Raw genomic sequence first — 144,179 nt, forward strand, 5'->3', positions numbered from 1 at the left:
ATTTAATAAGCAGTTCACTTTTAAATTCAGCAATCATTCTTCCTAATCTATTTTAATCTATTCAGGTGCTGCTAGTTTGAAAGAGACACGGAATTTCATTAATACTCATGGCATGAATAGGGATCAGTTAATTATTTAAAACAGAATCTCAGTTTTAAATGTTTCTCATGTTTAGGTTTTAGGAAAAAAATATTGGTGGAGGAAATACAGGAAGAATTTAATGTCCTTTTTTAAAGAATATAAATCAGAAATATGTGTTGAATTAAAGCCTTAGGGGGTAAAATTCCTTAAAGTGTGGATTTTTTTCTGTGGGCTCATGTTGAACAACTGCAAAATAAGAGAGTTTCTGGCTCCTGCTTGGCTTAAGCATGGTCAACTACCAACATGAGAAAGTCTGCAGGCGTTTATTCTAAAATATCTTGTAAAATGATCATCTGGTCTCACATAAAAGGTTGACTAATTACATATATGCTGGCTTTATACCTGTATGAAATTATCATAGATATTTTTGTATATCACAGTTATGTACAGTTATACAATTTTATATGAGACATTCTTATGTGTAAACACATGTATAAATTAAAAATTACACTCCAGTAAGTCTTTACAAAATTCCTACATTCAACCCCCATTTCACCTGTGGACAGAAATTAATAGATTCAACATGACGAAAGCTGATTAAATATCTATGAAACAGCTCAGATGACCTGTAAAACATCTATGAAATATCTCAGATATTTTGTTAAACATCAACAAATTGGTAAGAGAGATCAATCCATAGGAAAGATAATTCCTATAGGAAGGCTTATTTTAAATTACTCATCTGCCAAAAGAGCAACTAAGAGGGGAGTAAGTAGTCAATAAAAAATTCTAAACAAATTTTGTAAAGAAGACAATAAATCATTTAACACATGAAATTTGGCAGTAAATAATACTGCTTTAACAGTATGTGTGTGTTTGTGTGTATGTTGCATATACACACACAAATTACGTATATTCACTAACCCACATTTAAACAGCCTGGCACATTTGGTGATTGGTGATTCTCTGAACTCATGTAGACCATGAGATAAATTTCTCAAGAGAAGCAACAGAATCTCAGTTACACTACTGCTCAGATTAAATTAAATGGGACAAAACGCTTAGTAGGACTTCCAGTAGTTTGAAATGGCATCACATCATAAATGCATCTGTTTTCTAAAGAGAAATAATCTAGAACACCATATGACATTAAAACCTAACCTCTGCTTTCTTATAATGTTGCTTCTGAAAGGGATGATTCTGGTAAGAATGATCTAGATTAAAATTAAAATTCATCCAAGTCAATATTGCTTTCAATTCTTTGCTGTTCCTGCTGTGATAGTGTTGTGCTACAATGTACTGCCCAGTTAGTAGCAGCCTGCAGTGATATAATAAAGAACTAGGGGCAACCTTATTTTCACAGTGAGTTGATTTTAAACTAATGCAGCTAACTCCATGATTTTTGGTTCACCTCCCAAATTACAGACACTGATGGCTTCATTATTGAACTATACAGCACCTGAGAATGACTTGAAATATGCTGAGCAGAACATTACACATCACATAAAAAATAATTATGGGGACAAAAATCATGATCATATGAAAATGGCCTGAAAATTGGAGGAAATTTGTTAACACAGTGTACAGTGTTGTAAAACATGAAATAAACTAAATTAAAAATAAAATGCCAAATAAAATATAAAATACCAAAAAAATACCAAATATTAAATACCAAATTTAAAAATATAACTAAGTAGTCAGGTTGAAATTTTAAAAAATGCACACAGGAAATATTTATTATTGCCATATTCTTCCTAAATTGGATAAGCTAGCGAGTATGTGAATATTTTTCAGTGGTCTCTAGAGACATTTGAGATATCTCAGACCAATAAACATTACTAGAGAAGTTTAGAATGCATATTTGAGACAATGGTTTTGCTAAGGATCTGCTGCATTTGTTCTAAGTGTTCTGGCTTGCTACATATTTATTTGTTTATGACAGCCACACCTGACTGTTCTCCCTTTAGCTTTTTTTACTTTTCCATCAATGTTGAAAAAGTCACAAGAGCAAGTAAAAATATTAAAATTCTCCTTCTCTTGCATAACAAGATACATACCTAAGATAATAAGCTATATCTTAAATTTAAAATAGAATATGTACACAGTCATCCTTTCTCACTTTTTGATAGGAGTCTCCTCTGGGAGGAAGCAGCTGTTCTGGAAGAGGGAATGGGAAGGGATTGCTCAGTGCAGCAGAGAGCACGGGACATGCCAGGGATAAAGGACCAAACAGTGATGCAGGATGGTCGGACAGGGACTTGAGACAAAAGTCACAATGAGTGGAAATTTAACAAGAGCTACCCACAGGGCCTCAAAAGGGAGTGGAATGCATTCAGGGAGGCCCAGGGAAGAGGAAACACTTCAAAACAGAGTCAGATGTTTGGCTAAACTACCTAGGATGGTTCTCATAGAGAAACGATTTTCAAGTACAGTGTTTTAGGAGGTGGGTTCTGAGAACACAAACCCTCCTCATCTTCCCCTCTTCATCTTCCCACATCAAACAAATAAATCAATCCCCAGGAGCTCCTTGAGGTCTGACTGGGGAAAGGCCTATGAATTCTGCAGCAAGTATACATGGTGACAGGATAAACTACAGAACACTTGTTTTGAAGGTTAACTTTTTTTTTTTTCATCAGAACCAGCACAATTATTTCAGTATTAATATATTATCTTTTTATATTATGTATTTTGATAAATACTTATAAATTAGCATTTTCAACATTACTTCAAATTAATATGTTGTTATTGCTCAGCTGGTTTTCAGTGTGACGGTACATTTTTCATCACTGAATATGAAAAATGGGTTCTAGATTAATGGTATGGGTAAATATCTTTTTCACATATCCAAAACTTAGTTAAATATAAAACTCATTGCAACAAGAAGTTACAGAAATCACAGACATAAATTCTAAGTATCACAGACTCATTACTAAGTAGTTACCTGTTAAGGTTCCTGATCCAGAAGTGTACTCCAGCTCTGCATGTTCCTAAACTTGAAACTACTACAAAGACAGGAGTTCTTGTAATAAAAACATTGTGTAAATGCTTTGCTTTTGATAAGATTTTCTTAGGCTAAGATTTTTCTTAAGCTCTGATACCAGGTGCAAGACTGGATACTGTGTGATGTATTCTGGGGAGAGAAGCAGTAGCAGGATTTTGACAGAGATGTTGGCAATTAGAAAGGTGTGGGCAGAGGACTGCACTTATGTTAGGGGTTAACAGATGAAGGAAAAGATGACCTAGCTTCAGAAACTGAGAGATTTCATTGCAAATAGAATTATGAAATAAGTTTTCAACACCTTTTTACATCTCTTTTTTCTGATGGTTCTTTTCTGTCTATTGGTTCTGAACTGATTTTATGTCCAGTAGCCCACTTTCTGAAATGTATCTCTGCTCTTAGCAGTACATCCTGCTCTTGTGATTATGGTCCAAGAGTGCTGATTCATTGCTGCTCTCTCAAACCAAATCATATTAAAAAGTATTACCTCTGAAATAAAGACTATTATATGAAGTCATCATGTCTCACAGTGCAGTTTAATTACACAAAGGTAACTACCTATGTATCCACCAAGTTGTGGGTTCATTTTGTCTATAAGCAAGTAAACAGTCTGCTTATACTCCATTTACCCTTCCCACCATTTTTAGTAGAAAATACACTCATATCACAGTATTGAAGTGTATTATGAATTATACAGATCTATGAAAAACATTAATAATAAAAATAATGATGCAAATGAAAAAACTGAGTAAGATAATCTGGTGTCAGAAAAGGTTAGGTAGACTCTTGTTTGCTTTGATGTGTGCTGGTTAAAGTAAGAATTCCATTAGTAATAAATCTGCTAAGCTGGCTGCAATTTGTGGCCTTTTCCTCTATTTTTAATTTAATGATTTGCTATTACTTCTACAGTTGTGTTCCAATTTTTCCATGTCATCATTATAATATTTTAGCTAAGAACAATCACTCACAGATCAAATAAGCAAACAAAGTCCAAACAAATTTGGAACATCTCAAGGCCACATGACTAGCGTGACTTCACAGGAATTATTCTGTGTATGTAAAAGTTCTGCCTTGAGCTAAATGGCAGAGGAAAGCTATGCTTAGGACATTTGTAGAAATGAAATGCTTCTAAGTTTTGTCATTCCTATCCTTCTAAACACCCATTATTTACTTGAAGCTTATATTTCTCAGGTCCAGAATGTCAGCCTTTTATTTCTGCTTGAACTAATGCCTCACTTAAGAAGAACAACTGGAAGAGCTTCTGTGGGAAGCAGCCCACTGGAGTGAAACCTGGGCTCATGCCATTTAGCTTCAGACATTTCATTTAGGTGCCAGAACTTAAATATTTCTTTTCTTAACTCTTGCTAGCCAGGTTCCCAGCCTGAATCACTCTATTACAGTTTCTTTGTATTTTCACTGACATGAAAGAAAATTCAAGCAAATAGACAAGTATTTAGCTATTAAATGTAGGCTCTGAAGTCAGGCATTACACACACTCCCCAGTTGTGACTGTGTTATACAACATCAGAGATGATGTTACATAAATGGTATTTTCTTTGCATTTCATTTCATGAGCCTAAGAAATTGAAGACTAAGAAATGGTCTTATTAATAAAAAGGCTGAATTATAATTTATTTTGTCTGACACAAACAAAGATGATCTGCACACAACAAATGAGTATATTTCACAAAGAAAAAGTGCAGTTATTAGTAAAACAAGTTCATTTTGTTTTATCTGTTTTCTTAGGGGCATTATTTTTAAAAAGATATTTTAAAGTGAGAGATGAAAATGAAAGATTTTATATATATATATATATATATATATATGTCATTTTCATGTAATTATATATAGCACATTAAGAAGCAAGACAATCTATAGTCACTTTGAAAATGATAAAATCAGCCATGCTCATTGTTTGCTGTTGAGCATCAAGAATCTCACCCCTTTCCAACTGCAGTGTTTTGCAGCAGCTTCCTTTAATCACAGAGCCTTGAAGCAGCTCCCTTCTGCCAATCCTTGCAGCCGCATTGCTGCTTTCAGCTCCCCATCTAACAGACAAGTACATCTCAGTGTGCAAAAACTGCACCAAGGGAACACAGAAAGAAGAAAGAAAATCATTCCTTCAAAAGGCCTGGCAGAACATAAAGCATACAGCTAGAGATGTAGATATAAATTCAAACTCCTTCTAATTATATTTTTTCTGCTGTTGATTCTGGTAAAATATATATGCAAATATATTCTTAGCGAGTATTGAGCATTAGAGAGAGAGGGGAAAATAAAAAACCCCAAAATGGTATTCTGCAATTAAACTGATGTCTGCAAAACAGGAGATCATGCTAAATTAAAAAAAAAAAAAATCTCATTACCAGTAAGCCACCTGCTGAGATAGTGAGTCCTCTCAGAGACTACTGTGTCTTTTAATATTGAATTGTCTACTCTGGAGTGCAGAGGAGGGAGAGGAAAAAGGGGAGGAGGATCCTCGATTTCATTAGATTTTGAATTTCCTTCTGGAGGTGCCTATCTATCTCCCTTGACAAGATCAGAGTCTTAGGGCCTCACTTGGCTCCTGTCAAAGGTACAAGCAGCATGTTCAAGAGATTGAAAGCCAAAAGAAGACTCATGTAAAGCATGGAAGACTGTAACAGAGCAGGTACCCACATTGTTATGCTATTCATTCATAAATTAAGAATTCTTATATTTACACTGTACATAATGAGGGTAAAATAAAAAATATACACTTTAAATAGAAAGCTTTGGGTCAGACCCTGACTTCTTTTAAATTGCTGTAGCCCCATTATGAGCATCAGGTTATTCAGGTTAAAAAAATCATCTGAAGTTGCAACAATTAGTTGACAACAATAAGTTGCATTTGCAACATCCAAAGAACTGTATAGCAAGAAAATGGAAAATTCTACCATTATCTATCTTGAGAAACAAGTGTAGCGAATGTAATTCTCCACAGTCTAAAATACAACAGTATTTGCACAGATTAAAAAAAATGAATGCTAAGTGGCTGAAAATGCCAACAATCTGAACTGGTAAACTTTTACAACCAACTTACAAAAGCCTTCAGGAATTGCATGCAGTGTAGGACAGCACCATGTAAGACGTGTCATAACAGCACACTCTGGTAATGTCATTATTACCCTTCTAGTGATAACACCATGAATAGAATAGAGGCAACTTATTAAATTGTTGATCCACACCAAAATGAAGCTTTTTTATGGGAGTTTTGGACTAAGCACTAGTAATGCAAATGGAGAGGTTTTCTAAGTATATACACTTTTCTATGGGATTTTGAATTGCATTGTGTTTGTGATGTAGTACATGTAAAAATAAGCCATTTTTCTAGAGTAATACTGTAGAGTACCTCTTTTTTAGGACGATCTTGTTTTCAAATGCATTTGAAAATGCAGTCTAAGTAACCTGATTTTATATGGCATTACATAAATGTAGACAGGAAAAGTCATAAATGAAAACACACTACATAGTTTATGCTGCTTAATCTACACCTTTTTTGTAGCTGATGGGAATTCTGCCATTGAATTTGATTTTTAAAAATACTATGATGTTTTAAAAGTCCAATTTAAATGTCTTTTATCCACTTTTTTTTAAAATTCAACCTATTATTTCTGCTTTTTGAGGGTAAGCAAATGTTCAAGTTTTTGCAAAGGATGACCTGGAATGATGAGGAAATGGGCATCTTCTCTATGTCCCAGTCACACAGTAGACAATCAAGTCTAAGGCAGCTTTCTTGCCAGCTGCCTGAAATATTGCTACCTTGGCAGTTGTGGAGGAACACACAAAACTCAGCTGAGACACCAAGTACATCCCTGAGTCTAGAGTCACCCCAGAGCTCTGCACTTCCATTGCTAAGCTGCTGCCACTAGAAAAGTTACAAAGATGAGATGAAGTAATGCAATAACTGCAATATGGACAAAATCAAAATAGGTCACACAGAGCGAATGTTGCACTGTGGTGGTAAAAAACAAACTTATAAAGAACAGAGCAAGAGACAGAAAATATGAGGGAGCAATGTGGTTAAAACTTAGAAGCAGATGTTATGGCATTCTAACTTTCATTATGCTAGAGATGATTATTAATGGTCTGCCAGGCCAAGGAAGCAACGAGGCAGCACAATATGAAAATGACAGAAAATAATTTGAATTAATCTTAACAAATAAAACATGAATTTCAGAGACACCCAGTGAAGTGTATCAAATCCTGTTTCTTTCTGCTAAGCCTGGGATAGAAGTAAATTTTTAGCATTTTCAGGTGGTTTTTACACATCTAGAAAATCAAAACGTGAACTGAAGAAAGGGGTGCACTGGGAAATTTAAAAAAAAAAAGCACAAAATCATAAAATTGCTGACTTACACAAAAAAAATTAATTCTGGGAGCAAAATTGGTGACTTTCGCCAATTACAAAAAGATAACCTATGAACTCAATTGTCTACATTAGCATACTGAAAATACTGTCATTTCCTGTACATTTGTACACATCAGCTTGGGTTATAATTTAATTCTTAGGGCATTTCAACAGTAAATGAAACATTATTTCCATCTATCACTTACTACACAATCTTCATGCTTTTGTCTTTCTGAAATAACAAGCAGATAGTTAAAAACAGGCAAGGTGTAATTCACTGTTTTTAATACATGTCATTATTTTGCCTCCCTTTCACCTTCTTGCTGTATCCATCTGCTTTCTGCAGTGTTGTGCTTAGGACATGCTAAATATGCTTAATTTATGTAAACAGCCAGTGACAGAGCTTGTCATGCATGAAAGTAAACACTGATGTATGTCTCTGCCTTAGAAAGGACCTACAGTTAGTTACACACTGTGCAGTGTCTTGTGAAGGAGCCCTGATGGTTCACTCCTACCACCAAAGCAACTCCTGCAGGGACAGCGACAAAAGCGAGGGCAGGGCAGCCTCAGTTGGGCTTTATGTTGAAGGGCAAGATCGGCTGAATTTCACATTTCAGGGGTTGAATGATGTTTTAAAGCTAAGCTATATCACATCAACTTCCATGATAGTATAAGAAGCTTGTGGACAAGAGGTGTGAGTGTGCCTTGCCATGCAAGGCGACGCCTACACACACGTGTGACAGCGACAGGCGGCTCGGGGCGCGGGACAGCGCTGCCCTCGCCTTGCACACGATGGGAACCAGACGGGGATCGGCCCCTTCTCCCAGGCAACTGCGGGTATGAGGACACAGCGTTGAGCTGTGCTAGGGGATGTTTAGGTTGGACATTAGGAAGAAAATCTTCACAGAAAGGGTGATTAGATAACAGAATGGACTGCCGAGGGTGGCGGTGGAGTCACCATCCCTGGAGGTGTTAAAAGACTGGACGTGCCACTCGGTGCCACGGTCTGGTTGACAAGGTGATGTTTGGTCACAAGCTGGACTCGATGATCTCAGAGGTCTTTCCTGACCTAACCGGTTCTGTGATTCTGCCATCACCCCGCGCCGCCCGCGCTGTCCCCGCACGCCGCGCGGTTCCACGCGTGGAGCGAAGGAGCCGCCGAGCGAGGCGCAGCCCGCCGGGCAAGGCACGACACCGGGCACAGGCAGCCTGCGCTCGGCCGTGAGTGACTCCGAAGCCATGGGGCCGAGCGGGCCGCGGTGCCGGCGCCGACCCCGCCGGGCCGTGCCCCTCAGCCCGCGCCCCCCGCGGCTCCGGCCCCGCTCCCGCCGCCCGGGGCTTCCCCCGCTCCCGCCCGCGCCGCCCGGCGCCGCGCGCATGCTCGGAGCGCGGGGCGGCGCGCGGGGCGGCGGTCCTGCAGTGCGGGGCGGCGGCGGGCGGCGCGCGGGGCGGAGCGGGGGCGCGCACAGGAGCTGCGGCGCGAGCGGCGGCGGGCGCGCACCGAGGCGGCGCCGCGTGTCCCTCCGGCCCCAGCAGCGCGCGGGACCCCGGGCCCTGCGCCCTCCTCCGCACCGCGGACAGACCCCCGCCCGCAGTAAGTGCGGGGAGGGCCCGCAGGGGGAAAGGGGGGGGATCCGGGCTCCGCTGCCGCGAGGTGCAGGCGAGAACCGGCTGCCGGGCTGCCCCGCGCGGGGCTTTTCCTCCCGGGAAGGCGGCGGGATGGAGGCGCGCCGGGGCTGAGGCGGGGGCTGCGCGGCCTCGGCGCTGCTCGGCGGTCGGAGATCGTCCTCACCGGGAAAGTTGGTGTGCGCGGTCGGTGTGCGGGAGTTGTTCCGCTGGCGAGATGGAGGGAAATCGTACCCGCGGCGATTTGCCGTTAACTGTGGAGAGATGGGACCGAATCCCCCACCGATCCGGATATGAGCACCGACAGCATCCAAAGGAACAGCTGAGCTGTCGCGTAACAATTTGCGCTTGGAAACGCTTTGGTGGAAGAGGGAGTCTGGCGCTCGTGTTCGTTTGAAAAGGGATAGCGAAAAGGGCGTGATTTTTTTCCAGTAGGGAAAGGAAAAGAAAATAAAAGGGAAAAAAAGACCGTGTGAAACCAAGCGCCAGAGCAGCCTTCACAAGGTCATCACACCACGAGGGAGGCAAAAGTGCTCCCGATCCATGCGATCGCTGTATCGCTTTTCACAGTACCTGTAAGGGATGTTTTTATTTTATCGTTTAATTTATTTTACAGGAGAGGTGTTTGCAGGTGGTAGCGGGGTAGGTGCGGGGCGGAGGTGCCGCGCTCCTGCTATTTACTAGGGCATCAATCGGAGTGAAGATGGAGGTGGGAGGAGATAACAAAAGCTGGTGTGCGATCCTGGGCATCTCCCACACGAAGGCGTGAGAAGGAGGAGGGAAAGGAGACGGCAGGAGAGAGAATTTCATTTCCAAAGATCAAAACAAAAGGTGGAGCAGGTTGAGGCAGATCGTGAGCAGCCGGGGCGGAAAGCGAGGGAGGCGATTTCCGCGCTGACCCGAGCGGAGCGGAGCGCGGGGGCCGGGATGTGCGCGGCTGCGGAGGGAGGGAGGGAGCGCGGGCGGGGGCTGCCCGACCGGCGCAACTTTGCGCGCCAGCATCGCTTGGAAATAAGCTGCTCGCACCCGGAGAGACGCGCTGCTTGTGTGGGGCGAGGGGAGGAACGCCTGCCGGTACCCCGAGGGCTTCTTCGCCCTCTTCCTTCATCCCCCGGCGGGAAGGAGCGGGTCCTGGCCGCGGGGTGCGGGGGAGAGCGCTGCTCAGCGCTGCGGCGGGAACGCTTCCCTGGCGCCCGTGGTGCCGCGCCGGGACAGGGGTCAGCGCCGTGCGGGGCGCTGCCAGAGGGGACCCCAGCACTGCCGCCCTCCCGCACGGTTCGGTCCCGCCGCTCGCTGCCCGCTGCTGCGCTGCCCGTGCCGCCGGCTCCCCCGGTGCGAGGCTTTTCCCGCCCGCCCGGAGGTGTCCCCACCCCCCGGAGTCCCCCGCTCTCCCCACTGTCCCCACGGGGAAACGCCTCCCTCCTCCCGCCCCATCCAGGCGGGCCCCTTCCTGCATGGAGCCGCCTGCAAGGTTCCCCTCGTCCCAACTTGGCATCCCGTCCCCAAAGCCAAGAGCCTTTCCCCTTTCCTCTGCTGGGGGTTCCCCCGGCACCTCCCCGGCTTGCCCCATTCCGCCTGCCTGCTCCGGCCTCCGGCTGCGGAGGAACCGTCGGGGATTGGGAGGGACAGGCGAAGGGGGGGGGGGGGGGTTGATGTTACGCAACTGCAGACCCTCCGCTTCCCCGGCCCTGGAGGAGCCTGTCCAGGGGCTTTTCGGAGGTGGGACGGGGCTCTGCGGCTTCCTCGGGCGAAGGGCGGCTGGAGGCGGAGCGGGCGGAGCTCCGCTGCCGCGCAGGTACCGCGCTCCCGAATCCCGCACGACCCGGAGCGGTGCAGCAAGGCGGGGAGGGGGCTTACCTGCACCGCCGCGCTTCTCTGCTGACAAGCAAACGTGCAGATAACAGCGTGATGAAAACACCTGCCCTTTACATTGAAATTGAAATTGAAGCGTGATTGCTTGGGCATTGAACCCATAGTCAATTATCAAAAGGCCAAATACATGAATAAATTCCGTGTTCTTGTACAGAAGATGTTATTGTAACAGATGGGTTTAAGCAATACAGATACTTCTCCCAACATTTTTAGTAATGTTTTGTTATTAGTGTGGCTTTGGATAGACATTCTCTTCCTTCACATATTGGAAAGTTCAGATCTCAGAGGTATCACTATCTCTGTATGAAGAATAAAAACATGGACATATTTTATAACCAGAATATGATATGCAACAGATTATTAATACAGAAAAATAAGTGTATGTGGAAGCTCAGTCTCTGTAGAATACACAATCACTGTCCCTTTCAGAATGTGTGCATCCTTGTAGTTGTTTCTGTCACACATTTTCAGAGTCATTAGTTTTCACTACTACCCTATTACTTGACAGAATGCCTTTCCTTTTTAAAGACCATAGTTCATTTAAGAGCATCGGTTTGCTTGAAAGATCTCCTAGTACAGTGTTCATACAGCACAATCCATTTCAGGTTTGTGGACTGCGATCAATTCTAATTAAAACTTTAATTATGTTTTTCTCCATTCCAACAAAGCATGAAGTAGTCTGGCTGATGTTGCTGTCAAGGAAAAGTAAGGAAACATGTTCTTCATCTTGGTTATGTGTTATTCCTGCCTTTTAATTAAGGACTGAATCCTTAATCTTGTTATTTATCCACAAACTTTTGTGACATAGGGCTGTAATATTTAACCAGTTTTCTAGGCTGCCCTGTCTTCTTGACTGATACAAAGGTATACCTGCACAACACTGGTTTTTCAACGTGCTCCTTGTTCTGGAACATGCAGCTATTGCCCGCAGATCAGTTGTGTCATCAAGCGGCATCTACTCCGGAGTATCACAGCGTTATGTAACTCACAACACAGAGCAAATGCCAGAGATGTCTCTGCCGCTCCCTTGTGCGGTTCCCTGTGTGCCTTCCCCTGCTGTAGCGTACAGAACACTCGGAGCTGATGCCACCCCACAGCACCAGCCCAAGGGAAACTGTGCTCTGGCCGGAATGCTGAGGCCAAGTCTGACTGGGATGTGGTGGGGAGGGCAGGCTAGGGCCGAGCAGAGCCGGGGAATGAGGTGGCTGTGCAGGATGGAAGCGGTGCAATGCCGCTGGCTCTGGTGCTGTTTTGGAAAAGGCGCCACGTGTCCCAGGCTGCGACATCCTGCTGACTGCAGCGTGTCTGGGGTCTGGGGGGATCCCGATGTTCCTTCCAGCAGGGTCCTCCTAGAGAGCTGCAGCACCATTGTGCTGCTACAGGCCTCTTGGCTTTTCTTTCTGTCTATACACTCAGTATAGCTGCAGGATCTAAATCTAAGGATACAGGTCCCTTAACAAACACATGAACGTGGTGAACTTTGTTGTGGGTGATTCCGTAATTGTTTACATTTCAAGCTGTTGTCCTGGTTCTGTTTTTCAGTTTTGGAATTGTAATGTTATGTCTGTCTGCGCAATGGATTCCAAAGCTTTTTTTGTATTGTATCTGTGCCTCACGCTCCCATTTTAGGTATTCAGTTCTGTCGACCTTTGCAGATTCCCATAGATTTCCAGAATTTTATGTCACTTGGCCAAAAAGTGCTGGCTCATCCTCTAATTGTGAATCAAACAGCAATGTACACTAATTAAAGATAGAGTTAGAAAATATAAAGTACGGTAGACAGATCTGGTTTTAAAGTCCTAGGAATTGAAACACGCAGCACTTACCCTGAGCAGCTGTGCCCCTTGTCTGTGATGTTAAACATGGTCAGCACCGGTCTTCATCCTTTTGTTTTTAATAGGTATTGTTTTAGCAGTGTGCATTGGGGCTAAATACCCTTTGATTTTGAGTGGTCTGTAAAGAAGCTTGTTTCCAGCTGGGTTTGATTGCCCATGGATGCTTTGCTTTCTTTAATTTTGTCTTACATTAACAGAGAAAAGCACTGTGTGATCTTCCTGCATTATTTCTCATGCCTAATTTTGATTCAGACTGCTCTATAATGAGCCTAGACCATTTAATCTGTCCCCATTTTCTTTTGGGTTACTATTACCTGCATTTGCACACCTTTTGCCATTCTCTACATGCTTGGGCTTTTTCTTCCTTCAGAGTGTAATTTTGTTCCTTCTTTTTGTGCATGTTCATTGCTTTTTTCGATCGCTTTCCACCTGATCAGTTATTTTCTTTTCTGTATATTTCTTTCTTGGGAAAGACCATGGTTTACCCCATAGCTTGTCTCCATGGCATTGCTGAAAGCTCTGTGTGGTACAGTAATACAGCAAGGCTGTGAGCATTTGCTGTGCTGAAGATGTCAGGATCCAGATGGGCTCCCATCACAGGGCGGCGCTTTCTTACCTCAGCTCCAGCTACTTGTCTTTATTCATAGAGAGAGAATCTTACATTTTTACTTTTATGCTATTGGTCTGACTGTAATAGCTATAAAACTTCTCAAAGAAAATTAAACAGATGATAAAAAGGATATTTGTTCATGTAATGCAAAATTTCGGAGTAGTGCTACAAATTTTTATTGCTTTTAAGTTCTAAAGCGCTAAAATATATATGTATTTTTTATTTTTTTAACTATGTCAATGTTACCCACAGGGTCTCTGCTTTCAAGAGCTTTTCCACATTGGGATGTGAATGTGACTGAAAGGACAATAATACACTTGTAAGAAATTAAGGCAGATCGTTAGAAATAGTCTCAAAGATGAAAGTTGAAGAAAGCAAGTAGTTTCAAGGTGACAGTTGAAGGAGAAAAAGATAAAAGCCACTTGATAGAAAAATTCACTGTTGATAAAATATGATGCTGTTTTTCTTTGTGATTATTCCCCTGAAGAAAGTAAGGAACAGAATATGTTTAGTAAAATAACTTGTAAAACCACAGCTAATTGAAATAAATTGTGCTCCTTGGGAGTGAAAGGACAACTGCATATTTTTTTTAACTAAGCATTATGTGTTCTGAAATTATGATATCAAGGACAAAAGAATACAAATTATAGATATTTTTTAAGATTTTAAACCCTATAAAGTCATATATATAATCCCAGACTGTAAAAATTAGTGGAATGTATTATAACTTTCTCAGTTTCACTGTTTTGAAAAATCAAGACTTTGCTACATTCTTGAGTTTGTCAAGAATCTACAAGCTTTGAAATAATGAGAAGTGATAGTTTGAGATTACCAAGTGATTCTTTTAAGATAATTATCATAATAGAATTTCTTAATAGGAAGATAAAGAATTTTAACATCACTTTACCATCTCAAAGCCTTTTGAGGAAGATTATCTACATAATCTGTATTTAAAAAGTCTGAGTTGATGTGCAGGAAAAAAGATGTAGTGCTGATTCCTATCGCTTTTACACCAATATAAATATATGCTACTAAACTTTTTGGTTTAAATGACCTTTTATCACTTTTGGCTTAAAGCAGATTTAATCTGGAATAATTGATGATTTCAGAGAAGCATCATGCAGCACTGTTAAATAACAGGAAAAAAACCATTTTACTTAATTTCTTGTTCACTAACTTAGACTTTCTCAAAGTTCATTTATGAAAAGATCTAAAAATGGAGATCCATAATAAAACTTACAAGTGGTGTTGAAAAATTTGGTTTTGGTCCTCTCAAGGTATTTTCATACAGTAGTTAGGCATAAAAAATAGTAATTTTGTTTTAACTTCTAAAGAGTTGAATCAACCAATATGATATCAACCAGTGGGATTAATTTGGTTGCTCAAACTTTGTACAAGTCAAACTATATACTCAAAAAGAAAACAGATTGTGACAGAAATTTACAGAGTTTTTAGACTAATAAATATAAGGCTCTAAAACTTTTCATGGAAATTACTCTTATTAGTTTTAACTTCTAGCTAAATAGAAAGTTTTATGTTAGAGAAGAAAGCTCTTAGGTTCATAAATGTTTAAATCTACAAGGGAGATTAATGACCATTTTAAGCAAGTCTAGCAGAGGCCATAGCATTTGACTCAGTCATGCCTTTGCTCTCCTTTTACATACAAATTTGGGGGAAGGGAAAAAAATCAGTCTTGATTTAGAGACCATGGAGAATGGAAAATGTATCTCTGTTCTCACTAAGCTTTTTTAGTAATTAATTATCCTTAGTGTTAGAATGTGATAGTTCTAGACTTAATTATGAGTTCTTGAACAGTCAATCCCCAAAGCAGTTAAAAAAAAAAATCTTAAAATAGATCAGCTGTTGAGCCTGGTGTGTGTAGAGTACCTATGACTTGATTTTAATATCTGAAAATAATTTCACAAAGGTAATATGTTACTGAAATAACAAAGGTAATATGTTTTAGTTTTTAAATGAAAGTTTAGGCTTCCACTTTGTAGAAAACATTTTTACTCAAAAGTAGATATTAAGTCGTTCACTGTAAGATGGAATCAAATGCAGTGAGGAGACATGAATATTATCCTTTTTGTGAACTGCATTTGAGAATATATGTGGTTTAATTAGACTTTATTCAGAATGGAGTAGTCTAAAATTAGAAACTGTTGTTTATAAAAGCTCTTACAATACAGCATATTTCTCTGTACTCTTATCTGCTATATTTAGAAATACAAAGTAACTGAAGACTCTTAGAGAATGAAATATGAGATATCAGTTAGTAGTTAGAATTAAAATGCTTTTGTTTTTTAGTAGAAGCTGGTGTATGTAGAGGAAAAAGTTAAAATTTTCTAAAGTTAGTGAAAGTGAACATTTAAGAAAGTTTTTAGCATTGAAAAGAAAATCAGCTTATATAATGGATAAAGCAAAAAAAAATTATTTGTGCAGTTATTGTCAACATCCAGTGCATATCCAGTCGATTTCATTACAGCCAATGTTCTTTCATTACACCAGCATATATACTATTCTTTAAACAGTCATTTTTCTTTTTAAATATACATTTTTTAAACCATACAAATGAGTATTTGTGAATGTTCTTAAAATTCATGTTTTGAATGGCATAAAAGGCTTTCAGTTTGGAAGACTGATAGCCTGAAAAGTAGTTTTAGTTTGATGCATGAAACATCTGATGATACTGATGATTTTTGCTAACCAGACTGGCTTGTACAAAAGGACTGCATCTTCAAATGTCTAAAAAAGTTTGATCTGTTGTTTTTGGGAAGGGGAGGTTGTGGGGGGAAGGATTTTGTTGTTGTTGGGGGATCATTGGGTCTTTTTTTTTTTTTTAATCTTAGATATGTCACATCAACCACATTGTGAGGTTGAACAATGCTCAACATTGAGCTCCAGGTGATTTGGAATCGGGTCCTTGCTATCCATACAGAATGAGAACATTTAGAAGAATAGTATGAAATCAGTATGTTACATGTTAAAAATATATTATGCATTCTTAAATAAAGAGAGCCAGATAATCACAAACTGGTTTTTCCATGTGCATAAATATTCTTGCTGTCTGTCAGTGAAATCCTAACAACACACCACTATTACTGAAATGCCAAAGTGCTTAACAGAAATAGCTTCTAAGACTCCTTTTCCTCCTCAGGTATGGTAAGAAGACCACAAAGTAGCCTTGATCATTCTTCATAAATAGGTTTTGTTTGCAGAAATTGTCCCCACACTGGGTGAGTTCTTAGCTACTTAGTTCAGTGGCTATTGTTTAATCATTTAAATTCCTGTTTGGGAAGGTTGCACTGTTGGAAGGGGCTGTGATGTTTTTACATTTTTCTCACGTGTCTGCCACAAAGAGGTGCTACTGGAACACAGATCAGTAAGTAACATTTGTTTCTACATGGTTTAAGAGGTGGGCATTACTCAGTCAGGCTTCCTACTCTGTTATATTAGAATATAATCATGAAGTGTCAACAGGTACTAACTGCCTCATGTCTTATCCTTAGCTTTTACTGATCCCTTTTTTCCTCCCTCTCTGGCTCTGCTTCCTGTCTTTGACTCTGCTCCAAAGTCTCCTGTTGCCTAAGAGCCTCCCTCTCCCTGGCAATACTGGCTGTGCATCTTTAACTGTGTTGGATGCCTCCTTCATCTTGCATTTTAGCTGTGGTTTTGTGTTTGCTTTTTAAACTGTGAGCTTTATAAAACAAGGATCTGACCTTTGCATATGTTCTAGAAAGTGCAGCTGTATGTACAGTGCTATAAGGGTAAATTTATTAAAATTCTAACAACGTATAAGACATGTACTCTGCCTACAGCCTGTGCAGAAAGATAGGGTGCAAGTACAGGGGTGGAATGGAGTGACTTGCAGCCAATCCATGCCTGGTAGCAGGGACTGGGTTTGCCTCCTGCAGAGCTAATTAGGATGCATTCATACATGTTCTGCTTCCCCCCATGGGGCTGTTCACAGTGGCAAAGCCAGAGAGTGGAGAGCTGGCTGCAGCACACACTGTTCTCCAGCTCTTGGGCTGTGGTGTAGATACACCCTAGAATATGTCCTAAACAGCTGGGTTTGTATATAGATAGCTCTAGATATGTACAAGGTATCTGGTACTTTCAAAGAGAAGTCTGTAAGAAGTCACAGGACAATGTAAACAGATGCTGAGTACAGCTGTGTTCTGTCTGTGTGTCTGTCTGTCTGCTTTTTCTGTTGAATCACTCTCTTCAGTGCCTTAACTCTTCATCACAGTGCAAGACCCAAGATGTTCTTGTAAATCTGCAGAGTAGAAACACAGCCTATATACCTCTTTTCTTTTATATTTTTTTTCCTGGGATGGGGAATGTTGGGGGAAAAATATTCAATAGAGACTGAAAATGTTACAGTAATTTATGATGACATTCTCTGTGGTTTTTATTCCTGAACAGTGCTATAAATAGTTCTATTGTATGTACCTATCATCTAACGCCATTGTTGTCAATTTGCTTAACAAAACTTATCCCTGCAAGTCCTTCAGCTACAAAGCAGTTTGCTTTCTTTAGATGAGAATGAGCTAAAGAACAGTTGGCTAGTTGCTTCTGTTGTTTGTGAGATATATTTTAGATTATTATGTTCTTCAAATATTTGTAACCAACTGTAGATTTTTTCATAATGTTCAACTATAAATAAATGAAAACAGTGTAACAAAGATCTGAATTGTTGCTTAAGAAATCCATGGTGTATATAAAATACATGACCAATTTTTATTTCAGTATCAAATGCTCCTAGCATTACTTTGTATTGCTTTTTTAATGTTGGTGAATTAAAGCTAGTCAATTTAAAATAAAACACTGCAACTTCTTGTGCTTCAAATACATGAAAAATAACTGTCTGACTTGAGTTTTAGTGGGTGTCTTGCATTGCACAGTCAGCTGAGGAGGAGACAGATATTTTTTAAATTGCACTTTCTTTCCATATAAATTGCAAGGTCTTGCAGTATATGACTCATTTCAGCTGCTAGCTTCTCCCTGTTGCCAACAGGAGTATATTAGTGAAGACCAATAACAATATATCAATGTCAGCTCATCTCCAGATAAAAGAAAGTTCATGAAATGTTCAAGGTTGTTCTGTTGTTGTATGTAGCAGAGATAGCTGGAGATTGTAGTTCTTGTATTGCCCAGTAAACCCATCCATTTACTGTTGACAGTATTGATGTATTCAGAAGGTCTTCAACATCTGAAGCTGTGTGAGACAACTAAGTCATTCCCTTATTTTTCCAACTCTGCATTTTGTCACTCTAACTTAGGAGATTCTCAAGTCTATGAAGAGTACACGGCAGCTTGCAGCCATTTCAGTCTTGTACTTCTGTTTTCTTTGAAAATACCTTCAAGACATTTGCAGAAATTGGCATTTTTGGTTTGTTCTGAACGGGCAAAGTTAGTGGCATCACTCTGGGCACTTGACTAATGAGGTACTCTGCCATAAACATTGAGTCTGGGTGAAAGAAACAAACAAACTAAAAAGGTAGCAAATTCATACAAGTTATAAAAGCAAAGTCACCCTCTGACAACTATGCTATGCTACTTTGCCATGCTTTAAAAATTCAGATTACAGTGAAAGTGAGTTCCCTGTGGTTGTAGAGTGAAAAGAAATCTGTGCCATCAGTGGGCAGACACATTAGCAGCATTATTGACAAATACTGACATCAGGAAGTCTTTAGGAGCGCATGAAAACATGGCTTGGTGGTCATTATTAAAAATTACCATAGAGTTAAATGTGAAATGGAGACTTCTGGGTTAATCCCTTCCTGAAGTAACTGGACCAAAGTCCAAGGCCTCTGGACAAATGTAAGGACTCTTCTCTGAGCTGATCTGTCTGATCCCTACTAGAAAAAATTTGGATCAAGGAATGGATATGAATACTGCAGAGTACATGCTAAACCACCAAAACATGTCTGTGAGTAAGCGGATTTAAATACATGGGGAAATCTGTTGCTTTGAACACACAGAGTTGACTGGAAATGTAGGTGTAAGTGTTCAGCAAGCTCTTAGCCTACAGGAGACGAGACTCGGGGAAAGGAGAAGGTGTGATCATGAATCATGTCAGAGATGTAGGCAGGATCAGATCTGTGAGGATTTCAGTGCTAGGGAGATTCATTTTAAATGAATCAAAAAGGAAGGAGGGAGCAAGGAAAAGGAGTAGCATAACATTTGAAGATAGCAGAAGGCAAAGGTGTCAACATCTAGGAAACACTGAGTGGAGTCTCTCACCAAAAGGGTGATTAATATGAAAAGTACTAACAGATGCACTACTTTTTGTGATTTTTAGGTGTTGTGAGAAAACTCCATGGGGAAAATTTGAGTTTGCAGGAAACATTGAATTTAATGATAAATCCATTTGATTCTTGCCACTTTTCTCTGAACTACTTCTTCTGATGTAGTAACAGAGAAGCTGAATGAGAGCTGTGCCAGGGCAGAAGCATCTGAGTTAGGTGCTCAGAGGAAGCTCCTACTGACCTGCCAATGCCTACCTCAGCTGTGATACCTTCTCTGTGATAATTGTGTGTCATCAGATGGGTGATAGATGTGGCTGTTGGAGAAAAGGAAGGAGAATTGAGAGGTTTTAAGTCACATACAAGTCCTAAAAATGACCACAGAAACACCCCCAGTGCAGGCTCTCTTTGACAGTGAGCTCTGTGTGGGTGCAGGGGAATTTGCTCATCCAAAGGCATTTGGGACGTGAAACTAAGTGGAGAGAAGGATTGGAAAATAAAATGTGAAGTATTTGCATAAGACTTTATATGTTCTCTCATCATATGATTCATTGATCTTATGACTGAACAGCTGTTCTTAAAAATTCTTCTTTTCTGAAGTAAAAACCTGTTTGGAGAGCTGATTTTGAAGAATTTATGTGACAAGTTGCTCATTGTTTTGCATTTGTATTTATGTGTCATGTATTTTTTCACTGCTGATGCCAGTTTTGAGTGGGATATGGCAACTACAATATTGGCAAATTTATAGAATTTAACATGATTTCATTCACTTAGTATTATGTGATGATGATGCAGAAGGCAGAAATGTACCTTTTCCAAGAGCTTTTAGAGAATTGATGGCAAAGCAGAGGATGGAATCCCAAACCCTTATTCTCAGAGAACTGTAGACCCTGTTTTATGCATGTGCTTGACCACAGTGCTAAAACTGATGTTCCTGTCATGGGATGAGTTCAGTTAGCACTGATAAATTTAAAGAGGCTGTACAAAACCTCAAACATTTTCTAGTTGTTGCAAGTCAAGGTGGAAAAGCATTTGGCAACTTGTGTAAATTTTTCAGTTCTAAGTATTTCAGTGCCATACATAAGTAAAGGTCAATCTCTGTCTCAAAAGAGTTGTTCACACAGTTCTGGTATCATTCCCATATCTATGACTGTCTTCTGCCAGAGACAAGTAGCACAAGATTTGCTGGGGGTGTGACCACATCTGGGGTTTTAAAAGAAAGAAGATACAGGACTAGAAATTTTGGATGGAAGCGGTGTCCCGTTGGATTTCTGGTGTGACACTGGTGTGCCCCAGTCTGTCTGGGCTATGCCTGATTGCCCCAGCACCAGGTGATCTCTGCTCCTGGAAGCAGGAGGGGGAATATGGCACCAGCTTAAGCTGAACTTTCCCTCCAGTTAACCCAGCCTTTCCTGGCACGGCATTATGGCCTATTTTTTTTTTTTTTGTTTTTTTTTTGTGGTTTATCTCACCCAAATGACCCTTTTTTTCCTTTTCTGGGTAAAGAAGCATGACCATTTTTTTCTTATCTACCTTGCACACGGGCCACACAAATCCTGGGATATACACAAGACATTAGGTAAGGAGTTCTTTTCAAAAGTGAATATGGTTCTTTGGAGAGTAAAGCCCTTTTTGGCAGGAGAACTGGACTGTGTCAGATTAAAATCAGTATGTAATCATCCCATGGTGCAATGGGAGCAATACAGAGCTGTGATCAGCCTGTGACCCGTTCCTGAGGTTTGGCTTTCCTCTTGGCTCTTTGAGGCATTTGGTAGGAAGCTAAACATTGCAGTTTAGTTATATTGGCAAACCTTATAAATTGTTACGAGAGCATGTGCTTGTGTGTAGTTGATTAACTAAAGATTTAACAAAATTATTGAATAATAATAGTAAGTAACAAGTAATAAAAATAATAAATATTGTATAGCTTACATTTAAATCATTAGTAGCAGTAGCAGTCTAATTTTGGAATGTTTATGAAATGGAAACAAGCAGGTATTTACATGTCTCCCAGTTTCCTGTGCTTTTGCTGGTGAGATCTGTTGGGTGGTGTGATAATGACTAAATCTGATGAGGAGTGAACTGCAGAGCATGGACTGGGCTCTTCAAGTAGGTAGTGAGGAGGTGCACCTCTCTGTTATCTTTGGGGTTTAATTGCATTGGATTAAGTACATCATTGTATTGCATTTACATACAATTCTTATGTCAGTTTCAATTATTAGTTAAGCCATAGTCCTTGACATATTTTTCCTCTTTAGACTTTTGCATAAAAAAAATACAGGTGTCAACATGCTCATTGCTCATGCAATGTTGTCAAAAGTACTATGAAAAAATAAGGTCAGACCAGTTTCTCATTTGCATTTGAAGTTATCCTTTAGAAAGCATAAGACTGATCCCTGTGCTTTGTACCATACAGCTAAATGGTAAAGCTCTATAATGTACAGAAAAATTCCATTTTAGACAGGCTTTGTAGCTTTTTCCGTTGGACGTTGGCATTACCTGGAACTCAGTTTGACTGTGAATGAAGAGAAATGTGAGGATTTCTCAGTACAATGCAGAGAACAGGCATAACCAGTTGCATTCTGCTAATCCAAGGGTTGTGCCTGAGATTTGTCTCTGCAGTAAGCCTTGGCAGGAGTGGCTATTATCAACTCTTCCTTGTTTCAGAGGGGCATGGGTGTGACAATGTAAAGCCTAGTGCCTGGTAAAAATAGTGTTTTTAAAAGTACTAGAGGAGAAGAAAATGAAAGGTATGTATTTTATGTGGAATGGTCCCTAAATTGTGTACTTCCTGTTTTTCCTTTGAAAAATCCCTTATTCTTTGGCCAGCTGTGGGTGGTCATAACTTCCCATTTATTATTATGGCAAATAATTTTAAAAATGGAGTCATTTGAGCACCAGTCATGCTGGATATAAGCCAATTCAACTCCATCAGGCTCCATCAAGTTGTTATTAAGTGCTGTCCAAGTCCACATTATGGAAGACAAAAGAAGAAGATTTGCCATGTTTAAGAGTTGGTTATGCAATTTTTTTGAGCACGTTAGGACTCAGGAGCTCATACAGAAAACTTACCACTTTAGATGTGTATTCTAAAAGTAGAACTGCAAAGTCTGGTTGTTTTTTAACAAACAAACTTGCCAGTTTTACTCTGCTCCTGCAGCAGACTATTCAATGGGATTTTTTATCACTCTAAATGAAAAATTTAAATGTATGCTTCAGCTGTAGTGGGACTTTGCTTCGGCTGGAACAGCCCTGCATCCCATAGCTAGCTGAAAGGGCTCAGTCACTTGATACTTCTCTGACTTTTTCTGCCAGAAGTACTTTGACAGCACATGCCCTAATGTGTCACTGCAGTATAACTTGTTCCCAGGGGAATAGATGAACAAGCAGGGAGGAAATGATCAGCCTGCCTCTCTTCCTGGGCAGCTTGCATCGATCAGTAGGCAAGGTTGCTCCCTGCACTCTGGCATTCCTGCAAGGATTTTCCATATCTATCTTCCACTCAGCCAGAATCAAAACAAGCTGCAAGTAGTGGAAAAGCAGAATGTGGCTGGTGGGAAGTGGCAAGCAGCTCTTCCTGTGGTGAGCAGATGAAGTAGCTTTAAAAAAGATTATGATAAAAATATAGTCACTAGCTTACTCAACCTATCTCAATTTTTTCTCCTAAATTTATCAGATGATTTCTTTGAGTTTTGTGTCAGGTATAATCTCCTGTGCATCTGTATTGCATATATTACCTTATGTCTAGACTGCTTTTGACTGGAATACATATTTTCTTGGCTGGGAAGTAGGTGGTGTGCAGTGGAGCACAGAGGATCTGCTGAGGTCCTGTTTCTGCATCTGGTGTGGGCACAGCCAGCATCAGGTGTGTGCCTTGGGCAGGCTGGGAGAGCTGTGCTGGGGACAAGCCCAGGAGCTGGGGCAGTTCTGAAATCAGTGCAGTTCTGAAATCCAGTGCCACTCACCTCAGCACCCACCACTTGGTGACAACTGGCGCCTGCCATGAAGGTCCTCCAAGAGATTGCAGACCTGAAGACTGCACAGACACCTTGAATAATGATCCATTTTTCCTAAGATATAAACATCCCCCATCAGTTATGCCCAGGTCACAAGTTTAACCTTGCATTTTCCTGAGGTCTGGGTGAACCTTGGAGAAAAATTTTTGTACGCATCTGGGTCACACACAGACTCAGGATATTGTGCCATTACCTCTGCTCTGTAAGTTGGCTCTGGGAGAGCCTAAATTACATTTACCTACACTATTCATGGAGGAATTTGCAGATCTATGTCCAGCATTTGTGCAGAACCTCCATATGGTATGGTATGGAATATATAAATTTGTAAAGTATTCAGCACCAGTGTGCATGGCTTTTGTGGGGATTTAGGGATCTGTGGGGATTCTTTTAAAGTAGGTTTAATTTAATTTAATTTAAATATTTACAAAAGGATTCTATAGCTCACTGCAGAACCTTTAACTCTTTTGATTATTTTTATGTGGTAATTCTCCTTGCAGTGTGGAATGGTTTGGAGTGGAATAGACCTTTCCATTAGACCAGGTTGTTCAAAGCACCATGCAGCCTGGTCTTAAACTCCTCGGGATTCGGCATCCACAACTTCTCTGAGCAATCTGTTTCAGTGCTACAGCACCCTCACACCCTCCTTTCCTACTGATAATCCCTTATAACAATTAATAAATAATATGAAATTTATTACTGTTAGAATCTAGGTCTGTGTATCTTATACCTTCTATAAAGGAGGCTTTATAGCAGCCTTCCAGCACCAAAAGGGGTAAAGCTGCGGGAGTTTTTACAAGGGCATGGGGTGATAGGACAACGGGTAATGGCTTTAAACTGAAAGAGGACAGGTTTAGATTAGATGTTAGCAAGAAGTTTTTCACTAATTTGTCACATCTCATGCTGGCTGGCTGTGCCAACACCAGATTTTTCACTATGAGCATGGTGAGACAATGTAATAAGTTGCCCAGAGAAGTTGTAGGTGCCACAGCCCAGGAAATGTTCGAGGAGACTGAAAGGGGGCTTTGAGCAACCTGATCTAGTACAGGGTGTTCCTGACCATTGCAGGGGTCTTGGAACTGGATGATCTTTAAGGTCTTTTCCAAGCCAAATTATATGATTCTATGAAAAATGAGAGCCTACATTTTTAGTAGTAAAGTGAATTGCAAAGAGAAGTTCTCCTGTTCCAGATGTTCTTTGGGAAATGCTATTCCAATATATTTCCATGTATAAATACTCTTATTCTAGGGAATTATTATTCGTTGGAAACATAACTGTATTAACAAGATGCTTTCTGAAGAATAAGGAGGGAGTGAGAATATTGTCATGTTGAATTTCTCAGAAGTGCCCTGTGTATTTTATACCCACTACCGATTTTAACTTGAACTATTGCTCAAGTATAGGCATGTTCATAACGATTAAATTGTTAGAAGTGTTTAAAGGAATTACAGAAACTTGAAAAATGCCAGTTACCAAGGGAGTAAAATTACTCCTCTATATGTAAGAATAGAAAGCTAAGCCTGAGACTGAAGCCACAGCACCATAAATGGTCTTGCTGCACACTGTGTTCCTACCCACAAAATCCAGGATGCAATTACCTGGCTTTATTAGGCACAAAAGAAGGGCTGTCCCAGGAAGAAATTACCTCATCTTGAGGTTGGAACTAGGACAAAACTCTCTGATCCTGAGAAAGGTGTATTTACCTTTCTCAGGGTTTCCTTGCTGCTCCTGAGGCAATTGGTGGTTAATTGGTAGTTAACATCTCCATTTTGTCTGGGTGGCACAATCAGCCTCCGTTCTTTTTCCAAAAGCTCAGCTTTGTCTGAAATGCCACCATGTGACCCGTGGAGCTTGCTGCTGGTAAGCAAAGCTTGATGGACAGCCTATGCTGTTTCCAGGGTGTAGGAAACATTAGGAAATACTGACAAGATCATTGTGATGAAATAAATAGAATTCTCCAGCTGCTCTTTGTCTTACTTTGAAAACATTACTTTTTATGGCCACAGATTTTCCAATGGGAAACACTGAATACAGTTCAGGAGCAGCATTATCTAGGCTTCCACTGGTCCTAACTCCAAGAATCTATTTGGCTCCTTGTGCTGTAACAGTGTTAGAATTAATTCTGGTTTCTGACAGAAAATCACCCTGGAGTTAGTGCCTAAGGCTGCTAATGTTAATGCTGCATTTTTGCACAAGCATTTTTGATGCATAAATAACTGTTGCATTACATCTCTATCTAATACCCTATCTCAAGTATTGCATTTGGGGCACATTTAATGGTATTTAGTAATCTAAAAAGTGCTCTGTCAGAGCATACCACAGGTATCTAGGTGGTGGATGTAGTGTTGCTATTTATATCATAGTGCTCTACAAATAATAACACTCTGCTTCAAAGTGAGCTATAGCCATAAACCTGTAAAACAACTCCCCACAGTTCATCTTGATAGTCTGTTGAAATTGGACTGCTCTGACTATACCCCCTTCAGGCTCACTGCCAATCTCATATTTTATCCTGAAATTCCACAAGGAGACACTCAAAATAAACACTGCACTAGCAATTGCTTGAATTATACTTAAGGCAGTAGCAAGCACTGGTTGCACTTCAGCCTCTCTGTGGCTTTCTTGAAAATCCATGAAGTTTGACCTTCTGAATACATTTTGCTCTTATTTATCTCCCCTGTTGACTGCAGTAGGAGCTGAAGGAACATAGCTGAGAAGGGAATGGGTATATCATAGATGCTAACCTGTTATGACTAAATTATCCCTGTTAGTCCCACATTGCCCAGCCCCAGGAACTTTATACAGTGCATGTCTCCTCACTGGCTTGCTTTCAGCAAAAATACAGCTATTAGATTTGCTTTTGATTTTTCTTAGGAGGAAAAAAAAAAGAGTGAGCTACAAATTGCAGTATTATTCCAGGCACCATTTCAGAGATGTTCAGCTTTTTGTTCTGCAAGTGCTTTTTCTTTGCTTCTTTTGAAAATAGCTGATCTTATAATTCACTATTAAGGCCCAAAGGTGATCAAAATAGCCCATCACCAAGGTCAGTATACCCTTGAATCAGGTTTGCTAATTTTAAACTTCAGTGTTTTACAGAAAGTAGTGTGTTTAGCAAGAATAAAGAGGCAGAATGTGGGATTGGGACAATATGAATGTTCACACATTGCTGCCAATGAAAGCAAAGCTTGCAGGTCTAATTTTAGGCTTTTCAGCCTTGGTATTGTTCCTTACAGCACAGTTATTTTCCATATGATACAAAGCACTCCTTTTCTTTTCAAGTTTTATAAACTGCTTTAGAGAACAAAAGCAAGGACAAAGCGAGTATATGTCATGGTTGAAAGCAAATCAAAGAAGCTTAAGTAAGGCTGAAGTTAGGGATGGTTGCATGCCTCTGTATTCAGAGGACAATTCTTGAAGAAAAACAAGAATTTTGAGAAACATGTCACAAGAACTGGAAGTAGAGTTACATGGTGTCTGACTGGAACCCTTGGCTGTGACTGGATGTGCTTCAACACATTTAGTTAATTTACACTGTGCTCAGATGCCTAGTAAGTTAGTCCTCTTTAAAAATGTCAAAATGACCTGTGCTGTTTGGAGAAATTTTCAGGATACTTCCCTATCTCTTGGTGCTCCAAACTAAGCATTATAGATGCCGTGAAGATGTCACAACTAATTCTTTATGTAACACCAGATAGATGCTGTTTTCTAAAGTTAACTTTTTCTGAGACATTAATAAAAAAAAATATTTTATAGAATTATAGAAATGGAATACTGTAGAAATGGTTGTTTTCTTTCTTTTGTATTTTTTGTAGATTAATTATGAAGGACTGGAACCAGTTGATATTAAGTTATTCCCCATGGAAGTGCCAACAATGGTATTAACATGGCAAAAACACCTTTAAAAATCATTAAGTTAACATAGTCCCCTGTCATCTAAGAGAAGCTTATTATCTGCATGAATATGTGACCTGATTCAGAGAAATCAGAGAAATCTGTGTGATTTTTCTTAGTATGTCTGCTGTTTGAAGCTGGTTGGTCATTGGCTGTATGGGTAGAAAGGGTTTATTGGGAAGAAACTCTTCCCAGGGGTTCCTGTAATGCTGAGCTGATGTTTTGTCCCACAAGCTCAGCAGAGCTCCACTGCCCTCACTGGGCTCCACCAGCCAGGCAGGGCCAGGGTTTGGCTCACAAGGTGTGAAGCACAGTTTGGCTGAAGGCTCTGCAGTTGTTCCAAAGTGGGAGAGTCATACCAGTCTGAGCTCAGGGGATAGAATGTTTTTTCATGCCTTTCTAGCTGTCTAGGAGTTAAATGTTTAGTCTAAACTAATTGTGTAGATTCTTTTTGTTAGTCAAACAAGAGTAAGTATTTCCAGAGAGCAATTAATGCCAGTCACCTTTTATATATAGTTTAGCATGGAGTGAATTGCTTCTTGCTGAAATGGGTGCTTGTTTCTCTCCATTGCACATTGGAGCCTTGATGACTAGTTTAGATTAGATATCCAACTTCTAATGGCTACCACCCAGGTAGAAATACCTGGATTAATCAAGTTCCCTGCTACTGACTATCATGACTTCCCTGTCATTATTCTGTGTATGATTTATAGATACTGTGTTAGAGGAGTAGAGTCTTCTCTTGTTTTTCTTTGCAGTAATTTTAAACGGTTTGTCATTAATGGTACAGTTGCTCAGTTTTCTGTTGTTCCTGATCATATGAAAGTTTTTTAAATTGTGGCATTTCTCTCACTGACTGTAATCATTAATAATATTGTAAAAATCACTAATTCATTTCATGATGGAACAGATTAAGTTAAAGGCTGGTTGTTGGATGGTTTTCTGGATTCTGGCCAGCTTCTTGGAGTCATAAATCAATGTGACTCTTTTCAAGTTAAATAAAAAAATGTTTCTAATAAAGTTTGGAGCACAGTTAGTGAAATAGGGTGGGACCATGACATTAGTGAAGAATAAGCCAACTGTCAAATGGCTTTGGAGGCAGGCATTAATTTAATGGAAACTTCAATATAGTAATTATTTGGGTATTCTGGAGATTGTAGCTCCTCGGGGCTTTTCCATGCATGTCAGAGCTAAGATTTTTTTTTCCTTTTTTTTTTTTTTTTTTTGAAACAGACCTATATGGCAAACAGACCAAAGGAGTAAATTGAATGCTGCTCTTAACCCTAAAAAAGGTTTTTCCTAGATGTTCTGAAAAGTTTGGGTTTTTTTTTTTGTTTGGTTTTTTTTTTTTTAGAAGTATAATTAGTTTTTAAAAGAGAAAGTACAAATGCTAGTGACATGACATCTGTGGCCTCATTGCCTTTTCCATTTTCATTATGTCCTTTGATTGGGGCAGACTGGCATCAGCAACTGCAAGTCAGGTTCAATTCTTCCTTTGTTCTGAGGAAAATAAGCACAGCCAGTTTAAGCCTCTACTGGGAAACATCAGCTCTCTTCTTCAGTGTTTTCTCCTCTGACCAGTCTGTGGTGCTTTAGGGTACAAGATTGTTTGCCCAGGTGTGAGGGAAACATCTGCTATCAGTGTCATCCTCCCAGCTTCCTCTGCACCCCTACCCCAGCCTGTAAACCGTGGTGTTTCTTTCGTGGCTGGCTTGGGTTTCTTAGGCTTTACACAACATCACTCACTAAGCTTTACAATCTATTTTTTGACATAAAATTCTCTCCAGTATTTTAGAGTTTTCAGCATCATTTAAACATGCTGCATCCTGCTGCCATGGCTCCCATTCAGCCTCTGCCTCTCTCAGTGATGCTGACAGCCCTGCTGGCAGCCTGGGCACGCATCCCTCCCTGCTCTCTGGGAGTGGTTGTGTTATCTTTGTGCCTGAAGATGCCAAGACTGTTTAAATGTCAACAAGATGTTGCCCAGATGAATTCCACTGTAGCTTAAACAAGCATACCTGGGCTTTTGTCCTTCTGCATCCATCTTGCCTGCTATGAACATCACTGCTCTCACTGCTTTTGCTGATGGAAAGTCAGAGAAGGAAAAGGCTAAGTAAAGATAAAACACCAAGGGTGATGGGAATTGGCCTTGGGTAGGGAGTAAGAGCCAGATAGGAAGGATGGAGGGAAGGAAAGTGGGAGAAAGAGTCAGGATGAGCTGGTTAGTGCAGATGCAGTGGGACTGTCTTGGCAATCCAGGGAGCCAGAGCTACAGGATAAGGATTGGTCAAGGAAGAAGAGGGACAACCTGGGCCTGGGATTTACAATCAGTTTGCTGTTACCTACTTGTCTGTCTCAGAGCAGAGCCATGGTAATGCTGTGCAGGAACCCTTAATGCTAAGTACATCTCTATAATAAAACCAGCTTAGCCTATATTTATTGTGTGTACATCTCTATATGTGATGTTTGTTTCTCAGCAGCACTTATAGCCCATCCTTTCACCAGGCTGCTCAGGCACGTGCTGTGCCACACTCTGTCAATGTGCACTCACAGCTCAGCACTCACAGTTATCCAGGAATAACACTGATAGAATACAGGATTATTCACAGGCCTGGCTATTTTCATGGAGAATAAAATGCCAACCTGAATTTTCACAGTTTGCAGTGGCAGTGTGTGAGAAACTGGGACCTTCAGAATGTTCATAAGTGGTACCACGTGAGGTACCAAGGCACGGATTCACAGCCTTATAAAGTTCAGTGTCTGGCCTGCTTTGTATGCTGGTGTTGTATTCTTAGAAAGTAAAGGTGACAGAGTTTAAGTTGCATTTTGAGCAGGGAATGCAGCAACTAAATACTTGAGATGAGATTTGCATAGCTATTTAGGTACCTGGTGAGATTTCTGAAGAGCACTCAAGCTGCCAAAGGGATGCTTGATATATTGGTACTGAACATCACCTTGATTTACTTGAATAGAAATGAGCCAGTGCAATTAGGCAACTGTACTTACATTAGCCAGTAGTCCAGACCCACAGAAGCACTTACATGTTTTTGTAAAGCTGGCCTTATATCACTTGTTCTGAAGTCTACATTTTTCCTTTCCAAGATATACACATTTCCCACAAAAAAATAATAATACAGATTTTTATAAGCAAAAAAAGAGATTTTTGATCCCTTTTGTTGAATCTATTTCTTGGCACACACTTGCTCCCCTCCCTTCTTGCTTGGTCACAGTAACAGGGCTACTCTGATCAGGAAAGATAAAGGGTTTGTTTTTCACTGTGGAACAGCAGGTTTCCTGAATATCATTTGTTCTGTACTCCCTTTTGTCTTGGAAATTGAAAAATACCACTATCAGAAGCCCATCATTTGGAGCCTTGTTCACTTCCAGAGGCCATTCTGTAACAGGTTCTTTTTAGACTGAATCTTTTGGGAGTAGTTGAGGGAAATAAAAAAATTTAAAAATAAAAAAGAAGAAAAGGAAAAAAAACCCAAACCCTGCTACAAGTATAACTAGCTCAAACAGTTTTTGCCTTCTGCCAGGGAACTCTTCTTATATTATGTCCTCTGATTTGATTTAGTATGTGTTCCAAACTCCTGCAAAGTGCCACTACGGTTTTTAACATTACTGTGTTTTGTGATGTTGGATTCTGGGGATTTGGGGATTTTTTTTGTTATTATTATATTTTATTCCATTGTTTGTCTTGTTCCTAAACTGCAGCCTTAATTTATTTTAACTTTTATTCTGTGTTGTCACACCAGAGAGAATGAACAGCTCTACCAGCACAGCATTTAACGTAAGCAGGGCCTGATCCAGCTGCAGACCTGTGGATTATCTGTTGCTTTCAATCAAGACTTTGAATCAAGACCAGGTGCCTAGCCAAAAACTGTATTCTTGTTCAGTGACAAATACTGGAGATGAGCGAGGAATTTGGGTGTGAAATCATACTTTTTCTACCCTTAATGATTGCAACACTTCTTCCTAGGTTGTTAAAATACAGGACTGTAGGAAATATTTTATCAAGCTTTTAGCCTTTAATGATAACAATATGTTTAAGGCATTTTCTTTCTAGTTTTAAATTTTCCAAGTTATGGGTAGTGCTTATATACATATAATATGATACAATGTAGTAGATATAAAAACAGTTATCACGCATTTTTGCAATTTATGAAGAATGGGATAAAAAAAGGAAAAGTATTCATAAATTACTTGTGGAATTGTCTAGTGAAGTGAGAAGGTTTGTGTATGATTTGAGATTACTCATAACAATTGGATTTAAATCTGACTATAAATTGCTACAACATGATTATAAAATACTGAATATTGGAAGTATAAAATGTCAAGTGGATTTATTGGTAATAAGAGGAAGCGAATGCCTATGGGACAAAATACATTGATGACTATAACAAGTAGAAATTGGGAGAGGAAATGGAAATCAATGAGGACCGATCTGAAATTATCAATTCGTATCAAATAGCAGCTAAAATATCTAGGAAATAGTATGAAAATGTAGAAATGTATTCTGTTTTATAAGCATGTGGAGCATTCCATCTGTAATTATAGTCACTTGTACGGTAAAGAATTCGTAAGTTTGTAAAAAGCCTAGAAAAAGGGAGTGAAATGGTTTAGAAATGTGGCACATAGGCTGGACAGAGTCTGGCTATTTCATGTCTGATGAGGAGCAAGTGAATAAGAAATAGTCACTCTCACAGTGCCAGAAAGAGGGTCACCAATGAAATTATTGTATAACGTTTAATTAAATTACAAAACTGATTTCCACAGGATGTTGTGGAGACCAAGATATAAATGTGGCCAAAAAGGGATCAGACGAATTCAGGAGAGCTAATTTAATCAGTGATTATTAGCCATGATAGTCTGGAGAATCAATGGAGAGAGGACAGCACCTCCAACCTATGACTCATCCCAACCCAGGAGAAGTGTCTTAGATGAACTTGCTGAGTCTCTACCTGGAGATGACTGTCTCTCTATTGGTCTCAATTACTAACTTAGTACAGACACCAAAATTTGAGAGCATTAAAGAAAGCTGATTTAAATCCCACGATAGATGTTACTTTCCTGAACTAAAGATGTGGGGCATTTTTGCAATTAAAAAAGCTGTGGGTGCAATCCAGTGGTGAAGAGGGTGTTTGATTATAAAGAAAGGATATTTTCCTATTTGTCACTCAAGATTTCTTTTTCTTTCCTGCAATTGGTTTAATTTGTATGCTTTATAGCAGAAGTATAATAAATATGAAAGAGATTATATCATCTCCAAAGAGATTATATCATTCCTCTGGAATCATTAGAGAGAGCAACAACCATTTTTATATTAAACCTTTTTACCTCCACATTCTCCAGTGATGAGTGAAGTAATCATGAGGTAATGCCAAGGAAGGCAGTGTTTGATATTTGTAGCTTTCCAGATTCAACAAACTTAAATAGTCCATGGTAGCTGCCAGTGCAGTTCCTGCTTATTATCATGGTTGGGAATAAAAATATTTCACCCACTGCTGTCTCCTGTCACCTGGGAGCAGCAGTTGCTGTGAAAGGCTCAGCCATGTCCAGGCTCTTTGTCCTTGCTTGTTATCTCCAAAAATTCCCCCTCAATTTGGAGAGATCCTCCTTGATCAGCTTTGGCAAAAGCCTTGATGCTGTCTCTGCAAATGCAGGTCTGCTAGAAAATAAAACTGCCTTATTATGGTTACTTTTCCTTTTTTTGTCCAGCACCTTTGTAATTCAGTTCCACAGACCTCAACTATTCCCATGGACAATTCAGTGACAGACAGCCCTAAATTAGGGAAAAAACATCCTGTCCCTTAAGAATTAGAGTTATATATCATGCTTTCCAGGATTCATAGCCTACATTTTTGTAAAAAAAAAAAGCATAATTTTTCTTGCTTGTTTTTCTAAAATAGTTTCCTCAGTGGGTCCTTATCTACCAAAGGTGGACAGTGAATCAGAACAAAATTATATTTTCCTAGACAATTTAATGGAACTGTAGGCTGCTATTTTAGATTTGCAATTTTGAGACCTTTGGAAAGATTTCTGAGTCAGCTTGTCTGTGCTTAGCAACCTCCATCAATTGCTTTATCCTCATGGTTGTTAAACTGAAGGAATTCAGACAACAGTTTTTGTGAATTTCATAGTTTATGTAACTTTATTTGTTTTCCTCCATATTTTTATCTGCTTCACCATTGCTTTTTTTCTGTTTTGTTGAATGTATTTCTATGGCCTGTCCCAGAGCTGTTCCTTTGCAGCAGCTTTCCATGTGCTTTGCTGAAGGAGTTCTGCATGCACTGATATCAACCTGAATCAAAATGTTGCTTACCTTTTATGTCATCTCCAAAAATATAACTCCTGAACTCTGTGTCCTAGAAAAACAAGCATTTTACAAAGTGGTCTGAAAAATAGGCACCTTTTTAAACTAAAAAAGCCCAAAACACAACAAACCTGTTGTGCTTTGCAGGATGAGGCACAGAAGCTGGGTGAAAATGTGGTACTACAAATGTGTGGTGTGTTGTATTGGTCTCATTTGTTTTCTTTCTTTGGTATAGATTTTATTATTCTTGGCCATGGTAAATGCTACTGGAATTTAGACTGTATCTCTCTCTGTTTTTTCAGTTTGTATACCTTTTCTTATCTCACAAAAAAAAAAAAAAAAAAAGTTTGCACACACATGGATTCGGCTGAGCAATTTATCAGTTTTATTAGCACAGCAATGGTAGCCAGTTTTTATACAAATTTATTCCAGTAGAGCTCTCATTGAAAAACAGTTGGAAGAAATTGTTTCAATTACTTTTAATGTATGAAATGATGAAATTGTGCTGTCCTTTAGCACGAGAGGCTTTCTCTCTCTCCCTCCCTGTCTCCCTCTGGCATCATTTAGCAGAAAGACCATATGCTATGATTCGTATTTGGGACCCATGGAATGTTGTATGTTTTACCATGCTGCCTTGCAGAACTATTGTACTGTATAAATGAAGTCAAAACCCGAAGAAATAGCTAACAGCTTTCAAATGCTTCTTGGCTGAGATTTACTGGGTTGTATTTGTAGTTAGTCTTTAGTTATGAAGGACATACACAAGGCTCAGAGGCTTGCCATTAAGGTCATTAAATAATAATGAGGTTCCTGTACTGGGGACATAGAGTCTCCTCTGAGACAGCCAGCATTCCTTTTGCTTTGTCCTTTTTGCTCATTTTGCAGTTTCTATCAATATTAATGTCAGAGTGCATTCTTTTTTCCTCTCAATATACAACCTTTTTTCCTCTCAATATATAACCTTGCTAGTAGTTCTATCACCTGTAAAAATACTTACATTTTTCCAGGAAGAAGGGTTTATGAGGCTCATGTATATTACCTAAGAGTGATTTCAAAGTGTTACTAATAGGTGTTAATTAACACATATTAATTGTTAATTAACAATGAGGAAAGGCCAAACTAATAGTTATGTGCATTATTGCTTTTTGATACTGTCTTTTCCAATAGATTCAGTCTGCATTAAAGCCGTATTAAAATTTGAATCAATTTTGTGCTGTATGACAGAAATGGGATTGGCTGCTCTGGAAAGGGAATGTCCTAGAGGAGGAAGCACAGTTGTCAGTAAATACTTCTAAATTCAGACCTGGTGGGACTAGTTCAGTTTCACACATTCCCAGCTTTGACCTTTTTGCTCCAATATCCATTAAGGATCATAGTCAACGTTGAAAAATGAGGTCAGCTGTGATTTGGACCTCTTGTGCATTATTCTGTGAAATAGCAGAGGGGACTTGGTGGTGCTGGTTGGACTCGATGTTCTTAAAGATCTTTTCCAACCTGAACAATTCCGTGGTTCTGTGTTTGGATCCATGCAGGCACAGAGGGCAGGTGAGTTGGCAGCCCTGCTTTGGGCACTGCTGGCACAGCAGCTGGCTGCACATGCCCTCTTTGCTGCTTGGGTGTGTACCTGCTGGAGTGGGCAGGAGGGCTCACAGCTTGATGTCTAGCACAGCATTGCACAGCAGTGTCAGTGTGTTAAGTGGCATCAGAAACACCTTATTTCTCTCCCAGCTCTCAGATGCTGCCTGCATGGCATAAATGAGGATTAAGGGAAGGCAAACATTTTTCATAAACTCCAGAGGGAGAGCCTTTAGATGCAATCTTGATGAATCAATTTCAGTGAGCAAGGTTTCTCTGCAATGACTTTTCTCTGCTATGGAAACAGGGCACTGCAGCATTTAACTGTTAGGTTCAAGCTGATGTTGGGAGTTGGTCTCTGCCCAGGTAACAATGACAGGGTGAGAGGAAATGGCTTCAAGTTGCATTAGGAGAAGTTTAGATTGGATATGAAGAAAAATTTCTTCATTCAAAGGGTGGTCAGACATAGGAATAGGCTGCTCAGGGAAGTAATGGTGTCACCATTCCTGTCAGTGTCATAAAGGCACACGGATGTGCCACCTGGGGATATGGTTTAGGGGTGAACACACTGGTGCTGGGGTAAAGGTTGGAATTGATCTTAGATATTTCTTCCAAGCTAAAGATTCTATGATTCAAAGTTAGGTGTCTTAGTCTGGAGGGGAAGATCTCATTTGGCTGGTCCATCTGCTTAAGTGGAGGTGTCTAGTGCCATCTGAAAGGACCTAAGGCATCTGAGACATCCACCCTGTGTCTCAGCAGCTGAGTTCACTGGAGTGGCTGAAGTCATACCAGTGGGTACTTCTTAGGGCATCTCATCCTTGTTAACAACCTGTCAGCTTAGAGCTAGATTGGAGAAACTGTTATTTCAAATGAGCCATCCCACCACTCTAAGTAAAATTTTTACATTTATTCCAAACCATAATATCAAAGTGATGAAAAAAACATGCATTTCATAGCAGGGCAAAGAAAGAATTTTTATTTGAAAGTTCTACCTTAGGGAAAGCATTTTCAATTTTTCTTCTGGCTTTCGGTCATAGTCAAGGCTACTTCTGATTGAGTTTTAGATACCTTATCCCTGTCCAAGCTGTGTATGCGATTCATCTGTTCACTCATTTGTATGAGTAACATTTTTGATCAACCCTGTGTCCAACTCAAAGGTGTAAAGCCATTGATTTCATTCTGCAGAATTATGATTCATCTTCTCAGTAATATATTTCCTCTGCATTTAATCAGGCTCCATCTGAAGCAGTCACAAGGGACAGTTCTGGAGATTCATTTGTAACGAGTTTGGGGGAGCGTTGCGTCAATGGATCACTAGCCACAATGATACAAACACTTTATTTTGAATTTGAAAGGTTTTTAGTAAAATAAAATGCTGTAATCTGCTTTCCAGCTAACCACTCCTGTTAACATCAGCTGTAACACAGCCACATGGTTTTTCGTAATGTAGAGTTTAGCCCATAGGTCAAAATGATCTGTTGAAATCAGCTCATGTACAGCAGTCATGGGTGTGCAAAAGCCAGCTTACACCAGGGTCTGGAGTGCACCTTTTCATGCAGAAATGGAATGGAAACGAAGGTTTGAAGTGTGTCTGTATGTGTTAGCTTATATTTATTTCAGTTATCACAACACTATTTATACACCGTGTGCTGATATCACTGCTCAGTTCTACTCCACCCTTTGCGAATCACAGTTGTCATCACAGGACACAGGAGCTAGATGAAAAAGAGATCCTGTCACTAGTGTGTGAGTTGGGAACAGAGAGAAACCAGTCTGAGCACTGATCTTGGCTGCTGTTATTCCCAGTAGACTGGAGGAGGGCCATACAGTGCTCACCATACCTGCTTCTTCCTGAGAATCCAGTGCAGTAAGACAAGGCTTTGCACCACTGGACATGGCTGCTAAAGGGACTCTGTTGGGTAAAGAGGGAGGTGGATATTAGAGATGAGTTGGAGGGAGAAGCTAATATAGCATTTAGATGGTCAGAGTGAAATTTGTTGCAAAAGAATATTGTATTTAATAATAATAAAAAAGATTTTTCTTAGAGGCCAGTACATTACTTGGTTAAGAACTATATTGAGGAAAAATCAGGAAATGACAAGGGCATAATGAAACAATTCTGAACAATTTGATCTCTGCAGTTCAGCTATTTAAAACGATTTTGTTTTGTGGGGGCCTGGAAAAGAGCGGAAGAGAGTTTTTCCACTGCTATGAGGGACATAAATAGCATTGTGGGAAGGATTGCATTTGGTACACCAGCATGTTGTACTTGTAATGGCATTAATCACACCTGAATAAGTGTTGTGATGCATAGGAATAGCAATGGACTTTGGCAAATGTATGTTTTTCCTAGTGAGATCAGGAACAGCATTAGGTTATCCACCACCAATGAGCAAGGTGGGACTTTTCTTGCGTCACTTTAAGCATTTAGAAATCCAGTTTCAGATCCAAGAAGGTTTAGAGGGCTGCCTCTACAAGTGGCAGAAGGAAAGAGATGCTTGCTGATTCATTCTGTCTTAAAATACACACACATATATTCATCCTGCCTCTTTCAGATGTCTCTTCTGCATGGGGTGAATCACTGAAATTTCTGGCCCTCTCCATTGACTGCAGAGGGGCCAAAGACAACTGACTTTTTAAACAGCAAAGATTTGATTAATCCACCTTTGCAGGAGTCAGGGCAGTTATTGTGATGAGGAAAATGGATATAAGAGAAGACTGAAGCGTGTACTATCAAGACAATGACTTATGAGTCAGAGTTCTAAAAAGGCACCTGACGGAGTCAAACTCAAATTAAAATAAGGCTGGAAGGTGAACAGTAAAAGTACTTCTTGATAAGCATATCACCTTAGGGAATTTGGTTTAGCATGTATCAGACAGAAGAGTAAAATGAAATTTCAAACTAACAATAAAACAAACTGATAGCAAATAAAACATCCTGTAATTTAAGAGAGAAAGCACATGTTAACTTCTTAAATAGCATTATTTTATTTTTTTAATAGCATTGTTACAGATGAATATTTATTTACAGACAAATGAAAACTAAGAAAAAAATTGTGCATACATGTAAATGAAGTCAAGGCAGTGGCTAAAGTCTAAAAAACCGTATCCCCAAGCGTGAACCTTTAATAATCTTTATCTCAAAGAAAAGCAGCATTTTAATTGATGCTAGAATTGAGACTAGTCTCTACAAATTGACAAAAAAATCTGTGTCTCGGGCAGAGGAAATGTTGATACACTTTGGCGTAACAAAAGAAAATAATTGTTTACAGTCCACACAAATGTAGAATGGTTCCAGAACACTGGAACATGCTCAGGGAAGCTATAATGTTCAGGCATGCCTTGTCAATCTTCCCCCAAAAAAGAGATGTTTACAGCAACTATCCCAGAAAAGGTTCAGTACTGAATATTGGACAGATCTCTGACATATCTAAAATTGTATAAAACACTCTTTGAAATGCAAGGCTCAGCAAGTGACCTTTATGTAATGCTGCTGTGCAATTTTCTCCTGTGGCCACTTTGAAGTTGTAATGTCCAGGAGGTTACAGATTTCTCATCTCATGAGGGAAAGACTATTGGAAACCATATTCTAGAATAAAACCTCAGAGAAAGCAGTCAAAAACTCTTATATTTCATATAAGGTACAAAACAAATCTGTCACAGCAAGCTCTGATGTTGGAGCATTGTGGATAATTAGGTGATTGCAATGCTATTCATCATATGAATTATTAGAGAAAGGTAAATGTTCTGCAGGCATTTTAAGATTATTATTTACAAGGACAGAATTTACTGGACAATGGTTCAGTGAAGAAAATACTCATTCCATTGCTGAAAAATCAGTCTTCCTCTTCAAATCATACCTCTTTATTAATTACTATCACCACTGTCTACAGACACTGGACCAATAGCAAAATGAAACTATGGCAACAGATTTACTCACGTATGTGTCTGACACTCAACATTAGCAAGCTGATTGTTCTTGTCAGAAATTAATCACTAAATTCTGTAGAATATATAAATAACTAAATTTTATTGAAATATTGAAAAAAAGGGGACTTGGAAGAAAATAAACCAGAAACAAACAAGTTTGAGCTATGACGTATCAAGGCCAAATAATGGAGGTAAGGGGGAAGCAAAAATTTTCTTAAAGAGAACTCAGCATTCAGAGTCTAAGCTTTCTCCAGAAACGTGGACACTCCTCCATGTGATCTAAAAGAGCCTGAAAGAAAGAACAAGCCAAAGAAGGATTTTGCCCGTCTTTCCAAGTTTAAAACTAACTGGTAGAGCCTGGAAACTCTTCTAAGCACTTGTTCCTCACTAGACGATGCAAGTAAGTTACACTTTGTCCTGTCATCTCTGTCCACTTGTAAAGGAGGAAAGCCAGCTATGACTTTTTGTAAGCAATTTCCCAATCCAAATGAGAAAAGGGGGCAGAAATGAGACCCTGCCATGTCGTTCAGACCATTGTCTGCAGGTTTGTTTCTACGCAAGCTGCTGGCTTCAGCCTCGGGCTGTGAATAGAGCCCTGCTGTGATTCACAGGGCTGCATCAACAGGGGAGCTACTTGAGGGTCTGGAATGGCCCTTGATTCTCATGTTGAAAATGTAGAGAATACCCTTTTGCTTTATTCCACAATTAACAGAAAACAAATACACGCTTTTAATGAAAAAAGTTCAATACTAGCTTTCTAGTCACCTAGAGAGGAAAACCCTACATATCAGTCATTGTTAAGTTAGAGCACCCCCCCCCCCGTACAGGTTTTACCCTTTCAAATGCTTTCTTTATTGCTTGAATCTAATTGAATATCCATCTCATTTCAAATAAAATTTAAAAATATATCTCTCTTCTTTTGCTTAGGCCTCTTTTCTGCATTCATTATTCAATTTGGTTGGATAATTGCATTCCTTAATGCCATTACTCTCTATTTTCCCCCATTTATTTTACAGAGAGAGCTTACAGGCCTGAATCTGATATTTGGTAAAGCCAGTAAAGTAATCTGAAATCACTGGATTTATTCCAGTTTTTGCTGTAGTGCCACATAAATTGGAACCTAGCCTGTTTTTTCATCCATAGTTTGAGGTTTATGTTATCAGTAAATCATGGCTGCTTCTAATTTCAGTATGGTGTTACACAAACACAGAATCACAGAATGGGTCAGGTTGGAAGGGACTGCAGTGGATCATCTGGTCCTGCTCAAGCAGGGTCATCCCAGAGCTCATGGCACAAGGTTGTGTCCAGATTGCTCTTGAATATCTCCAGTGAGGGAGACTCCACAGCCTCTGGGCAATCTGTTCCAGGGCTTGGTCACCTGCACAACAAAGAGGTTATTCCTCATACACACATACATGTCAATTCTTATTTTTTGATCATGGCAGGTTAAAAACTTAAAATAGAGCCCTAAGTTTTGTATGAAGGAGGGAGATTCAGGGTCAGTTCAGGGTCAGTTTTGTTTCTGGGTAAAGGGAAAACCATGGTCCTGATGTCACTACAGCCAATATAACAATATGAAAGTCTATAAATCTATCTATAGATGATAATCAGTTTTCTCCCACGACTACTATTGAAATGATGTCTTTAGTTCTTGAATCATAGAACTGTGGAGGTTGGCAGGGACTTCTGAAGACTGTGTATTACTCAGCCCCACTTAGCAGGGTCAGCTAGAGCAGGGCCATTGCTTGGCATTGCCCAGCCCCATTTGGCTGTCACTGTGCTGGGCACCTTCTGCCCGGTACCTCTGCCAGTGTCTGCTATGCTGCTCCTTGCCTGCCTTTTCTGTCCTGACAGCAAACACCTGCAGCTGGATTGCTTTCATCTTCCACTCCTACAGGTTGTTGCAGCCCTTCTTTCTCGTGGGCAAAGTGCAGGTGTGGAGCTGCTCTAGGTTTGGATCCAGGGGTTCTGAGAAAAGAGAAGGAAGATGGGAATGAGCTGAGTGAGGCAGTTCTTGTCCTGTGGGAATTTGGAGAGCTGCAGATGCCATGACATCATGAAGTAAAGGCCACTCAAAGGAGAGATAGTGAAAGGAGAAGGTCCCTTCTAGGCTGGCTGATCCCTTTTTCAGGAGGCTTAATCATAGTGTAGGGACTTATATTTTGTCAGAATCTTAAGAGCTGATATCATGCCACCGTGCCAGAACCTCTTTTAAAATACCTTCATCTTTTGGATGTGTTGGGAGAAAAAAGGGCTTTACTGAGTGGTTAGGAGGGGGCTCAGTATCATCCCTGTTACATGCAAGCTGACTTAGAAACTGTATCGACAACTGATGTGAAGAGGTGCTTCACTATCTGCTTAGGGAAAATATCACTGTATAAAAATTTGGGACAGAAGGGAACTTAAAAATCATCTAGTTCCAGTCCCTCTGCCATGGACAAGGAACCTTCCCTAGAACAGGGAACAGATTGCCTATAGCCCCATCCAACGTGGCTTTGAACACTTTCAGGGATGGAACATCTACAGTTTATCTGAACAACTTTTTCCAGTGCCTCACCACCTTTACTGTAAAATATGTCTTCCTTATATCCAGGGTAAATCTACCTTCTTTCAGCTGAAAACCAATGTCCCTTGTCATGTCATTGCAGCTCCTAGCAGAGTCTCTCTCCATGGGGACTCATATCCCTCAATTCCTCATATTTTCCAAACATATAATTCCTTGGATACTTATTTCCATGGGACTCTGGATATGAGGCCATTGTTTATTTTGTGTGCAAAAGACAGACTTTAGTTCCAAATTTCTTTTTCTGTGAAATAATAAATATATTTGAAGGAATGAGGCATCTGTGTGGCTTGATAGCCTTTCTGTCTGTCCTTCATGCTGGCATTAGTAGAGAAAAGGCAGTATCTGACACAGCCTGAAGAGAAAGGAACAATGCTGGGAGCTGTTAGGAGTTATCAGCACAAGGCTGGAAATTTGATAAACAGTCTGCTTAAAAATCATGGGGAAATTATTCTGCTACTATAGATTACAGACATAGCTCTTTGCTTTCCCCAGCATGAATTGTTTGGGGTTTTGTTGCCCCTGTATATGTGTGTGTGTTGGAGTCTATACACAGGTGTGCTGTTTAAAGATTTGCATTGGGTGAAAGACTGCAAAGGCACCCAGCACTCCTGCTTGCTCAGTGCCTGGGTTTCACATGTCGTGCCCAGGAGTCAGCACGTTCCTGTGGGAGCCCGTGGGCTGGGAGTGGGCACAGGGGTGGGGATGAACCACAGTTTTCCTCCCAGCCTAATGAGTGCCTGCCAGCACAGCTGAGCTGGCAAAGTGAGTATTGTCATTTGCCTCTGGCATAGTCCAAACGACTCATTCCCACTTCCCAAAGCCAGGGAAGAGCAAGAAAAACATGCACCATACAAGGGAATTCATTTAATGCACAGATCTCACAAGGCTGCAGAGGTATTGGTTGACTAGCAGCTACCTAACTCCTGCAGAATTACTGGGAAAGTGAGCCTGGGAACATGGGCACGTGTCAAAGCAGCCAGAGTACATGGGAATAAGTTGGGTAGCCTAAATCACTTTGGTGCTTTTGCCCAGGGTTATGAGGTGAATCTTTCTGCACTCCTGGAATCAGGAGGAAGGTGGCTTGAGTCACCAGTACCTCTTCTCCAAAGGTTGCCTTGAAAGAGCACTTTTTTTCCCAGCTATCCATGTGGGAATTGACTGAAATTAAGCAGCTACTGTGGATATCAAAAATAGGTGGAGTGACTGGCCCATTTATGTGTGAAACACATTCCCTGTGTTTCAGAATGACAGAATCACTAGGATTGGAGGGGGCTTCCAAAGATGCTCAAGTCCAAGCCCCTGCTCAAGCATGGTCCACTATGGATGATTGCTCCAGATGGGTTTTAAATACTTTCAAGGATGGAAACTCCACAACCTTTCTGGGTAATCTGTTTCAGTGTTGGATCACCTGCTCTGTAAAGAAATGTTCTCTTACATCAAGAGAGGATTTCCTGAATTTGAATTTGTGCCCATTGCCCCTTGTCTCACTGGGCACCACTGAGAGGAGGCTGGCTCTGCTGTCTTTGTTCCCCTCATTGAGTATTTAGACCCACACTGGTAAGACCCCCTGAGCCTTCTCTCCTGCAGCTGAAAACAGCCCCAGCCCTCTCAGGTTTCCTTCCTATAACCAGTGCTCATCACCTTTGTGGCTCTTTATGGACTCCAGTAAGTCCATGTCTGTCCAGTGTAGGGAACCCAGCAATGGACACAGCAACCTGGGCAATGGTGGGAGCTGTCTCCCCAGTGCTGGGCAGAGAGGAAGAATCACCTCCCTCAAACTGCTGGCAACACTTTTCCTAAAGCAGCTTGGAAAGAGAATGATTTATGTAATTATGTCTAAGGATAGCAAGCAAAACAACACAGAGTTGGGTTATAGGGACATTGTTGGACATTGTTGGTGCTGTCTTCTCAGTGGAATTTGGGTTCTTTTTCAGCACAAATAGGAGATCTCAGGCAGCACACAGTTCACTCTTCCTTAGGAACAGACAAAGTTAATTTGTTTGCTCTTGGTCCCTTTGAACAGTGAACAGATGCCAAGGAGGCCGAAGGGGAATGAAAGGAGGGGAAGGAAGACTGGGAATGGAGCTGTGTAAGCAACAGCTGGGAGGTCTTTTGAGATCATTAACAAGCAAACAATATTCTATAAGTCATGTTTTGTTATTCAAATTAAATTTTTTATTTCTTAGGTGTACAGTTTAAATTTTTTTTTTTGTGAAACTGTGCTCACACTGACAGTTTACTGCTGGCAAGCCAAATGGGAGAGGCAGACCTAATAAACCTGTGCAGGACCTGCTGTGAAATGTTTTAGGGAAAAAGCCTTGCCATTGTCCAGGAGGTCTGGATGATGATGGAGTGGAGAGCTTTTGAAACAATACAAGCATGTGTGGGACATGATAGCATTGCAGGGAACACATCACACAAACAATATCAGGCCTCAGAGCTGGAGGAGCTGTCTGGTGTGAGCCTCCTGAGGTCCAGCAAGGCAAAGAACAGGCAGATCCATCCTCATACTGCCCCACCTGATGCTGGACTGCCTTAGGTTGGGGATTGGCTGTTTAACAAAATTCCATCTTTAAAATCTGACTTTTCTGTGGGCCTGTACAGGCAGCAATTAAGGCGTTACTTAATGAAATACTGAAGTAGCCTACCAAGTATTTCTGAAAAGCAATTTTCTCTGGATGGATGACTGCCTTTGAAGTGTTTCAGAAAAGTGATATGTTTTAAAACTCAACCTTCATTGCTCTTGCTACTTGTATCACAACAGTAGAGTTTTAGTGTTTTTCTTGATCTCTAATTTGGATTGTGTTGTCCTTGCTAGTGTTAATAAGCATTCTCCTGCCAGAGTAATCTCACTGAGAGTAGACCTGACATTGTATCCATACTCTGTGGCACCCACATACCTGGTTCCTTGTTTATTGGGAATCTCTCCCCCGCATGAAGACTTTATTTTTTTACTTTTGTGATTTTTTGCCAGAAAACACAACCGATTATGAATAGCGGTGCTTGGTTGGAAATATGGCACTTAGAAACAAATTTATAGTTAAAAATTACAAAATTCACTAAACAAAAAAATGCTTGCAGAGTGATCTTTCCTACTCTTGAAATCTTAGTGACTGTACTGTAGGGGGATACAGTATGGGTAAATGAAGGTGGTATAGAATGTAATCTTACCCCTCAAAGAGTTGCAGCTGAGCCAATTACTGAGGATTAGGAACAGGCCTGATGTTAACAGGCCGCAGCTGCAGCCAATCAGCAGAGTGTTATAAAAGAGTGGATTGGTTGGCTGAGAGGAACTGGAGTCAGTTGCTGCTGTGAGGGCAAGGGAGAGTCAGGGCTTGGAGGAGTTGCCTACAAGAAACGTCAAGGAGGTACAAAACTCTGGCAATGTGGAACCCTTGCAGTGTAATGACAACACTGTGCAGTTGCTCTCTCATGTCTTTTCCTAAGGCATATTAGTCGATTTTCACAAGGACAAAGCTTGTTTTGGAAACTGTGATTGTAAGTTAATTAAAAATAGTTTTCATTTTAGAAAACTAAATGTGTTGGTAGTAGCATACTCATTGCTAATGGGTGATTGTACTTTTTCAATAATAATAAGAGATTCAATGAAGCTTTAGAAGATGCTAGGATATGAGTAACTAGATAATCTACATATTTGAGTTTTATTCCCGAATAAGATGGATCTCCCAGAGCCAGAAGTCTGAGTTTATATTTGATAATTATATGATATTCTTGAGCTTTCTTGCAGATTGTAATTCAATGTCTCTGAGAAAAGAGCTTTAAGACATGAAGAAAGAATGAGTGCTTCTAATTCCAGGAAAGCATTGTGACCGGCTTGGTCAGTTTGCTGACTCTGTCCCAAGCAGAGCCCAGCAGATTATTCACCATAATAATGCTGGAGCAGCAAATAAGAATGCAGAACCCAGAAATTGCAAATTGTACCTTTCTCAAATACTGGTTTGGTTCTGTGGAAAAAATAGTTTCTGAGTGTATTTATCAAAATGTCAACTGTGGTTTCCTTTACTAGGAGATGTTCTGTAGTGAGGTACATCAGAAATAGCTGAAAGGTGGTTGGCACTTACTGGACAACCTGTGACAGGCAGCTGCCCAAAATTAGGGACCTGGATCACTGTGGCAAAGTCTGATGATTTGTTTCTCTGACTCTGATGATAGGTTATGTGTGGATATGTGTGTCTTTATTCAAGTATTCTTACACACATGCAGGCCCACTCCATGCTCTGTAAGTGTTGTACAGTGGATTATGTTCCCATCACTGAAAACAGCAAAGGTAACTCTGGCAGATGGGGTTGAGATTCACCAATTCACCACATCTGCTCTTTTCCAGCTCTCTGTAGTGCCAGGCCTAAGGGCTGTAAAGCTAACCTGGATCAAAAAGATCAGAAAGCTGCTATAACAGAAAAATGGTCAGTCAAAACCACCTGATTTTTGCCCATTGAGGATGCTTTTTTTCATCCATAGATATTGAGTTAAATACTTATGGGGATATGAATCCTGGTGAAGAATGGTTTTTTGAATCTACCTAGGCTAGTTACTATAACTGCTGAGTGTCTTTAGGGATTTTCTGGATCCTAAGCAAAGCACCTTATGACTTCAAAAGGTAACAGTGTAGGGGGATACAGTATGGGTAAATGAAGGTGGTATAGAATGTAATCTTACCCCTCAAAGAGTTGCAGCTGAGGCAATTACTAAGGATTAGGAGCAGGCCTGATGTTAACAGGCCGTAGCCAGTCAGAAGAGTGTTATAAAAGAGTGGATTGGTTGGCTGAGGGAACTGGAGTCAGTTGCTGCTGTGAGGACAAGGAAGAGTCAGGGCCTGGAGGAGCTGCCTGCAAGAAACATCAAGGAGGTATGGAACTCTAGCAATGTTGAACCCTTGCAATGTACTGACTATAGAACTCTTGCACTATATGTGTGTAAATACAAGAGAAAAAGAGGAAGAAAACACAGCCCATAAAGAATAAAACGTATTTTAAAAAGTCATTGTTTCTTGTAAAACCTATCTGAGTGGGAGCTAGAGAAATAACTGCATTAGTGTACTTTAATCTCCATGGTGTTTAAATTCAGAATGTGCCAAACTGGGTCATAGCCATACATGAGAAAATGGGGACTTCAGAGATAAGACTGGGGCAGTTGCTTTAAATACCATAAAGTGCAAACCCATCATTTAGTCAAAATAGCTGATTTCTGGACATCTGCACAGTTTTAGCTGTGACAATTAACTGGAAGATTGAACTCTCACATGTTTGTGCTAAGTTTACTGAAATCTGTGAACAGGAGCTTGGAGGAGCCTCAAAGTGAGTTTAGAGCGTGGAGTAGGTTTAGACCAGGGAGGACCATGGCCAGAAGGGAGAGGGGCCATGAGATCTGTTAGGAGCTGACCTGGTGCTGCTGGCACTGTGGCACCAGGGGACATGTTCACCACACACAGAGACCAGGAGGAATTATTAACTTTGCACCTGCTCAAGGAATGTTCCCATAAAGGAAATCATATAAATACATTGATTTGTTGGAGCAGAACAATGTTTGTCCTTTTGAGGAGAAAGAAACTTCTGCTTTGAAATAGGGGAAGATGCCAAAAGCAATAGATTAAAATTGGGAGTGGGTGGTAATATGGACTAGAAATCAATGTATGGTGTGATGCAGTCATTAGACACAGATGCTAAACTGGAGATAAAAATGGAAATGCAAAGCTGGGCTCTGGAAAGAAATGATTTGTTGCTTTGCAGTTCTCTGCAGGACAAGTTAAATGTTGTCTATGATCTGATTAAAAAGAAACTGAAAGGTATCTGTCATGAAAAATCTTTGGCAAAAAGGGAAAATGTTAAAGATGAGGTTTTCTCTAAAGTTCTCTCAAAGGACATCTGTGGTCAAATGTCAAAGAACCTGAAAGTATCTCAAAGGGCCAACATGAGTAGTACTGAAATTGCTGTATTTATCTATACATACATGCAAAGTTTGTTTTTCTGTTTAATATTTTAAATACATACAAAATGTATATGACAAATGCAGTAAATACGTTCAGAGTTAATGATCATGAAATGTAAACCATCTGTTTATTCATTATGCATTAAATATATAAATATTCATCTGTTTATACATGTGTATGTATGCATGTATATGTACAAATGCATATGAATTAAGTTTATTTTTACAGTTTGCTTTTGTCATTGTTTGAGACAAAGCTTGTGCACTCTGGCATTGTTTCCTCCCAGTGGAATACCTAATGCTGTATGTTACAAGCCTGTCTGTCCACAGCCTTGGACATGTGAGGAGTAGCTGCTAATGTAGCTGTCATATCAGAAGATATTTTCAAGATAAAGAGGAATTCTGTGGACATCTCTGAATCTGTGATTCTTTTTCTAGTTATGTTCAAAGAAAAAAAAGTAATAATTTTCAGTCTTACTGTAAAGAAAAGCTGTAAATTGCCTAATTTTAAGGCAAGTGAGAGTAATCTGTCTCCAGGCCTTAAGATTCCTGAATGAAAGAAGAACGTTGCCTTTTTCACTATTTTCAGCCTCCAATAATCAAGCATAACTTAGGTTCATGTTCACTAGCAAATCTGTGAAGTTACCTTTGCCTGAAGGCAGCAGTGAATACACAACAATTGTTCAAGTTATGTGGCTATTTCCAGTTTAAAATGTTCACATTTGGCTAATTGTATTCATTTATTTCTTCCTAAGGCAAAAAATGGGGAAACAAAATAGTAAGCTGGCCCCTGAGGTGATGGAGGATCTGGTGAAGAGCACGGAGTTCAATGAACACGAGCTAAAACAGTGGTACAAAGGATTTCTAAAGGACTGTCCAAGTGGCAGACTGAACCTTGAGGAGTTTCAGCAGCTCTACGTAAAAGTAAGTTATTTACTAAGTTATTTGTTAACTTAAAAGTAAGTTGTTTGACTGTAGAAAGAGTTATGAAGTAATGTAAAGCAAACATATGGTCCAGAGCTGCTGGTCATTTGGACTGAGGAATAACTTTGCTTGGAGAAGCAATGGTGAAGATGAGACAATGAGTGGGAAGTGTTACCCTCATCACACCAGTGATTTGTGTAACTATAGTGACAGGAACCAAAAGTTTAGGAAAAAGCTGTGATTTATTCACAAGAAATAGATTACATTCTCTGTGCTCTGAAATTCATGACGTGAATTTCAAATTTTAAAGGTGACTTTGTTCACCTTTAAAGGATGGCCATGGTCCTGTTAAATATAAACCATGTGATTGCTGGACATTTATATAAAAGTGGTGAACTTTTATGGCAGTATGACTTGCAGATAAATTATGCACTGTGCACAAAGGATTTCTTCCATAAATTTTAGATATTGCCTTTATTTTTTCTCTGCTGTCACTTTTTCTCACTTTATTGGGAAGGGAAAGCAAGGTGATCTGTTTATTTTCTTCTTGTTTTTCATTACTTTGTCATGTTCAATGCAGTCTTTCCCTTACATTTATTATGTATTTATTCTGTAACAAGAAGAACATGGGGGAAGCATAAAAAATGTATTCATGTTAAAAAGATAATTATATTTTAATTCAGAATTGAGTGTCGACTAAAAGGTCAGACACTTCAAAGTACTGTTAATTAGGACAAATATTGAATGGCAATGATGAACTGTAGGATCATAAATACATTTGAAAGGCTGTTTTATTTTTCTTCAGCCTCACATTGTAAGTAGTTACTGTTGAGCACATGGGCAGTTTTTGCAGACAAGTGGGACTGTTGTTTTCCTCAGATGCACTCTGCAGTTCTTTCCTAAATTTCTTCAAGATTGAACCAGATCACTCTGTAAAGTATTACCTAGACAATTTTTCTTTCTAATGAATGGCTCTAGCATAAACTTCTAATTCAGCTTACAAAATAAGCTTCTGTCTTCATATTTTAATATTCATGGCTAAAGGTGCTGCCTCACAATCCTATTCTTAATTAACAAATGAGTTTGTAATGAATTATATTTTTAGATGAAAGAATCTGTACAGCCTCAGGTGTTTTACTTGTTATTGACTGATCATTTATAAGTTCCATTTTAAACAGTACTTACTGCACATCCAACAAGAGCAGACATCCAGTCGTTGCTCATACATGTTTCTGGAAAAAGTAAACCTTCTTTAAAAAATTCTTAATAAAGTATGTCAACTCTTCAGAAATAATTTTTTCTCTTTGGAAAATCACAGTAAAGGTGGTTTTTGGTGATTTGCTTTGTTTTGTGTTTTTGTTTGGGTTTTTTTGTTTGTTTGTTTGGGGCTTCTTTTGGGATTTTTTTTTGTTGATTTTTTGGTGGGGTGGTGATTTGGTTTGGATTTTTCTATGATTTTGTATGCTGTGAGGAAAAACATCAGGAAATAACTCAGAACTTCCAGGACTTCCTTCCTTCAAACAGGTGTTTGAAGCATTCATAGATAGTACACAAGATACCTTACGCATGAAGACATATCAGAAAGTAAATTCAATGTCATGTTTTCAGAGATGGTAGTGCAAAAAATAACATGAAGAGCACAAGCAGTATTTTGCTCCTGAAATTTGAAGACAGCTTTGTAATCTTACTAAGCTGCAATATCCAGCTTTTAGTTTTATGGCATCATGTATCTTTATTTCATGAAATGTCATTCTCTGCCTTGCTTTGGTAGTTGTGGGGTTTGATTTTGCTATGTAATGGCACTGCCATATATTTAGTCTAGTTTGTTGTCCTATATTTAATGTCCGTATGGGGCGAAATACTAATTTTGTGAGGAGAAATATGATTATCTGTAGTAAATCCAGAGCTTTACTTCTGTGTGTCACAGAAATGCTTGTAAAATAATGTCTCTGAGGAGCTTATAGTCTGAGTGTTGGCTGTGGTGGCAACTTCTTGTGTTGGACATTCTGTCTACCCCAGCTTCTGGCTGCAGATAAACCCCCAGATGTGAAATTTATCTTTCCAGGAGGAGCCACCAGAAGGAGACTGAAATCTTTATGGTTACATTTATGGCTTCTCACTTCAATTAAAATATATTCAGGGTGAAAATACATGAAGCATGTATTGATTTGCAATTCCTCTGCATAAACTTCTAGTTGGGAGGGATGACATTCATCTGTTTTTCTGAACTGGATTTTATTGAGGAAGATTTCCATAGATCAATATATTTTGAAAAGAAATAAAAGACTTTCTTCCATTTCCAATTCAGGTTGACTTAAGGTGACATTGTTTCTTTGTTTGTGAGACCTGTGGGGAGCACTTTCATGTGTGTAGATAGAAAGGTGTTGGTCATCTAACTTAAGTGCAAAGGAAACTTTTTTATTTTTACTAATTCAGAATATAAAATATTATCAACTTAAATAGACAAAACATTTTATATTAGCAATACTTTGAAGGGAATTTCCTGGTTATCTGCACTTCTCTTCCATCAGATTTACAGAGTGAGGTGCACAATCTTAGGGCACAGAAACCGTTTTGGGGTTTTTTTGTGAAACCCAACTAGATGTGTCCTGGGATCACACCTTGTGTTACTGTATATAATTGCTGGTGATAAGCTTGAGTTGATCTGAAAGGGAACCTTCAGAACATGTGTGATGTGGATGTCAGGTCCTCAACGTGAACCCTTCCAGCTCTACATATTTGCATCAATTGTACTGTGCTGTTTACTGATGTAGATAAATACTGTATTGACTAAAGGGGGAATTACTCTAGTTTGGCTTGGGAACATTTGCTATTGAAATTTCCATTATGAATACAAATAATCAAGTGCTTAAAATAAATAGTTTCACCAATGGACTCTACAGAAAAATTATTTGCAGCACTTTTAATGCAAGTGTCTATAAAAATTTTCATCCAAAAGTACTTATTTTAAATAAGCAGCTAATAAGCATAAATATACTTCATATTGTTGCATATTTAACATTTTCTGCAATATAGTAGGTTCATTGAAAATAGTCCATTTTTGGGTAGATAGATTCTTCTTGGGATACGAAATCCATGGCAAACTGTTAGGGCTCATGTTTCCTTCCATGTTGCTGAATGAAGTGAATGTTCTGCAATTTTTTAAATACTTATTGAAGAGTTGGTTATGCACTGCAAGCACAGAGCCACAAAGAGTCCTCAATGCTGAAACACTGAGATAGCTGTCCTCAAAGTCTGCACAGAGCATGGGAGGGGGAGAAATCTGTGGAAAGCATTCTGAGAAAACTAAAGCCAACATTTTGTAAAGTAACATGCAAAACCACAAGGTATCGCTCAGGACAGGAGTTGGTGCTAAATTCTAAGTTTCTCTGGGGTATGGGAGTTACATCTTCCTGCTGCAGAGAACAGTAGAAAAAGCAAAATCGCCTTTTGCTGGAGGTGATTGGAGGCTTTTGCTTTCTCTCTTAGGTGACAAAAATAATGTAATTGCCTTGCCATTATCACAGTGGTTTATGTACTCCTTAAGCTGTAGAAAACTGAATCAATTAGAGGAAGAGCATTGCCAGCAGGTCAAGGGAGTTCATCCTGCCCCTCTACTCAACCCTGGTGAGATGTATCTGGAGAGTTGTGTCCATTTCTGGGCTTCTCAGGGCAAGAGAGAGATGGAGCTCCTGAAGCAGGTCCAGCAGAAGGGGACAAAGATGATGAAGGGACTGGAGCATCTCTGCTATGAAAAAAAGCTGAGGGAGATGGGCCTGTTCAAGAAGAACTAACTGAGAGGGGATTCTCATCAATGTTTATCAGTATCTGAGGGGAAGGTGTCAAGAGGAATGACCAGGCTCTGCTCCACGGTACCCAGCAATAGGACAAGAGGCAGAAAGTGATGCATAGGAAGTTTGTCCCAAATATGAGGAAGAAATTCCTTACAGTGCAGTGACCACACACTGGAACAGGGTGCCCAGAGGGGCTGGGGAGTCTTCCTCACTAGAGATATTCCAGAACCCCCTCTGGATGCAGTTCTGTGCCATGTGCTCTGGGATAACCCTGCTTGAGCAGAGAGGTTGGAGCAGATGATCTGCTGTGGTGTCTTCCGACTTTACCTATTTTGTGAATTATCGTGGCTCTGTTTGAATCTGCACTCATTGCCCTCTCATTTATCTACCTGAGATGAGATGTGACCTTCTGGGCTGCTGGCAATATCCCAATTAACCTATTCTTCTCTAGGAAATAGCATCAGTCTAGCTGAAACCTAAAATTTCCTTCTTCAAAGAGAATATCCTAACTGTTAAGCTTAATCCCTACTAGCTGTCTTAATTTTCCTTTTGCTCTCCTAAAAAGTTCTTAATTTTTATCTTGCATAAAACTTATCATTGCAGGCAGAGAGCTAAGAATTTAATATACAAACCTGTCATTAAAATAAAAGATACCAATAAAAACCTCTTGTGTGTTCCTATCATTCTTTAGGGTTTCGTGCAGTCTAAAGGGCCAAATACATTTTCCTTCAGATCTTTTGAATTCACTGGGTTTAGATGAATATGCCCTATAGTGTGTAAGTGTGCATAATCACTGCTAATAGTCACAGGAATTATGCATGTTTATTAAGTGGAAAATAGGCTTCTATATTGTGGTACTTCTTGGAACTGGGTCACTGAACATGAGAGGCATATATCTGCTCTAATAGAAACAAAAACCAATGGTCCTTTAGCTGGAAGAGTAGAGATAGAAATGATCATAATATAATGCTAACACTGATAAAGAAACTTACTTTGTGAATTTATTGCCCCTATATTGTTTAGATATGTTTTGGAGTTTTATAGATAGCATTCTGTTTTTTTTTTTTTTTTACAGCCTTCATTTAAAAGTTATTTCATTAATTGGAATCAAATGGTTTGTCATATTTTTGGATTCTATCTCAAATTTCTGGCCTTGAAGGAAATTGATTTTTAGTCCTTCATTTTAATATGTGTAGAACAAAAGAATCTCAAAAATCTATTGAAATTAAGTTGGTATATTTGCAGCCTCTTTCAAGACAGACTAGCAGCTTTCTAAAGATGGCACAGAGCTCCTCAAAATATCAGGTTAGAGCTGGATTTCAGGATTTCGGTGGCTGTAAAAATGTAGGATTCCAGAATGGCTCAGCTGTGTTTACAGATGTCCCAAACATAGATGCAAATGTACTGGCAGAAATTGATGTTTCCTGGGATCATCTCTTAACTGGTAGAGCTGTGCTGGTTTTATGAGTGTGCTTTGGCCACTTGAGCTCTCCCTATAACAAGAATACTTTTAAGGCATATTATACCAATGTTAAGTGTATTACACCAAATATTATCTATATATTTAGCATATTATACCAATCCTGTGTTGCTTTAGAACTTCAGCATGTCTTGAAATAATGTAGATTATAAAAAATATTGATTTATCTACCCACACAATATTTTTAGCCTAGTTGCTACCTTCCGGAAGATTACATCTGCTGTGCCAGCAGTATTCCTGGACAGTATGACAGGATATTTGCTTGCATGAATCACCTAAACTTAACTGCAACACAGAAAACATCATATGTATTTATTTATAAAGATTACTTAAAGAAACTCTTTAAAATTATTAATATTACTGCTGTTTTTTTGAATTGTTCAAACTGATATGGAATAATAAAACTAATGCTGTTGTTTTAGGAACTTGATGCAAACCAATAGAGCGACAAATAGCACTGGATTGGAGACATCACAATATGGCTCTATAAGGAGCAGTGCATATCTAGATAGGCAGATAAATCTGGGAAGGAATGACAATAATGTTATTTGCCTCAGTAGAAGCTTGCTTTGTGTGGAGTAGTAAAACAGTTGATGAGGTAGAGATTCTTAATGCATTCCTGAAGCACTTAATACAAATCTGCACATCTGAGACAATTACTATAAATTGTTAGGAAAAAAATCACTTTTTCACCAAAGGTCCAGTGAAGTTGCTCTGAAAAAAAATAAATATAGGAGAATCTAAATGGCAGTGTGCTGAAAAGCAACTGGGCTTGTGGCCCAGCACTATCACTGGGGAGTGCATTTCATGGTGAGCAATCTTCTTGGTGGTCCAAAGCTGTATTAAAACTGGGTTCTGGTAACTTTAAAATCAAAAGTGATTGCAACTGCTTTTCAAACAGGACTTGGCTAAAAAAATAAAAGGCACGGTCTTGTTGCCTGGATGTTTTCCATACAAAACTGCTTTTGCCATTATAATTTTTCTTCTCCTTATAGACGTGAATAGGCAGGTTCTGTGCCAAAATGCAGGTCTATTTCTAAACCACATAAAAAGGCTTATTATATATTTCAAAGAAAAGCTGACATTGTGCTCAATGAATTTTAAAACAAAGGGCCAGAATGCTCCTTAGTTATAAAACCAAAATCAAACAAACCCCGAAGGCAGCATTAACTTTGAAGCTGACTTTGGGCAATTCAGGGAAGGGGAGGATATTGGTAATGTGCCTTTCTGCAGCATTTCTGTCTCTCTGCTTATCCCAGGAAAAATAATGTCATCTTGTGGAACAGATTTTAAAATCTGTCTTTAGTAAACAGGGCTTTAAAGATCAGCAACCATATAGAAAAAAAAAAAAAAAAAAAAAGAAAAACAGAGTAAAAAACCACAGATTCTCATTTAAGCTGCAAAGCAAATTGAAAACAGTAATTTCTAGAAGAGGACCAGCATGCTGGGTAGCAAGCAGTTCTGAAAATATGGCTGTAAATCACAACACTGGATACTAAGAGCCTTTAACAACGTGGAATGGAGTCAGTTTAGATTGAAACACTAATCTCAGTGAAGCTAATGGGAATTTTCATTCCTGATCCTTACTTAAGCGCTTAGGACTGTACTGAGCTCCCGAAATTGTTTATCTTTGTGAGACCCGAGTGCTGTGAAGTCTGCTGCAAGCTCCATTAACCATTAGTGTCCAGTCCTACAAGCTGGATCTAGAGTCTGGAGGGCTCCTCTCACCACATGTGAAGATGTGCACGCTGGGAGCTGTCGTTTAAAGGCAGCAGTGGTTTAAAGCCTAAATCTGGGAGGAAAGGGGTGAAATTAAGGGTCCTAAAGCTGGTAAAAAAGTTTCACAGGTAAAGAAAGACAAGTCCTTTTCTCCTTGCAGTATTAGGGCTAGTGGCTAATTTTAAAGGCTAAAATACTTTTTTTTTTTTTCCTGCTTCTGTTGCAGAGCATATAATGGCTCATATCCTCTAGACAATCTCCTCTGGAGACTCTAAATCTGGGAAATGAGGAAGTCAGACAATTTTTAGAGATGAAATCTAAACAGCTAAATCTTAATTTCTCTGAGCAGTAGCTTGTGGCGTATCCAGGCTAGTGGAATGAATCTTCCTAATGCTTGAGCAAATCAGTAACATATGCTGACACTGTCTGGAAGAGGTAGGAAACATGGTCACATGAATCCAGAAGCAGTCCAATTGTCCAAAGGCATCCTCAGGGCTTACAGAGTCAGCAGATGTGTGGGAATGCAAATATTTAGTCCACACTTCTGATTATTACCAAGCATTGAATATATCTGTAATTCTGTGACCATATGTGGTTCTTGGAGGTATTTGAAACTGACTCCCAATGCATTGAAGAGAGTACATCCAGACAGGACAAGATGATCCAGCCTGGAATGCTTAAAAATATCACCATTTACATGCATGCCCCAGTTTCCAGCATAGCCTGATAAAAGAATGCAGGCTGGGTAAATTTCCCAACAATAACATGCAAATTACTTTCACTTGATCTTTTATTTTGAAGGAAGTTCACCAGTTCCCAAAATTGTCATGCATTTTTATAAGAGACCTTCTTCCTTTGCAGTTCACCTTTGATCTATGTTTTATTCCTCTGAGAAATCAAAACAATGAATTTGGGATACTGTGATTATTTCTGAAGCGAAATACTGAATTCATTAATAAGGTTATCTGGAGGGTAATAAAGGAGTGCTGCAGCTTGGATGGAGAGAGCCATTGCTAACACTGAGAATGCTAACATGAGAATGAAAGAGCTCACGATAAAACAGTGAAAAAGTCAGTATCACATCCCATAGCTGTTATCATGTTCAGATCTACTAGCTGCTGTAGCAATGCTTATTTTACCATTGTTACATGGTCCTCACAGCAGCTATCAAGACTGAGCAGTGGTTCACAACCTCTACACAATCTGTTGCAAAAGTCAAGTGTTTCAGACTTCTGTCATCCTTAAACTTCTGCTTCCTACCTCCCTTCATCCCACCTCAGTGTTTCCTTCTCATCCCAAGGAAAAGTATTCACAAAACCAGTGAAAATCCTTGGGGATGCACAGGTGAGAGAGAGAGAGAGGGGTAATATTCACTGTACTTCTTTCAGAGATCTTCTTTTCTCTTGCAATCAAATAAATTGTCATGAAGGAAGCCCACAAAGTCTCTATACAATGTATGAACAGTTGAAATACTGAAAGTTTAAACCATTTGCTTGATGTCTTCAGCAAAGTCAGGGTTGCAATTACTTCATGGGTCAAAATATAAGTGTCCTTTACTTCATTTCTTTGGAGTGAGAGTTTGTTCTTTTTTCCTATAGGATGCATTAGCAATGCCTTTCTGGAGTTATACATGCACATAACAGTATGGCATTTCTGGCCAGATGTTAATCAAATATCTAGTTGAGATCTACACTGGTTTCTGGGCCTTGTAGCTAAAGTGTGACCATGTCTTAGTGGAAACCTGTATTTTAGGTCTTCAGTGACCTGGATTTTGAAATGCAGATCCTCCTTTTTGGATGAAACCAGCCTTATTCTGCAGGCTAGAAATCATGTGTTTTTGTTACTTGAGACAAAGTGAACTAGGGTCTTTCAGGGACCTCTTCTTGTCGCGTTTCTTGAACTATAAACATTGCTGTTTGTTTAAGATATATAAAAAGCTGTTTAGTTTTACAGGGTTCCTGAAGGAAGTATTAAAGCAGGGCACTTCATTTCAGCACTGGAGTGAATTACTGTAATTTAATTTTTTCTTTTTTACTTTTAAACATTGAAGTGCTTTCCTCTAGTATCAAAGTATGCATTCAATATCTCACTTGCACACAGGCCTGGAGCTGAAAACAACGTTCTTATTTCAAAAGGTATGGACAAGAACTTGGTGCTCTGAACCACAGTCCTGCACCTCACTGTGCTGTGTCTGACTCCCTGCCTCACCTTCTCCTCCCTCTCTCCTCCCAGGAAACTCATCAGTCCTGCAGAAAGTTAATTTACCATGCTAATATGTACTTGATGGAGTGAGTCACTGTAGCTGGGTGTGAAAATCTCAAAAATGAAAGGGAACTTGTTGGAGTGAACCATGGTGCTCACAGGCAGGCACAGCCTGTGTCAGCCTGCTCCTCCTGTTGTGGCATGCTGAGATGGCAAATAAATCACTGTTGGCACTGCAGCACGTGCTGCTCTGGGAAGCTTCAGCCATGCAGCTCATGAAACAAGTGCTTTTTCAGGGTACTGTGGAATGGGAAAGCATCTGGGAGCTTGGTTTGTTATCAAGTCAAACACAGTTTCTTTATCATGTAGACATTAGTTGCCATTCCAGTCAGATTTCTACTACTCGTAGTCTGAACGCTTCTAGTACCTTGGGATATCAACTTCCTTTTTCTTCAATGAGAGTAAATTTCCATCTTTTCATGTTTTAATTAAGGCTCATAGGAATAGACTATTTGTACTGACAAACCTAGTGATTGCCAAATTGAGTTGACTTACTGCTACCTGGCATGAGAATTAGGTAACTACCTTAATTTTATATTCAATCACAAACAAAACAAAATGAGGAAAACATATGGTTTGGAAGATAAAGTAATCAACAGAAGGAAAATTAGACAGAAGGAGATTTTGCCATTTTACTAAAATACTTTTGAAACTTTCTCAGAAAAATGTGGTGTGAAATCCACCAGGTGAAGGAGATGTGAAGGTTGGCTCCCTAATTACATGAATAACCCAAAACTGAGCATGCAGCTTTAAATAAAATCCCCCAGTAGTCCAGAGAAAGAGCAGTATAAACAAAAGTCTAAATAAATACTGCAGTTCACCTCAAAGTGAATATCAACTGGGGATTATTTCCATGTTAAAAAAAAAAGAATTAAAAATTCCTATTTCATTAATTGAAACAAAATTGTATGTGGACCTTGTCAGCAGCTTTCACAAGAAATGCATGAAGTTATTTCAATTATGAAGTTATTTCTAGATCTCTCTAGAATTCCCCTTTCATTGTACCCTAGAATTGCTGTTATCCCTTATTTGGATATTACACACCTCTTTGGATACTTATGACTCTAGAGCTTTCCTTGACAGATATGCTCAAGTTTGCTCCTCCCTGTCAAACCATCAGGATAGGAGATGCATGAAGTCCTATTCCAAGATACATGAATTTTGGCAATGTGGTTCCTGTCCTTGGTGCCAACACCAGATACACAAGGACTGATCAAAGGAAAGAGTCCTTGAATTTGCTTTTGTGTTCGCAGGCTCCAGCTTGTACTGCTAATGTCCATGTTGGCTGTACCCGTGTCCCTCTTCTAAATACCTTTTTGGTTCTGAAAATCCTTGTGTTGGTGTTTATTAATGTAGCAATTATTGTGCCCTAATTTTATGTGTTGGTGAGATAATTATAGCTAAAAACATTTAACATTTAAATGATGGGGTTGTTTAAGAATGGATCAGCTAAAACAAGAAATTGTGTTGTGAAAGCCTCACAGGACATCAGAGGCATGCAGATGAATTTAGAGGATGTGCTTCCTCCTAGTGTGGATCAGTTTTCACCAGAATAAGCTCCATGCAGCTGCCGTTCATCCAGCTGCCGCATGCTGGTCTCTGGGAGGTGATGGATGCTCTTTGGATGTGGTCCTGGTGAAATGCAGATGTCCTTAGCTTCCTTCTGAGCCTTTCTATCCACGGACACACACACACCCCTTAGCTTTGGCAGGAAAGGATGGAGTTGTGAAATCACTGCTGCCCATCTACCTTCTGCTTCCCATTTACCCTCCTCCCCAACACCTTGGCAGGTCAGGTCCTGTCGCCTGTGCTCAATTAACAGAGTTAATTTCATTCAGGAAGAAAACACATCTCCTTTCTTCAGGGCCCAGTTTCTACATTTCTGTACAAAGCATCTTCAGCACACCAAGCATTTTATCACATGTGCATTGGTATACTCAGTACAAACATTATACACACATTAAACTTCTTGATTAGGACAAGTGATTTAGGTGGCAATCACTTCTGAGCTCACAGTTGCTTAGTGATGACCAAATCCCACAGTTTTCTTGGAGGAATACAGTCGTAGTATCTCTAGAGCCACAGAAGGGTACAGCTGAGCATCATTAGTTTTGAACTCACGCACAATTGTTTTTCATCTCTTCTGTTGCACATTTGTACAGAAAAAGGGATGACTTAACACTCTATTACTCTTAGAAGTCAAACTTGACAATATTTAATATTTAAGTATTTTAGATATTTATTTTAAAATATAATTTTCATACATGACGTTTCTTTGTTTGATTGTGATTTTTTTTTTAAACAAAGGAATACTTCAAAAACACCTGGACTGAGAAAGGTACACTTTCTGAGATCTATATAGTGGTTCTTAAAAGCTCAGCAAGAAACCTGTGGTTAAAGTCTAGAACATGATGCTGAAAATTGTGGTTTATAATAATAATAATCATATTTAATTGTAAAGGTGCTATATGAGTCCTGGCTTGAAGAAGCAATTATTTATCTGTTGATTAGTTCTTGCCACAATTGTGGCAAGTATATGACAAGGGAAACCCAAAAAATTAGTGACCTTGTGTTAAAATTGCTTGCTCAGTGCCACAAATTAGCCCCTATGGTGTGTTAGTCTATCCACTCATTTATTTTTAAGATTCTTTTCCCCAGGAGCTTTTCTGTATAGCACAAAAATGGTGTTTAATGGGCCTGAGGTTATTTTCACAGAGACATAAATTGTGGGGTTTTTCTAATGTACAGCCAAGAATTGTAGGAATAAGGATATTTATGCTTCCTGTATCTACTACCCTGGGGTATCTTTGAAACATGAAAAATCATGAGAAAGAGCACATGCTCTGAAACAACCTAAAATGAAAACATATTTTCATTCTCAGGAAATTTAGTTTCTCATACAGAAAGTCACCAGCAGGTCCACAGCAATAAAAGTAAGAAAATACTGCTAACAAAAGGTAAATGCTGGTCTTTGTGCACAGCAATTTCTTTTAAAGCGATGTACCTCTTTGTTACTTCTCTGTAAGAATAATGACATTTTGCCAAAGAAATGAAATCTGTTTCCAAAGAGTGAATTGAATACATTCAGTATAAAAATTACATTAACTTGTAGCCAAATTTATTAAAAATACAAGATTCAAAATTATTAGTTTGGCACACAAGCTTCTAATAACTCTATAGAAGTGGACTATCTGTGGGAAATTAGCTCTTGAGCTCTATCCAGAAGGCAATTGTCAGTGGGAGAGAAAAAAACCCTTTATTCTGGCTGTCCAAGGCTGGAAATTTTTTCTGCACAGGCACAATAAATAGTTTTTGCTAGAAATAAAGAGACTGCCAAATCAACCTATCTGAATAAAAAGTATGTTGTGCTTTACACATGGGAAAAGTGCTCCAGAACAGTTAATCCCTACAAAAACATTATCCCTGGATTATCACCAGTAGTACTTGCCTTCAGGCAGTTTTCAGTTATTTGTTTCCATTTTCTATACATGTAGCCAGTGTTTTTATTTCCACGTGACTGTTCATCTCAATCATTTTCTTTGCTCCCATCTATTCTGGGCTCGTGCGTGTGCATCTTGCGTGTTGCCAGAGTACTTTGGGCTATATTTGCATTTCCAGCTTCATAGAAATATTGTTCTACTTATAATGCTGTGAAAGCCAGCACGTAGTCCTAAAAGGGGCCACTGATTTCTGTGGAGTGGCCCATGTCACTGCAAAGCACATCAGTGGGCCAGAATACCTTTTCTCCTTCCCTTTTGTGTAGACACGCTATAAAAACCAACCCCGTGGCATTGTTATGGGTGGGTGCTGTGAGTGAGTTCACTTGGCTCCCTGGCTGAAGAAGCCTCACAGCTTTTGTTGCCAGCACATTGGTGCAATGGCTGGGTCAAGGGACAGCTGAAGTCGTGTTGCTATGCAGACAGGATCTCTTGGAGCCAAAAGAAAAACAAAGGGAAAGCTCTTTACAAGAAATGCAGTCCCTAGTTACCGTGCGGATCACTTCCTGCATAACCAAAGGAGTGGTAACAGGGCATGCCACGTCTGCAGTGGAATGGGAGCATTATGGTGGAGGGTAAGAGTTTGCCCAAAGTGAGGATAGTTCCAGTAATATAATCCATGATGGATTTAAAATGTGCTTTTTTAAATTGCCAGAACTCATTTATTACATGAAAGCCTCAATTCTTGCTATCTTGCTATCCTAAATTGACAAAATGCAATATAATGAAAAAATAAATGTTTTCCTTCTAAAGGAACCAAGTACCCCCCTTCTTCCTAGAGTGCACCAGAAGATGCAGCCTTGGCATCAAATTCCTGTACAATCGTGGCTGTCAGGCATGTGGAATCTTTAGATGCATCCCCACCTTCTTTACTGTAATGTACTTTTCTTCCCAGCCAGCTCATATCTTTCTTCCCTAGGGCACTAGCTAGGTGAGTGGTGAAGCCTGATGGGATGGCTGTATCTCTGTCCTTTTCTTCTCCAGCTTTTGAACTTCTGCAAACTGGGCTTTGTGACTGCAGCATCATGAGAAGCTTGCTGTCAGTCATGCTCATTCAGCCTGTGACTGGGGCTTGGCCATTTTATTTTCATTTGTCTCTCTCCTTACTTCAAGACAAGGGCAGTCCAATATCAGAAAGCCAGCCCAATCCTTTATCAAAGAAGAACCTTATATCTGGAAACTTCTCCAAAATATAAGTCTAAAAGCTCTGGCAAGATGCTGCATAGCAAAGCAAAATGAATGGGCATAATAAATGTTTGTTATTCATTGTAATGGTGCTGAGAAACACTTGAGGAAAGAAACTATACAGACTCTACTACCTGAACTAAAACAAAATGTGTCCAGAAAGATTTTTGAAATGCCTTCCTTTTGATCTTTAAACATATATGCATTTCTAATTTATAAAGCCAAAGATTGGATGGGGGTCATTCATTGTAATTTTTAAATTTTTTAAACTAATTTGGCAGTAATGCAAGTTATATACATGGTGGTATCAAGCAGAACAGGCTTGAGAAATGAAAGTAAATTTGAAAGAGAAGAAATTGGGCTTGGGTAAGTGTAAATTTGCTGTAGACTTTGGAAGATTTAAAATTACATTTATTGTTATGAACATAATGCGTTTAAAAATTAAGACAGATGATGAAGATTATGCTGTCAGGGGGACATTATCTAGACAAGCCATTCCATATTTATGGTTGTACATCCATAATAAAACACATAGCTGTGAGAAGACCTGCACTTGGAGCCTTTAGATAACATTGTAAATAAACAGATGAAATAGCCAATGTTGCTGTTCAAGTCCATGGGAGATTTGACACCTTCTGAGGGACCAAGGTTTGGCTTGCATTTTTCCAGTTTCTTGTTCTATAACATATGGAACACTGCAAAAGAATAACAGATGGCTGTATGGCTAATTTTTTTTGTGATGAAAATATGGTCACTTTATGTCTCTTGTATGGAAATTCCTGCTTTCTTGGGAACTCCCACAAGCAAATAAGCCATTACCAAACTGTTCCTGAAGTTGTAAACATAATATCTGAAAGCACTGAGAAGATGCTGGATTGGACACTCCTGGGAACTCCCATTCAAGCCATTGTGGGTTTTTTCAGTTCATTGGCCAAACAAATCAGATTACCACATCTGTTTAGCCAGATGGTCTTTCTAGTGTCATGAGGAAAGTGCAGTCAAAATACTGTCTATAACAAGGATTGTATTGACAACTTGATGCAGAAAAGGAATTACATTACAGAAAACCCCTGTTGATGGTATTTGATGGCAGTTTCCTTTTCTAACAGGCAAATGAGCTGAGCACCATCTCCAGCCATGGTTTGGGTAGGTGGAAGCTGAGTTAGAGACATGGTTGGTTTCTAGATTGCAAGGTGGGAACTCTAATCTATTTAATATCATATTAATATATTAGAATAATAGAATCATGGCATTGGTTGGGTTGGAAGGAATCTTAAAGGTCACCCAGCTCCAACCTGCCTGCCATGGACAGGGATGCCATTCACTAGATCAGCTTGCTCAAAGCCGCATCCTGTAAGAGCCTAAATGAGGGATGCAGGACTCCAGGCAGCTCTCCAAAATGCAGTTTATTCCATCCAAGAGGTTACAGCAGTCCAGGGTCCTGGGTGACAGAGCTGTGCCTAGAGCTGTCAGCTCCAGCTGCAGGCAGGCCTGGAGACCCTTTGGTTTTGGTTGCATTGCATTATATACTTTTCTTTGCTTAGCATCTTAATACAGTAGAACCAATCTATACCTTAACTATTATCTGTAGCCTATCATAACTGCTATAATTACCATATTCATGTTACTGTTCTCCAATCACTAAAAGTTAGTACATTACTGTTTAAGCTAGAAGGTGTTTTTCAGTTTTCTTGCAGTGGAAAATTCTGAGACCTTTTTTCTACTTGCCACATCAGCAGGTTTTTTTGCCTGTGCTATCTTCCTGCTTGGTAAAAACATCTTGTTTGAGGTGGGTTTATCCTTTGCTCTAAGTCATAAAACCCCTTCTAACCAACACACCCTTTGCCTTCTGGTTATCCAGTAAGACTGGCTCAGCAATTATTTTCTTTTATATCAAAACTTGCTTCCATCTCTATTCCTTCATCAGCCTCTACATTAATAATCTTTCTGCCAAGCATACATATCTGTGAGACTTTCTTGTCAAACTTTCATCCTTCCCAACATCATCCAACCTGGCCTTGAACACTTCAGGGATGAGACGTCCACAGCTTCTCTGGGCAACCTGTGCCAGTGCCTCACCACCCTCATGCTAAAGAATTTCTTCCTAACATCTAACCTAAATCTGTTCTTTTTCACTTTAAAACCATTGCCCTTGTCCTGTTCCAATCTGCCCATATAAAAAGTCCTTCTCCCTCCTTTTCATAAGCCTCCTTTAAGGTACTGACAGGCTGCTATAAGGTCTCTTCAACTGCTTGTCTTCTCCAGGCTGAACAACCCCAATTCTCTCTGCCTGTCACCACAGGAACAGTGCTCCAGCACCCTGAGCACCTTTGTGGCTCCCTCTGGACTTGCTGTTAACAGATCCATGTCCTTCCTGTGCTGGGACCCCAGGGCTGGATGCAGCCCTGCAGATGGGCTCTCAGCAGAGCAGAGGGGCAGAATCCCCCCTGCCCTGCTGCCCACGGGGCTCTGGATGCAGCCCAGGACACATTTGGCTTTTGGGGCTTTTGGCTTCTGTCCAGATTTTCACACACAAGAAATTTTCTTCTGCACAGGAACAATAAATAGTTTTATTTATTAGTTTAGAAGAACTATTTAATAGTTTAGAAGACAAAACTGTTTAATAGTTTAGAAGAACTCCTGAGTTCTTCTCCACAGGGCTGCTCTCAGTGAGTTTGCTCCCAGTCTCTGTTCATATCTAGGATTGCCTCAACCCATGTGCAACACCTTGCACTTGACCTTAATGAACTTCATGAGTTCTTTTGGGCCAAACTTTCTCAAGTTTGTCCAGGTCCCTCTGTATGAGATCCCATCCTTCTGTTGTGTCTTCTGTTAATCTTGGCCTGACCTGCTTGATATGTTATCAGATCTTTGTTTGGTTTTTTTTAAATTTTTCCAGCACTTGCCAACAAAAGAGTATTGTGCATATTTTGGGTTCATTAGACTTCTCTTTTTTCTCTTCTGCTCAATCCACTCTACAAACATTATTAATATTACGTCTCTCCCACATAATTAAAAAAGAAGAAGGAAAATATCTCTCCAACTAAACAGAAATTACTTGAGATCCTTTTCCAAATTATTATTTGGTTCATTATGGCCTTATAAGGAAGATTCTCCCAGAGGATAATCAAGCTGTGATTGACTTATAAGCATTTGCAGTGACTAGCTATTTGTGATGGAGCCAATTGAATATTCAAATGTTGTATGGCAATTTTATATAGCTAATAAAGTGGGTTTTGTCCCTATAGACCTTGAAAATTCCGGGATTATAGGAGAAATGCATGGGACTTGGCGACTGGTGGGCAGAGCAAAGGCATTTTCAGTGGGAAATCATCTCATTACGGGATAGATGTATGAGAGACATGGCAGAAATCATTCTTGGAAAGAACCCATTTACCTGTGGTGGGTGCCAGTGAGCTCTTAGATGTCTACAACTGGGAAGCAGAACCCAGACCTTTGTAACAGGTATTTCAGAGAAAAGCAATTTTGCATAATAACAATAATAATTAAAATTAATTTTATCCCAATTTCAAACTATCATATAGATTTCATAATGTTGTTTGGGATGTATAAACATGTTTTATATCAAGATCACATAATACTTTCTTAGCAAATGGTAAAAATCCCAGAGATAATCCCACTTCACACATTCTTTATATATTTGTTGTTGTTAAATTCAAGCATCCACTGTGGTCATTGAAAATAGTTTCTTCCCCTTTGTTGGAAACAAAATCAAATTCTGTAGACTCAGATGGACAAAGGGAAAGCAAAAGCTGAGATACATGGAAAAAAGTGTGCTTTTAGGTATTTGTAAACTATTTATTTGCTTAGCTTAGAGCATATTCATGCTGGGAAAAAAATATTGTTTCTGACTTTTTATTAGTTTTGTGATAATTACAATAATTACTTTAAAAGTCAAAACCCAGGAAATTCTAAATGAGACAGTATAATTATAATACATAACCATAATAATGCTTCCTTCCATTCCTCACTTGGGTATTGTGAGGCTTAATTAGTTAATGTTTGTACAGCAGTAAAATGCAAAACACCGTAAAAGTATTAAGCATTTTTCCTGTTTCAGTTCTTCAGTATAACCAATTATCTTTCATAAGGTTTTTAAAGGGGATAATTTAAAAAGATCTATGTAAACCAAACTGTATTTTATATCTGTCTTGCTGGGAGATGGAGTGGCAAATCAGTGTTTAATTGCATCAGTATTTCACATGAGCCTGCTGACACTGTGACAATGGATTTGGCCTAGAAATATTTGTTGATTATCATATTTCTGGGCCATGCAACAAAATTAAAGTGTTCTCATGGGAGCCAGAGACACAGCTGATGAAAATAAATAGAAAATGAGTGTCACAAGTTGACAAACCATCATACTTAGAAGGGGGGAAAAATAATGAATAAATAGCATTCTGTTGAAATAAATAAAATCTTTTGTCAAATATTTAGAGTAGAAAAATCTGTTATTTCATCCTTTTCTTGTAGAGAGTTCAGTGAAGAAAAACAATCTTGTGCCATATATAAATATGCAATGTATAAACAACAAATGGAGATAGAACTCAGGGAATGTGGTGCTGAAGAGCAATATACGAGGTTTCAAATTATCTTTAGTTCTAAGAAGTCCTGAACAAAATCTGTGTATCAAAAGAACTGTTTCACACACTGTAAGAATCAGTCTGGGTTGGAGGTGGAAATAGACATAAATTAATTTTCAGGAGATTATTTGCACCTCTGGGGATGATATGCAGACTCTGTCATTTAAAATCCAGGGCGTTCTCCGATAGATTATTGGTTATTAATTCACCCTCATCTCTGCCATTGAGCTTCAGCACAGAAACAAGGGTTGGGATTAATTTTGTCACTTGAAGGCTAGTTTGTTATTTAGGCTACACCAGAGTCAATGGAAAGACAGAGGTAGTTCCATGGGATTATTAATTTTGTCTGCCTTATGCAGAACGACCTTTGTTTCTTTAATAGCTGCTGGACCAAAGGATAGTTCTCAAAGGAATTAATCTGATCATAAGCCTTTAATTTTGAAATAAATTAATGATGCTATGGAAGCAGCATTCTCCTTTCACTATAGAGGGATTTTCATGGTTCATATCTGGTTTTTAGACTTAGACACCTTGGATGCAAATGAGATAAATTGCATGAGGAGTGTGGGCTCACCCCTCAACATGCTACATGCCAGCAATGCAGAAACTGTTCCTTTCTACACTGAAGTGTGTGTAGAAAGGGACAATTGTCATCATTGACAGGGATCATGCTCATGTTAATTTGTTTCAGTCTGGAGACCATTTTAGGTTCCCTTCTGCTGCTGGTACTGTAGAATTAAGAAGCTTAGGTTGTAATCTGCATGTTTCTGTGAGCACATGGATCTGTCAAATGCAGATTAAAACAGGTATTTTTTTAAGCAAAGATGGAGTGCTTAGCAGTTGGGCTTTGGATCCACATTAACACTTGGATCAATGCTTTTCAAAATAAGAGTTAATGAAAACAGATTTAGAAAATTAGAAATCCCAGTTCTATAAAGGTGGTGAAAAGTTTGTGGTTGACTTTTGTGAATCTATTATTTCACCCACGAAATGAAATTAAGAGTGGCCTATTTTAATAGTAATCATATGATGGTTAAAATGCTGGAATAATCAATATGTAAAAGCAATCATAATTAAATATTGACTCTTACTTTTTTAGCCTCAGTCTCTATTACTTGTGTCAGACCAGTTGGATCTGTATTCAAAACTGTACTTTGCTGGAAAGAAATGGTGCCACTTACTCCACTCCCAGACGATTTATAAACATCAATTTTCAGCAGGCAAAGGCTTTCCACTTTTGAAACCATGAGAATTTTCATTATGGCATTTACATGTGCCTCAGCTGCTGCTAAGCAACAGGATTGTTACCTGCCAAAAGCCTGGAGTTAAATCCCAGATCTGTAAAGAGGATGGATAGAAACACAGATGTATAATATACTTAAAATAACAAGTGAGGAATGTGGTTTTGGAAATATGTAGAAATGTGGAGGTATAAGAAGAATACAATTCCATTCTAGAAATATGTGACTAAGGCTTATATAATGTGTTAGAGAAAGTTAAGAAAATCAAGCAATTTATTGTATTTTGGTGATTTGTTCTTGAAAACACACTGTGGTCGGATTAGCTTTGCTTTGTCAAAACTTACCAAGAAGTGTTAGGTGTATATGCAGTGTTGGATTATGGGGAGTAAGGAAAAGGGAGAACATCACCAAGAAAATTTAATTTAATTTAATGCATATAGTATTCCTAAATCGTAGAATCATAGAATGGCCTGGGTTGGAAAGGATCTTATAGATCATCTAGTTCCAACCAAGTTTGATTCATAGTATTTTGCATAGTGATTTTGCTTCTTCTTTTAGAGACAAATGTATTTATATTTGGATAAGAAATGAGTCAGTCTCAAGTGCTTTTCAAAGGCTTGATTGTCTTTCTTTTGCATCGGTGTTTTTGGTGTCAGCTTTGGCTCAGCTGGGTGGGACTGTTTCTGGGAAATGGTTTGGATGCTAGAAATGCTGTTGCAGTTAATGGCATTAGCATCTAAGTCTAAGGGTGCATGATGAGTAGTGTTGTACCAGCACAAGGCATAAAGATCTTCTGTATCCTGCAAAACAGCCTGCACTGGAGAAGGAGGCAGTGCACAGGGAGGAATGGACCATGAGAATAAATGTGAAGAGTGAAACAACACCAAGAGCCCCAGAAGTCACAGCCCAAATGCCAGCTGCCTCACTGTCAAGCCTTGGGTGACAGCACAGAGACTCCAAGGGGATGTTTGAAAAGGAGGAGCCATCCTGCAGTGGGAAATGCTGCTTGCTGCAAAACTGTAATTGGCAACAGGCAGCAGCCACTGCTTGAAGTGAAGACCCCGTCTGCATTTAAGGGTGCCTTGGTAGGGTGAAGAAAGAGATCCCATGAAGGCTGCAGTTCAGCTGGCAGGACAGCTAAATTAATTCTGCAGCAGTGGTGGCATGGTGTTAACAGCAGGAAGACAAATTTTGTAGGACAGAGAAAAATTTCAGTCAGCAAGTCCAAACTGTTTGGACAGCGAAAGTGACAGATTTTCATTATGTTCAACAGAAGAAGGAGTTGTTTATTCTCCTCTAAAATTTGTTCATATGTTTCCCTGGTTTTGAAGGCATTTTATAATTCCTTAAGGCATTCCCTCCTCTAGAATAACACTATATACCATTTAACTTTTTAAATTTTATTAATCTTTATTAAAGCATTTAAGGGAAGTTTCCCAAAATATGGTTACACTTTCCTGCACTTCAAGACAGAGTTTGATGACAATATAACATCATAAAATGTCATTTTAGCCAGGCAGTTTATGAAATAAATTCCTTATTCTTTAGTTCCCTTGGTTGTCTAGACACCAACTTACATACATGCTGTCCCTTAGGAATACTGTTGTAAGAGACAAAGCATTTTCACATGTATTGCTTGCATTTTGGTACACACTGCTTTACTAACCAAACTATTGAAATGATACAAAAAATTGTTGTGACATTTGGGGCAAAATGTTTAGAATGCAAAAAATATTGAAAAAAATTTTATGCAGAAATAAAAAAGATATATATTTATGGCTGTGCACAATAAGAACAGAACAACTGGATTTTTAACATAATTCAAAAAACTTAGGATTTGTTTATCTTTTTATAATAAAACCACATTGTATTTTTAGGAAAAAAATGGCAAATGCCATGGAAAATTGACATACAAAAATTCAGATTATATCAATGGCTCAGTCTGACTGAACAATTTTTTTTTCTTTAGCACTCAGGTAACTCTGTCCAATTTAGCTATACTTCCCCTGTCTAGTATCACTAGTATGAAGTCTGAAATGTATCTATTGCTATTTATGCATTTAGAGTGTGCTGGGGAATAGTCAACACTATATTCTTTCCTTACCTCTTAGAGGTGTCTGATGGGGTAGATGAACATCTCTGTTACGATAATCTGATTAATACCATTTCCTTGACTTTCCAAAGAATCTAGCAAAGACCTTCACCAGACTGAAATTAGTGTCTCCTAGATTTCCTATGGAAAAGTTGTTAAAAAGAGATAAAAATTCTCCCTAGAATCACCAAGAACAAGAATATTTCTACTGAGTGCAGAGGAACTTTGAGAAACAAGTACACCCCAGATAACCCCAGACTTTCAACTGCTCACATTAACATCCATACAGGGTCTTTATTTTCTGTATTTCTGTGCCTCACAATATTTTTTTTTTTACTATAATATGTTAATGCTGTTTTGAAAGGCAATGTATTCTTAGCCTTAACTTTTTTTCCCCCTAAGGATGTGTTTAAAGCTGTAAGGAGAGGCAATGGCCATCTCATTTGAAAATCTTACTGCTGTTCTTAGAACAGTAATCGCTATCTCATAGAGCAGGGCTACCTTTTCTTTTCTCATGCATTATGATTCATAAAGGAGGATCATATTACTTCTTGAATGGCAGCACCTGAAGGTGCCAACCTGAAGTGCTTGGAATAAAGGAGATTGTGTCATCAGCACCAGTGGAGAAAAACCATGAGAAAAAATAAATCTCTTAATATTTTGATTATTCCTCATGCTAGCACTTGCAATGAATATTTTCACCTGTGCCCACATGTTTTAACTTAAATGAAGGAATTTGAGCAAATGTATCCAGGGAGAAGTTGAAATATAAGTTGAAATAGGATCATGGGTCAGAAATAAAATACTTGTAAGAAAAAAAACCCACAAAAAACAAAAACAAACAAAAAACTAAACCAAAAACACTAAAACGATGAAAAAACCAACCAAACAAAACAAAACCCAAACCAAAACAAAAGAGCCAGAAAAGGTCATGTAGATGTGGTGCTTAGAGAAGTGATTCAGTCATGGTCTTGCAGAGTCAGGTTAATAGTTGGATGATGTTAAGGTTTTCTCCCAACCTAAATGATTCTATGATTCCATAAAAAACACATCTGAATGACATCAGTCAAGGCAACAACTCATCATTCTTTCCAGTAGTGCTGCTGGAATGGAGGAACTGTGTCCTTGGGTTAAGTATCCAGGAGAATGAATCCATTAATCCCCTGATTCTGGATGAGAGCAGAGCCTCTCTTGCACCTGCTCTGACAGTGGGAACTTGTGTTTTCCAGTGGTTGTGCTGGCATGGAATGCCAATGGTTTTGCTCACCATGACCCCCACCTGGGACTCCTCGGGGGACAGGGGTAGTGTTGTCACTCTTGAACCACAGGGCAGATCCAGAAAGAGCAGGTTGCCTTTATTCCTGTCCTCTTCCAGCTGCCCCCCAAAAAGTGTCTTTGCAAAAATTACTCTTCTGTGTTAAAAGAGTGAGGAACAGTGCTGTGAAGCTGGCAATGCTCTTTCACCCACAGGGGAAACAGAAGCAACCTCCTGCTAAAATGGTCCACTGGTGAAATGGGACCCATCTACAGCTACAAGGAAAAGTCACACTGATGGACAGTTCTGGTAACAGGTTGGAGGAAAAAGTCCAAAAGCTGAGCTGGTTTCAGCTGCCAAAACAGTCTTGATCTCCTCTGGAGAACCAACCATCACTAAATTAAGAAGAAATAAATGATATCTGGTCTTGTGAGACAGTTTTTTAACTCTTAAAGGATGGCCTCCTCTCATTGGCTTAGTCTTTAAAAGATATCTTCCTCTTGCATATAAGAGCATCTGTCTGGCAAGAAGGCTTACTGATGTCAGCTGTCCCTCCACCATGTGCGGCCAAGAACATGTGGTTGTTATTTTCCCTTCGACTGCTAGTGGTGGGCTCAACACATTGTGTGTAATAATAAATTGTGTGAGCAGTGGCTATTCTGCATGGTAAGCCTTATTCTTTACAAATCAGAGTCCATTTTATTACAGCATCTGTGCTTGGGCTTGATCTTTTTCTCTCTGTGCCAGCATGAGAGAAGACCATTCTTTGTCTGCCTTTGCCAAGATAAAGGGGCCCAGGATGGATGATAAGATAAGAAGGTCTATGAGTTAAGCATCCCTCTGTTATACTCAGAATTCAGAAGTGAAATCCAGGTGCTGAGTCTGTCTCAAAGTAATGAAGCACTTCCACAGCAAGAGCTGTGAATTGCTCTAGTGGGCTAATTTGGGAAAAGGAGCATGAACAGCTTGTATAGATAAAGAGCACTTTTGGGAAAAAAATTGTGTAAACAGCATGTCCACAGGAGATGCTGGGTGTACCAGCATAATGGAGATGTTAAAGAAACAAAAAATGTACAATTGACCTAACTGGGCAGATTCAAGGGGAAATATATTTTAATTTCTTTTCTTCACACAAGGTGTGTTTCTAGGTGCCTGCTCAATGTGTGGGTCAACTTAGTCACCTGAGCCAGTCTTTTCAGGGAAGAGCTGATTTTCCAGTGAAAAATGTGCAGGAGAGAAGGTCTAGATCTAGCAGTGCTCCCAGGAATCATGGGATTCAGGACAGCTGTGTCTGTCAGTTTTTGATTCCTAGGGTGGAGAACCCTTCCTGGAGCAGGGCACCACAGCAAAACCAAACCTTTCCACAAAAGCAGTGTTTGTGTTTCCTCTAGAGCACATAAAGAAGTGCCTTGAAGTATCCTGGGGGTTGAGATGCAATCTTACCACCCCTTGGAAGTTTTACTTCAGTGTAGTTTTCTGAGCTCCCATTCAGCTCCCCTTGACACTTGGCTTTAGTGTGGTTCTGTCAGTCTCCCTCAGCCTCTTCTCTGTGCTGCTGAGCAAAGGCTGCAGTGCTGGGCTGTGCTAGGTCAGAGCTGCTGGCCAAGGCCACTGGCTGGGCCTGGAGTTGGTCTGTCATATCAGTCTGGGCAATGTTGGCTGTCTCCTTTCTTAGGAAAATGCAGATGATGTGATTGAGCTGTGTGCATGCTTGCAACCTTATGGTGTATCAGGCAATTCCCATGGGCACTCAGTTGTGAGAGGCAGTGATGAGTTTCTCTGAGCCTGATGCTCAAGAGGTTATCTTTCCCCTGTTAGCAAGCTTAATAACTTGTTCAATATCATACTTAATAATGAAACTAAATTATTAACAATTTCAATAAAGTATTTGATATTAACCAATTAAGATTATGAAGCCTACGGAAGCAATCAAGTACTTGTTTCTCTCCCATTCTATTAATAATTTAAAACAAGATAAAATGTATTATATTATTTTTGTCTTATCATTATGATTTTAAATTCATTGCTTAAACCATAGTAGGTTATGATTATGCCTTACATACAGATCTTGATAAACCTTCATGTCTATTATAAGTGTGTAATTCAAGGCTTCAGGTATGCCCTGCAGATTATTTTCATGGCTTCTTAGTTGTGGCATATCCTGTAACTCTCCAGTGATGTGATACAGTGATTATGTGTGGAAGAGGTCTTCATTAATGAAGGCAGTGGCTCTTATAATATAAATGCTTTTGTTCAAATTTCTGCATGTTTTAGAAACATTGTTAGATTGACATTTATTTGGGATTCATGTCTGATTTCTGAGGAATGACCAGTTCAGTGCCTCAGACAGCATCATGCATGTTCATTGCTTCCAGTCATGAAACAACAGATGAAGTCCAGTGACTTCTCTCCCCATATTCTCCATTGGTGATGTCTTGAGCAGAATCACTCAGTTCACTACTTGATGAACTGTGTAGCTTGTATTAGAAAATAACTACTTATAAAAGCAGTACAATTAGGGCATGAATAGAGATAATATTGGCCAGTAATATCAGTAATCACTAGAAACCATGAGCTTGCTAAATGACTTTTGTTCTGTGACTGCTGAGTTTAATAGGTGCTTCACTCCAACACCTCAGTTTTTATTAGCAGAGAATAATCTTTATTGTTTGCACTGACAGGCCAACTCTGTTAGTATCCATGTAAATTCAAGTGGTTGAATGATTGTAATGGAGACTGGACTGTTTATTACATCACTTGCCCATTACTGTCACATCACAAGTGTACTTCCCTCTTTGTCAAACTACCCAAATGATCTTTTCTCAGGTTAGATCACTGAAATAATCTTCTTTGTTTCTAATCTGGGATGATAAGCTTTAAGTGAGGTTTGGAGGGTAGGGCTTTCCATTTGCCTTCTGTTGCCAGCTACTGGCGATTGTATTGGAATTTAAAGCCTCTGGAGTTAAGCTGTAAATGCCATAAATGATTGATTTATTATCACTCTTTGGAAATGAGTTTATCATGGGAGGGTGCTGAAATCTCTCTGGTGTAGAGTGAAGGGGACAAGTTCTCAGTTAAAAAAAAAACAAAACAAAACAGAAGAAAACAAAAACAAAACAAAACAAGAACAACAAAAACCAAAGAAAACTAAAAATCCAGCCTAAAATAAAGCCTGCAGAGGAAGGAGGGATGATACCAAGAGTTGGTGCAGGCAGCAGAACAGCTCTCGGTGGGGAACGACGGCTGCTGATGCGAGCGGTGGCACAGGGCAGGTTCCAGCTGCTCCCTCTGGGAAGGTTTCCTCCCTCCCTGTTCCCTCCGTATTCCTCTGGCTGGCTGTGCAGGACTGATTTTAATGTTCCTATTAACATCTCAAATGCCACGTTGCTGTTTCAGATGATGTTGGAGAGGGGATTTTTTAGGAAAATAAGTTGTTTTCAGAAAAAACCCTCTTCAGCATGGAGGAGCTCTTGACTGCACAGCCTCCCTCTGCTCGGGACTGGGTGCTTTGGGGACATGGTTTGCAGAATGAGCTGTGTAATCTAGGACCATAGCAGAAGCACAAGTCAGAACTGGGCTGCCAACTGTAGCACCTTTTAAAATGAAGAGCTTTTAAAATGCAAAATGCAAGAAATTTATGTAGAGGAGACTCTAGATTAAAGTATACTTGAAGAAGTAGTTCTACTTAATGCTGAAAAAGCCTTTGGGATACAATCCCATTTCATCCAACCTGTTTGCAAATTAATTATGCTAAGCAGGCTTTTTAATTACATTGCTTGAAGGAAGAGCAGCAGAACATGTAAATTCCATAAGAGAGGAAGCAAAGAGGTTTCCACTGCCAATTGTGGAGCTAAATGCGACAAAGGCAGCTGAACCATGATGGGCAGAGTGTGATTATTTTAAATGAAATCTAGAGAAACTCCCCAAATTCCTGATTTTTGTTTTTGTCAATGTCCTGCAGTGCTCAGATGTCTCACACTGGGCATGACATTTTTCCAAAGTTTTAAGACTTTCCATTATGCAGCTTTTGACAGTAATACAACATCCTGTAGCAAGTTAAAGCACTTGGTTCTTGCTTGGAGTGGGATCCAGGATAATGTTTGACGTACAGCACAGTGGAGTTTCCAGAGTTTCCACGGTGTGCCCAAGTGTTTCTTGTGAGAAAGCCAACCGAGAGGTGCCAGGTACCCCTTGTGTGGCATCCACCACCACCATCTAGTGGTGGTCACCTCCCATCCCGATGGACAGCAGTTTGGGGAGAACTATGCAGGATTATCCTGGAAACTGGGAAAATTCTCACCCGGGGCTATTCTACCTCAATACATTTCTGCATCGTTTATTTGTTTACTTAATGAAAATATTCAAAGAAAAAAAAAATCTGTTGGGAAGTCTGTCCCTGTATAACAGCAGGAGAGGCTGTGTGAATGATCAGTATAGAATGAAAAATGCAATATGAAAGATCACTGGTATTTATAAGATACTGCTGAATGCAAAATACTTGCAAATATGTGACTCTTGAATGTCGTGTACACAGTTCCAAAAGCAAGTGGAGGAGTTTTAAAATGAAAATACTTTTCAAAAATCCAAACAAAATCCATGCCTCCCTTTTTGGCGTGATTCTTATTCTGAGCGGTTTAGACAACATTGGTAGTTGTGAAGAAGAAGTATTTAAACCCATCATTTTTAACTCTGTGCTATCCTTTTTAGACACGTTTGATTTTTCATTTTCACAAACAAATAACCTTCAGACAGTCTATCTATGACACTTAAAAGTACTGTGCTTTATATAACAGCATCAAGTGCACACTGGTCAAGACAGAACCCTAAATACACATGCAAAAGGTCCATAAAATGCTTCAAGAGTCACTCCAGGTTACAAAAGATTGTGTTCAACTTACTTTACTTTGTCATGTTGAATTCCAAACCAAGTATACATTGGGCGCATCCACCTGAGAGGAGAATTCATCCTACCTATTCCAAACATCCTCCTAGTTTAAGAAGAACGATCTCCTGTTGGAGGTGACTGCTTTTCTTCATTCACTATTGAGGGAAGCTTGATAAGTAGCCAAGATGGAATACCTGAGTTTGGAACAGATAAAGTGAGATAAATTTTGTCCAATAAACAAAGGCACAGTTATTAGAGAAGAAGAATAGACAAAATCCCCATTGCTCTTTTGAATCAAAACTGAATTTTGAAACCTGGCCTTTATTAAAAAATAAAGGAAAAAAAAAAAAAACAAAAAAAAACCCACCTAAATAATATTTTTTTTTAGTTAAGCATAGAAATCAGAGCTTTCTGTTCTGATATGCAATTGGGAGGATTTTTCTTGCAAGCTGTAAAATAATCTCTTCTGTCATTACCTGAGGTGAATGTCAGGTATGTCACACGGGCTTTGGAAATCCAGACCTTTCTCCTATTGTAAAGAAAAGGCTTTGAAAAGGCAGCAGTAAGGAATTCTGTTTACTCATCATTTATGTATGGACCCTTTATTCCAATCACATGAATTCCAGCCTGAACCTCTGCCCACACTGCACTCAGTTGGCAAGGAGAGGGACCGTGGGCCGAGGGATGGGTCAGTGACACGTGGTCAGGCTCTTTCTGCAGCCCTGGTGCCCCCTGCGAGCCCCTTGTGAGACACAGTGGGACCAACAGTGCACATCTTCAATTCTTTCTGCACCAAGATGTGAAAACCAGCTCCATATGGGGAAAGGCTCCTGCTAAGGTCGTCTTCTGCACTGCCATCCTCTAGTCTTGTTCAGAGCACCATTTTCTTCCCAGTCTCTTGTCTGAGGCCATGATCTGCTGTCTGCCTTCCTTCCCTGGTTCCGTGTGTTTCTGCCCTTGCATCTGCTGGTCCTGCCTTTGTGCTGCTCTCGTTGGAAGGACAGGGAGGAGCCCTGGGCCAGGGTGGACTGGTGTTGTGCTGGCACTTGAATGGAGCCACCAGCTGGGGAGCTGGCCCTTGCTCTGAGTTCAAGGCAGCAGAATTACCACAGCTCTCTTTGAACTGTTTTTTGCTCTCTTTATCCTCTGTTCACCCACAAAGATTTATTACCCTTGAGATATATCAGGTTGACACTAATAGGAAATGAAGCTTTTTGGTAAGCGGGTAGAGATCCTCTGTCAAAGCCCAGTCAGTCCTTGACCTTCCTGCTTAGACTTTTTTCAGCATTGCAGTTCTGTTGATATGTTATATTTTGCAGATACCACTGGCAATTAAACAAAGACCACCATCTCATTCTACTTGGCTGCCAGGCAGCTGTCAGATATTAATGACTGGGGTTTGCTATGAGCAGAGCTGGATTAAAAGGGGTGACCTACATGTGAAAGACTTTGTATCTCATTTCCTCAAGCTATTCACCCCTAGACTTCTTTGAAATGTAATGCTGTTTCCTGGCTTGCTCTTGATTAATCACGTTTACTTGTGTCTGCCTGCTTTAGTCAGTGAAATGTCTGGGATCGATATTTCATGGTCCTCTTTCTTGGATCACACACAATTTCTACCTATCCTAATTTTTATTCACTCTAGTTGACCTTAAGAGATCTAGAAACTGGATAATAAACCAGGAGTAAGAAGATCAAAGCTTTCTACATCTAGGTCACTTCTAATAATCCAGTGGTGGTCATTAGAGCATATGCTTAGCAGCTGATGTAAATTCTTTCAATCCCTTTCCTTGTGGTCACAAAATAAAATGTGTCTTTGTTTGATTGGCACTTTTGTTGACTTCAGAGGGAGTTTGGCTAATTGAGAGCAAATCTATGAGCAAGGCATCTATTCAGGATTTGACCCTGGTTTAGTAAGCTGCTTGACTGCTATTGTTTCTGTAAGATGGGAACCAAATGAAGAATCCAGTGTTGAGAAATTAAGATGCTCCATGCTGTCAATACAGTTTAGACCTGCCTTGCCGTGTGCTTCCATTCAGGGGGAAGATTGCTGGTGTGGGGGTCCCACAGAAAGCCTGCAGCTGCTGCATGTTTCCAGAGAACACTGAAGAAATAAAGGTTCTAGGCAGAGATCCAATGTTGCAGGGATGTTGCCAGGGTTCAGCCTGCGTTTCAATCCCCGAGCATACGAATTTTCCAGACAGACTGGTTCAGCAGTTAAGGTGGTTCCACCCCAGCTCCTGGCCAGAGTGTGTGACACATGACACATACACGTGTGAGAGGCAGCCCTCTGTGCTGCAGAGCTGCTGCCAGACACCAGATGCCGTGAAGGAACAGAGAAATGCTTTGAGTTTTGTCATGCATGCTTTTGGAAGGAGAGTGATGTTATTAGCAGCAAGATTGTCTCCTGAAATGGAAATACATAATTCAGTTTGTGGTTCAGTTAGTTCTATTAAAACTTTGTCTTTATTTCTGCTGTCAAAATATATTTAGAACAAAACCTTCAAGTTGAAGGCAGGAAAGATTAAATTGCTTTTATCTTTTCAAGTTAAACTGAAAAGAGATGATGGTGGCAGGGGCTTTTGAAGGTGCAGCAGTGCTGTAGCCTCCTTGCATCCGCTCTCCAGGCAGGGAAGGACATGTCCACAGGATTTTGATGCAAGCAACATCATGGGACGACCATCCTTCCAGTGTCATAAATGTTTCCAGTGAAAATGGTCGCTATTTGCAGGGCCCCAGAGCTCTGCCAATTCCCTGAAGCTTCTTGGGATGCTGCCTGGCTTTTAGCAGCCCAGAAGTGTTGAGCAGCATCAGATGCTGAGGCGGCATGAAACTGGCGCCCCACCATGGGAGCTCCTGGAAGGTCCTTCACGCTTCATACTCTCCCTCACCTTTGGACAATCTTTAAGTAAAGCTGAAAACCTGGCATTAAACAGTGCCATGGAAAGCAATGATTGGCACAATATTCAAATGTAAATGACTAAGTAAGTGGCTGGGACTTGTTCAGAAACATAACAGAAACATAAAAGCCTCAGCTCATCAGTTGGCTTTGGCATTTGTTACTAATGCCTAAAACCAAAAACCAATCTTTCCATGGAGAATTTGGAAGAAGATCAGATTCATGATCCAAAGTATTTGGAAAGCAAGATCTCACCTGCTTTACATGGAAACTGTAATTCCTGGGCTTTTCAGAGCAGCCAACCCTCTCAGTACAGTGCTATTTGCTTTCATGGCTTGAGAGCTGTAGATGATTCAGATGTGATAATTGTTTCCAATATCCAAATTCCAAAAATGCTGTTTCTTGTAGTTGCATTTGGACTTCTCAGTAATCTTCCAGGGGAGAGTTACGTGCTTCCACACCACGCAGTGTGAATAGCAGGTGCCTCCTCCCAATGTCTGTATGTTGTGTAACTGATGTCTGTATGTTGTATAACTGATTTGCACTGAAACCAGCAGCTTTGCACCTTCTGGCTTCAGTCCTGGGCATATTGTTCATGTGCTGTTGGCTGCAGTGCCTGGGCAGCCACCCTGGTGCTCCTGGTACGTGTTATACAGGCTGTGCCTCACTGGGGACTCAGCCTGCAAATGCAGGATGATGCTTTATCTGGAATTTGAGTTTTCATAATAGCTACCTAAATTCCATGCTGTTTTCACCTGATAGTCCCAAGCAGATGGATCCAAAAAATAATAAAGTGATAGGTCAGGTATAAAAGCTGGTAGATGGCTTATTTATGTGTGATCCCATGAGCTCATTTGTTTTGTTGCTTGGCTTTGCAGGTTCTCTGGTGTCCACCCATGTGCGTAGGTTGTGGGATTAGATTGATGCCAGCAAAGCACTTTGGGATCACTCAGAGTTCTGTAGGTGTGAAAACAGCTCTTTTTAAAATTGAAAACCTGTTATTAAGTACACATCTTACAAATTGGCATAGCTGGCTGCATCCACAGATGGTTGTCTCTCCTGAGACAATGGGAATGTTGATATCTGTCAGGGGAAAAGCACAAACTGGTTTGCTGTGACTAGAAAATGTACATTGCCCTCTTGTGAAAACACAGCTCTGCTGCAAGAGAAACAGCCAAGGATACATTTCAGTTGAAAAGTCAACATATTCTGCCACTCCATAATTATAGCTCAGGTTAGTTGTTGCTTTAGACTGACATCTCAGTGTGCTCACAGGACAACACAACCAGATCTTTCTTATTTATGTACACAGGGCAGGGGAAAAAACAGCTTTTTTTTCCCCTTGGCTTTGCAGTCATCCTGGATTTTAGTCTCTTCATGAGCATGCTGAACTGTGCTGTCATTGTATTGCTGTGACAGCTTCACTTGTATTTCAGCCTCATGACAGGTCTCAAACACATGATGCTGTGGCCTCACATTTATATTGTGCTCAAACTTCAGCACCACTCCTTCCTCCCTTTCTCTCCCTGTAATTTCAGATCAGCACATGAAATAGGTAGCTGTAGATTGCAGATATTTATGCACATTTCTGGACATGCAACAGGACTGATGTTCACTGGTAAATCTGGAAGAACATCATCAGTTGGGGACAGAATGAGGAAATAGCACTTTATATTTCAGTTGAGAATTAAAATTCTACTCTTTACTAGAGATGTTCATATATTCAGCCTGTAGTCATGCAAATCTTCATAACCCCAAGAAATCTCTAAGTTCTCACCTGGAATGGGATTTGGGTCATGCCTGTGTTGGGCTTTATAACCCATCTTGGGATTTATCACCCCACTGAGGCAGCACATCTCTCCATTGAGCAATGAGCATTGAATTGGTGTTTGTTGGGCTAAATGGGCCAAACCATTTAAACACATCAACTCACAAGAAAGTTTTTTTAGGTGAACAGTGCCTCTGGAGGAAAAAGGGTATATTCCCAGGTGAGATGTGTAGGTCCTGTGGCACCAGTTGGATACCAGGACTGTTCCACAGCTGAGAGGGTGTCCAAAATGTTCTGAATGAGAGAAGTTAGATATAAACATTTGTTAGGTTAGGTCTGGGAAAAGTATTGATGCTGACTGCAGGTAGAAGTGATTAAATTTGAGACCTTCTCTCTCTGCCAGCAGGGCTTTATTTAGATTGAATTTAGACAATTTTCTTCAAGAATAATCTGAACAGTTGGGAAAAATCTACCTTTTCCAGTGCTTGCTTTGAGTATATGCTCACTGTTTCCCAAATGATGAGAGCCAAAACCTTGAGACTCCACAAGGCGTCTCCAGCTGGCAGACTTGTGTGAAAATACCATTCATCTCTGGGAGCTTCCCGAGAGCTGGCAGTGTGCTGACATTCTAACAGGAGAGACTGAGCCATTGGAGGTGCAGGCTCTTGCCAACACTTGTGTGTGAAAGGAAGAGCAGAGCTACCTCAGAAAGCAGTCTCTGATTGACATTCATAGATTTCAGAGAATTAAAATACCGTTCCTAACTGCTAATGGTGTCTTCTTGGGTGAGTGCTTAAAATGTTAAATTTGAGAGCTCTGGAGCAGTGGTTTAGGGTTTTGCCTTCTTTCTCATGCAGTGTTTGTTCCCAGGGTCATAGCAGATGATGCTGCTAAATCTGCCCTGGCAGCTGGACCAGGTATCCTCGGGGCTCCATCCCAGCTGCAGCACGAAATGCCAGAGTTGTGATTTCTAGTTGGACCCTGGACCCCAGACTGGCACATAGGCTTGTCTGTGTTTTGACAGCACTGGAAAGTATTGTTACCCATTAGCTTGCTAGGCTATTGTTTTTATTTAGACACGTCCTGTCCATATTTCAAATCTCTTCTATTTTTTAACAGGGACCAGATGCAGTTCTTCTGTATTTTTTGTTCAGTCAGTATTTGTTACTTCCTCAGAGACTGGCTGCTTTGTAGAACGTCATTTCCTGGGCATATTTTACCCTTTGGTGTTTGGATGTCACTGAGGAAAGATGTAAAGAATTTTGAGATTTCTTTATAAGGAAATCTGATTGTAACTTTATTTATGAAGATGTTGTCACTTCTTCATAAAGATCTCATGCTATAAGAAGGAGGAGGTTGCCCTGTTTTTGTAAGAACATGAACTCTAAAGCAGTTGAAATGCCAGCCCTGTCATATATTTTGAAATAAGATGTCACATGGTGTCTCTGTGAAACTCATTGCAATCTAGAGACAGCTGCCATAAGAGAGTGGCTGTTCATTGAATGCCTCTTACAAATGGGTTATTAAATGTTTAGAGTCTTTGACCTCTAAAATCCTTTGATCATCAAGAAGACTCTAAGATAGGAGTACGTTGAAAAAATGCAATAGAGGAGGAAATTCATAAAAGCCTCCTTGCTGGAGAAAAGACCCCTCACCTCTATGAAATAGCAAACAATTACGAGAAAGCTTTCTTGTTTAATTCTCATCTTCTTGTGACTTCGGTTTTGATATTTTTAATTTGTTTGAGAATTTAACGCCCTTCTAGAATAAACTCATTATATTTTATTCTTAATTACATCTGGTATGAAATGTGAGTCCATCAAGTCTAAAATATATGCTGTTACTGTGCCTCCAGAAACAATTTATCTCTAGAGAGCATTAGATGCAGGCAGCTCACAGAGGAGATATGAAAGAACTCGTGGATATCAGGAGCTGGGCTGTATCTCCCAGTTGTAAACTTTAAAAGGATGCTTTGGGAACTGGCTTCCCAAGAACAGTGTTCCTGGGAGGCTCCCTCTTGGCAAGCATAAACCAGAATCCTTTAGGAAAGCAGTTGGTAGCATAATAGGTTGGCTGTGATTATGCTGTTTATTGTTCACCCATTAATGTCTACACAGCTTTTTAATCACCTTCATTGACTCTGGGGTAGGAGAATGTTAAGGATGACACAGTGTGCTGCTCTCACAAGGTAGGAGAGTGAACTTCTCTGAAGGCACATATGACTAATCAACCCTCCTTTGAGTTCTCACCCCCATATTGAGCTCCTTTTTTGCCGTTATTGTTGTTATTGTGTTCTTGCATGCTTGCTAAGGACTGAGTAGCTGTTGTTGTGTATTCATGAAACCCTGAAGTCTGATTTATTGAACATGTTTACCAGAATACTTGGAGGGGGTGGATGAGCACAAATATATTACTCATATTCATTAATCAGTGTGAAAAAGTAAAAGTTGCTCCCCAGTGTGAGATAGTTGCTATAATTATAGTGCTGGGCAGTTCAAATTGCATCATTCTACATTTTTGAGAGTGTTTTTGAGTTAATGTTTGTTAATGGGAAACATTGATTATAATTCATCCTTCTATCATTGATTATAATACATTCTTCTATGCTTTGCCATGTCTATAAATAGATCTTGTCTTTTGCTACTTGCAATTTTATTTAGTTGGACTTCCAGGTTTTTAGTAAAAATGATGGGAAAAATTCTTATCGATCTGATTTTGAAAAGCAATTTCATTCACCAGTCCAGTGAAGATGTCAGTTTTATATTTGTCAGGCTCAGAATTTTGTGCTCATCTGATGCAGGGACCTTCAGCTGGTCTGGTGCACAGAGGGAAACTTAATCCAAAGGAAAACGTGTAGCTACACTGAACTCCTGTGATAAATAAAGCAGCAAAGAATCAACACCAGAGAAGTGTAGTGCTTAAGTACTTTTTGTTGTGTCTTCCTTACAGATGACTCCCAGTTATGTTATTGAAACTTTGGGCACTGTAATGATGTCAAATAGTGCATGCAATGAGATATCCTGGTGTTGGAAGAATGGGCATGGATAGTAGTTTTCTTTTAAGCATGCATATTGATGCTTTTTTTGTGAGTATAGTCCTTCTCACATTTTACCAAAAAAAAAAATTAATTAAAGGTAACTAATTCTCTCCAGATTTTAGAATTTGTCTTATATTATCCCTTTTTATGGTTTTACTGCATTCTAGTGTTAAGTTTTTCATAGACTAAGTATATAAATAACTATAAGATCTTGAAGGAACCAAGTGGCAGGTAAGCCCATAGCTGGTTGACTTTTCTGTAACAGAAGAGCTTACTCTATTCATAGGGGTTTTTTTCATCAGTGGTAGTTTAATCATGAGAAAAAGAAGCTGAAATTCAAAATTACCATGCACTGAAGGATTTAAGGTTACATCAGAAGCCAAATGCAGGAGAGGAGGCACTCTCATTTGCAGTGAGTCAACAAACAAGCACCATGTTCCAGTTCATAGTTTAGGTTTATGGATTTCCCTAAAATGAGCCCTTGTGATTGTGTTTGATACCTGGAAGAGTGGATAAACCCATAGGAACCCACTGGAAGCTGATAATGCAAAGTTACCCTGATAAAAAGTTGCTGAGGAAACAGAATCTGTGGGTAATTTTCCCTCTCTGAAGGTCCACTTCATGGAATTCACAGAAATCTGCATCCCCCAAGCATTGATTGGAGTTAATTGGCATGAAATCTGGGAGGAACTCTACTCTGTGGCATGACACTGTCTTCTTCAGCTGGCCTGTTCCCTCAAAAGGAGACACTTTGGGAGCCATCTAGTACTGAGCATCACTGATATCAATATCCACATTTTGTCTCCATTGCCTGAGCACAGTACCAGCACAGCACCAGCATGTTCTGTTCAGGGAGGTGGCATCTCTGTGTGAAAGCAGTTACCCATATGGCCCACAGGGAGGTTTTCTACATCTCTTTCTGCAGAAAGAAAGTACATATGATAGAAACAAATAAATTGTATATTATGAGCATTTTTCCTTCTTGCACCATTTCACACAAGGAACAAGAGTGTGATGCTCCTTTTTATGATTCCAGACATCCTTTGAAAGTCTTTCTTCAAGACACCTTCAAGACATCTTCCCCTTAGGGGAGCTGGTCTGTGAGGTTAAAGCCAAGGGTACCTGAGAGCTCTCACTGCTTGAATTCCTGTGGTTTATCCTAGGCCTGCCCATGCAGCTTCTTAATTACCAGGAGGTGACACAAAGGGTTGCACTGCTCCTGTCTTCTTTCCCAGCCTTGTGAAAATCTTTTCAAGTCACAAATAAACTTCTTCCAGCCTCCTTGCACTGTATTTTCTTCTTTCTTACATGTTGAGCTTCAGGTGTTATCCAAATGCTGCTCCACCAAGATTCCTATATAATGTTTTATATAGGAATATATATTCCTATATATATTCCTATATAATTCATATATATATTTTTTCCCATATAGGAATATTATATATTCCTATATAATTCCTGTAACTGTCAATAACAGCAGTAATAACAGTTATCTATGTGGAACTGCAGATGTGCACAGCACTTCATGTAAATAAAAGTGGATTTTCTTAAACATCACTGAGTTCAACAGTATTGTCCCATTTCTAAACAAGAGCTCATTCAGTCCATCCCCTTGATGTATGTCTCTATAGATACACACATACAGATTCTCTAGGTGTATATATAGGTATAGATGCATGATCCCTTGCACCAAAATGCTGATAATTCAAGGTTTTTATACCCTGTTGGGCTTGTAAGTCTTGGCCTTGACCTTTGGAAAGGTTTATGTTATTTTTTTCAAAGGATAGATATAGATGAAAATACATTAGCTTGGAAAGCTGTCTTCTTAAAACTGCACTGTGGTAAAAGAGTCTCTTTTTATTAATATTACTCTTCATAAGAAAAGAATTGGAAGTATTACAGAGGGATGAATCTGATAGGTCAGGCTGTACAGAATTTTTGCAGGGCTGCCTGAAAACCTATCTGCTCTCAGCCTTATTGCAGAAGAAAAGCTTTAAGACACACCTTGCAGCAGTTAAAAATGCAGGCCTGATTTTAAATTATTCAGGACTTCATTTCAGCACAGTTCCTCTGTGAATTGCTGGATTGCTTTCAAACTCAATACTGAAACTCAAAGTCAATAGGATATGCTTAGGGACAACAGGGAAGAAATGCCCACACCAAGTTGTTGCCCACCTGTCTCCTCTGTATTATGCCAACTATTGCTGCTTTTGCTGCCATCCAGCTCTCTCCTTTTGGGGTCCATTCCATTCTCTTACCTCTTCTCCCTTTTGGGAAGTATCAGTTCTCTGATAGGTTCAGCTACAGCCATTTTCCTTCTCTCTCTGCAGTTTCCTTTCTGCAGTACCAGGCTATAACAACTCCATATGTAGAGGAATTTTAGGAGGGCACATTACATAAGTATATGAGACAGTCAGATATTTCAGGCACAAGTATTTTTTCCTGTAGTTCCATCTGTATATTCATGAGATAGCTGTCTCAGACTTTAGTGACTCGTGTTTCAAATCCCTTTTTGGCTGGAAATGGCACTTACTGATGCTTCAACAGCCCTGTTCTTTTGGGAAATTTGCACTAAGGACTTCACAACACAGCAGGCATAGCATTCAAGTTAATACTCTGAACCTTGGGAACTAAAATTCACTGGGAAAAAATAAGTCTCTTTCAGAAATGAAAAGAAATCAGATGATCTTTACTGGAGGGGGGAGAAAAAAGAGGAGGGAAAAAAAAAAAGGATATATCCCAGTGTATCCTCTATTTGGTATGTTCCCAGATTCCTGGAGAGATAATATGGTGTCAAGAAAACTGAAGCTGTAATTAGGTCAGGACAGAGCCACAATAGAGCAGGATCCTGATAGCCCTGTCGCTGACCTTGGGGTAGTGCAAGACTGTGCCAAACTTAAAATAAATAAAGTGTTCCAGTGCTGCTGCTCAGTTAAGGAAGATCAAAGAGAAATAACATTTAATCAGTGGTAGTTGTGGTGTTAAGCACTAGCAATACTAATTGTTTTGGTGAGAACTCTCCCTGAAGATTTTTTTTTATTAGCACTGAGTAATAGCTGAGCTGCTGGTGTATTGACCTATAGCACTACCACAGCTCAATTAAGTTTCTTATTGTCCAAATCTAATCAGAGAAATGCTGGGATTGAAAATCGATTCATTTCCTGCTAGTTAATGACTAATTCCCCACAAATGTGAATATAAAGATTAACTTTTCATGTTGAATGTTTTTTTAGAGGTAGACCCTGCCAGATGAGTGTTTGTGAAGAAGAAGCATGGCTCTTCTTTTCCCATTCATCTTCCTCCAATCTCTTGGAGTATTCCATCTATTTAGAGTCTTCTTTTAGCCTGTGGTTTGTGCTTATTCTCTGATCTCTTAACTCATGTCTTACACAATTGAAAGGAACTGCTATTGATAATTCATGGTAAGCTCCTAAATTCTCAAATATTTCTTCTCCATATTCTTCAAATGAGCATTTCTGTGGTGGTTAAAAGACCTGCAAGACAGAGCAGCTTAGTCCTTAACCATAATCTAAGGGCTAGGCACAGTGTCTGAGGTCTAGGTGAGACACAAACTCTTTGCTGATCCCACTTCAGCCTGTACAAGTTGGGAATTTTCCAGGTGAACCAGCAGAAGAAGTCACATTTCTTCGTTCATCTAAATACTTTTTCTTTATGTAAAGAACTAACAGCTGTTTATAAACCTCCTCATGTGTCTCTGCATGCACACGTGTTCACAGCACTGAAGCTACTGAGCAGAGACATGAGCAAACATCCATGAGCTTTGGCTGCTCTCCCCAGTTCCTGCCAGCTCTGAGACTTCCACTGCTGCAGCATCTGAAATCATCAAAAATATTTTTTTGTATTTATCCTCAGTGCACCTCTGAGGTGGGGACAGCTCACAGATTTACACAGGGAGAATTGAGTCCTGGATCTAAAGAGACATTTAGATTTAGAGTTAGAATTAGAGTTAGATTCTTTGGTGGTCTACAAGATTATCCTCTCCAGAGGCTCAGCCCTGTGCTTTAGCTGCTGCTAGAAATACAGACCCAAAGCTGTGGATGGTCCCTTCTCCTTGGGACCCTCTGGCAGCTTGAAGCCAGGTGTCTGGGATATTTCTGCCTTACACTGCAGATGTGCTGGAGAGTGCAGCAGTCAGATTTCTTCCAGAACAAGGACAGATGTGTGTGGCTGTGTCTTTTTGTGCTGGCCTAGTTCTGCCCTTGGTTTTCATTTTTACAGAGGTGGTGGCAGGGACAGGCTGCAGCCCTGCAGGTCGCCCTGGTACCAGAGTGGCACAGCCTTCCCAACAGGTCCTGGCAGTCACAGCCTGGAATCCTCTTCCCCTTCTGGTGTCTTAACAGAAGTGCAAGAGTACAGTGCATTGTAGGAAATTTCTTTTTTTTTTTTTTTCTAAAGGAGACAGCTAAAGAGTAATCTTTTTTCTTATCTCATCAACTCGTGTGTTGTGCTGCTGGCAGGAATCCAGAACTTCATCTTCTTGGAAAATAAGCAAGGAGAAATGTTCTCCCCATCATCACAGGCATTGTCCCCAGTGAGCACAGTTCTGAGCAGCTGTAAGACCAGGCTAGACCAACAGCCATCTGCATCTGTGTTCAACTTTAAGAGGTTTGGCTATTAAAAAATACCTGTCAGAGCTTCCAAAAGCAGCCAAACTTTCTGATTCTCAAAGTGCTCATGTTTTTCACTTACAAAGTTAACATGGATGCCTAGCAGACTTACAAAATAAAACACTAACAAAGTAGATAAGAAGAGTTGGTAACTCCTTCCTAAAGCTTAGCAGCATTAAATATTTAAGGTTTTTCCCATGAGAGCTAAATGCTTGGCTTGTTTTTATGTGCTGGCCCTTGACAATGGTTGTTCTGCTCTTTGCACTGGCTGTGCCCCCTCATTCCCCTTCTGTGCTCCAGCTCCCAGCAGAGCTGGTGGTGCTGAGCCCCAGATGGGGCTCTGATAGGGGAATCAGCAGCTGCCTCTTCCATCATCTCCAAGCCTGGGCTACAAAGCCCTGTGCCATCTCCAGCTTTCCCACCTCCTGTTCTGGGCTCCAACTCCCACACCAGCGCTGGAAGGTGTCACCTTACATCAGTGACCTGGCATGTGTAGGCAGCATGCCCTGCTTTCTGCACATTGGTGAAATTCTAGTTTTCTCTGTTTTATAGCAGAATTTCCCTTTTAATAGAAATTCATCCCAATATCTCATGATAAAACATTAGGTGGAAAACAAAGCACTACTCAGGCCAGTCTATAGATTCACTCTACCCCATCCTATTAAGGATGGAGAGACCTTTTTTCCCTGACCCCTCCCTATCACTGGGGAATTTGGGTAAGTCTGTTTTGAGGGTTTTTTTCTTTAATGCCATGCTAAAATTTTGTTTTAGCCACATGCTAAAATTTTAGCCATATGCTTTAACATATGCTTCATGCTTTTGCAATAATTCCCTCCCAAAGATGATCTGAATGAATTGATCACTGAGTTCGCTGTGAACAGCATCACTTCAAAGAGGCTAAAGCAGCTGCAGCCAAGCAGATAAATATTTACAGGTATTTGATCAGTTTCCCCAAGAGTTATGTACAATTTGTAGGTGTTAGTCATTAGCTATTCTGATTCCAGGACTGATTGAATGCCCCCCAAACACCAGACAAGTGTCCAGAAACCCAGTGGGAGCTAAGAATCTGCAAGACAATCCTCATACAAAATTTAGAAGCAGATAAGGGATTTTTTTTTTAAATCTTCCTTTTTCTTTTCTTAATTGGCATTTGACTGTAGAGATTACACTGTTCACACCCCAGCATGTTGATCCAACTGGTTAGAAAATACACAGGCCAAGCAAGAGATGAATCCTAGAATGGTTTGGGTTGAAAGGGATCTTATAGATCATATAGTTCCAACCTCCTGGCATGGGCAGGGAGGCCTTTCACTAGATAAGGCTAGAGAAGCAGAAACAAAGCAGTGAACAGTGTTGGTTCACCCATGGAACTGGCTGGCATAGTTTGTCTTGATTTTTGGACAAAAAGGGTAAATCAGGAGACAATGCTGCTGCATGGAGTGCCCTTTTCAGTGGCAGGTTGCAGTAGAAGGGAGCCCTTTGCTTTCAAATGTGGATTGATCACCTGGTCAAGGCTTTGATGGAACACTGAAAGGTGAACCTGTATCTGAAAATCCCAGTTGTGTTTCTTTACTTTTTTTTCTGAAGTATTCACTGAGCTCATGCAAGAGGCAAACTAAACCACTCTCCTCGTATTTCCTCTGACAAAAACTTGGTGTTTGTCTTTCAGAGATCCCCGTCTCCCATTGTCACTTGGCTTAGGCTGCTCTGAAAGTAGTTAAAGCCTGTGCCTTTATACTTTGCTAAGGTCTCACAGTGTTTTAATAGTCAAAAAATGTTTTACCAGAGCTGGCATCTTTTGCTGCGTTATTGTTTTAGTTTTCTTTACTTCATGTCTTATTTATGAATAGTTTCAAAACAGGCCAATGGAAATCTTCAAGTAAGTTTTTAAACAAGTTTTGACAATGTTTTTGGGTTGTTCTGAGCTAAAAATAATACAAATCAGCAGGTACAGACTGGAGAACAGTGCCTTCAGTCCCTAAAGGACATTTTACTGCATTTAATCCCGATAGGAAGACAAGTAGAAAAAAAATTAAAACTGGGTAGCAGTTCCATATGATGCTATAAAGGCCGAGACTTAGCTGAGCAGTGCCACTGTCTTCCCAGAAAAGAAAAAAAGCATGGTCTTGTATTTGATAAAAAATTAGACGGATTTTTTCCTAACTGCTACATGAGGCTAATGGCTTCACCAGCAAAGAGGCAGGCACAGCTTGCTGATGCTGCTCCAGTGGGAGACTGAAAAATATGTTCCAGAACAACTTAAAAATGGCTTTCAGATCTCCAGCCACTGACCCAACCTAATTCCCCAATTTGTTCTTGGACTCTTACATGTTTTGGGGTGTCTGACACTTTTGTGTAGGTGTGCTTTGCCATTGTAATTTCGTTCTTTGGTCTCACCAATATGTTTGCACCATTTCTGTATTTTGATTTTCTGGGCAGTGAAAGGAACAGTCTCAGTTCCCTCCAGGTATTTACTTTTCTTTTATAGAGACTGTAGAGTGACAGTCACAGGAGCAGAGATCAGGCAGCAACCTCAGGCAGCAGTCAGCTCTGAGCAAAAATACTTGGAAAGCCTGTAAAATTTTGGAGTGTTTTGTTCTGTTTCAGATTTAAAAAGCAAAAGATTTATCCTTTCAGCTTTGAACAGCCAGCAAACTCTCAAGAATAAAAGGTGGGGAACATGGAATTCATGGTGGCATACAGGCCATGAGAGCCATTTCTTAACCTCTCAGCAGGGGACTGGAGAAGTGCACATTCTACACATACACATAAAATTAAATACCACCTATGTTAACATTTGGAGCTGGAACAGGAATTGGAGGGGGAGCTGGGTCATGGACAAGAGAAAGCAATGAGGAGCCTGAAAATAACATTCAGGTTTTGGATAACATTTTCAAACTTTGTTCTGACCCTGAATGCCAGGCTGTGAGCCCAAGGAGCCTTCCCACGGAGGGAGCTCTCCTTGCTTTGACAAAAGGGTGAGGCTGTCACTAGAAGAACAATTGAGCAAGGTCTGGTAACTGCACCCACTGAAATCCTAAGTTGTATCAGAGAACCCAAAGATCTTTCTATCTGTTGATGAGCCCAATCATGATCATTTTTAATGGCCAGAAAGCAGAAAGTACAGAAGGATCTAAAGCAGCACCTCGCCCTCTCCATCAGTTATGATTATCAAAATAGAAATAGGGCTTGGGTTGAGTACAGGCACAGAAGTTCTATTTTCAGGAGGAGACAATACCAAATGCTCTTTCAGAGAAAACAGAAAGTTGAAAGGAAACTTTCAGGTTGAGACCCCTGTGGCAACACAGGAGTGGCTCCTGACGTGATCCACGTGGCCACATAGTGCAAGCAGCTGGCTGAGCTCTAAGTTTTGCATTTTTAAGGCAAGACACAGCTTTGGATGGGGAAATGGAAAATTGTAAAATGCAGTTCCACTTCAGCTGTTACTGCAGACTTTCCTTCAAGTTTACATTATAAATGCAGTACTTAATAAGAATTGGAATTTTAAAAAGAACAAAATAAGATGGCTCTCATATGGGGAGTAATGCATGTTTATACTTTAGGAGCAGGAAAACCTCCATGAAATTATGCTGGGAAAATAATAACAAACATTGTTTGTGTATGGTCCCTGCACTGCAGCAGCACTTCAGCACTTAAAAACTCCCTTTCTTCAGGGGTATGTATTCTTGAGTCTGGCCCACAGAAATAACAACTACCTGCTCAAATGTCTTAAACCATACATTTCCTGAGGGGAAAAGATTATATCAGCTGAAAACCTACGTGTTATAGTCATTTTAAATACTCTGTTAAGCTACAGTCATTTGAAGAGTTCACTGAAGGATATTAGGATATTAAACATGAAAAGCATTGCACTGTATTGTTTAACTGAATCTGTGTTTTCATCTTGTGTACTTGGAATGCTGGTTTGCAGAATGGAACATATGTTCATGTGGGTTTTTATGCCACATGTGGATTATTTTTTTAAATAAATGAAATTATATAACAACAATCCCACACATATACTTGGTTGCAACATTTCAAGGGCTGGTTAAAATTCTCTTAGAATGCACTCTGGCTTCTTTATTTCATGGTCAGAGAATATTACACTCTACCATTTATACTCAACTTCATTTTAAGATTAATCTAGTTAATTTAGCTTTAAAGTAGCATTATATATATTTGTATTATAGTTTGTGGAAACCTGAGGTTGTAGAAATAAGTTTTTAATAATCATTCCAGTGTAACTGTTAGGGAACCTTACATTGCAGATCCTCAGTTTCCCACAAAGTTCATCAGCCACTCTTCATAAATGCCTCACTTTGGTGTTTTGCAGTCACGTATACAACTCTCTCCTTTGCATTAACACAGTTCTATATATTATTTTATTTTGCAGTTTTTTCCATATGGAGATGCTTCTAAGTTTGCCCAGCACGCCTTCCGAACCTTTGATAAAAATGGAGATGGGACCATCGACTTCAGAGAGTTCATTTGTGCCCTGTCCATCACCTCACGAGGCAGTTTTGAGCAAAAGCTGAACTGGGCCTTCAACATGTACGACTTGGATGGTGATGGTAAAATTACAAGAGTGGAAATGCTGGAAATTATAGAGGTGAGATCAATATGACACTCATGAACGTCACAATGTTAATAAAATTTGATTCCTTGTTCACACAGACTTTAGATTTTAGGCTCACCAGAGGCTGTAGGGTACATTAAATGCACATTACATATTAATCCTGCACTCACTGGTGCCCAAGCACACTCACGTGTTTGTTAATAGACGCAATCTTGGAGAATTGCAGAGAGTGCATATGTGCATATAAGCTTTTAAATATCCAAAGATTTTTTTCCCCTGATGAATGGATTAATCACAAGAACAGCACAGGATTTACAAAGCCCATCTCAGTCACTTGACACCCATGAAATTATTGCACTGCAGCCCAAGTAGCTGAAGCCTTACTGGAGATTAACTTCAGATGATTACAGAAATTTACAGGGATAACAACACGCTATTTTAAGTGAGCTCTCACAGATGGGCTTTAAGATGACCACAACTTGTAAGAGGAAGGATAAAGTTTACCACCTTCGTCATCTGCCACAGTAGTTAATACCAGATTGTGCCCACATGTACACACAGAGACCTATTTAAGGGTGGCGACTTCTAAAACAAATTATTCAGAATTTATGTGAAATATTTCATCTGAACAATTGATACAGAGAGTAAGTTACAAGAGTTTTACATTGTGAAACAGGAAGCCATAGAAATTCATTCTGGGATGCAAACTGTAACCACCAAAATAAACCTACATCTAAAGAAAGTAAAATATATCCTTCCTTGTTTTGCGTATCTGGCCTTTGGATCCTTATAAAGAAAAGCAAAAAAACCCCTAAAACCAATCTTTAGAGAAACTTGCAATCATTTTATTGTTAGAACATATTTCCAGAATTTGATCACATCCAAAAATTAGATTGAATTTCATGTTGAATTTTCCATTTGGTTTTTTTCCAAAGGCCATCTACAAAATGGTGGGCACTGTGATAATGATGAAAATGAATGAGGATGGCCTGACGCCTGAGCAACGGGTAGACAAGATCTTCAGTAAGATGGATAAGAACAAAGACGATCAGATCACACTGGATGAGTTCAAAGAAGCTGCAAAGAGTGATCCGTCCATTGTATTACTCCTGCAGTGTGACATTCAAAAATGAGCTCGTGTACGACGCGTCATAGACTGCACAGAAGTTTAATGTTCCATTCAGTTTGCAGCTATTTCCACACACACAAAATTTTGCTTGGACTACCTATAAATGGACTTGCTTCTTGTGTTTGAAACACTTGTGTGCATGAGAATGTCATTTGCTAAAGAATTTTAAAAGTATATATTATAAAAATAAACTGCCACAACGTGATGTGTGCAATGTCATTTCATAACAACCCTCTTCCTCTGAATCTTGTGCAGCAGGCCTGTGCTGCAGTGAATTATATTATTTATTGTTCATGTTTTACTGATGCTAGCTCTGTGTCTCCTAGACTGAGTAATGTTAGTGACACTGAATTCCCATGGCAATGTTAACTGTTTATTATAAATCATGTCACCATTCTGCTGTAAAGTAGTACTGGACAGACAGAAGGGAAGAGCTTCTCGGCTCCCAGGTCTGGTCCACACGTGCTTGTATTGTCAGTGGATATAAATGTACTTCATTTGCATGCCTTTTAGGTTTGCCTTAATTCTTACCTCATTTGCATCCCTTCAATATGGAAAGAGCTATGTCAGAGGAATGCAGTATATTAAAAAAAAAAAAAAGAAAATCCTGCTAAAATTAACCCTTTAATTAAGAATATATATAAATATATATATATATAATGTTTAAAATATTGTTTTATTGCAAGTTTAAAGGTTTTATTGGAAGTGTATTGATCTTTGCCAGAATTTTCAAAAGCTTCCACAGAGGTTGCAATATATATGTCCCAAAATAAATTTATAACATTTGACCTTTTCCCCTAATTCTTATTTCATGTCTTCAGCATGGTAATAAAAAAAGAAAAAGTTCAATCTCTTTAATTATCTGTCACTGCACACTGGGAAATATGTATTTCATTATTGAAGCATGAAGAAAACTACTTTACACTCACTCACTAGAAGAGTCATATTATACAAAACCAAAAGTTGTAGTTCTTGTATTTAAGGCTGGAGCAGCTGTTGATGCTTTAAGATGCTACTGCTAAGATTTACCAGCGCAGCTACTAAACCTGTGCTGATTTTTAAGCGGTGTAAGTGAAATACAGTTTATTTGCTCACCCTAAACCTTGTTTTTAATGTTTTTTCCCTCCTGAAGTAAGAGACTTCCCTCTTACCATCTGATACTAAACTACTCTGTGTTTAATATAAACAGACATGATGTTAAAAATCACTACTGATAAATTAACCATGAAGTATGATGATAAAGGAGTGATAGTGAGACGAACCAACTTCCTCTTCCAATTCTGTGTGCACAAATCAAGTTTCTCTCTATCCTGTGACAAACTCTGCACAGCCTTGGGAAAGAATGAACTACCAGACTGCAGAAACTGCAAATGAAAAAACTCCATATGCCCCATTTCCCTGATGCTTTAAACAGTTGGTTGCTTGCTGGATTAAAAGAAAAAAAAAGCAATCTGAACACCTTATAATTGCATGTTTGATATTTCTTCCTTACCTTATGAAGAAACAGGACCTTACTTTTAATAGCTAAAAATTCAACAATAAAACATGGCACAAACCAAATAATTCTCTGTATTTTCAAATTTAAAAAGCAAAGCTTATCTTAAAGGGAAAAGGAAACAAGCAACAAAAAGCAGTGTTACACAACTTGCTAAGAGTTGTTGTGGGGGGATCACAGAATTGATGGCTGCCACAACCACAGCCATACTGTCATTTTTGGGTTGCTTTGTATTCCAAACAGCAAAAGCACAAATGCCAACTACAATTTTTACACTAGAATTTTGCTACAGACTACACATATAATAGTCTTAGCAAATTAGGGAGAAGTACACTTCATGTGTTTGGCCGTAACTTAAAATACACATTCTAGAAACTACACGTTTCTGAGAATTATATGCTCATATTGAATACTTCTCAGATTTTATTCCTCTAGTTTACATAGATGAGAAGCAATTTCTCATTCTGTTTCCCTGCACATTGAATTTATGTAGCTAGACAGGCTCCATTTACTTTAGTGCAGCATTAAGATGCACTGCCATTTAAAATGGCCAACAACTCATAAACACAGTCAAACTCAAAAATGTAACATCAGCACTGCAATCTTTTCTCTAGGTAGCCACTATAGTAAACTATGTATTTAAAAAACCAAAAATATGATAGGTTGGAGACCTTAGTAGGATCACTGCAAAAATAAGTGCATCCATGCAAGGGCTTCAGTAATTGTTTATTCAGAATTCATTCTCTACCATGAAAATATGCTTATAATAATTATACAGTCAAGAACACATCTTCATCAAGCACAGGGGTAGAGTAGAATAAATACAAAGTACTGATTTGAAAGAAAGACCAGAATTGTTACCAGCTCCTCCAACATTTCAAGTAAGTCTGTAAAAGCTTGGGAGAAAGCTGAAGTGTTAGCTCCGTAGGAATGCATTAATTTTCCTTAATCTCTTTTCTCCACACAACTCATTATAGAAGACTAATGAAGATAAATGCTTTACTCTTTCCAGCCTCTGCACTTTTGCCTTTTTTTTTTTTTTTTTTTTGGATACTGAAGAGAATCAGGAGGAAATAATGCAATGCCATTTATCTCATACTGTAAAAAGGTCTGAAACCTACCCCAATTGAATCATAAAATCAAGTCAAGCTCCACATGTGGCTCATGATCATGTCCTAGAATCAAAGAATTGCTTGGGTTGAAAGGGACCTTAAAGATTATTCAGTTCCAACTCCCTGCAGGCACATCTTGCACTAAAACAGGTTGCCTAGGGCCCCATCCAGCCTGATCTTGAGCACTTCTAGAGATGGGGTGTCCACAACTACTTGGAATAACCTATTCCAATGCCTTATCACCCTCACAATAATTTATTCTTAATATCTAATCTAAATCTACTATCTTTCAGTTTAAAGCCACTCTCCCTTGTCCTGCACAACAGGCCCTTGTAAAAAGTCCTTCTCCAGTTCTCTTATAGCCCCTTTAAGCACTGGAAGGTGCCACGACGTCTTTCTGGAGCCGTCTCTGGACTCAATAGATGAAAATCTCATTTGTCTCCATAGCAGAGGTTCTCCAGCCCTCTGAGCATCTTTGTGGCCTCCTCTGATCCTGCTCTAACAGGTCCATGCTCTTCCAGTGCCGAGGACCCCAGACCTGGGGGCAGTACTCCAGGATGTCACAACAGCAGAGTAGTAGAATCACTTCCCTCAACCTGCTGGTTCCAGACAAGTTTTGCCAAGGATGCACTTCACATAGTCCAAAAGGTGTAAGTACCTTGAATTATGGAATTATAGAATTATTCAGATGGGCAAGGACCTTCATAGATCTCTTTCCCAGCTCCCTGTTTGAAGGAGATACAGGAGTCTATTCAATAGACTCCAAAAACTTCCAAGGACAGAGATTTCACAGCCTGCTTGTGTAACATGCTCAAATGCCTCTTACCTTCATCAGGAACAATCCCTCCTGGTTTGCTCAGCCAGAACCTCCCCACTTCAATCCATGGCTGCTGTCTCTTGCAGCATGCACATTAACAAAGCCTGGTCCTGTTTGTCAGTAACCTCCTCACAGTGCCGGGAGTCTGCCCATTACCCTGGGCTGTCTGAAGTCTGCCAGGAGAGGCAAACAGCCTCAGGGCCTGGTGAAAAGAGCACAAAAAGCTCCCTTCAGCCCCAGCTGTATCTGTGTAACAGTGGAAGCTTCCCCAGTTATGGATGACTCTGTGTAGAGCTTGCTCCCCTGCAGCTGGTGGATCACTGAAGCTGTGCCAGAGGCCTCTGGACAGCAGGGTGTGCTGAGGGCAGAGGTGGCTGTGCAGGTCACAGGGGTGCCTGATGCCTCTCTGAGAGGCTGGGGCTGACAAAAAGTTATTTTGGAGAGGGTGTGCTGTGCTTGAGGAGCTGTTGCCAGGTGGAGGGGCTTCAGGAGGAAGTGAACAGGCTATGTGGTGTTTCAGTGAGCAAGCAGCAGGTAAGTTATTTACAGAGATGCCACAGTATCAAGACTCCCAGGAGCCTCAAACCTCCATTGTAGTGGAGAAGCAGGTGGACTCAACCCTGCAGGGTAATTAGTCAAGGGTGTTTTATTCAAGGGTCTGCTCAAGATGAAGGCTGGAAGCAGGTCACTCCACATACTGGGAGGAGGTTCCTCCTCCTCCTGAAAACAAGTAGGACTGGAACGTTCTACAACAGGTATGAGGCTCTGGAACAAGGCCAGACAATGAGGTAGGCGAAGGTTCTACTGGGACAGAGGGGCCTCCTGAAGCAACACCTCCTGTACCCTGCATCAAGACCTCCTCTGATAACACCAAAAGAAGGGCAGCAGTAATAGGAAACTCCCTCTGAGGGAGGTGAGGGAGGGCCTGACATGCATACCAGACCCAACTTATGGTGAATTCTGCTGGCTTCCAGGGGCATGGATAAGAGAAATTACTGGAAAACTCTCCAGTCTAGTAAGGCCCTCTGGTCACTATCCACTATTGGTCATTCAAGCCAGCAGTGACAAAAAAAAAAGAGAATTCTAAGGACAATCAAAAGAGACTTAAGGGCTTGAATTGAAGGCTGAAGGATCAGAAGCACACGTAGTTTCCATAATCCTTTTGGTAACAAGGAATAAGACTGACAGCAATAGGCAGATCCACCAGGTCAACACACGGCTCCAAGGCTGGTGTAAGCAAAAAAATTTGGTTTTTTACCATGGGACGATCTATTGAACACCTGCTCTACTGACACCTGATGAGATGTACCTATCTCAGGGAGGGGAAAAGCTCTAGCACAGGAACCAGCAGGGCTCATTGACAGAAATTTAAACCAGCTTGGAAGGAGGACAGACAAAACCAGGCTTGCCAGTGGGGAGTAATGGAATGGAGTGGTTTCTCAGTAAGAACTTGAGAAAACTACTGGGATCCCTCCACCTCCTTCAGGTTTGTTGGCTAGAAAGCACCACAGCTGAAATGTTTCTATGCTAATGCACACAGCATGAGGAACAAGACCATCTCAAGCCTTTGGCCCAATCCCAGACATCTGGTATCACTGGCATCTGTGAAACTGTGGGCTTAGTCCTGTGACTGGAGTGCCCTGTTGCATGGTTACAGGCTCTTCCAGGAGGGACGGGCAGGGCAGCAGTGGCCAGGGTGGCACTGTAAGTCAGGGATGGAGCCTACAGTTGGAAATGGCACAGCTGAAAGCCTCTAAGTAAGAATCAAGGGACATACAAATAATGCAGTGTCATCTTGGAAGTCTCCTATAGACCTCTGGGCCAGGATGATGACACTGAGGAATGCTCTCTGAGGAACTAAGGGACACTTCCAGCTCAACTGCCCTTCCCCTTATGCAGGACTTCAAGTTGCCAGAAGTCAGCTGGTGGGTGCCTTACAAATCAGCATTTTTTATGGATCCATGATTCTCTAAGGTGGATTTCCTACCTAGCTTCCATATTTTAAAGAAACCTACAAGTTTAATACTGTACTGACTGAAAACAAATTACGCTACCAAGTCAAGTCAAAACTTACACTGTAATAAGGTTTTATTGAGGAACTGCTGTTCAGTAAAAAGTGCAGAAACTGTTGAATGTTGTTCTCTGAGTAGTCTCAATGGCTCCTGTAACCATGTAACATCAAAAACCACAAAAAATCCCCAAAAACAACAACAAAAAAGAAATGCAGCTGAACTCTAAAAACTGGGGGTTTTTTGAAGAGTTGCCAAAAATTTCAAGTTCCTGGAGAAAAAAAAAGAACAGGACAAGAAAAACAGGTTAATTTGAATGAGTTTGAAAAATCTGCTTCTTCTTTCTCCCTCTTATTCCCAGTAAATGCTTGCAATATCTAAACAAATCAAGTTTAAGTACTCTGGTCCCAGGGAAATGTGGAAGGGGAGTGAGAGAGGGCACGCAGACCCAACAAAACACAGCTCTACAATGCTGTAGAAAAGTCAAAGTATTACTTCCCAAAATTCTTATTCTACTTCATTCCTATATATTGGAAAGACTGTGTCTCTGTAGTTTATTATAATAAAATTAATATTTAGAGACTTATTCTGTACCTGGAAACTCAAGAGTGTGTAAGAACCAGTTCACTGGAATTAAGAATCTAGTTTATAAAGACACAGCTTGCTGGGGTTTAGAAGCTCATGTCCAAAGACACTCAAACCCATTAAGAAAGGAATGAGAGAACTATTTTCCCACCAAGATAATATACTACATATAAAATTTTCCCTTTTCTCTTTATGAAAGTGTAAGTTCTAATAGTTGCTCATATTCAGCTACTGTGGGTGGTTTCACTGGAAAATAAATGAAACACCTTTTACTGCATATATTACTGCACATTTAAGAAATAAAGCACAGCTAGGAAGAAAACAGTATTTGTAACTTAATGCTGATTTTAAGTGTGTAGCGACACTAAAACATTACCACAAGTAATAGTTCAAACACTTTATTAAAATATTATTTATAGTTATACAAAATATATTTCAATATTTTCAGAAGAAAAATCAGAACAACAGATAAAAAATTCTACAACTGGTAGCCAAAAATATCAACAGAACATTCAAAATTTTCTCCTTATCCAAACTGTGCTTATTCTTCTTCTGTGTACACACAGTAATCCTTTAAAAAATAATTAATAACAATACAGAAATATCTTCCTGAGAGTATCTAACAATTTAACATCTTTTTCAGAATCAGGAAACAATACTTTTACATATATTATGACACATTTGTCCCCAATATAATACCATATTCATACAGAGATACTTATTGATCTTCATCTCTGTCATTCCTATTTTGGAAAGTCAGTGCTCTTTGGTCTCTTGGAGGGTCTGGCATACGGAGGATGTGAATATGGGGACTCGTAGGCAGAGAACTAAAAATAAAGGATGCATCATTTAAACAGTGTTTCTTCTCCAAGAATTTCAGTACTTCCATTTGATTCTTTAAAATACGTATTTTCCTTTAAATAACTCCACCTTTTTTCTTTGTCAGTTTTAAAAAACAGTAACATAAGGTGAAGCTTAGGCTTCACTGAACTGATCCTGGGCCTGAGTTGAATAAAACCTTCAGGTAAAGACAAGCACTCATTTCAATCATGTGATTTCTAACAATTAAGACTGCCTTAATTAGAGAAAAGGTTCTTTTACCAAAACCTTCAAATGAACAAATTATGGAATACAAGTAAGGATTTGCCTTACAGATACTGAAGTAACACACACTATACACACATGTAATCAATCCCAACATACCAAGAATTAACTAATTTACCAAACATAAATTCACACAGGCTTTTCCACTGATTGTCCTAAATGGATTTTTCTTGAAGTTGCCCCCATATTTTTCTTAAATTTAACGTCTGCTGAACATGAAACATGGAACAATGTAAGAAATTCAAAGTGAACCTGAATTACTAATTTTTTTAACGGTAACTATACAAAAAAATCCTGCGTTGCTTACTAGTTTTAGAAAATCTCCACAAAAGCATTTCCACTGAAATAACAACAGATACCACTACTCTGCTTTTTATATACTTTAGTGAGGGAAGACAATTAGGAATAAATCAACTTCTTTTTGAAGACTGCTTTAATTACCCTCCCAGGCTTCACTAATTACACTGGGTTAATAGAGAGGAGCTGGCTGCACCAGGTTAGAGACACGACTGTCCCCTTAAACTGGGAATGGCTCTACCTTTATACAGAGGTTTTGAAAGAATTCTGAACCACTAGATGACAAATTTAAAAGATGGTGTAAGCTATGACTCTCTAGAGATCAGCAACATTAAAACCCAGAAAATGAAATCAACTCAAATGACAAACCCCTTTAAAGTAGTATAGCACTAACTGAAAAATTCCTTCTTTTGCTATTTTTGGGACAGGAGAGGGACATACAAAGCTAGGCTAAGAAGAGCCTGTTTGACAAAATAAAACATTTCTAAAAGTTGTTATTTCAGATAAACTGTTCCAGTCCCAATGAATTACCATTATGTTAAAAAAAACCCTTTAAATTCACAGAACTGCTTCAATTTTTATGTTCTATTGTGACAAACAACAAAATTTCTTTCTCCTCACATTCAATTTTTTCAGCTTACACTCCCTGCAATTCTTCTGTCCTGAGATAAACCACAAGAGTATTACCTCATGCTCAGGGGGGTGAACAAAATGAACTGTCGATAGGGCTGAAAATCAGCCCTCTCCAGAATCATGTCGATGGCAATTCTTCTGTTAACCATATCCTAAAGACAAAAGATTTGTCAGGTAGTGGTACTGACAGTAAAAAATACATTAGAAAGCATGATTCTAGAAAACCTACCAGAATTAACTGCTATACAGTCAAGGCTAGCTAAAGAAAATATCTAACTAAGACTAATAAAAGCTAAGAAAACCTGGAGAAACATTAGGGTAAAAATCCATAAGCCTGGAAAATTCTTAGACTGTACTTTTTAGCATACATGGGCAATGAAAAGCTTCTATTAGAAACATCACACATTCATCTAATTACAGTGTTTTTCTATCGTCTTTGATGTACATACATACTTTGATGTACTTCTTACTTTATTGGTATGCTGAGATGAACTGTACTTTAGCTGAATAATATTTCCTGTAAAATCCTGCCTGAAAAATCAGCTGAAAGGATTTAAGGGTTCCATGAAACCTATGATATTATGGAGCTTGTTTTTATTAGGACTATTATTGTTAATATCACTATTACTATTTTGAATGGAACCTTATGCATTAGGCTTACTGAAAAGGATGCACAATAGGAAGCTGTTACTAGGAGGGACCAACCACGCTCTACTGCTGTGCCCTGCTGCTCAAGAAAGCAGAGATCTCCCACGAAAACACACCATGGAGTCCTCATGTGGTGGGCCCTCTGTGACTACACCAAAACCACAGAACGTGTGGACAGTAGGGCTGCATTACTGGCATTGGGGTGCAAAGACAAATTGTTGGAATAATTTATGGAATAGATGACATGCAAGCCCTTTGCAAGGCCTACAGTTCTGAGAATCCATCCTTTTCTGAAAAGATGGGCAAACTTCTCCACAACTAACTTTTACAAGAGGATCTAAGATTTGAAAGTTGTCTGAAAAATGATGTTTCACTATCTTAGACGCATACCGTCCTTTTTAAAATTCTTTAATAGAAACTCTATTATCTTTGTTCCCTCTAAGTGATTCCTAGTAAATAAATGACTGATGAGGAAGGGACACAGACAAAATTAAATAAGGCAGTATCAAATCTTTGTCTCACAGAAGTAAATATTTTCTCAAACTCATACCACCTTGCATATTTAATAAATAGGAAATAAATCTTAAAAAAAAGGAAGTAAATTTCAAAATGGATTAGTGGCCTGTCCACAGAAGTTGTGCACAAAAATAAGATTTATCAGTTTTATCAACATTAGTATTTATTGTTCATTATTCTGCATTCCAACATCTTGGAAAAATTCTCCTAGCTGAAGTATGAGTTTCTATAAAATGAGTAGCAACAGTGAACCCAATTGCTAAATTTGCTCTGAAAAAACCCACACTGACCTCAAAATTGGCAGAAATCAAAGCACATGTCAAGCCCAGAATGTCCCAGCAACCTGCAGAGTCAACCTCTGACAAACACAGTACCAGCTGATTTATTATTTTTGTGCTGAACAATGGTTTGAGCACGTAAATTAACAGAAAGGCTCATATTTCTGGATATCAACTTCAGAAACACAACAAGCTTCAAAACTCACCAAACAAAGGATACAAGATCACTAACAGATTTTGTTTTGGGGGATTTTGATTTTGGTATGGGAGCTTTTTATAATTTGCAGTCAACCATAGTGGTTTTAAATTTAATCAAATACAAGTAACAACCCAACTATTTTACTAATTTACACAAATCAGAATGGAAGATATAGTTTAAGTTTAAACTATATACCATGTAGACATCAAATTCATCCATGCATCTGAAAGGAGATTCAGAAATGTTCCACAGAGAAAGAATAAAACAAACTGTGGAGAAGGAACGTTCACCTCCTGATAAGGATCTCAGATCACTACGGGCAGCTCTTTCTTCCTCTCGAGGCTGAACCTTGAAATAAAAATATTGGAACAGTTTTTAAATCTGAGATGATGACATACTAACACAATCATAATTTTAACAGCAAACACATTATACACGAACAGAGATCACTTGAAAACACTTTTCTGCATTTCACTGCAACTGCCATTCTAGAATGGAATGGCCCCTAACCATTCAGTAACAAATTTCTAAGATCACTAAAATTTCTTCAATCACAGTCATAAACACTGAACAGATTAAATGACTTGCCAGAGTTTGTTATTCAAATCTCTATTTCTAATAGCTGTTACACGGTGTTTAATAAATGTCAACAAATAAATGTTTACATAAGAGTAAAATCCCATGGTTACCAGGAACAATAAAAGAGCAGGTAATTGATTTACAGAAGAATTTTAAATGAGGAAGGGATTCTTTACATGGAATACATGAAACATTGTGAACAGCCATTTGGTTACATTGATTATGATGACATCTTGTGGTGCTCCTTCTGTAAGATGAAACTTGGGCATTTTCTTGCCCTGCAAACTGCATTGCCTTTAACAAGTTAAGCCGGCAAATAAGGATTCTTTTGAAGTGGAATCTTTTTTTGCAGGGAATTGTTTTCTTTTTGCAACTTATATTCCTTGACTAAATACAGATCTCTTTGGTGAGATATGTGAGACATCAGCTAGTGAAAAAATATATTCTGATAAAGCCAAGTAAAGACTTCACATTTTATGGCCTGAGTTTAGTTCTTCAGATACATGTGCTTCACCTGTCTAATTAGGACTGTGACATATATTTATGTTGTCACGGCACATTTTTCCCCTTAATCCCTAAAACTGAAGTCTGCCACAGAAACAAAAGTAAATAAATCCATGATAAAACTTTTTGGGATGTATGTTAAAATACACACAGAAAAAAACCCACCAAAGTTTACCTGCATTAAGTTGTTTAAATAACAACCAGAGCCATTAAGGACCACATAAATACTGCTGAACTTCCTATCAATGATCCAGGAATGAGTTATTTTGAAAGACTGGATGACCAATTCACATTTATTACTTGTCATCTAGCAACCATTTAAAATAGCAATGTTTTCTGTCCTTGCTTGTTTTCAGTAACATCCTACTGTTACCAAATGGGACTAAAGAAACTTATTCGACACCTATTTGTTGTGATTAAGCAGACACTTCTTCATTGAGGCTTTTGGAAACTCCTCCAACGTGTGTCCCGCTCCACAGACAAAATCCAGCCATTTTTGCATACTTTTTCTGCTGAATCATTGTTACATAAGTTCTTTTACATATTACGCATACATAATATGCCCACTCTTAAGTTTAACCTTTGCAATGACTGGTTTTGTTAGTTATATAACTTCGTCAGCATTCTTGTCCTAAAACAATCATTGGTCATCTCTACTGAGGCCTACTGATTGGAATATTCAAACCAAGATGGGTAGGGTAGGGGGTTTCCAAGCAGCATAACTGGTATGCATGACAATCTCCATAGTTTCCTAACCAGAACATTAAAGTCCAGCAATTTCTTGCTGAATATTTCAAGCACAAAACTCCTAACATTTCTACACCTTATACTTCACAATTTTCTACTTGTAATCATAACTACCTCTTTTATATGATTAAATTGATTACTTGATCAGAATATGTATAACATTACAACTTAGTGTATCACCTTTTGCAAAGGGAAAAACAATTTATGCTATCATTTGCAATGCATTTCTAGTATCTGAGACTAAAATAGATAATAATTCATTATATATTATAGTAACTGAAGAAATATAAAATAACTTACTGTTATGGAAAGTGTCTCATTCTTGTGATCAAACTTTATATGTCCAGAGCAACCTCGAACACGTAATAAATGCTCAAAGTGGAGTCTGCATCGCATAGAAAGGGTCCTTAAATCAAGCAAACAAACATTAGGGGAGCAAGTTTTTAAATACATGAAAAGTGATTTTCATGCACAACAGATTTTCATCAACAGTTCCACATCATTAAATATTAAGCCCTCCTCCAATAACAGTATTCCCCCAAAAATCAACTGCACTGTCAAGCGGGCAACATTAGACATACTGGAGAGAATCCTTTTGAAGAAAGGAAACAACAAAAACCTTCATGGATAGGCATAAGATATTAAGGGACTGAAGCAAAAAAGAAGGGATGTACACAGATTAATGGAGAAAAAGCTGTCGAATTATAGAATCTGAATCAAGAGCTTCAAAATTTTCAGCACAGAGGAGAATCATTTGGCCTAAAATGAAATTACAGGAGCTCAGCACTACTGATTATAATCAATAAAAATGACTGACAGCCCAGACTATTACAAGTCCTAAGATGTTGTTAACATTTTACTGATCACAACCAGCATTCAAACAGAACTGCCTTGGATGAAGTCATCACAGCTGAGGTCTTTGGGATGAAACAAAACACAGGCTCCACTACCTCACTGCTTTTCCAGCTGTCAGTCCAGGCTGCCTCTAAACTCTCAGGCATAATAAGCTTGAAAGTGGTAGCAATCACAGGTTAAAAAGATTGTTGTGAACACTGTCTCAAACTCACTTTAAGAACTGCCGATACATTTTGAGCCTCTCTACCATCACTGCATCCAGCAACCCAATAAATCTCCGTAAGTTCTTTACTGTATTGCTTGCATCTTCGTACCTTTCCTTTGCATGCTGAAACTGCCTGTCAGAAGCAAGGTTTGGAGCATTAAAACTGAGCAATTGTTTTAAATGCTGAAAATAATTTTGATAACAAAAATATTCAAATGAAAACTGTCTTGTGAGAATTTATGTGAAAGTTAAATGCATGTGATAAGTAAGACAATATTCACAATGAAATGTGGACAAAAATTAAATCTTAATTCCATTTTTAATTCTTCTGAAAATAAATTCTTTTACCGGGGAGAATGAATGACTGGTTTCTCCACGGTCAAGAATATCTGAGGGGAGCGCTTCCTTGAAATACACTCAAGGAGCTTCCCAGCGTGTGCATTAGTTAATCAAACTACAATTATGCTTAATCCTCAATGCATCACAAAACAATGTGGTGAGTTAAATTCGTGTTGTTGTAACCGGGATACTTCAAAACATTAAGAGAGTGTCTGATTACTGGTAACATCATATATGTAGCACACATGCTGCTGAAAAACCACTGGAAGGTGTTTCAGGACTCTTAAGCCTGTTCAGTACTGGGAGAAGGAGTACAAAACGTTTCTACAGCTTCATAGATAGCTTAAGGAGTAAAACAACACATAAACACATAGTGAGTCAGTAAAAAAACTCTTCTTTCCCCTCTCTTTTCCATCCCACCTGAACTGTTTTAGACAGTAAAGATGACTTACTGGATTATTTCTTCTCTGTTTCCATGGCGACTGCTTTCTAAATTTATCTTCTCTCTCAAGCGATTCATTTCTGCATCAAGACTTTTAACAGTTCTGCTGACCCTGATGGGCTCTGAGAAGATTTGCCTTGCTTTTGCTGTTTTTTCCTAAAGGAATGTTTGAAACTCAAACAATTGTCACATTTTTCAAAAATCTGTTTACTCTTCCCAATAAGTATTTTATGCTACAAACTCCAAGCAATAACAGTATTTTAGTGTTCTTTCTGTTTTCATTACAGCAAACCCAGTTAACAATTTTATTGACAACATTTATACATGAGTAGTTATTTCAGTGCCAAGAACTGTATCCAAGATTTTTAATACAATCACAGTTATTTAACTAATGCAAATAAGGAACCAAAATCACCATATTTAAATAGGGCAGTCTTACAAAATTCTTTATGGATGTGATTTCAGAGTTATTTAATAAGGCTCGATTAGGTAAGTCTTCAAAAGACCAGATATGGGGCCTGTACAAGGAAAACCCTACCACTAAAGAAACCAAAACAGTATTATTCAATTTAACTTAAGCCACAAATTTTAAGTAATTTTAATCTTCTCACTGCAAAACATGGAAGAAATGTTCCTAGATGGATGAACTCTAATTTATCTGTCAAGAGAGAACTGGTGTCCTATCAGAAAAAAAGAGGTCTCAATTCACTTACACAAAATTCCTTTACTTGCTTTAGATAGTCAGTGTAGGACATAGCTGAGAGAATACTCAGTGCAGCTGAGTGTATTAATATGGTCTGTATGTTATACAAGCAGAATGATTTATGATTAAATATTAGAAGAATCATGACCATCTGACTTCAATAGCTAAAAAAAACCCCACCATACATACCTCTAATTCCTTTTCTTTGGAAACTAGTAAATTTTTGTGCTTATTTATGCAAGCCACGTGTTCTCTCTGTTTCTCCTCATAGTGCTGCAAATGGCGTTTACTGTTTTCCACTTCTGACTCAGCCTGGTTTAATTCAGCCTGTTTGGAACAAATCACGATGTGAGCTGTTTGGAGTAGATTCCTGAGAATCTCTGTAGTGTTTACTGGCTTCTCAGAGGTTGTTCTAACTTATTTTGGTTTCAGTAACACTGCTTCTAGAGTCTGGGAGCTTTAACAGAAGCTTATGAGAAAGTCTATGCTCAATTCTGACAAGGAACAAATACATGCAATGATTTTAGGAATTATATCTTGAGGTGATGTTTTAATCTTTAAGAAAAGCTATACTTTCTCCTAAAGCTCAAAAAAATGCATTTATTTTTTACACTACATTCTATCTGGAACTTCAGATGCCTGTGTGATATCAGTCAGAACTGCATTTCTGTGTGGAAATTCAGTATCCCGCTATAGCTGTAATACACAATCATAGACTCATAGCATAGTTAAGGCTGGAACCTTTGAGAACATTAAGTACAACCATCAACCCAAAACCACCACCATACACACCACTAAACCACATCCTGCAGTACAACAGCCATACACTTCCAGGGACAGTGATTCCACCACTTGCCTGGGCAGTTTGTTCCAATGGGTTACAACCCTTCCCATCAAATTTTTTCTCCTTGTGTCTAAACTAAACCTCCCCTGGGCTGCAATTTGAAGCCATTTCCTCTCCTTCTGTCACTTGTTACCCAGGAGAAGAGACTGAGCCCCACCCCACTACAACCTCCTTTTAGGTGGTTGTAGAGACTGCTAAGATCCCCCTTGAAGCTCCTTTTCTCCAGGCTAAACAGTCACAGCTCCCTCAGCTGCTCCTCATAGGAACTGTGCTCCAGACCCTTCACCAGAAACCTCTGTTCTATGTGAGTACTGATACCGCTGAAGTGACATATCTTTCCAGAGAAGCAAAGAGGTATAAAGAATGACATAAATTAGGACACATTTTCTTCTTCATCCCAGTCAACTAGATGGCTTGTCTTAACAAAAATAAAAACACCAAACCAAACAAAAAAAAAAAAAAACAAGAAACAACTCAAAACTCCCAGAACAACAAAGAAAACCAACCATCAACAACAATAACATATGCTCTTACTTTTTTCCAATTCTATCTTAAAAACAAAACTTGCTACATGTCAACAGTTAATTAAACAAATGTAGAACACTTAACAACATATCTGATTTAAAATCTCTTCAGGAATTTCACCGCTTCCCTCAATTGCATTCAGTACTCTAAATAACAAGAAATGTTTTCATATTCTGAATAAATCTCTTTCCATACAGAGTGGTTCTTTTAAAATAGATAATATCTCTAGAATTTCCATATTAGACACATTAGAACTAACACATTTATCTGTTGCTTTGCTGCCTTGTTTTCTTACTCTTTTTGTTTGCTCTTTTAATTTGGGCTGACTACACAGCATTTACAGTTTAAATGAAACACATAAAAGATTGCCACAGTGATCTTTTAAGTTTTCTTTATTTCATCCTTCTACAAGTTTACAGAACTATAAATGTCCTGAACTCTTAGTTCTGTTTTCTATTTTCAAACCATAAGTTCTTTTCCCAAAGTGAGATTGTCTTCCATTTGCCAATATCAAAATTTGCATGTCACCATTCTGCTATTTGTCTTAAGTCTTGCTATTTTTTTTGCTATTTCCAGGTGCCTTCTGTAGTCTTGAATAATTAAAACTATATACTGGTACCTTCTGTGATTATGTAACTTTATAAAATAACAACCAATTCATATAGAACTTCAAAAGATATTTTGAGAAATGAATAGTTATGAACATTCTTAGCCAAGGTTTCTTAGAAACAAAACAAAAAATGTGATGCACGAGAAAGGAAAGTCAAGGAAACTGGTTTTCCTGCCTTTTTACTCCATGACTAAAGACACCTGGAAATGAACTCTCTTTAAACATAAAACACTACAGTTTCTACACATAACAATCATCATCACTTTCAAAATTTTGCCAAGCTCATTTCCCAACATGTTCTAGATGGAATGCTCCATTTCCATCTTCTAGGTAGACCTTAAGAATAACAGGCAACAACAAGTTCTTTTCTCCTGCCTCACCTCTTCTTAACCTCATTCCCCTTGACGCACAAATGGAACAAATCAAAGTACAATATAAAATTATTGTTACCTTAATTGGGCCAGCAATTTCTTCCACTTGATGAATTTTTTCTTTCACCTCTTCTAATTTTTTTTCAGCTGCTTGGAGATTATTTTTCAGTTCTTCCATTTCTCTGCTTTGTAGCTGCATATCTTGTTTCACAGATTCTATCCTACCCTTATTTTCTTCAGCTTCTTCTTGCTGTCAAAAGGTATTAAATTTAAGAATAATAAAAAGAGACACATTTGTAAACTACTGTACCAGATTTTTATAACTATCACTATTAGGGCACATTATTACATTAAGTTCTCTGTAACTCTAATAAGAATAGGAGCAGCTCAATGTAAGTGTCACTAAAGCCCAAAGGAAGAGACTGACAGACCTTGTAGGAGACCACTAAATCAAAGTGCAAAATAAAAAAGGAACTTCATATTTATGTGACTGAAAATTAAGAGGATTTTATTCGGAGTTGTGATGAAAAGACTGAAAAGAACAAGGTAACTTCCCTCTGGATCTGTGGCCAATATACATCCAATACACAATGCAATACAGGAAGAGTAAGTGAATTGTTGATGTCTCCTAGAAAATAACATCATTCCTAAATTATCATCATAAATACTTTCTGATTCAAAAAGAAAAATATTGCAAAACCTGGGGAAAAAAATTAAATCACCAAAAATAAATAAAATCCCTCCATTTACAGAAATGTTTAGAATTATGGCAAGCATTCCATTCCTCACAATCCAGCTTTGCTTATTTCAAAGCACTGCCAACATTAAAAGACATTGTCCATATGCTAATTAGACATAATTGCATAACCTGTTCTTACTAATATATGGATGTCCGCTGTCTGGTGCTCTTCCACGTTTTCAAGATCTGCTATCTCTGCATTTGCTGTTTTTATTTTTGCCTGGGAAGAAAAAGAAAATACATGTTCTGAAGCTTAACTAAAGAGAAAAGTTCACATTTGTTTATTTAAGTCATCACAGGAAAGAAGATACTTTTATTTTTTAGCTTTGTTAGTGACTAACAAGATACACAACTCTTCACACCCACCTGTGGAATTCATTTTCATGAGATATAACTTATTCTGAAAGTTGTGTGCTTTAATTCATTAAGTTACCATATTTCCATTCAATATGACAATTTAATAAAATACACTGTATTTTTTCTCCAAGTATTTATCTTCAGCACTTCAGACTGCATGCTAGGGGTTTTTTTGCTGCTTCTTGCTTATTATTTACTGAATACAAACTTCTATAATATCTATTAGTTACACGGCCTACCAGGAGCACCACTGGCCACCAAAAATATATATCCTACCTAGAAGTACCAGAGACCACAGAAAGGAAGCTAACAGCTGTAAAATAGTTTATAAAGAAATTAAAATGAAGAGAACTTAAAGAAGAAATATTCAGCATATCAAGATTGGTTAAGAATATACCAGAAGAGCATGAAGATAAGATTCTGGGAATGAAGAGGCAAGGCACAACAGAAATAAAGGAGAGAAAAGCATTATATGATGCAAGTGTCTTTTCTGTGCAACAACTTACTACTAGTATCAAAAATAGCAGTATAAATTTGTAAGATTTAGCACAAGGTGGGGAAAGATACCGAACAGAAACAACAGCATGTGTAATGATTGATGTGGCCTCTATCATTCTGTCCTCAATTGTAAGAGCATACAACAAAAAAAAAATTAAAGCAAACAAGAAAAGTAAGGAGAAAAATTAAAAACTATCAGGCACTCCAGATAGATTGCAGAAGTCAAAATGCAATAGGGAAAAGACTGAGGAGTTTCTAAAAACTAACACTGTACCCATTTTTACCTGTAGCTGTTTTTGGTGTCGCCGATGACCATAGAGATGATCTTCATTCTGCCTGATCTCATTTTCAATGGAATGTAAGCGTTGTTGAGAGGCTGTCAACTGTGCCCGTTTGTTTTCAATTTCCTTATTCAAGTGACTTTATGAACAAAGTGATATTGAGATGTTACACACTACACAGATATTATTTTGACACACACATACAGAAATACACAAAAAAAAAATTAAATGCATTACAAGACAAAGGGTAAAAATGCACTTCTTTTTAACTAGCCTACATCATTCCCCCATAGCAAAATTGGTAATGGAATGCCTGTAACACTTTGAAAGTTAAAATAATTTTTGAGTGAAATTCATTATATACTGACATGAACAAACTACAAGTAACTGACACATTTAAAACTTCTGAGTTTATAAAAATGAATTTCAACATTCAATTCAGTTTATACTATCAGCTATTAATACTAAAATTGCCTAACATGTCTCTAATATAATCTGAGCCTCAAAATGAAAGTATTCTATTGTCACAAATTTCCTTGGTGACAGCAAGAGTTTGTAATCGTTGAAGTACATTTTGCTTTTTCAACTACCATTTTGAAAGCAATGAGAGAAAAAAACCCTAAAAATATAAAAGGTGATAGAATTCTCAGAGATACCTACCATGAATGAAGTCAAAAGCCTGAGGAAACACAGATGCAAAGTTTGAAACCAACAGGAGGATGTGCGCTAACAACTTTGGTTTGAATAGTCAGCCCTCCCTTGCAGTAAACTACAACATCTCTGTTCAAGTATTATATCTTTAAAGAAACAGCCTTGACTCCATACTCTTTTTGACCAAGCATACAAAAGAAGGTAGCTGGATTTCTTGAGTACTAAGCAAAGAAAATGCCTGCTTGGTGGGTAAGATCTACATGCCACAAACTGAAAGACAACTAAATACAATGCAAGTTTGTTCCTATCACAAAAAGGCACTGAAATGAAGAGATTTTCTAGAATTCTCAGAAAGGAAGTATAAATATCAGAAAGAAAATGGAAGAGATTAGAGAGTAGTGTACATGCAAATAGACAAATATGCAATTCCACTGTTCATACCTACAAGTGCACTTTCTACAAACGTGTTAAAAGATACTAACCTGATTTCTGCCTCAACATCTTGACTTAGGAACTTGGGTCTGACAAAACTGGAAGAGTAATAGCGTCGTTCAAATACTTGATCACCTGCAGCAGTGAAAGCTTCTCTACAGTTTCTTGGGGGCCGATTGCACTGCATTACCTCACGAGCCCTACGGCTATCCTGAAAAACAAAATGCCCTTATAACACCAGCAGAAATGCAACCATAATTAAAGAGAAGAGTTTAAAAGTTGTCCAGATGTTTTCACCCAGAAATAATTTCAGTTCTTAATGAAAAGAAATACATTAACGAAAGAATGTGAATATTGTCTATAACATCAAGAATCTACTTTCCTTAGTTGAGTAAGACATTCTCAAGAACCCACTAAGTTTAATTGATCATTTATTTGTAAATTCTGTAATCTAATCAGTCCCTTATAATTTGCCTTGGGGGAAAAAAATCACTAACCAGAAGGTCACTATGCACAGATATATTCAACTATCAAAAGTAAATAAACATAGAGGAAAGAAGCTTCTAAAGCAAGGGATAAAGGACATCAAACAAGATTCGATTAAAGTTCAGGGAAACATGTTGGTAAAAAATCCCAACATTGACAGTGCCAGACTAAGTGCCCTTGTTCAAGGCAACCATGTTATCCATTCCAATGTATTAATTTTTCCACAGGATACTTCTTTCAGATTCAGTTGAAATTACTCAGGTAGGGCTCAAAGGTAATAATGTTATGAAAATCACTGATTAGTTCAGGCAGAGGGGGAAGAAGAGTCCCAATATTCCTGCCATGACAAAAGCCTAAAAAAATTCAGCTGTTATATAACCCACTCAGTGACAGCCATGCTTGATAAACAGTCAGCTCTGCCTCAGACAGAGCATGAACCACCTCTCCCCAGTAAGAACGTCAGAGGATAAATTGGGACAAAAGATTTTGGAGAAAAATAAAATTCACAAAAAAGTAAGGATCATTAGTTCTGCTTACTTAAGAGAATATCCTGCCTTCTCTAAATAAAAATATACGACTTATCTTTATCTTTGAATACTTTATCTGTAATCTTATCTGCAGGAGCTGGTATCTTCAGTACTAACAGAATACCAAAAATCAATTAAGATCAGAAATCAGATAGTGCCAGAAAACTTAGCTACCAGCTTCTAGGTACAACTGGTAGGGGAAGCTTGGAAATTTTGCTAACTCCCAGACTACCCAAAAGCGGCACATCCTGAACCCACCAACAGAGAGACATGAGACAGAGCCAGCACTTATGAGGCTGACTACCCACACATGGACTATTTAGACTGGGAAATTACACCACTTAGAGGCCCAGAAAGGTAGTGGCAAACAACCCAGAAACTAACAGGAAAGGTCCTGAAACACATGGGGCAGAGAGGGGAGCAGAACTTCCTTGACCTCTTTTATTCATTACAGACACTACCAGTGAAGACACCATAAATGCTCCATGCTCTTTCCTTAAAGATCAACAGGGAGCATAAAGCTTACTTTAATCAGCAGGACTGTTTCTATACCCCTCATATCAATCAAACAATTGGCAACCACTGGATTTTCTATTTCCAATGCTGTCAGAACTGTTGGGAATTCTGGATGATGAACAGCTCTGAAGAAAAGAAAAAAAAAACAACATTCATAAAACTCCCATGAGATTCTTAAAAAAAAATACAAATAGTTCTTTTCAACCATCAAGGCTAAGAAATAAAATTTAAAACATACTTACCTCTGACTAGTATCATAAATTTTATTCTGAAATTTATGTACAATTATCTGAGGTCTATGTCCACGTGGATAATATTTTGACATCAGTGACTGAAGAGTTCTTTCATCGCTGTGATTATCACAGCAATATGCCTGAAGAGAGCTTTTTAAACAGCATTCAATAGCCAAGTTCAGTTCAGGATCTTTTGGATGAATCAAAGCACCTAAATAAACATAAGAAGCAAGGCTTTAGGTGCTGTGTTCCATGAGAAAATATTCAGTAGAGCATTTTTACCACTCAAGGTTCTTGTTTTGTTGTATTTCAGGCTTTTAAATGAGTCTAAAATAAACCTTTCTTATAGGTAGGAAAAAAAATTAAGACGTTGACTAAAAGTTAAAAGACTCTACAACAGACCTACTTTTTTTTAAGAGTATAAAATAAACTTTTCTTATAGGTAGAAAAAAAAATTTAAGAGGTTGACTAAAAGTTAAAAGACTCTACAAACATAATTTCTCTGCCTAGAGACATCTACACATAGTTGGAGGCCTGTATTTTCTTCCATTAGGGTACCAATTTTATGAAAGCTTAGCAGAAATATATCAAGGCAAAGACAGCTAATCAACAATTTAATGCTTTACGGATGAAGGCAGTGGAACAACTACACTGCAAATTAAACAAACATGAAGATTTCCATTATATCACCTGTCTTCAGTGGCACATATTCTCTTACCCTGCAGTAAATGCCACGTACTTTACATCCAGAATATGCTGAAACCTTTCCTCCCATTCACAAACTGAAAATAACAGCCATTGTCAGAGCTGGACAGAAGACAAATAAAAGCCAGCTTTCCAAGAGAATCTCATTTGTGTCTGTCTGACCTGTTCCTTCCAAACATCTTAAGTTTGAGAAACCCACAAGTCAGCCACTGGACATTTTGAACAAATCTGTCCATGATCTGGACAGTGCTATCCACTGAGGAACAAGCAGTCAAAACACAGTTCTCTGATGCCTTAAGGATGTGGGGGAGTTGGAGGGATGCATTGAAAGTTTACCATTGTAAAATATCTCAACAAAAATGGCTGGAAAATGAGGAAAGCCAGTAGATGTAAGTGAGTGCATAACAGAAGCAAAAGATAACCTACCAGGGTAAAACTTTTAGTCCAGGAAGTACAGAAGAAAAAGATATATCTGATGTTCCTTAAAGAACAAATATTTCTAAAAGACCACTACTTAGATTAGCAGCCATACAAAAATATCCCATGAAAAAGTATGTTTCAGAAATTGTTCTCACCTAAAGGTCCAAGAGGTTTCTTTCTAAATCGTCCTTGTTTATGGGCTACTTCAACTGCTTCAAGAAATGCTGGTACATATGGTCCAAATCTTTTCAAAGCATTTGTTTTACTGTCTTTCAGGTCTCTCAGCTGTTTTTGGTGAGCATCCAGTGCTTGCTGCACTTCACTGCTTTCTCTCCTAAGAAAAGAGATTTTTTTTCAGTAGTTATAGAGCCTAAATTGCACTAAAATAATTATAAAGCCTTGTTTTTCAATTAGGATTGTGTATCAAGGTATCAGCAGTTCAATGTAAAGCTAGGTACACACATGCAGTTAAGATTTTTATATTTTCAAGAAACATGGGAAAAAAAAAAGCAAGAGAGAAAAATACTACTTTGCAACAGTTCCACAAGACTTTTTTATTTCTAATAAATTATAATAAATTTCTTTTATTTCTAATTATCTTTTTCAATTTCACTGTCTTCAAAGATCTTCAACAAAACATAGAGTAAGCCTTGGTTATAATAATTGGTAAGAGCCATTTACATTAACACACCAGGTGCAATAAGGAACAATTCTCAAATCCTTTAGGACAATAAAAGTTCATCTTTTCAAATCAAAGCCAGAGTGCTTTGTTTTTTCTATCTTGGGTATGGGCTAAATTCGTATTTGAAGCTCTTTGCCTCAAAGCCTCTGTGAATTGCCTTAACTATAGAAGCAGCAATTACTCCTAAGTGTATCTATTCTCTTATAATGTGAAAAATAAACTGGAGTCTAATACCTCAGGGATCACAGGTACATTAGAAGGGATACATAAAAGAAGGGATTCCCTCTAACTTGAAACAGAGGCAAACAATTACATTTCAAAAACCGCAACTTACCTAAGTCTAGAATGATCTTCCCTACATTTAGATATAGCCTGCTGAAACTGATCCAACTGCTGACCAATCATTACTTCTTCATCATGGAATGCCTTCAACTGTTCCCTTAAGTATGCAATTCTCCTTTGTCTTTCCAATTTCTCAGGCTCTGAAACCTGATTAGCACTAGAAAAGAACATAGGTCCATATTTTAAAACCATATTGATGATTTAAAAGTGGCATGAATTTCATTATTTGTAGTGTAGAGAAGATTTACTCATCAGTTACATTTAAGATTCTGTTAAGCTGCAAGATATACATAGCAATAACGCAAATTTTAATTTTTTTTTAGATTTCTAATCACATGTAACTCTCCCCAGTTACATTCCTATTGCATTTAGTTTAAGACATATTGGTTTTGCACTATCATGGAAAGGTAAGGAATATCTGTTATCACCAAAACCAAACCAAACCAAGACAACCCCAAAACAAACAAAAAAGCCACTTTTGCTACCCAGTTGCCTCTTCTTTTGGCATTTTAGTCAAAATCTTGGTATGTAAAGGAGCAGGATGAGAAATATTCAGGTATTTAACTGGACCCTGCCAAAGACTAAATAAATATTTTCTATTACTGCAGGTTTTCTCAGTAATCAGAAAAGCTTACTTCTTTTCCACTTATATCTTAATAAACATACACCATATTTACCAGCTTTTCAGTTCTTCAATTTGCTTATGGAGCTGTTGCCTGTCTTTTTCCAGACGTTTTAACTCTGTTTTGGAGCGATTATAAACGATCTATCAAGGAAACAGGATACAGTGGTTTAAGAAATAGAAGAAATAATTTCTGAAAGAAGTACAGTTTTGAGTAAATACAGAACTCCACCAAATCAGACAAACATAACTTGATTTTCAGAAATTACATCTATTTATTTATTTTGACCTAAGCTTAACACTGTTTAGTAACTATGTAAAGGCATAAATGCCAGAGCTCCTGAATAGACACTACTTGCCAGTCAGGCAGGAAATTGCACCTGTTCTGAACTCACCATGGACTTAAGAAGCCAAGATACAGGTGTAGAATTAGAGACGGGCAGAGCATGGGTAAGTTTATAGCTTTAAATTGGTATGAACTTTGAAAGGGTTTTTTTTGCCTACCTCAGCTTCATTGACTGCTTTTCTTTTTGCCTGCACTTCAGCCTTCAAAGAAATACACTGAGGATGAAGGCCTTGTGCTTCTTCACTTACTGTTATCAATTTTTCTTGTATTGCTTTGTACTTTTTTTCTGCTTCATTCACTTTTTCCTTTGGTGAAAAAAAAAACAAAACAAGTCGTAATGGAACAGAATTTTCTTCAAAACCTCTTAATGTTAAAAGACAAATATCTCTCAAAAGAATCCATCAGACACATTTCAATTGTTTGAGTTCTGTTGTGTTTCAAAAAAAAGAGCAAGACATTGCCACCATGGATATGCTAAGACGAAAACTCAAAAATGTTCATTCTTGGGAAATGAACAGGCTGCCAAATCTGTGACACAGACAGCAAACTTTTTTCCTATCTCAATGTTTACTCAACCACAGGACTTTTAATACAATAAGGTCAAGTACCATGACACCAAAAGAAATGAAACCAGTGTCTAGACAGTGTTCCTTCATTGCTACATAGACATGCTGACCATAAACCAAAAAATGTGAAATTGTGAAACACGTACTTTTTAAAATAAAGAAAAAACCCATAAAAAACCATAAAACCATTTTTTTAAAAAAGGAAAGTAAGTGCTAACAAGGACAGTTTGGAGGACTTTTAATAGATTGAGAAGTTCTGGGGCTGTTCAGCCTGGAGAAGTGGAGGTCGCATGAAGACCTCATAGCAGCCTTTTGGTATCTGAAGGGTGGCAAAGGAAGCTGGAGAGGGATTCTTCATTATCTGTATTGATATGACAAGGAATAATGGGTTTGAACTGAAAGAAAATTATTTAGAAAAAAGTTTAGATTAGCTATATGGAATTAATTCTTTATTGTGGGGGTGGTGAGGCAATGTCACAGGCTGCCCAGAGAAGCTGTGGATGCCCCATACCTGGAAGTGTTCAGTGCCAGGTGGGATGGGGCTTTGAGCAGTCTGATCCATTGGAAGGTGTCCCTGCCTGTGGCAGGGGGGTTGGAACTGGATGATCTTCATGGTCTCTTCCCACGCAAACTATTCTATGATTCTAGATTCAAAATAATGATGCCAGATTCTCTGCACAAAATGTGTTTCATATGCAAATCAGAATGTATGACAAAATTATTTTTTCTTGCTACCTACAGAAGTCTTAAGAACCATCCCAAAACTTCCAGATGTCTCCTGAAATCACTGCTCTTTTCTAAACGCAATGATACCCACGAAAACCTTCACAACAGATCTCTGACTTGGGGGGTGACTACAGCTAGAGTGCTATATGGTTTGGACCATACCCCTACCTGGCATTCTTCGACCTTCTGAAGGAGCTCCGTATTTCCTTCTTCAGCTCTGACACCTTCTTTGAGCAGCTCTACTTCTTTTTCCATCTCACTCACCTAAAGAAGCCCATATTAGCATATGCACAGGAGACTGGGAATGAAGCACATTTCACATGAACAAACATATTTTAGCAAGACATTTACCACTGCCCACACCATTTGATGTTTCAACTCTTTGAGACGAGCTTGCATGTCATTCACAAACGTGATGCTTTTGAAAGATTCCTTCTTTTCCAAATAAAGCTGCTTAAGTTCTTCAAGACGCTTAAAAAAGAAAATAGGGGTTCAATCATGACTGTGAAAAGCTGTGATATAACATGAAATTTTGGAAATATTTGGGTTTTTGAAATTTAATGTCACTGAGATCTAATAAAACCAAACTACGCAGTTTAACTCCTGTACTTCCTTCACTGCTCAGATCTGTCCTAATAATTACTTTAACTTTTACATACCTCTTCCCCTTGTTCTATCTGAACACGGGTATTTTTTTTAGTTTTCCCAATAAATGAATAATCTTCTTTCATTTGTTCCAGCTGAGTTGCCTTCATAAAAAACTAAAAAGGAATAAAAAGATGCAGATGTGAGATCAGCACCCTATCTAAGTGGACCTTCAATAATTATGACAGAATGACCAGTCATCCCAAGATCCCTGCATGCTTAATGATATCCAAAGTGAAAAAACTGGTCAGGTTGTGGTGGTACAACTTCCACCCCTCCTCAGGCCACAATGTGGTATTTGAAATATTTGTTAGCCCCAGCCTTGATGAACAGAAGCTGGGATCAGCCCCTCCTGAGTTTATTAAAAACACTCTCTACTCTCAGGAACTTACACTGTCTGACAAGCTCCTCTTTCTAAATGAAGTGCCTTTGAAACTTGCTTTTCTTGTCTGACTAAAAACCCAAATAGAACAACATTTCTGTTATCGAATTGTCACAGAAAGTTACTTGTGGAAGGGGCTAGCAGCAGGCCTGTTAGCTAAAGGAGTGAGAAGTTAGAAGAAGAAGCTGAACCAAGGAGATCAAGAGAAGAAAGATGGGAGCATTCTGCAACTGGAGGGGAAACACCTGTAAAGTGTATCAGCCATTTTCACTAATAAAGTGTTGCCAACGGTTGCGAACGGTTGCAAACAGTGCTAACTGAGACTAAGACTGAGTGTGCTTGTGGTCTCTGCTTTAATGTCGTGACCGCCTTGACTGTGACATTTTGGTGACCCCGACGTGATGGAGGTATGCAGCTCAAGAGCTGCAGCAGCCTGAAGAGCTGTGGAGATGGAGGTATGCAGCCTGAGAGCTGTAGCAGCCTGAAGAGCTGTGGAGATTGAGATATGCAGCCTGAGAGCTGTGGAGGAATATGCAGCCTGAAGAGCTGTGGAAGATATGTGTAGCAGCCTGAGAGCTGTAGAGAAGAATACAGCTATTGAACCAAGGAGCTGTGGCAGCCAGGAGCTGCCAAAAATATGGCCTTTGAGTCAAGAAGCTGTGTGTGCCGACATGGTAAGAAAATAGTCGGTGGGGGCCCAGTCCTAGCAATTGGCATACGTGACCCACTGGGACGTAGTGGGGGAGGCGGCGTTGGTGCAGCTGAGAGTGGCAAGTGGAAGCCACAGGGAGGTCCGGACCTGATTCCCTCCAATCAAGACACCTGGAAGTAGGTGAGCCACCAACTAGTAATAATGGGACAAAATTTATCTAAAGAGGAAGAAAATGTTCTGTCTACATGGAAAGTTTTGTTAAGAAATAAGGGAATTAATACGTCAGACTATGCACTTCGTAATATAATGCTGTGGGCTAAATCAAAGAATTTTGGCACTGATCCCGACACAGCATTTAGTGTTAAGGCATGGAAAAAGGTTGGGGACAGACTTTGGCAAGTTATTCGAGTGGGAGATAAAACAGTTGTTGATCTAGCAGTTACTTGGAACTCGCTCTTTGAGGCTTTAAAGGAATGGAAAATAGAGAAAGAAACAGAGCAAGATGTGGACGAAAAGTTGGGGCTGATAACAGAACCTGACGGGGGGGCCTCTGCTCTGGTCCAGCCGTCCGCCCTCCCGCTCCCCTCTGAGCGGCTTGAACAATCTGCAAGGCCATATCCTCCTTTACCTGACAGTGACAGCAACAGCGAATCAAGTGATGAGTCACCCGCAGTAATACCTAAGTTGGGGCAAGGAGCTCTGGTCCCTTCATCTCTTAAGAGCTCTAGCCTTACTGCCCCATGGACTTTGCCTCCATGTCAAGTAACTGTGCTTCCTCGACATCCTCAGGAGTTCTGGGAATTTGTTAGGAGGAAAGCAGTTGAAGAAAAGAATTGGGACATCATAGAAAGGTTAGGTGCTCTAAGAGTACCTAAGGATAATTGTGGACAACAGGGGCACGTAAAGTCACAGTGTACTGTCCGGAAAACAACATTTAGGCCAAGTGCAAGCAGCGATGTTGTATGCAATCGTTGTGCTAAATCTGGGCACTATGCTAAGCAATGCAGGAGTAAATATCATGCAAATGGGTCAGCTATTGCTGGGAAACCCAAAGAGGGGCGCGAAGGGGCGCATTGGGAAACAAATACCCCAACAACCCCAACAGCAAATGCGGGCCTTCCCAGCCCTGCAAAGCTACCCATTTGCGAACAACACTCAGGGGCAACAAGCGGGTCCACAGGCATTGATATACCCACAGCTGACACAGTAACCATTTTAACAAAAGAAATATGTAAGGTATCCCTTGATGCCTATGGTCCAATAGGATGGGGACCGCCAGTGGATGTCATCTAGGAACTATATCAGTAACAGGTTTGATTGACACTGGAGCAGATGTCACAATACTCTTGCAACTTTGCTGGTCTCAATCATGGCCTCTCACTCGTGCAAGTTTTGGACTCCTGGGATTGGGTGGTGCTACAACAGGTGGCCTGTCAGCCATTGTAATTAATGTGAAACATCCTGATGGCCAACAAGCTAACATCAAACCCTATGTTGCCGATGCTCCTCAAAGTTTGTGGGGACGAGATTGTTTATCTCAATGGGGTATCAAAATTACTACAGATTTTTAATGGGGGCCACTGTGTTGCAGGGCAATGAACGTCCAGTTGTACCCCTGACATGGTTGACAGATAAGCCTGTCCGGGTTTGCCACTGGCCCCTGACTACTGAAAAGCTTACTGCCCTGCAAGAATTAGTTACAGAACAATTGCAAGCAGGACACATTGAGGAATCATTCAGTCCCTGGAACACCCGTTTTTGTAATAAAAAAGAAATCGGGAAAATGGAGACTTTTACATGATTTATGGCAGATAAATGCTGTAATGGAACAATGGGAGCTTTACAACCAGGCCTTCCTACACCTACGATGATTCCACAGGAATGGCAAATAGTTGTCATTGATCTAAAAGATTGTTTCTTCACTATTCCGCAGCTGAAGCAGAACGTGCGGATGACACTGGCTAAGACCATATATCAGTACTCTAAGACCATATATTAGTACTTAAAGATGGATGAAGGACAGGAACGATTAGTATTAAGAATGGGAATTTTGTTGATGGTTGTGATTGTGATTTTGTGCGTCCCCTCTCTGCTTGGGTTTTTGCAAAGGGCCCTGCAAAAATCCATAGCAGCTGCATTTACAGTTCAAAAACAAAAAAAGGGGGAATTGTGGAAGGGGCTAGCAGCAGGCCTGTTAGCTAAAGGAGTGAGAAGTAAGAAGAAGAAGCTGAACCAAGGAGATCAAGAGAAGAAAGATGGGAGCATTCTGCAACTGGAGGGGAAACAACTGGAAAGTGTATCAGCCATTTTCACTAATAAAATGTTGCCAACTGTTGCCAATGGTTGCAAACAGTTGCAAACAGAGACTGAGACTGAGTGTGCTTGTGGTCTCGGCTTTAATGTCATGACCGCCTCGACTGCGGCAGTTACTGACTTGGATTGTGGTCAGGGTGAAAAATTACTATGACTAAAGCCCACCCTCTTGTGACCCTATGAACAATGGTTGCAAGTGAGACCCCCTGAGCTCTCCTGGACCACAGTGGGCTGTGGCAGCACCTCTCTCTGAGTGAGACACCACTGTGAGCCAGAGAACCCTCACGTTTACTTGGAGGACGGCTGCCAGAAGCTGACAGAGCCTGGGCTGATACCCCTACTCCTCAAGGATCAGCCTTCATCCTCTGAGAGGATTCAAAGGCATTTGACATGAGTACTTCTCTGAGTTGCAGGGGAATCTTTCACAGGTATACAACTTGTACACAGTCTTTAGGTCTGTACACGTAGACATGTGCATCTGGTATAGCAACTGTATTATGAATGTTTTTTAAGATTCTGAAGTACTCAGACTAGTAAGAAAATTAGGCCTATGAGTGAGTTACCACTGTAGTATTGTAAACTCTCTAAGAATAATCTGTCAAATTGTTTAAAACAGGCTACTAATTAAGTACTGTTAAATTAATGCACTGTCAAAACCTTTAGGCCTGAAGCATGGTCAAGTCCAGAGCTAGGTTTGGCAAGGGGATCCATTATGAACATTGGGACTTAATGGGAAGGTCTCCTTTACTCCTTTTTATCCATACCTTTTTCCCATTCCAACCTCCATATAGATAATTTTAGGTTGATTTTGGTTTTAGATTTATTAATTTCAGGTTTTAGTCCAATTTTCCTCTTGTGCATCTATGTAAGTAGGAGAGTGAACCTTGCCAACAAACCTAGCCACACTTTCACTTTAATATTAAACCTGCTTTTGCTGATACCTATGCCAGTGGTTCTTCGGATGACTTAGAACACTCATTTCCCATAGGGGTACTTCTGAATAATGAACTAACTCAGCAAAGCCCTAAAATCTAAATTTATCCATCTCTTTAGAGAGAAGAATCTACAAAAACATTGTTTGTGCAAGTGGATAACTGGTGCAATCAGATAGTGCACTGGCTCTGGTTGGGATGGAGTTAAATTTCTTTACAGGAACTGTTATGGTGTTTTGTTTTAGATATGTGATCAAAAAAATACTGATTACACACTCATATGTTAGCTGTTGCACAGAAGCCTCCTTTTTCTCACTCTGCCCTCTCAGTGAATAGACCAGCTGGGTGTGCAAGAAGTTGGGGAGGTATACAAACAGGCAAATGATTCCAAGCAGCCAACAAGATCTGCCACCTCAGAAAACGTCATTGTGATGGTTTAGCCCCAACCACTTACTCACTTTCCCCTGGGGTGTGACAGGGAAGAGAATCAGAAAAGCAAAAGCAAGAAACACATGGGATAAGACAAAAAGTTCAAAACAGCAAAAGCTGCACATGCAAGCCAAGCAAAACAAGGAATTCCTACACCATTTCCTGGGGCAGGCAGGTATTCAGCCATCCCCAGGAAAACAGGGCTCCATCAAGCCTAATGGTGACTTGGGAAGACAAATGCCTCATGCAAAACATCCCCCAATTGCCCCTTCTTCCCCAAGCTCTATATGCTCAGCATGATGCCACATGGTCTGGAATACCCCTTTTGTCAGCTGGGGTCATCTATCCTGGTGTGACCCCTCCCAAAGCCTTGTGCACCCCCAGCCTCCTTGCTGGTGGGGTGGAAAAAGAAGAGGAAAAAGCCTTGACGGTGGTAAGGCCTGCTCAGCAATTACCCAGACAGCAATAAGGAAAACATCTCCCCATTATAAACTCTGTTTTCAGCACAAACCCACTAAGTAGCCTGTACAAGCTGCCATGAAGAAAATTAATCCTAACCCAGCCCAAACCAGCACAGCCACGCTCAGTAATAAAAACAGGTAAGAAAGGGTTTAGGGGGATTAGCCATCTTTTACTTGGGCACTGGCTGGGCCTCAGTCTACCAATAGGAGGTGGTGAATGATTCCCTTTGCATCTTTTATTTTGCTTCACTTTGTTTCTCTCTCTCTCCTTCCAGCTTTCATTTCAGTTATCACACAAATTTTATCTCATCCCTTTCATTTATTTTTTTTAATTTTACTCCTCATTTCCCACTCCCCCAGCCCAAGCCTGGGGGCAGCACAGAAGGGAAGTGAGCGAGTGGTTGTGTGGCATTTAACTACTTACCTGAATTAGCCCAAAACAGGTGATTAAAATCAAGGAATTTGATCTTTTTCCCAAATGCTCCTAAAATTTGCAATTGGGATTTTAATGTTTTATGACTATGCTATATTTTTTCCTTACCTTGTACTTGTCCCCTTCATTTTTGGTCTGTAGAAACTGTTTACTCATCTCTTGGGTTAAAACAGACACAGGATTATCGACCTGCAAAAATAAATAATTTTAATTTTGTTTTAATTACAAGTTACCATGTTGTGGGATCTCAGCACCTCAGGACTGAGGTGCCGAGTCACCGAGACCACCCTTGGGGGGCTCGGGAGTCCTGGAATGTTGCCAGAAGTGTCTGGTGGCTGGACTTTGATCCTACACGGGAGACGACACCTGTATGAGGATAGGAGGATTTCACCGGGGTGAATGGTGAAGGGATTAGTTAATTAGAGGGTGAGACACAGGGTTTAGGATTTATGTACAGGGGGGTTTAGAGAAGTAAGATGGAGGAATTGGGGCGTGTCCTGTCCTTCTTCTTCTTCTTCTCCTCCATCTTCTGTGGTGATGGTGGCACTTTGGGATTGGTCATTACTGAAAGTGCACCGGACAATAAGAATAAAAGGTATTGGGGAAAAAATGATAAATATTGTACACGTAACTATGGGTATAAAGATAGGTGACTGTCCGGAGGGCAGGACAGTGTGCTCATGGCTGGCTGCTGAGCAGACCTCTGTCGGGCCGAAAGAAAATCTTTTAGATAAACAATTAATAAACATAAAGACCGAAAGAAGAACTGAAGCCTCTTCTCGTCCTTTGATACGCGGGCTGCCCCAAGGCCACTCCGGGCCCTTCCAGGCCCTCCAAACAGCCGAAAACCGGACAACTGGCGTCCCTGGGTGGGCTCGAACCACCACAAAACCTTTCGGGGGGGGCAGCCTCAAAGCCCTGAAGACCAGAAGACCGAAGGGAACAGCTCCGATCTTAGACGAGGTCCCAGGAGAGCACTGATAACTCCTGAGGAAAGAAGCCTGAAAAGAAGAAAAAAAAGAGAGAAGAGGAGAAAAAAAAAAAAAGCGGCCAGGAGAGTCTGCAAAAAACAGCAGTCACTGAGAATTCCATCTCTCAGCTTCTGCCGAAGACAATTCGTAGCAGAACAGCCCGGACCAGAACCAGAAAGGCGCCTCTGGGACCACCTCTCGTGATCTGCTGGACAGAGACTGAGACCTCCGGACTGCCCTGACGATAGATTTGGTAAGAAGGTCCAGAAATAAGAACATGGGGGGCACACTTTCCCAGGAACAACGGGAAATTTTGTCCGCCTTACAAGGCGTGACACAAGGATACACAGAAGGAATTCCAAAGAAAGAACTAAAACAATTATTGCTATGGGCAAGGCTAAACTACCCACTGGCAGAAACGTGCCTGCTATTCGAAGTGGGGTTTTGGCAGGAGATAAACAGACATTTATATTTCTTAGCAACTAAAAAGGATGAGACAGCGTTAAAGCTGTTGTCTCCAGCAAGAATAATGTTAGAAGGTATTTCTATGCAAACGAAATGCCAGGAAAACCAACAGATGCAGCATACATCTGGAGGACCCTCAGAAAGAGGGGGGGAGCGAGGCTCCGCAAAAAAATTAACTCTGGCCTTAAAAGGCCAGGAGGAAAATGCTCTTGGAGAAAAAGAGCAAGGAATATTATTAAAACACCCGGTCCCAAAACCCAGAAACCCCAGAAAACTCCTAAAGTGTCCTGAAACTTCAGAGAGCATGGAGGACTCAGGAGCAGAAGGGGGGGAGCAGGGGGGAGAGAAGGGATCGGGGGGGGCGCTTTCTCGCGGCGCGGCGGCGGCGGAGCGGCGCGGCCAGGCTGCGGCGGAGCAGGCGGGGAGCGCGGGTGAAGAGATAGCAAGAGACACGTGTTTTCGTGCGGCTTTCCTCAGCTCAGGGCCGGGGGGAGCAGCCGCCCCGGGGGCCAGCAGGGATACGGAAAAGCGCGCGGCAGGCGAAATTCGCGAAAACCCGGGGGGGGAACCACAAACCAACGCCGGGGCGTCTGACACAGGCAGCGAAATCGGGGGATTTGAGCAGCCCCAGAAGGCTGCCATGAGGAGACGTAGGAGGCGCGCGGTTGTGACGCAAAAACCCGGTGCGCAGATCGGCCCGAATTGCGGCGGGTGCGGGTGCTGGCGGGAGGGGGGCTGCACACACCGGCGAGGGAAGGAGCAGACACAGCGTCGGAGGAGGACGAGACAGAGTCGGGGCAGACTGAGGGGGGGAAATATCGGAGGTGGAACAAGAGGGAGAGGGAGAAATTACCTCGGGAGAGACAGGGAGCGGCTCGGAGAGCACGCATGCGCAGAGAATAGAGCGGGGGCGGGCCAGACCCCCTGTGACGTCTCGGGCAAGGAGGGGCCCTCTCCAGACTTGGTGCCTTTGGTTAAAACCCTCGGAGTCCAAGCCTCTTCCCTCCAGGGGAGGCGCGTGTGTGTTCTAACCCTATTGTCAGTTGAATTAAAAGCCAGGTAGCCCCGGTCTCAAGCAAGCTTGCAAACAGCGACAATCAGCTGAACGAGAGGCAGTTGTGTTCATGCCGTCATCCCAGCCATGGAGCCCGGTGACAGCGCCACCTCGTGGGGAATGACCGAAGTGCACGACATGCTGGATCGGTTCGGCAGAGCCACAGTGTCATTTCGTAACGAGTCTGCAACAATGCAGCGATTTTTCTCAACAATATATAAGAAGAGACGAATACTCAGACAAAAGTTGGGACTCAGACTGCAAAGGACGACTCAGAAGAGAAATAAGAAGAACAAAAGACTCTGGGGGGTTTTCCCTTTGGGGTCTTGAATGAAAAACATAACAAGGGTTTTGCACAAAAGTGAGGTCATGAATTTCATGATGCTTATATGCATCATTTTTTCATTCATTGCAATAGGCAATGGGGTAAATTTACCTATTACAGAGAAAACTAACAAAGGATCATGTATTGATCAGCTGGTAGATTTCTTTGACATTTCTCCTATTTGGAGAGAAGCTTTAAGGGTAGGGTTTTATATTTTGATAGTCCTCCTAGTCCTCATAATTGTCGTCCCATGCATCTTTGTATGCCTAAAACGTGCCATGAATCGGGTGACAAAAGAGGTTCTCTTGGTGCAAACAGAAGGGGGAGATGTGGGATCTCAGCACCTCAGGACTGAGGTGCCGAGTCACCGAGACCACCCTTGGGGGGCTCGGGAGTCCTGGAATGTTGCCAGAAGTGTCTGGTGGCTGGACTTTGATCCTACACAGGAGACGACACCTGTATGAGGATAGGAGGATTTCACCGGGGTGAATAGTGAAGGGATTAGTTAATTAGAGGGTGAGACACAGGGTTTAGGATTTATGTACAGGGGGGTTTAGAGAAGTAAGATGGAGGAATTGGGGCGTGTCCTGTCCTTCTTCTTCTTCTCCTCCATCTTCTGTGGTGATGGTGGCACTTTGGGATTGGTCATTACTGAAAGTGCACCGGACAATAAGAATAAAAGGTATTGGGGAAAAAATGATAAATATTGTACACGTAACTATGGGTATAAAGATAGGTGACTGTCCGGAGGGCAGGACAGTGTGCTCATGGCTGGCTGCTGAGCAGACCTCTGTCGGGCCGAAAGAAAATCTTTTAGATAAACAATTAATAAACATAAAGACCGAAAGAAGAACTGAAGCCTCTTCTCGTCCTTTGATACGCGGGCTGCCCCAAGGCCACTCCGGGCCCTTCCAGGCCCTCCAAACAGCCGAAAACCGGACACCATGTAACTGCAAATCCATGGAAGTGAGAACCCTGTTTTTGTCTTGCAACTTATTACTAAGATAATATGGTAAAATCAAGCTTGCTAATCCTCTCACATCTTCAAAATAAACCAAAACATAACAAACAAAACCAATAATAAACAGAAAATTAAAAAACCCAACTATATCAAATATAAAATAGAACCACAGCAAGGACAACTAAGGAACTGCTTCCAAGAGGATATGTGACTTCTATAAAAACAGTACCTGTAAGTTCCATTTATTTAACAAAATCAGCATTAGAAATTCTTGTTGTGTCAAAGTATGGCAATAAATACAATTAATTGACTCGTATGTTCTTACAGATGCTGCCACAAAATAAAATCAATACATACTAACTGCAATTCCTGTTATTTGAAATTCTCAGTTGAATATTTTAAACTTCATATGCACTACCTGATCTTTTATTAATCAATTAGGCAGAAAAATCACATTCAAATTTCTGAAACAGCTACAACTGAAACAATCAGCAGAAAAAACCTCTCCAGATACAAAATAAACCTACATATGTCAAGACTATCAACAGGACACATGACTCACAGGTCACAGATGACAGCAAATACTTTTCTGTCTGGGACAGAATCCTATTCTGCATTGCATGAGGTATATATTTCAATTTTCCTTTTGCTGATGAATTTGATCTTTAAATGATATGGAAGAGGAGCAACTCTCTCCTTTAAGAAACAGTACATTTCTTTTTAATTGAAGAATTACAATATCACATACCAATGTCTTCTTAAATTGCACAGAATTTAAACACTACAACAACTACCTGTATATTAAAGTGATCCAGTATTCCTATGAGTTCCTCTTTCTTTGAAGAAATTATGGTCCCTAGTGGTAAAAAAAAGAAAGGAAAAATATCAGTAGGTACAATGCCCTGGAGTACTTTCTTCATTGTAGAGAATCTAAAAAATTAATTCCATCTCTTTGTAACACAGACTTAGTCGTGAACTAGAAACATTAGGGGTTTTTTTTAATTATTATTTTTTCAATACATTTTTATTTGCACAGAAATACTTCTACTTGAAGTCCCTCTTTGCCTCATAAACCCTCTGTGACAGAATTTAGATAATTCAGCAAATTCAGTACAACTTTAAAAAAGACTAAAAACTATGTTCAGCCTCATCACACAAGCAGATTTTTTTGAAAACAAATACATAATGTTACATCTGACATACTACATAATACATATCAATAAATACATAATTGCTTTTGACATACTAAAATATTTTTAGTTTGGGATAAAAACAAGAAAAATGGACATAGTAATCATCCTTGAGTGGTTTTATGAAAAGAGAAACAACAACCTTTACTAACATCAAGGCATTCAAATCCATGAACAAGTTCAGAGAACTTCTAAGACTGAGAACAAAGCAAACTACCACTAACCAGATTTGCTTTTCAGTTTGCAAGTTCTGCTTCCATCCTGATTAATGTGCTGATTCACAGTAATAGAGGTACCATACAATTCTGGTTTATAAGCATCTCTTCCTTGGTTTCGCAAGGTTATGGAAATATCTGCAGAGCTAAAAAAATAACAACAATAATTTTAAAACCCTGAATTTAATTTCAAATCTAAAACCAACAAAAAAAGTCAGAACATTTTAATTTTCCATACAAATTGTCATGTATGCTACAGGTCGCAACTGCAAGTCAATCACAGTACCAGTCAGAAAAACATATATTTATTTGGTTTGAGCTATAACACCATTAGAAGCATTGCTGGTTTAAAACTCAGCAGTAAAGTAAAGGAAAAGTAGAGGGAAAAGCAGTACCCAGCAGTAAAATAAAAGTAAAGTAAAGTAAAGGGAAAAGTAAACCGACTCAAGCTGTCCCCTTTCCTCCACCCCCTTCCCACAGCGGAGGAAACAACAGCAGAGATTATAAAACGAAATCCCAATTTACTGCAAAATCTCAAAACCACAGCAGTATTAGTAAGACTGTACAAAACAGAGAGTGTTTTACCCACAGAAGGGTATTCAACACTAAACAAAAATGGGTCCCTGAGACAGCATCTGGCATGGTTTCTCAGACAAAGGCAAAATGGAAACTGGCCTTGTGCTGGGCCGTGTAGTGTATGATAAATCAAGGATACTATGTCAGGGATGCTCATGGCTTAACTTCCCCTTTCCCCAGCCTGAAAACAACAGGAAAACAGGGACAAGACAAAACCTGGTGGGATCTGACAGGGCTCTCAATCAGGTCAGGGGACCCTTTTCCTGGGCCAGACTGTGCACAAGTGGGACTGGAGTGCTCAGTGGTTCTGGCAGCAGTGGTGCTGTAGGGCTGCAGCCACGGTGGCTGGGGCTCCACATAGCTTGGCTGGGCTCTGCCCCGCGCTGCTGCTGTTCCCTCCCTTTTCTTTTTCTCTGAGCGGCATCTGGGCTTGCCGGCGCTCTCTTTCAGCACCAAACCAGAAAAGCTGTGGCTTGGAGGAAGGGGAAAGGGGCCCTGTCTTGGGGTGATTTCATAATGATGCTCTATTCCTGATTGTCTGCTTTATGCCCAGAAATGGCTGCTGTGGCTTTAAGGTGGGTCCAGAGGAGGGACACGAGCCTTTGGGGGGGGTCCTGCGTGTTCAAGACTCACTCCCCAGCATGCTGGGTGCTGCAGAGAGCGGCAGTTGCTCTGTTGCTTAGCTAACTCGATTTTTTAGTAGCTAAGCAAAAAGTTTCCTTTTCCCCCCCCACCCCACCACCTTTCCCCTGGAGAGCAGCCACAATCCTTCTGCAGGTGTTTTTTTTTAGTTTTTCTTGAACTGTTTCAGCTTGGTTTTGGTCCAAGATCAGATACTCGCCAAGGCCAGCAGTGAGGGCCACTCCAGCCAGCCTGAAACCTCAGGCAAAGATGGACCAACACGGGAAAGGACACCAAAATCCATCAGCTTCGTCTGCTCTGAGGAGGGGACCAATGCCAGCCAACAGGCTCCCATCTGTTTTGCCTAAGCCGCTGCGTGAATTTTTCCTCTTCCCAGAGACAAAAGCCAGCCACCATTTTGTCCCCTCTCTGCCATGCAGCCAGCCTGCTTATTTCTTCCCCTGGCATTCTGAGATTTTCTTGTTGTGGTGTGGGTGGGGAGGCAAGGTTCTGCAAGTTCAATATCTAGCATTTGTTGAATTTTTTTTCATGCTGTGCAGGCACTTTGCTGCTTAATAAACAGGGTTTTTTTTACTTTCACTCGCTGGTATTCATTTTCCCATTGGCAAAAAGAATTACTGAAGCCATTCTCTTCAGAGAAGACACTCATTGAGTGTTTTTTCCTAAATCTGTCCCTAAACCAAGACAGACTGCCAGTGGCAGAGACGGGCCAAGTCTGCTGGGCTGATCCTGACACCTACACGCCCCCTCCCTCGAACCTGGGGACAGCAGAAGCTTCTTTCGGCCCCGGCCTCCTCATGCTGACAGCACAGCCCTGCCATGACATCGGCGATATGGAATCAAACAACACCACAAAGTCCAGCCCTCTTCTCCATAACCATGACACACTGCTGCCATACACTGATTGCTTGCACCGCCTATGCTTCACGTAAATAAAGAGCCAAAAGCAGTATTTGTGAGAGAAGATTTCTTCCATCTTCCCTCCTCATCTTGAGTACCCTCATTTTACATTGCAGAATCAAGCTGCGTTTTAGTAGTTCTCCTTTTTTCAAATTGGCTTCTGTATGAAACAGTTGTCTGGCTTCTACAGCCTAAGCAAAGTTAATATACAGCAGAATGCTTAAGCTATTCTTCTAGAAAACATGAGATGTGATTTCAGTTCCAAATTCCTATTTCCCATTTCTCAAGTGAGTGCTGAAACATTAAGTTAATACATACAAGGCAAGTACCACCAAAATTTCACTCTTAAGAACCTCTGAAAAGAAAAGACTGGGATATCTGACTCTGAATAACAGCTTCATGTAAATGTAAACTCATAAGCCTTCTATCTTTTTATTGGTTTCCCTGAACACATTACCCCCAATCTCACAGCAGACATGAATCCACTTCTTGCATGTTCAAATATCCAGCCGTAAGTCAAGGTCTTTACATTCATTCACATCACCAGAAAGACTGAAAAATAATTAACCTCACTGCTTGCAAAATAATGATAACTAGTCACCTATGAATTTTTCTAGTGGACTCCCATTTTTCTGTAGGATATTCAACGACAAAGTGAAAGTAATACACAAGAGCAGGGAATATAGAGAACACATCACTATGTTAGCTAGTTCAGTGTGCTAGTCTCAGGTAGGACAGAGGTAATTTTCTTGACATTACTGTGAAGGGCAGAGCCCAGAGCCATGTGAGTGCTATTCTTCTATACCTCACACATCATCCCTGGGGACACAGCTTCAGCTGGAAGAGGAGAACACAAAGTGGAACTGCTACCATTTTGTTCCTTTATTCCAGGGAAAGTGGATGGTGAGTGAAGCAGTGGAGTGGCTCCAGTCCTACAATGGGGTTGGTATGTCATTGTTTTTCTCATCTTGAGCTTGGGGAGGGATTGTGGGTGCAGATATTTGTCCACCATTGTTTCTTTTTTTCACAACATGGGCACGAACACTTCCACTTGCCATTTTCTTCTTTGTCTCAGAAGATGCCTGACTCGGGCTGTGCTGCAATCACCTTGCATTAGACTCAGTGAGCATTTTTGCTTGCAATCACCCTCTTTTATACACTGTTGTTATTAGTATTGTTGCTGTTACTATTTGTTTTCCTTATCGCTTTGATGGCTTTATTCAATAAATTTTTATTTGAACACGTAATCGCCACCTTTATCCCTCTCTCACTGGAGGAGACAGAGACCAACTGTTTGGAGTTTAATTTCCAGTTGGTTTCAAAATACAACATTCAGGAATAATGATATACAAGTGGTAAAACTTCTGAAGTTTTTTGTTTTCAGGGTTTGGGGTTTTTGTGCGAGAGGAGAGTGTTGTTTAAATGCTATACTTTTTATTCAAGTCTGTTGGATCCCATAAAAAGGTGCAGAAAATTATCATAAACAGAAAACTAGTAAGCTAACCTCAACAACAATCAGCAAACTACAAATGCAACTTTTAGAATAAAGTTTAACTTACGTCTCTCCTTTTCGAATAAACATTTTTAATGAGGAACATCTGTTAGTTGCAGTGGCTTTTCCACCAAGTCCAACAATTAGTGCTGTTAATACAGAGCTTTTTCCACCTGCAATTGAAGCATTGAACTTGTTTTAAAGAGAAGATATTGTAATTTCTATGCCACCCATATTACAGTTTTTGACTTGTTATATATTCATGCATTAGAAGTCCAAATTCTGTCCTTATTGAACATATAAAATAACAATAATGCTAATAAAGTATCTGCTATTTTCAAGAGTCTCCATTACTATATTTTATTCTATTTCAATTGTTAAGCTGCTCTTATTCCAAACTACAGGTTTCACCTTTTTTCAGTTCTCCTTCCTATCCCACTGGAGGACATGGGGAAGTGAGTGGCTGCATCATATTTAGTTGCTAAAAGGGATTAAACGACAACAATCCTTTCTAGCACCCACTGTGGGGCACAAAGGATTGATGTAAGTGACCAGAGTATGTTAAAACAAATTTGCTCTAAGCATTCATGATATTAACTTAATAGCTGCTGATCACAGTGCTGATTTATTTGCTCTCAGAGCTGCTGTGCTGGCTCTCAGAGCTGCATTATGTAACACCTTTCTCACAGCAGGCACTCCCTGCTTTGGTGTTTATCACCCTTGGCGCCTGGGCTAAGGCAATCATTTTGAAGTACTGCACAACGCTGGCTGATAAGATATGACAGGGTAAATGACCTGATGTAATAAATGACACGACGGACCTGCCGGCCGCGGAACTCGCCGGGTCCGTGCGCTCGGCACCGCTCACCCTGGGCTCGAGAGCCACCTAGCGGCACAGGCTCACAATTGCACCTTCCGCCCTGCCGAGAGCCAGCCGGGAGAGGACACACCTCCTCCTCCTTCTCCAGGCCAACGCCAACAGCTTTTCAAAATGCTGGATGTCCTCGGGAAGCAGCATGTTGCTGAATGTGCTTTAGGTCTAGTTTAGCATTATGCAACTATCAGCAGTACTTCAACCCCCATTACAACCACAGTGGTTCCTCCAAACTCAGCGATGGGCACTGCAGGCACTTGGTAAATCATAGCACATTTAATAATAAACATATAAATACATTTAGTTCAAATAAAAATGCATGCATTATTTAGCTATTAAAATATTTATATTCACATTATCTTTTGAAAAAAAGCTCCAATTTTAAGACCTAATTCACCAGCCTTTAACTACTGGGATAGACCTGTGTGGTACCTCATTTCAAAAGTGAATCTTTGTCCACACCTAAAAGATGGCCAGAAATTCTTTTTCAAATAAAAAACTACATCTTCTACATTATTAAGACATGTTCTTTGAAAAAGATTCTATGCAATTAATACTTACTTCCATTGGTTCCAACAACAAAATTGAGATTTGATCCGAACTGAAAAGGCCCCAGATTTGAATGGCACATGAAGTTCTTCAGCTGGATACTTTCAATTATCCCAACCTCACTGTCAGACTAAAGAATGAACAATTAAAACTCAAGTTATATATGCATTTTAATGAGATTAAGTTTGTACATTTTAAAGACAATGAGAATTAAAATGATAGTATGATATAAAACATTGGTTGTTACAAGCCACAAGGAAACAGAAGGGTTTCACGACACTGCGTAAAGTCACTTGCTATAGAGCAGCTATTTATTAAAATAAAAAAGCTACCAAAGCTGATCTCTCACACACAGTAACTTACAGTTCTCCCTATTACTAACTTACCATCAATACAACAAAAAATATTAAGGCAAAAGGTCCAAACCAGTTGGCTGACCAAGTTAAAGCATGTTATTAAGGGCATTGTTTAAATGTCTTGTAAATACTGACAGGCTTGGGGCACCAACCACCTCTCTGGGACGCTGTATTGGTTTTGGGTTGTGGTAGCTGGGACAGGAAGCTACAGGGGTGGCTTCTGTGAGAACCTGCCAGAAGCTTTCCCATGTCTGACAGAGCCATTGCCATTCCCCAGCCACCCTCAAGACTGATCTGCTGGCCAAGGCTGAGCTCATCAGCAACAGTGGAAGTGCCTCCAGGCTAAGAGCCAGGAAAGGGAAATTGCAATTACAGCAACTGCAGCCAGAGAAGAGAGGAGCGAGAACATGTGAGAGGAACAGCTCTGCAGACACCAAGGAGGGGCAGGAGGTCTTCCAGGCATCAGAGCAGACATCCACCTGCAGCCAATGGACAGCCCTGTGCTGGAGCAGGAGGACTCCCAAAGGAGGCTGTGACTCTATGGGAAGTCTACACTGGAGGAGGTTTGCTGGTAGGACTTGTGAGCCCACGGGAGACCCAGAGTGGAGCAGGCTGTTCCTGAGGGACTGAATCCTGTGGAATGGATCCACACTGGAGAATGAGTGTGAGTCCTCCCTCTGAAGAGGAATGAGTGGCAGAGACAACATGTCAAAAACTGACCAAAGCCCCGCCATTCCCTGGCTGTTGGGCTGGAGGAAGAAGAAAATTGGGAGTGAAGAGGAGCCAAGGAGGGAAGGTATTTTAAGATTTGGGTTCATTTCTCATTATCTCTCAAATATTGAATTTGATTGTAAATAAATTCAGTTTAGGCTGAGGCTGAGGCTGTTTTGCCCATGACAGTCACTGGGGAGTGATCTCTCCCTGCCCTTATCTCAACCACAAGCATATTGTTGTATTTTCTCTCCCCTGTCCAGGAAAAGAGGGCAGTGAAAGAGTGGTTTTGGTGCACACCTGGCACCCAGACAGGTTCAACCCTCCCAGAGAAGCCTGGTCCAGTGTCTTACTACTGGTAAAGAAATGTTTCCTAATGTCCAATCTAAATACACAGGACAGCATTTGCAATCTCAAAAATAATTTTTTTTAAGTCTCTATCAAACTAAATTTCAACTACTAAAAGAAAAGCAGAAAATAATAATATTCCCGTTCTCAAGTTTCATTTCAATCAAAATTTGCATTTCAAACACTAGCTCTTTTTCAGGTATCTGAAAGTGTCAGCAATGCAAAACAAACAAATATTTGGCACTTCTTTTAGTAAATAAATAATATTTTTTTCTGCCTTTTCTACAACCATAAATGAAACATTCCACAGTTCTATCCAAATCCATTTCCTTCATTTACTTCACAACTGCAGTAGTATTCCTTCTATTAAATCAGAATATTGTTATGTTTGACTCTTATAACTAGATGACCCAAAAGAAATAAGGTAAGAACAGCCTCATGCAGAAGTTCTCACCACAGACAGTATCCCTAGTTTCTTTTATCTTTGTTCTACTGATGCCTACATCCAAGACATTTATTTCAACAGGCACAGAACTTTTCTTATATCTTCATCTCTATGACTTTTTGTACTTACCGCCTGTGAAGGGGCACCACTACTAGCTGAGAATTCTAAAGTTTCTTCTTCATCAGACTCATCACTACGTATAGCTGTGTGTTCTTTTCTCTGCCTTTTCTGAGACCCAGGAGTTAGAACGCTTTTTTCCTTTCTCTTACTCATGAGTACTGAAAAATTAAAGTAATGAAATATTATAGGTTTCAGTTTTCTAGGTGACAACATACCCACAGGTGATAGCACAGAAATACCAAATTATTTACTTCAGTAAAACAAATATTAAAATCACAGCAAACACTACAACAAATACTTTCCCAGAACTGAAACCTCGGTAATTTATGGCTATGCTTGCTATGAAGGATTTGCATCAAAACAAAAGAAACACAGCTTCATTATTCTAATCAAGCTGCATAAATACAATCAACCTCAAAGCAGAATAAAGGGAAATTTAGATTCATAGCACTGTTCCCTGAGCTGTTTCTTACACTACAAGGTAGTGTAAGAAGTAAACAAAACTCTCCTAATAAAGGGTAACTAACTATTCTCTCTATAAACAGGACACATGTATAAATTTCCTCTATAAATCAATAAATAATGCACAGACTTCTAGCACTAATAGGACTGGTTTGAAACAAATCTTGCAAAAGTAACAAGCTTTACTAAAACATACAAAAATCTCAGATTTTCTGTAATCATACGCTTATGGCATCATTTTTATTCCCCCAAAGTACACATTAATTCTTCATACCTACAGACCCAAAGACCTACACAAAATACAGAAGTTGACATACCTACCCTAAGTAGAAGCAAGGTGCTATTTGCACAAATGCAACACACAATCTTTTTATTTGTCAGCAATTAAGTCAGCTATGCTAAGTACCTAAAACAGGCCAAAACTAATATCAGCTGCAGAGTTTTCTGACATCAAAACTTTTCTGAAATGGATTATGCTCTCCTACTCAGCTTTGTTTGCTGGAATTTCATCTAGAGCTCCCCTGTAAGAAAGATGACAACCAACTCTAATGCACAGCACCAGTTCGAGGAAAATTCTGAGGCAATAAAGGTACTTAACATTCACTCCTATAGAAAGATCACTGAATGACACATGGTCTAAGAATGAGCTGCTTATTTATAAAAACAAATTAATAAAAATACTGGTTTTGGTGTAGGAAAGAATGACCAGCATTAGAGACCTAGCATGCCCTACCAAAGTTGGTAACACACTGGGGACTTGGAGGCCAGAAGACTTCTCGTCATGAATACAGGTGATGACAACAAGCAAGCACTTCCTTGTCCCTCAGGACAGATGGGATAATCCAGGAGAGAAGTCCTTCAGGTCAGCCTGACAGTCCCTCCCACGATCTCCTGAGGGAGGTGGCACATTCTGTGAGAAGGCTGGGTGGGTCAGCACAGCAGGTCCAGCTGTGCAGTGCACAGCCTCAGGATCCCCAGGGGCCCCCTTGTCAAAGCTCTCCCAGAGCTTCTCAGCAGTCTTGCTCCACATCCTCTCTGTTTTAAGATTAGTTACTTGGAGAATCTACAGAGAATTGAATTAAATAAAGACTGCTGAAGTACAACTTTAGTCACAAGAACTTGTATTACAATGGAGGGGAGCAGTCTTTCTTCCCTCTTCTCATTCTGTCTCATCCCTCTGAGAGCAAGCAGCTCTTTACACAACAAAATAATAAATCACCTCAAGTCTTTGATTCTACCAAAAAGTAATGCAGGAAAGAACTTCTTTCTTTTAACATTAGTTAGGTGAGCTCCTAACCACTTCAGCATGCAGCTCTGTATGGGTGGGTGACTGTGGAGAACCAGAGGCTTCTCTGAGCAGTGTCCTTGCATCAGCCTCATGTTCTGGTCAACCTATTGCCTGAATTCAACTGATGAGAGGTCAGACAGGTTATACTTATATATATACTTATATATACCATGTACCACAGAGAACAGCATTTATTGTAAGAGACATACAAGACATCAAAATTTTCTACATCATTAGAAAGACTTTCTAATTTCTAGTCTACATATTTGTTGGCTGTTTTATAAAATACAGTGCCTTATGATCCCCTCATTAATTTTATATGACAGCATCTAAAAGATAAAGGAAAAAACAGTATCAATCCCTTTCCATTGTGTGGAATGAACAAAATTCAAAGCAAATGCAGAAATGCAATAAACTTGCCATCTGACACTCCTGCAATAACTTTGTATGGTAGGGATTTCTTTATCAAATATTAGAAGAGCAAGAGAAGAAGGAAGATGATGTTTATAACTGATGATGATTATTATTACAATTATTGTTATAATGATGATGCCCATGAAGTATTTACAGCAAAACTATCCATTTTATGTTATGTAGTTCATTACAACACACAAGGAAATCACGGAGCAAACACACTTCATGATTCAGCTTACATATCTTTTGTTATGCTACTCTGGCTTTACTACAAAAACATGCCTTCATGCCAGATTACTGAGACTAGGAATCAGTCCCTTGGAAGCTCTTGGCATCCATCACCCAAATATGAAGACATAAACATAGCTTTAAATGTTTTAATTAATAACATCCAAACTAAAGATGAGGGCTATGAGTTCCATTGCTATACAATTTGAACATTTAAGGAAAAGGGAGTATAAGAGCGAAACACAGAACAAAATAATCTCATGGAATCTAACTATGAGGAAAGCAAAAGACAGAACCATCTGCACCTCAAAACTGTTAAAGAGCTAGTATTGAAAACAAAACTTAACTGGAACTACAAGCAAACTCAGCCCCAGAAATTATGACAAATATCAGTGGATGCAGAACCTTCCCTGAGTAGAAAAAACCCAGAAGGAGCAAGAAACTGACCGCAACCACAATGAACCCATTAGTAAGATTTTACAAGAAACAAGGTTTTAAAAGGTACAGGAAGAAATAACCAAAATTTTAAAAAATAAATAAACAGAAAATGACATGTTTGGATTTTTTCTTCATGTGACAAGAAAAGAATTTTTGACAAGAATTTTTTTACATTAATTGCTCCCAAAACTCCTGCACCAAGGCACCCCTAATTTTCCACATTAAGTTTTTAATTGGAAAAAATGTTGCTTTCAATCTCTACACTACTTAGCCTAACTTTAACAACAGTTTGAGAATAACTATTCAAGGCAAAGGAAAAGCAGCTGATCCAAGCTATCTGAAGGTTATTAAAGTATGCAATGCTATACTGGAAACAAACTGGCAAAAAATACATCAATACATTTTAAAATATATAATATACTACTGAGAAGCCAACAAAGGACATTATTGACAAATGTTAACAAAAAGATTTTTTAATGGAACAGGTATCATACCTAAAATCTAAAGTATAAAATATACTTTAGTATAGTACAATATTAAGTAACACTATGTTAATGAAAACTTGTGATGACAAAGTCAAGTTAATAATTCAAACAAGAATCCAACAGTCATTCAGGAAGAGAAATCAAGAGTACTGATTTAATAAAAATAAACTTCACTATCATGGAATGTAAGAGTATACAGTTAGGTATAAAAACTGGATCTATAATTGGGAGCAAATTGGGAGCAAGACAGCTTCAATTATAAAATCAAAGGATCATTCCAAATTACAACAAGCAATTGTTATGCATATAACGAAAGCACAAAAGAAAAATGCAAGCCCCAGAGGCCCTCTATAAAATGACTGCTACATGTTAGAAAAGTACTTACCCTGTACACATCAAACGATAAGAAGGCAGAGGCTGCATCCACTGATATTCACCCATGTTTCAACTCAATCAATGGCCTATCTTTCCAAAGTATTCACTGCTATGGAGTTCCACAACTGCTTCCCTTTTCCCTGCCTGGCTGGTCACAGCTTGGCTCATCCAGGGCTGACACAACCAACCTGCTGTCACCAAACCCGCATGAGTGCCTTTCTAGCAGCCCTCACTGGCCTGGTATCCACATAAGGTAGGAAAGTATCCCACGTGTCTCGTGGGACATCCACTTTAAACACTCTGGACACAGCCCAGCTATAACCCTGCCTTCCACCCTGTTGGCAAAACAGAGGTAAAGCAAAGAAATCAGAACAGACCTACTGCAGGATGAACACAAGATATGGTAAGGAGAGGAAGAAAATAGTTGAGGTCTTTAGCTGATGTATAGCACACTACATTTAACAGTCACAAAAATACCAATAAAATTACAAATTAATATCCAGGCCATAGAACCAGTGAGGGGGATGCGGGGAGGGGGGGAGGTTTCTAAGGGAATTTCAGTAACATTAACTTTGGGAGCAGCAACTTGGTTTACAGCCGACAAATAGAAGTTAAAGGAAGGAATTACAGACGGCTGAAGTCAGAAGCCCAGTCTCAAGACACAGGAGTGGAGCGCTCTATATTTTTGGGACTATCTGAGCCAGATGTTCTATGCTAGACTGTATGTCTGACGGTGACAACTCCTCTCCTAACACATTTGCAGCCAGTACATAAGAAGCCTATACCATCCCATCAAACACTGGAGAAGCAGTGCCTCACCCAGAGGATCACAGAAAGGGTAAGGCTGGAAGTGAACACAGCATTCATAAGTTCATAGTGTTCACAGGTTGAACATCTGGTCCAACCTCCCTGCTTAAGCAGGGTCATCCCACAGCACATAGCACAGCATTGTGTCCAGGCAGTTTCTGAATATTTCCAGTAAGAAAGACTCCACAGGCTCTCCGGGAAATCTGTTCCAGTTCGCGTTCACCTGCACAGCAAAGATATTCCTCCTCGTGTTCGGGTGGAACATCCTGAACATCAGTTTCTGCCCGTTGCCTGCAGTCTTACTGCTCGGCACCACCAACGCGAGCCTGGTCCAGCCTCTTGACACCCTCCCTTTAAACATTTACACAGACTGAGGTCCCCCTTCAGCAGTCTTTTCCCGAAGTTGAACAGGTCCAACTCCCTCAGCCTTCTCCTCATAAGAGAGATGTTTCAGTCCAGTAATCATCTTTCACAGCCCTCCACTGGACCTCTACCTCTCTCTTGTGCTGAGCAGCCCAGAGCTGCACTGCGGCACATAGGGCAGCTCTGCCTCCTCTAGGGACAGCGAAAACGAAAGCGGGGCACAAATCCCCTCAAGTCCACCATTACCTGTTGCTTTTCTCAACATGGCACGACCCGGAAGGCTCCCCCATCCCCCAGAAAAGAGACACGGGTCCCTTGGCGGCCGGAACGCCCGTGCGGCCGCGGCTCCTGCTCTCCGCCGTCAGAGATGGGCACCCGAGGGAGCGCTCACACCCGGCGGGGCGCCCACGCTGGGCAGCGGGTGACAAACGCCAGCTCCGACCGCTAACGGGCCCCGCAGAGCGCCCTGCGCCAGGAGCGC

The 144,179-nt window shown here is 39.7% G+C and overlaps 2 protein-coding genes across 5 annotated transcripts in view; one reads left to right on the forward strand and one right to left on the reverse strand.

Annotated features, from left to right (window-relative positions):
- The first annotated feature begins 8,885 nt into the window (after positions 1 to 8,885).
- Positions 8,886 to 95,700, forward strand: VSNL1 (visinin like 1). 2 transcript variants are annotated; one of them, XM_064707752.1, is made up of 4 exons: positions 8,886 to 9,042; positions 48,632 to 48,800; positions 93,540 to 93,755; positions 94,658 to 95,700. In XM_064707752.1, the coding sequence occupies exons 2-4, from the start codon at positions 48,639 to 48,641 to the stop codon at positions 94,853 to 94,855; spliced, it is 576 nt and encodes a 191-aa protein (XP_064563822.1). In that variant the 5' UTR covers positions 8,886 to 9,042; positions 48,632 to 48,638; the 3' UTR covers positions 94,856 to 95,700. The 2 variants fall into 2 exon arrangements, with proteins under 2 accessions (XP_064563822.1, XP_064563823.1); XM_064707753.1 differs by lacking the exon at positions 8,886 to 9,042 and adding an exon at positions 9,808 to 9,905.
- Positions 95,701 to 100,401: 4,701 nt separating this feature from the next.
- The window catches only part of SMC6 (structural maintenance of chromosomes 6), a 44,199-nt gene continuing 421 nt past the window's right edge, over positions 100,402 to 144,179 (reverse strand). Inside the window, exons 2-28 of one of the 3 annotated variants that reach the window (XM_064707754.1) lie at positions 138,848 to 138,996; positions 136,871 to 136,988; positions 135,503 to 135,608; positions 131,835 to 131,971; positions 131,215 to 131,276; positions 126,753 to 126,833; positions 121,057 to 121,158; positions 120,749 to 120,868; positions 120,566 to 120,661; positions 119,264 to 119,410; positions 118,815 to 118,903; positions 118,130 to 118,294; positions 117,269 to 117,447; positions 115,998 to 116,199; positions 115,766 to 115,880; positions 114,277 to 114,437; positions 113,147 to 113,282; positions 112,147 to 112,227; positions 111,348 to 111,518; positions 109,108 to 109,245; positions 108,226 to 108,371; positions 107,442 to 107,567; positions 106,675 to 106,780; positions 104,740 to 104,892; positions 102,958 to 103,055; positions 101,569 to 101,696; positions 100,402 to 100,555 (exon numbers count right to left, since the gene is read on the reverse strand). In XM_064707754.1, the coding sequence (XP_064563824.1) occupies positions 101,588 to 101,696; positions 102,958 to 103,055; positions 104,740 to 104,892; positions 106,675 to 106,780; positions 107,442 to 107,567; positions 108,226 to 108,371; positions 109,108 to 109,245; positions 111,348 to 111,518; positions 112,147 to 112,227; positions 113,147 to 113,282; positions 114,277 to 114,437; positions 115,766 to 115,880; positions 115,998 to 116,199; positions 117,269 to 117,447; positions 118,130 to 118,294; positions 118,815 to 118,903; positions 119,264 to 119,410; positions 120,566 to 120,661; positions 120,749 to 120,868; positions 121,057 to 121,158; positions 126,753 to 126,833; positions 131,215 to 131,276; positions 131,835 to 131,971; positions 135,503 to 135,608; positions 136,871 to 136,988; positions 138,848 to 138,991 (3,288 nt within the window). In that variant the 5' untranslated portion in view covers positions 138,992 to 138,996 and the 3' untranslated portion in view covers positions 100,402 to 100,555; positions 101,569 to 101,587. Of the gene's footprint in view, positions 100,556 to 101,251; positions 101,697 to 102,957; positions 103,056 to 104,739; positions 104,893 to 106,674; positions 106,781 to 107,441; positions 107,568 to 108,225; positions 108,372 to 109,107; positions 109,246 to 111,347; positions 111,519 to 112,146; positions 112,228 to 113,146; positions 113,283 to 114,276; positions 114,438 to 115,765; positions 115,881 to 115,997; positions 116,200 to 117,268; positions 117,448 to 118,129; positions 118,295 to 118,814; positions 118,904 to 119,263; positions 119,411 to 120,565; positions 120,662 to 120,748; positions 120,869 to 121,056; positions 121,159 to 126,752; positions 126,834 to 131,214; positions 131,277 to 131,834; positions 131,972 to 135,502; positions 135,609 to 136,870; positions 136,989 to 138,847; positions 138,997 to 144,179 lie in introns of those variants that run through there. The other 2 variants (XM_064707755.1, XR_010439520.1) reach the window with 2 other exon arrangements.

This window comes from Zonotrichia leucophrys, chromosome 3 (genome assembly GCF_028769735.1).
Source record: "Zonotrichia leucophrys gambelii isolate GWCS_2022_RI chromosome 3, RI_Zleu_2.0, whole genome shotgun sequence".
Lineage (NCBI taxonomy): Eukaryota > Metazoa > Chordata > Aves > Passeriformes > Passerellidae > Zonotrichia > Zonotrichia leucophrys.

Excerpts from the sequence above, each read along its gene's own strand:
- VSNL1 (XM_064707752.1), top strand. The coding sequence starts at position 48,639 with ATGGGGAAACAAAATAGTAAGCTGGCCCCTGAGGTGATGGAGGATCTG. Across the intron at positions 48,801-93,539 it reads TTCAGCAGCTCTACGTAAAA|TTTTTTCCATATGGAGATGC; the intron begins GTAAGTTATTTA and ends TTTATTTTGCAG. Across the intron at positions 93,756-94,657 it reads AAATGCTGGAAATTATAGAG|GCCATCTACAAAATGGTGGG; the intron begins GTGAGATCAATA and ends TTTTTTCCAAAG.